Source organism: Cryptomeria japonica, chromosome 10 (genome assembly GCF_030272615.1).
Source record: "Cryptomeria japonica chromosome 10, Sugi_1.0, whole genome shotgun sequence".
NCBI lineage: Eukaryota > Viridiplantae > Streptophyta > Pinopsida > Cupressales > Cupressaceae > Cryptomeria > Cryptomeria japonica.
In genome coordinates, this window is record NC_081414.1 from 673,386,693 (window position 1) to 673,512,411 (window position 125,719).

Genomic DNA, 125,719 nt, shown 5'->3' on the forward strand with positions numbered 1-125,719 from the left:
AGGAGAATTGTTATTTGATAGAAGGATACATGATAGTTTGAATTACAAAACATGAACTTGAACTGCTATAAATAAAGCATCTATCATTTGTAGATGATGGAGTTCCCTTTTACGCACATTCACAACATCTGGTTGACTTGATACAAATCACAAATGATCTATCCTTTTCTATATATCCTCGACAATGCCTCAAAATACCAATTAGGTCAGCTCCAAAAAAGACCTTTAGATGAAATGTGTAATATTACATAGTTCGGCCCAAAACAAAAGCAAATAGGTCTTAGTGGACAATCAAAATAGCTAATTTGGCCCCAAAACTATTTCATAATGTTGGCACACGCTACACCACCTTGGCACAAGGTCCAATTATTCACTGCAAACTCTTCAACCATTCCAAGTCAGCATTACCAACACATAATCCTACAAACAAATAGATTTAACTCATACAAATACCAAAGAACGCCATGGAGACCAAAATAGAGACGTAGAAGTTCCTACCAAACATCAATGAACACTTCTTTTGCAAACAAAAATAGTCTTGAGTTTCCACCAACAACAAATCACATGTGCTGGCAGAGAAAAAAGTATCTAGTTCACTATGGCATCTTGTTACCTTGAAATTTGTACTTGCAAACCAACATATCAACTATGAAAGCAAGCCAAAGTGTGAAAGAATGCTTCCAAATGCTAAATATAATAACAGAGATGATGCAAAAAAATTACAAACTCTTAAACTATTGTAGATTAGATAAACACATATAAAATGAGATTTAAATAATAAAACCACAACACCAGATATGGGTAAAACCATAATGTTGTGTCACACTTTTATAAAGAAAGTGGCCAACACAACTAAAATTGTTTAACTTCGACCGCATAAAATTGACATTTCTAAGTTGAATTTCAAAATGATGTAAACTAATCAAATATAGAAAGATTAATGGAATTTATGTCTATTATTTTTTAATTTAAAAAAAAAAAAAATTGACATTTGTTTTATATATTCAAAGACATATTTTTTATTGTTGAAAATCAGGGGTTCTAGTTGGTGTCACCAAACAAAATGAAAATGAACTTATTTTTTTCTGATTTTTTTCTGATTTTAATTTTCCAAATAGAGGACATATATATGCAGTGTTGAAAAAAAAAATTGATGTATATTTTTCTCATAATAATATTTTAAAGTCCAACATAGCTGAATTTGGTAGTTTTCATTCAACGTCACCTTTTTTCTACTAAATCTATGATTATCAAAAAAAATAATTATACCCTTTTGGAGAGGATTCTCTCATCTAGTGAAACATATATTTTTTAAATTTTTTAATATCATTTAATATATTTTTTAATTTCTAATTAGCTTCTTTTTTAACTTAAAAAACCTACTCGCAATGTTTAATTAATAAAAAATATTAAAATTAATCAAAATACTAAAAAAATTATGTCTCGATTTGTGACTTCGAGTTCTACAAAAGGATATTTTTTATTTTTGTAAAAAAAAGTCTGCTTCAAGAAAAATTGAACAGAAGTGAAAAGTTTCAGAAATACAGACAAAATAGGTGATTTAGCTGCCACATAGGCGAGTTCGACCAAACTCAATTCAGAGTTCGGCCAAACTATTTTGATTTTTTTTGAAAAAATTCTAAGGTCAAGCGCTCACAAATCGGGATTATGTAGTCAATAGTTCGGTCGAACTCTTAGCACCATTTAGGCGCCACGCCAGCGACACGGGGCACCACATGGCTAGTTGGTAGTCCGGCCGAACTACCCCCAATTAGCCCCAAGTGCAACACAACTTCGTACTTTTGCCCATATACGTGGGAAAACCCTTGGCTTTTCGATCCATTTTATCCCATTCATCATGTGGTGTATTTTGAGGTTTCATTTAAGAAACCTCTACCCGTAGAGCTCTATCCATAAGTATGTCCTCCATTTTGAATTTCCATAACTCAAAATTGATGCCATTAAATTTGTCAATCTTTACTCTGTTGGATGTGCTTGCCAAATCAAATCTGCAACAAAGTTATGAAATCTTACTCTGCAAAAGTCCCACTAAAACTAAATCAAAACAAAAAAAACCCATCAACCTAACAACAATAACAAAGCTATCCAAGTTGTTGTTTATAACACCACATACCTTTTTGGTGTTGGATTTGGTTTTGGAAACCATGGGCACTTTCCAATTGTGTTGAGCTCTACAAATATGTGGCTTCTTTGTGTATTTTGTATGATAGGTTGGATATCTTCTAAGAGGCTTTTATGTGTTGGATATTCACTAGAATTCTTTGTGAAGAGGGGGAAAATGAGCAAATGTAAGATGTGATGGTTAGTATTCAAATAAAACATTCAAACATATAATAAACCATTTATACATTGTTATCTTGCCTTCTCCTTCAGATTAGACCTTTGGTGAAGTGAAGAATGTGCCCCTTCCTCACTTGAGTGGATTGCTCTCCTTTGCTCAATAAGAGGGATTGGATTTGATAGGATTTGATAGGATTTTGAATGGATTTGGATTGGAAGATTGAAGGAAGAAGAGAGAGGATAAATGGATAGCATGAGAATGCTATGGAGGAAGTGGATCCTTTTGTGAGGAGATGAGACTCCAATTTATAGATTGGAGGAGGCCAATGAAGGGCCAAGATTTATCTGGTTATGGAGGGATGAGATTGATTTAAGATGGAAGGCATGGATAAAGGGTGCCTTGGGAAATAAACATGAATATAAAATTCCTTGAGAAGAGGGGGGAAAGGAAATTTGAATTTCAAAACGAGGAATTAAAAATTCCAAAATAGAGGATGCATGGAGGGATTCAAATAAATTTGAATTTCTTTGAGAGGCTCAATGTTGATGTGACATGATGGAGGGATTCAAAGAAATTTGAATTTCTTTGAGAGGCTCAATGTTGATGTGACATGAGTGGGGAATATAAAATTGTGAAATAATAATAAGTGTGATTAAGAGAGATTCTAGAAGAATTAATTAGGCTAAGTGGGAATTAGGAAAAGTGATTTGTAGGAATCACATGATTAGGTTAATTAATTAACCAAAAGGGATTTAGAAGAATTAATGATTGAGATGACTTTGGAGGAATAAGGAAATAATTAATTTATTTGATAAATTAATTATTGGACTATAGTGATAGGATTAACTAAATTAGATTTAATTAATGTTAAGAGGAATAAGGATAACACAATTAAATTAATTAATTATGTTGACAGACTTAAATTGATTAAATATTGGTTTAATTAATTTTAGGTGTCCACACTTTGATGTTGTATATACTCCTAAAGAGCATTGGCTCTAGGCATTGTATTGTAATTGTTGGTGTTGTTGATAACACAATTGAATTTGTCTTTTGTAGTGTAGGTTTTTTCCCCGAAAGGGTTTTGCCACGTATATCTGGTGTTGTGGTTTTATTTTTTAAATATGTTTTTTGTGTTTATATATTCTGCAATCGGTTAAGAGTTTTTAAGAAATTTATGCATCATCTCTCCATTTAGCATTTCGAAGCATTATTCCATACATTGGCTTCCTTTCAAACTGAAACTCAAACATGTCAATTCTAGAAAGTCGACAAATATACCCTCAAAATTGCATGACTTGAGCTATCTCTATGATGAAATGCATAGCATTTCAACAGACTATTAATTGTATAACACTATCACAACTTTATCTAGTACTAAGAAACTTGTATCTTTTACTTCAGAGGGAGACATCATCTAACACTCTAGGATTATCATGTTTATAACTATGTCAACCTATTTCCAAAACAGCAAGAATAAATCTTGTTGTACAAAGTAATGCAGGCCAAAAAACTAGAGATTGTCGTAGAGAAATCATTGAAGATTCCTTAGCCCATAATCTTGAACCTTCCAATACATGAAAAGCATCAAATTGACATAGCATCATTGTAGGAAGATTAAACACATCATCAAACAACTATTTCCTCATCTGAATCATACTTGAGTACAAAAGAACTAACAATCAATTATATATTCATCATCATTCGTATGTAGATCAGCATTCTTAGTTATTTTGTCATCCAACCATGAACTAATGACCTTATTATACATCAAACATGGCTCAGCATCATCTCTACACACTTCATTAGATATCAAAGACAACATATATCAACAAGCACAATGTGTTGGCATCAATGACACAAAATGTGTTGACATCAATGACAACCATAACCAACATCTCTCTCTCTCTCTCTCTCTCTCTCTCTCTCTCTCTCTCTCTCTCTCTCTCTCTCTCTCTCTCTCTCCCTAGACCGATATACCTATATCTATTTGCCTCTATATTGCTATCTTTCCATATCTCTTTTTACATCTATCCCTCTCTCTTCTTTATGTCTCCCTCTCCTACCCATATCACTCTCCTTCACCATCTCCTTCTCTATCTCTACCAAGTAGGTATCTCTATATCCTTACTCATCTCTCTCTCATTCATCCTCCCTCTATCTCTCTCTCCCTCTCTCTCCCTCTCTCTTTGTCCCTCCCTATTGCAAACATAACATGATCCTTTTGGTAATGGATCCTAATTAACAAGTCTCAATTCAGAGGTTTTGGTTCAATCATGTTTGGATCCCAATAAGTGGACACAATTTATTTGAGACCTTTGTTGCACAAACAATATCATTTTCTAAATGGTGTACCAATTGACCTCATTTACCACACAAATGTATGCAAAAAAGGAACCATTTTTTTCCTAATTGACCTTCCACACTTCTTCGAAGTATCCATTATAGACCAAGGTGTGATTACTAATTTATTCCATTGTATAATCTACATCTTGTCTTTTTTGCAATGCGTCTATAATTGTCTCATATTCTTTCGTATAAAGTTTCCATAACTCTTCATTAGTAGGTCTTTCTCGATATCTAACTATTTTTATATTTGTTGTCACAACTAAATATGAGTAGTGTCTAAACTTCTTATGTGTTTCATAATCTTTGAATGTAGGCAATGATGGTATGATGAAAGGACAAGGATCTGATCAACTACTGAGAGGGGGGTGAACCAGTAGATAGAAAAACTAACATAAACTTTCACCAATCTCATAATCAACTTCTCAAAGCAAACTCTAAACTCACAAGTTAAACCATTGAACTAAAAATACAATATCACTGTCAAGTTAAACCGGTTGACTGTTATAACAGATTAACAGTAAAACAACTTGAAACTCACAAACATCCAAATACTTTACTGACATAAGTAAAACCTCATTTCATATTGTTGTCGGTTAACATAACTTATCAAAGTCGATTTAGCAGCTAAGCAATTCAGCCATAGTGAACATAACCACAAAAACATTCACCACTTGACACAATATTTTTGACATGGAAACCCAAATGGGAAAAACCACAGTGGGGATGAATACCCACAAGTATTATGAACTCTTCTTGTAATGCCCCACCAGGAAACCCCTAAGGGTTTAAGTTTAAAACACTCAAATAGAGTGTAAATTTTTTTTTTTATATAATAATTAAGAGCGTTAATGAAACGGTTACAATATTAAGATAAATTGTAGTTAACTCAATTCATTATTAGACACGACATTAAAATACAATGGAGATTATCTGTCAACTTAGATATCACAGCGGAAGGCTCAGCCAATCCTAAGGAGTTTCCGAACGCGATTACACAACCTTACACCTAACTCAACTTGCGTCATTAGATCCATTAAACTGGATAACTTAATTACGAGGTAATACATAGACCTTGATTAAATATGTGTTCAATGGTTTAACACCTTATATCTTTAGGAAGCGTTCAATTACTTTGATGGTTAGGAGGCCATTGAGAAGTTATTTATTCATTGCACTTTAACTCATAATTACATTAGTAGGTCTCCAAATGGGTTCACGCATTATAAGTATGACAAAGTTCATTCGCTAGAGTCTTAAGGTAACCATCCTCACTTGACATCATCCTTTAATGCCATAAATGTGCTTAATGAGATTCATTCGTTTAGGGATTAAACTTCGATTAGTAAAACAAGGATGCCATCATTTGGTTTTAAAATATTTGCCCACATTTGTTATCTTTATTTTTTTTAATTAAAAGTATGGTTAATGAGAGAAATTCATTCCTTAAGGATTAACTACAATTATTAGAGTGAGGTCTCTTCATTTGTTTTCATGCATAGCCACCCGGTGAGTTGAAGATTCTTATGAACGGTATAATGTGAGTAGCCATGAGAATTCATTTGATGTTTTAGAATAATACTACTAGATGGCTAAAATCAGTACGTTGAAAAATGTATTTGAGCCACAAGAGTTCATCCTTTAACTTTAGGATATAGTTAGCAATATAACATTTAACATTTCAAGATTAAAGTATAAATTCCAAGGGATGCTCTTCCATTAGGATTGAATTACAATTATCTCGTTGCAAATCACTTTTTTTTTATCGTTAAATGAATATAATGTGAGAGAGATTCTTTTATTAGATTTAATGTATCAACAACTAATTGAATCCCTTCTTCTTCAGTTCATCTTTAACAATCATAAAGAAATCCATTTGTTGGGGTTAAAATTAGGGTGGACTAGTTGAGTTCACCAATTATCAAGTTAAATTTCGGTAAGGTTGATTTGTTAAGTTTAAACGTAATTGACCAATCCACGATACCCAATATATTGAAACATAATTATCATGACGTTTCCCATTCTAATTCAATCTTAGCAACATGAGGGATTCCTTTTATAAAGATTAACATATGGGTTTTCTAGTTGGGTTCACCCGGTTATAGAAATGATCTGGTGAGGATTATTGATTCACAATTACAACATAAATTACTAAGTATATTCGTTCAATATACAACGTGAATATTTGATTGAGTCCACACGATTAACAAATTAATCCGGTGAGGATTATTGTTAAGATTAAACGTGAAATAACTTAACAAATTTAACCAATGTAATGAAACATAACTGTCATGGCGAGATTCGTTTACTAAGGTAAAAGGATAGATATTTCTATGATGTTCTTCCTTTAAATTTCAATCCAAGAATTGTGACATAATTTTTTTTTTAACTTTGTTTCCCCCTTTTACATTCATTCCAATTAACATACCTTTTAACAATTAATCCAATGAAGTAGTTCTATCTAGACTTCTTCCACTACTACAATTCAAATTAACATTACCGATTTACTTTTTCCACACTTTAATTTCAATATTTAAATACCATGCCATATTCATAATTCACAACGTTTTATGAACTTAAATAACTGCGTTTATCCACATGAAAAATGTTATACATTTAAATTTGAAATCATTTAATTTACACCATACATTTTGCAAGAGTACAACCATTCAAGATAATTTAAAACATAAAACAAAGTACGCAATAAACATCGCATGACACAGAATATGATCTCGGAGTTCACCCCGGATGGGCTACATCTCCGGGTCTGCTCAACTGCAAGACCCTTTTGGTATTTAATATAGTTAAGGTTACATATTTACATGTCCTTACAATCTTGCCTTTTAGGCGATCACAACCAACTACAAATGACAATTTCAATCAGTAAACACAACTCTACTGGTTTTCCAACTAAGTTCACATAAATGTAAGCATTTCTCATTCGGGTATTTTACTAATTCCTTAGATACACATCACTAACATGTTGGTCGGGATCTATACACTGGCACCCAAATCAAGGGAAAAATACTTTAAAAGGGACCTTTGAAACGAAAAGAAGACACCCCCCAATGTTCTATGATTCTTTGCGTAAATAAAAATGAGTATACAGGAACCCCAATCATTACTAGCCAAATTAGAAATAAACCCCACGTTTAACCATAGCTTAAGATTAGTAATTATCAATGCCAGATATATAAATCCGATTGTGGCAAAAGGAAAGCGTGTATCTCTATATGAGTTTTCGAGCCCCCAATATTCTAAATTCCATATATTAATCATTACTCAGCTTAAATAATATTAACTAAATAAGGAGAAAAGTCTAAATTTAGATAATAAAAGGAACTCCATATAAAACCAATATAATTTCTCCTTTTTTTTTTTTTTTTATTAATTTACTAAACCTATCCGAAATTTATTATTTTATTCCGGAATTTATTATTTTATTGTTTCTCTCTTTTAAAACAATTGAAAATAAATAAATAAAAAACTAATTAATAACAAAAGTTTTTGTTTTAAAAAAAATGCATATTAATCTGGGGTTACCCACGTGGAATACCACGTGGGCCCCCTTGGTAGCCATGCTACCATTGGTAGCGCTGCTACCAAATGGTAGCAGGCGCTACCCTTGGTAGCGCTGCTACCATTTGGTAGCAGTTCTACCAGTGGTAGCGCTGCTACCAACTGGTAGCAGCAGCTACCGTGGTAGCTTTGCCTCCTCCCAGCAATGGGGGGGGGGGCGCATAAAACAGCAATTTTTTTATATATATTTTTTTTCATTTTTGTTTTATTTTAATTCGTTTTTTATCAGAAACCCTCTGGTAAAATCAATAAAAAAAACCCAGACCCAGTTTTTAGTCTGCCAGCATGCAGTCAGAATTTGCCAAATGAATACACAGATATATTTTTTTTTAAAACAAAAGAACAATATAAATAAGTAATACAACAAAATGTAGGATTATCTCACCAAAAACATAGTCTGAAAACACAAATTTGAAGTATTTTCCAGCAACCCCAACTTTATTTTGAAAACAAACACAGTCACAGCCAGTTCATTTTTTTTTGTAACAAAATTTTGAAATAAACCAAAATGATTGACAAAAAAGAATGTAAAAACCCCATACCCATTTTTTTTAACAGCCATAAAAGAATTCCCAGATTTATACCAAAATCTTCATTATGGGAGGAAGTTTTCTAACAAGTTTAAAATCACAAAACCATCAAGAAAAAGGATTGGTTTCAAGAACAACCAAATTTTGAGAGTAAACTAAAAACTAACCCCAAATCATTCATGGGTAAGACCATTTTTTTTTTGTATTCAACAATAAATAAAGTAGTGGATTCGAATCCCACCTCATAATGCAAATCCGGGCATGAATCTTGATGGAGAGCTTCCCCAATCTGCTGCTCCATTGCAAATTCCCCATTTTTCTTCCAAAAAAACTCCCAAGCCAAGAACCCCCAAAATGTCTCCAAAACTAGGTTTAAAAGAAAAAGCCCTAATTTTGCCCTAATTTTTAATTTCGAAATTAGGCATTTATTTTTGAAATAAAATGAATGAAAATGAAATGGAAGTCATTCATTTACCTTATTTAATACATCTCATTTGTTTTCCTTATTAAAATTATAATGCTTCTATTTCTTTTTAAATTTTTTAGTTTCTCAATATCGATTTAGTTCTACAATTATATTTTGGAACCATTGACCGGATAAGGCGTTTTGATTAACTTAATTTTCTAAAAATCAAACTTTTATATTATATCGACTTTACAAGTAAAGAGAAAATAATTTCATTTAAATAATAATAATTTACCCCTTTTTCTTCCAAAATGCGAAAATGAGTAATTTAATTCTATCTCTCTTATGACTTTAAAATTTTTCCTTTCTAAAATGCATAACTCAATAAATTCGTTATTTTAAAATTAGCTATTAAATTAACTCGCTATAACATAATAAAGCGACATTTTTAAATAATTGACTAATCTAATGCAAGAGTCTTGTTTCTTCTAATTTCTCGACTATAAATGCATAAATGTTACAAATGCGTAAATGAGCACGCTAACCCAAGTTAAATACCTTAAGCTTACTACATTAATAATTTAAAGCGGTCTCTTAAATTAACGTTTAATCATATAAAGGAAGCTACCCAATTTAAATTTCTAAATTCCTAATGTGCTCGTCTACTCATACATTTTGAATTTAATACTTAGGATAACAAACCTCACTTACCTCGCGCAAGGCACGCAAATGGAGGAAGTCCTCCAAGTCTCTCGACACGCATCCCAATGAAATGCAAGCCCCACGAATCCACACACGATGCCCACCTAACCATGGCTAAGGCAAGACGAGAGTTATATGACCACTAAATCCGAATTCAAAAGATGAAAGAGCATACTCAACCTTGCAAATTCCAAAGGAGATGAACCTTGCCCTAAGCGGTGTTGTACCTGCAATCTCCTGCACCCATGAATTCATACGAGCATGCATATACAAATACATATTCAATGAGGATGTTAGCTCAAGATTTATCACACGGGTTAGGAACCATTGCATTTACACGAGAATCGATGCAAAAACACAATAATAAGTATGCTCAGTTTATTTATATTATCTAAACTACACATTGCATATCGGTTAATCTACCATTTGAGAATGCCACATAGGAAGTAAATCAAGGTTAAACGGGTTTTAAAAGTTCGACTAGGGTAGGGGCATTACACTTCTGAAGTTCACCTTGTTAGGATCCAAGCATGTTAAATCTTTACAAAATGTCATGTTAAGAATAGATCTTGTTAGAGACCACCCTGTTAAGGGATTGACTATAATGCCCTATTAGAAGTAATACCCTATGAGGAGTAACCACAGTAGAGGATTTGAAATCCAAGCTAATGGACCACCTAGTTAAAGGATTTGAATAACACTAATCTTGTTAGAGCTTACCTGGTTAGGGGATTTTTACAGTTGTAATTGTTAGAAAACAACAGGGGTTTGTTGATCTGTTTAAATAGCACTACACTTGCTTGTTCAGATCCTTTTCATGCTCCTATCTGCCTTTACAGAAACTATAGATACATCATCCAGTTCGACAACCACACTCTCACTCTCAACTACAAATTTGCCAACACTTCAATAAAACAATTCATCGACCTTATAAACAAATCAATAGGTCGGTAACACAACACAAACCTAATTCTCTCATAGAGATTACAAACAAGTCGGTTCAAGTATGATCGTTTGATTACATAACAATCTTTGCACATCATTCAAGATAGCCTCGACCGCTCCTTGATCACTGCTTCATCGAACTCTGTAACTCAACACGTGGTTTGCATTACATGCAATGAACTTGCTCATTCCCAAGATAAAAACCGTTATCTCAACGCGCCAAAACCCATTTGAAACTCTTCTCATACAACATGCATACGTGTCATAATCATTATCGTTCATCATCAGATCATAAACCAATACAAACTCACTTCATCGGTTAGGGTTTATCATATCAATAGGTAGGGTTTACTGGTTGATCTCACTTCTTCTTAGCAATACCAGTTTCCTCCACAAACTCACCTACCGGTTGCAGTTCTCTTCACTAGCTCTTCCTACCGGTTATAAAACAACATTATAACAACATCATTAATGGTTACAATTGACATCAATGACAACATAACATTTCATTAATGCAATCTTCATGGAAAAAATCTCCCCCTTTGGCATTGATGGCAATACAAATATCTATACCATTTATTGCTATGATTGTGAATAGGAATCTTAGTTTACATTTTACCATGTACCCTCCTTGTCTTCAGTTGGTAACTAGCTATAGATCTTCTCTCTGTCAATCATACAATTCTTCTCTCCATAATCACATAGTTCTTCTCCCCCTTTGAAAATAATACCAAAGTGAAAGTAAAACATGCAATGTCAAACTTCATTGTTCAGCATCAGCAAACTACAACTTGATGCTCCCCTGTGGAATAACTCCACTCTACACCAATCCTGTTGTAAAATTTTGCAAGTAGCTCCGGGCTTGATGTACTCTACATCATGCTCAATTTACCTCATGAAGGGGTACAACCCCTAGCTGACTTCTAAGATACTCAAAAGTAGTCTTAGGCAAAGGTTTAGTAAAGATATCTACAAGTTGCTCCTTGGTAGAAACATGCTCCAATATCACATCTTTACTCTGCACTTTTTCCCTCAAAAAATAATACTTCAATTCAATATGCTTGGTTAGTGCGTGCAAAACAGGGTTCTTGGAAATATTTATGGCACTGATATTGTCACATAAGATCTTTACAGGTTCTATAAACTTCATCTTGAAACCTTCCAAAATGAGCCTCATCCAATTATCCTGGGTAGAGTTCATATAAGCTACAACATACTCAATTTCAGCAGTAGACTATGATATACAACTCTGCTTCTTGCTACTCCATGAAACAAGTATTCCTCCAAGAAAGAATGCTCCAACAGTTGTTCTTTTCCTATCATCAGCATTACATGCCCAATGTGCATCTCTATACACCTTCAAATCAAAGTTACCTACATATGGATACCATAATCCATAGTCAATAGTGCCTTTCAAATATCTGAATATCCTCTTGGTTGCTATCAAATGTGTTTCCTTTGGATTCTTCTGAAATCTAGCAACTAGACCAACTGCATGAGCTATATCCAGTCTGTTATGAACAACATAGTGCAATTTCCCAATCATTGACCTGTACTACTTTTCATCAACAGATGTGGCTTCATCTTCCTTAGACAATTTACAACCTATAACCATTGGTGTCCCAACTGGTTTACAGTCACTCATACCAAATGTCTTTAATACCTCTTTCACATACTTAGACTGTGTGATGAAAATACCACTCTTCATTTGTTGAATTTGCAAGCCTGTGAATTTTTTTATCTCTCCTACTAGAGACATTTCAAACTCACTTTTCATTTCATTTGCAAAGTCATTGCTCATGTCATTATTACCTCTAAATATGATATCATCTACAAACACTTCACTAACTAGTATCTTATCTCCTTCAAATTTGATATATATGTTGTTGTCTTCACTTGTTCTCTGAAAACCTATCTTCATCAAGTGTGAATGAATCCTCTCATACCATGCTCTTGGTGCTTGCTTTAACCCATATAGTGCCTTGTGCAATTTGCATACTATGTCTTTTTCATCAGTCAAAGCATAACCATCTGGTTGCTCAATGTATACTTCTTCTTCCAGTATTCCATTCAAAAATGTTGAGTTCACATCCATCTGATATACTTTGAATCCCTTATATGCTACAAATACAAGTAAAGTCCTGACACCTTCCAGTCTAGCAACTAGTGCAAAAGTCTTACCATAACCTTCTCCTTCTTCATGTGCATAGCCTTTGCAAACCAATCTAGCTTTGTTTCGGGCTAATATACCATCTTCATTCAGTTTGTTCCTAAATACCCACTTAGTACCTATCACATTTTTATTCACCGGTCTCGGTACTAGGGTCCATGTGTTGTTGTTCTCAATTTGATCAAGCTCCTCCTCCATAGCTTTAATCCAATGATCATCTCCAAATGCTTCCTTAGAATTTCTAGGCTCAATAGTGGAGATCGTGCAAGAATTCTCTCTAATTCTTCTTCTAGTTAACACTCCAGCATCCTTGTCTCCAATAATATGGTCAAGATTGTGATTGAGTCTCACATACCTCAAAATAACATTATCATTATATTCAGGTTCTTCTTCTTCATTATCGTCATCTTCTTCTGAATCTACCTGTCCCGGTTGAACTGGTACAACAACATTCTCTTTACCAGTTTTAGGTTTCACCAGTTCTAGTTCCAAAAATAGAATGCAAGGATCTTCATCCTTTTTCTCCACACTGGTTTCCCTTGAGACTTCAGGATACTCATCCACTCAAAATTCAACACTCTCAATGATTCTCTATGTCCAGTTTTTATAACATTTGTAGGCCTTACTCTTAGTAGAGTAACCAAGAAATATACCTTCATCACTTTTAGCCTCAAACTTACTAACATAGTCACCTCTCTTAATAAAACATTTACTGTGAAATATCTTGAAATAACTAACATTAGGTGATCTACCATACCAGTATTTATAAGGAGTCTTATCCTTACCTCTCTTTACCAATATTTGGTTCATAGTGTAGACAGTTGTGCTGACTGCTTCTCTCCAGAAAGTTTCTGTTACACCTTGTTGTATCAACATCGTTCAGGTAGCTTCAACAACTGGCCGATTGTTCCTCTCTGCAATACCATTTTGTTGTGGTGTCCTCGGTGCAGAAAGTTGTCATTTGATACCATTTTCTTCACAATATCTAGTGAATTCCTCATAAGTAAATTCACCACCTTGATCAGTCCTCAGACACTTTATCTTCTTACCACTCTCCTTTTCAGCTAAGGCCCTAAATGCCTTGAACTTACTAAATGCTTTTGTTTTATCCTTCAAGAATGTGACCCACATCATTCTTGAGAAATCATCATTGAAGATCATAAAATATTTGTCACCTTGAATACTTTTAGTCCTTATTGGTCCATAGAGCTTTGTATGAACCAAATCTAACAAATGTTCCGCTGAAAAAGATTTTCTCTTAAAAGTTGAGGATGTCATCTTTCCCAACTGATATTCCTTACATAGAGCATTAACCGGTTTGTCCAACTAAGGAAAACCTCTCACTGTCTTGGACTTACTCACTTTAACAATGTTATCAAAATTTATATGACAAAATCTCCTATGCCAAAGCCAACTATCATCTACTTTAGCAATTGAACAATTGTTGACTTTAGGATTTAGGTGAAACAGATTACCTTTAGTCTGCTTGCTGGTTACAATCAGTTCACCTTTGCTCCCATAGATTTTGCACATACCATTCTTAAACTCCAATGGATATCCTATGTCATTGAGTTGAGCAACACTCAAAAGATTGTGCTTTAGTCCTTCAACCCAGTAGACATCATCTGCACTGCTCTTTTCATTAAGAGAAATAGTTCCCTTACCTTTTACCATGCAGGATGAGTCATTACCAGATCTCACAACTCTGCCATCAAATTCCTTCAAGGAAAGAAATTTTCTCCGATCACCGGTCATGTGATGTGAGCAACCACTATCAATGATCCAATCAACATAATTATCCATGCGAGAAACTAATGCCTTCTGATTAGATGTCTCCTCTTTAATGGCTACAAATACAATGACTTCATTAGCATCACCCTCAGATTCCTCATCAGTGATACCACCATCAACTGCAATAAGACAATCTATTTTGCCTTTTCCTTTGTACTTCTTAAACTTCTCACGCGTGTGCTCATTATCACCATTAGGACAGTTAGATGCAATGTGTCCAATCTTGTTGCATGCAAAACATTTCAAAGGTAATTTACCTTTGTACTTACCAGTACCTCTGGGAAACCTCTTGGCCAATAATGCTTCAAGCTCAACCAAACTCTGGGCAACCGCTTGGCCAATAATGCTTCAAGCTCAACCAAACTATCTTCATCATCAATTTCTCTATTCGATCTAGATTCATAACTATGACTGACATCTCTACTTTTCCTCATAGATGGGTTAGAAAATGAAGCTCTAAATGCAGATTCACATTTCTGAACACTACCATTATAACCATTTAATTCAAAAGTAGTAAGCTTACCAATGATGGAGTCAAGGGTTACCTTAGTTTTGTCAATTGACTTTAGCTCCTGAATGGTTGCGACTCGGATAGCGTTGACCAGTAGAAGGGTTCTCAACACCTTGCTAGCCACTGTGGCATCTTCCACTTTACCACCACCACTCTTGATCTCACCAACTATCTCTTTTATCCTTTGACCATACTGTTGTATATTCTCACCTTTAGCCATCTGCATGTCATCAAATTTTCCTCTTAGACTCCCTTCTTTGGCAATCTTCACATGTTCATCGCCACTATAAATCTCTTCAAGTTTCTTCCATACCTCATATGCAGTCTCTAGACCATGGACATCAACATATTCTAGATCAGACAAAGAACTGATAATGGCCTCCAGTGCTTGATTGTTTTCTTGTTGCTCTTTCTTTTGATAATCAATCATTATCCCACTAGGTGCAACATATTGAGTACCAACATGTTCCCAGCATTGACTTCCTAGACTCTTGATATAAATTTCCATTCTATCACTCCATATTTTGTAGTTCTCTCTATTAAACTTTGGATCTTCCTTCTTCATCATGTTCTACAAGATCTTTACCTCAAGTTGTTAGGCTTAGACCTTAGAGGACCTGAGAAGCTCTGATACCAATTGATGGTATGATGAAAGAATAAGGATCCGGTCAACTACTGAGAGGGGGTGAATCAATAGATAGAAAAACTGATATAAAATTTCATCAATCTTAGAATCAACTTCTCAAAGCAAACTCTAAACTCACAAGTTAAACCACTGAACTACAAATGCAATATCACTGTCAAATTAAACCTGTTGACTGTTATAATAGATTAACAGTAAAACAACTTGAAACTCACAAACATCCAAATACTTTACTGACATAAGTAAAACCTCATCTCAGATTGTTGCCGGTTAACATAACTTATCAATGTGGATTTAGTAGTTAAGCAATTCAGCCATAGTAAACATAACCACAAAAACATTCACCACTTGACACAATATTTTTGACATGGAAACCCAAATGGGGAAAACCATGGTGGGGATGAATATCCACAAGTATTTTGAACTCTTCTGAAGTTCGCCATGTTAGGAGCCAAGCCTGTTAAAGCTTTACAAAAAGTCATGTTAAGAACAGATCCTCTTAGGGACCACCCGGTTAAGTTGTTGGCAAATGCACACTCCAATGAGATATTGTAGGTGATTGAAGGTTTTTTCATTGATGGCAACCTTGCAATCATATGATACCAGCAAGACAATTTATCGGCACTAGCAAAAATAGACTCTACACTGGCACACAGGACACCGACGGTAAAAGGAAGTATACCGGCACCCAGGCCGACAGGAATTTTGTTTATAATATATTTTGAAATTAATTGTAAAATCATTGTAAGCCGACTTGGCAAGTTGTAAAATGACTCATATATGTATGAGATCATTATAGAACATTTTGTAAGGAAGTAGATAGGCGAAATAAGGCAGACCTAATATGTGAATTATAGGTTAAGGGTTTATGTATGAAGCAGAGCTAAAAGCGGTACTGGATCTGGCATAGTAGATGCTATTTTGAAGCAATACAAGACATTGGATTTGCATAATCCATTTTGTAAGTCAATGAGACTTCCCATTTTGTAATTGAGCAGTGAGCTCTAGGCACTTGGCCTTCCTGCATGTGTAGGCCCCTATTGTAGCAGTAATATTCTCTTATTGGTCAGTAAGCGAATATTGTGGGTCACATATCCCACCGATGTTTTCCCCACGCTGGGTTTCCTCGTTAAACTATTGTGTTATGGTGTGCTTTTCATGTGGTTGTTGTTATCTCCGTTTACTGCATCCCCCCCCCCCCCCCCCCCCCCCTCTCAGTATCTTTGGGAATCCTAACAATTGGTATCAAAGCCTGGTCCTCTATTTTCAGAAGCCTAATAGCTTGAGGAATATCTTGACACCGGTAGAGATGGAAAACTTGATGAAGCAATTAGAAGCAGCTCTCTCAGACTATGATACAAAAAAGTTGGAAAATATCAAACTTGAAGATGATCTAAAGGTTGCACATGATATTATTCAAGCACTTCAAGAAATCAAGAAAATCTTACCATTGCAAGAAACAAGAGAAGAGAACTTTCTAAAAAGATGCAAAATGAGAATGATGAAAAGGAAACTCTTAGTGATCTAATGAATAAACTGAAACGAGAAAACATGACAACAAAGAATGAGATGCAGGATATGACTATGAGATTTTGTAAAGAAATTGAAGATAGAAAGAAGAATGAAGAAGATTTGACTAGAAGACTAAATGATACTGCAAATGAAAACACAAGACTTAGTTATGAAAATGATATGTTGAAGACAGATCTAATGCGCACACAAAATGAATCAAATGAATTTATGAGACAGAAAGAAATCTTGGAAAGAGAACTGGCTACTGCAAATCAGCATAAGGAGAAATTCAAGAAAAGCTCAGAAGAACTTGGTGACATGCTGAAGAATCAGAAAGCAAATGGTGACACTAATGGCCTTGGCTTTGAAGCTAGTGAAAGCTCTAGTACTACAAACACACATGATCATAGCAAATCGGTAAGACAACCTACTGCTTATAAATTTAATGGCAAATGCTTTAACTGTAACAAGTATGGTCATAGAGAAAATCAATGTAGATCTAGAAATTATCAGAACACCAATACACCCACTGGTCAATGCTCCAAATGCAACAAAGTTGGTCATAATTCATAAAATTACAGAATGAATGTAAGATGTTATGTTTGTGGAATATTTGGACACTTATCTAATCAATGCAGAACACACATCGGCATAGGATATGGGAAATCTATTCAGAAAAACAATGTGACTTGTTATCCTTGCAATAAAATTGGACATATTGCAAAATTCTGTAGAAGTAAGGCATCACCGGCAAGTAATAATGGTGCTAGTTTGAAAGGTAAAGAAAAGGTTGAAGAGGTAAAGCAAGAATTCTCAAAACAATGGATCAGAAAGTCAGATCTAAATGTTGATAGGAATACTCCTCCACCAGCAGAATAAAGTAACACTCCACTGACAGGAGACTCTTCATCTAACTGAAGAAAATTCCTTTGAGGGTTTAGCAGCCAAATGTGAAACATGCTATTATTCCCTCGGTTGATGGTGAGAAGTTGAAATTACTTCTATACCGGCAGATAAGTTAAGTCATTACTTAACCGGCATGCATTAAATGTGGTGGTTGGCAAAATTAACATTATAAAACAAGTGTTTTGGCTCCATTTTCATTTCACCGAGCATTCAAATCTTCGAGAGCACGAAAATTCCCAAGAAAAGGCATTCCAAGCAAAGAAGTGAAGTAATTCATCAAGCAATCATTCCTTAAGGCAGATAAAGGTATTTATAACCATGGCTTCTTCATTAGCTCCTGAATTCATTGCAAACCCTATTGTAGTTGAAGTTATTAAACTCCCTAGACCCGTATTTCAGTTAGTTCCTGAAATTGCCAAGAAAGATGATAACATTGGTGCATTTTCTAAAATTCCTAAGGGAGTAGTTTTTGCTGAAGACCCTAGAATGTATATACATTGTCATATAGAGGAATTAGGTGATGAGGAAATTAAGAATATGTATAAATCTGTAATTTGTGATGAATCCAAAAATATCAAACCTGAATACAAGATAGTTGAAACCCTAGGTTTCACTAAAATTCTCAGTATCCCAGATTTTCCCAAGGATGTTATAAGGATAGTACTAAGCAGGGTACATGGTGAATTCTTCTGGTTGGACTCAGTTCACAAAATCACAAAAGAAGCAGTAAAGGTTGTGACAGGGTTACACTCCACCAGTAACAAACCTAATAAGACAAAGAAGGTCTCAAATGACCTAGTGATAAACCTAACCGGTGCAACATCTGATAAGAGATCTTTAAGGGTAAATGATGTAATGGATATCAATGTCAAATTCATCAGTATGATCTTAGGCTACAAAACTACACATACAAATAGGTTAAACTCAGTCTCTAGACTATGCATTAAAAGTGCCTATGATATGATTAATGATAATGCAAGAATAGATGTGTGTGAATGGCTTAAAGATGAACTGATTGACAATTTGGGAAAGATAAAGAAAGACAAAAAGGGAACATTCAGATTTGGAAACCTACTTGTTTGTCTAATGCTGCACATAACCAAACAAGTACCTGGTATTGGTATTAGAAATTTTGGTTTTGATATATCGGTATTGTTAGATTTGCTGAACAACATGGGAGAGGAGAGAAAAGAACATAAATGAGTATTTTCAGGCATTGAAGGCCCGAATGAAGACCAAAGTTAGATTGTCACAAGCAATTATGGACAAGTATAAGGATGAAATCTGTTTTGTAATAAAGAAGGATGAAATTTGGAAGGAGGTAGTTATCCCAAGAACCATCTGGGTTACTGAAATGGGGTATGAAATTGATGACCACATAATAGAAACATATGCAAAAGCCCTCCTAGAAGCACCTAAGGAACCTAAAGAAGAGGTATTTGGCAGTGTTGAGACTATTGAAAAACAAATTCAATCCAAGAAAAATGTTAAAAAGGTTGAGGCAACAGTTAGAAAAGGATCCAGGCAAGAAAAAGCTATTAAGGAAGATGTACTTAAACAAACTAGTATTACTGAAGATGAGTTAGAAGCACTTCAACCAGAAACTCACCTTTCACCAGTTGAAACTTCTTCAGAAAGTGACATACCAACTACATTCAAAAGAGTTGTGAGAAAAAGGAAATCTTCACCGGTATCTTCACCTTCCCCTAGAAGAACAAGACAGAAACAACAAGTAGTAAGGCCCCCAGCTAAGAAATTAACTCCGAAGAAGAAAAAGGTGACTCCTAAGAAGAAGTCTATAGCTCCTATTGACAAATTACTAGATGAAATTACTGAAGATGGTAAATTGAAAAATATCAGCAAAATTTATAACACATTATGAGATGATGACAAGGAGAAAGTAGAAAATGGTGTAATCCTACACTTAGATATCTACAAGAAATTTTTGATGCAAGTTGTTGATGAAATACCGATAGATCTCTACAACAGACTTGAAGCTAGGAGAGTGGGTATTATTGAGCTTGATAAGAAAATAAAAATTGAAAAATTACTTGATGTACATCCTGTCAACTCACCTGATGAGATAGATAAATTGATCTCAGATGCTAACCGATCAGTATTTTCAACTGCTCACCGGCATGTAGCACTAATGGCAGGGAGAGTGAATGAGGTAACAGAAGAAAGAGCTAATGTATGGGACATATTCCTTGTAGAGAAGGAAAAGAAGGAAGAGTATCGAAGCCCTAAACCCATCAAGGTATATCAAAAGGATAAGGGAAAAGGAAAGGTTGGTGGACCACCCAGCATAAAAATAACAGACAATTTATCCCCACAATCTCTAGATACTCCACCAGTAGTTACTACTGACAATCAACCGGCTAGTGAGAGTATGGACATACCACATGAGGACACAAATCCTGATTCTGAGATGTTATATACAATGAACATTAACACTCAGAAAGTCAATATTGTGGTAGATAAGGAATCAACAGGGAAAAAAGATGTGGCAACTGGGCCACTGGCAACAGGTAGCACAGGAGAAAAACCGGCAGTGGACAACACTAAGAAACAAGCAGAGCAACAGGCTCCCTCACAGGAACAGGTTCATGCAGAGACAGTGCCACCGGCAACAGCTGAGCAACCCAAACCTTTGCTTAGAGAAATGCAAACACAAACTGACCTACCAGAGGTCACTACAAGCAAAGAAATTACTCACACCGGCGGAATACAGATTGTTGGTTCTTCCATTGCAGAAATTAGACCAACAAATGTGACAAAATTTCTTTTGGATTCTATCAAGAAAATAACAGAGTGTAGCTCACAAGCATACAAAGCTATCGATGATACAATTCCAATTTTGAAAATGATAGCACCCAAATGTAATGTGGATAATAAAGATTCTTTGAATCAACTTGACACGTTGTCTAAGTATATTACTAACAACATTGTGACAGTTGAACAAATAAATAAGGAAGCATTCCAAGAGAAACTAGAGAAGGAAAAACACAAATTCTTTGAAGAGGAAATAAAGAATTGCATGAGACAATTTGACACTCTTTTATCGGAACTATGTAATACACTAAAAGAGTTTAAAACTTTGTACAGAGATACATGCAAAACAAACTTCTTGACAGTAGATATAGACAAGAAGATCAACAAGGTACACGAAGAAATAAATAAATTAGCTGACAACTTCATTAATTCATCTGAACCATTATCAATTTTTGAGCAGAAAACAACAGGTTTTGAGGAGGAAGTTCTAAAATTGGAAAGAGAGAAGGAAAGTATAAAAGGAAAGGCAAAAGATCTAAAATGGAAACTTAGTCCAAGATTGGACTACCTCGCCTCCTTAAGAAAAGAGATATTTGAGGCTCTAGTTCAAGGATAGAAAACATCGGAACAGCAAATGCAACACCTCACCGGTACAATTCAGAGGACAGAGGCCGCATTAAAGGACAATGAATGGTTCACTCAGAGCTTGAATCTGGTATTGGCAGACCTTTTTCAAATTGTAACTAATTAGTTACAAGGATGAAGCTAGAAACCACACTCAATTGACACTTTGACAACCTTTGTCATTAATGTCAAAGGGGGAGTAGTGGTAATGAGAAAAATAATCAGCCAATGGCTCATTAGCTCAGGGGGAGCACATATTTTTTTGGTACACAATTTTTGGTAAAACAATTCTGGCAGATTCTTTTTGGATGACACTTTTTGGATTTTTCTCATGAGTGTTGCCATCAATGCCAAAGGGGGAGATTGTTGGTAAATGCACACTCCAATGAGATATTGTAGGTGATTGAAGGTTTTGTCATTTATGGAAACCTTGCAATCATATGATATCGGCAAGACAATTTATCGGCACCGGCAACAATAGACTCTACACTGGCACACAGGACACCGGCAGTAAAAGGAAGTATACCGGCACCCAGGCCGACAGGAATTTTGTTTATAATATATTTTGTAATTAATTGTAAAATCATTGTAAGTCGACTTGGCAAGTTGTAAAATGACTCATATATGTATGAGATCATTATAGAACATTTTGTAAGGAAGTAGATAGGCGAAATAAGGCAGACCTAATATGCGAATTATAGGTTAAGGGTTTATGTATGAAGCAGAGCTAAAATAGGTACTGGATCTGGCATAGTAGATGCTATTTTGAAGCAGTACGAGACATTGGATTTTCATAATCCATTTTGTAAGTCAGTGAGACTTCCCATTTTGTAATTGAGCAGTGAGCTCTAGGCACTTGGCCTTCCTGCATGTGCAAGCCCCTATTGTAGAAGTAATATTCTCTTATTGGCCAGTAAGAGAATATTGTGAGTCACAAATCCCACCGAGGTTTTTCCCACACTGGGTTTCCTCATTAAACTACTATGTTATGGTGTGCTTTTCATGTGGTTGTTGTTATCTTTGTTTACTGCATTACTTTTTGTTTACCGGTATACAGTATTGATATGCTTTACATGTTTTAAGTGAAGAAAATTATATAACCGGTTAGATACCAATTCACACCCCCCCCCCACCCCCTCTCAGTATCTTTGGGAATCCTAACAATTAAGGGATTGACTATAATGCCCTATTAGAAGCAATACCCTGTCAGGAGTAACCTCAGTAGAGGATTTGAAATCCAAGCTAATGGACCACCTAGTTAAAGGATTTGAATAACACTAAGCATGTTAGAGCTTACCCAGTTAGGGGATTTTTATTGTTGTAATTGTTAGAAAACAACAGAGGTTTGTTGATCTGTTTGAATAGCACTACCCTTGCTTTCTCATATCCTCTTCATGCTCCTGTATGCCTTTACACAAACTGCATATACATCATCCGGTTTGGCAACCACACTCTCACTCTCAACTACAAATTTGCCAACACTTCAACAAAACAACTCATCGACCTTATAAACAAATCAATAGGTCGGTAACACGACACAAACCTAATTCTCTCATAGAGATTACAAACAAGTTGGTTCAAGTATGACTGTTGGATTACATAACAATCTATGCACATCATTCAAGATAGCCTCGACCGCTCCTTGATCACCGCTTCATCGAATTTTGCAACTCATCACGTGGTTTGCATTACATGCAATGAACTTGCCCGTTCCCAAGATAAAAACCATTATCACAATGCGCCAAAAACCATTTGAAACTCTTCTCATACAACATGCATACGTGTCATAATCATACCGCTCATCATCAAATCATAAACCAATACAACAAACTTCATCGGTTAGGGTTTATCATATCAACAGGTAGGGTTTACCGGTTGATCTCACTTCTTCTTAGCAATATCGGTTTCCTCCACAAACTCACCTACCGATTGCAGTTCCCTTCCCTAGCTCTTCCTATCGATTATAAAACAACATTATAACAACATCATTACCGGTTACAATTGACATCAATGACAAAATAACATTTCATTAATGCAATCTTCATGCAAATGCCAACAGGAAAACCATTCTTCCTTGTTAGATATATCCATAGCCAAGTACCAACAAGCACCACATAACCTGTTGGATACTCGGCCATCATCATCTACATAAGGATGACTTAACTTATGTTTTGTCTCAACACATTGAGTCAACCAATACTTTGTTTCCTCTTCATTTTTCTCAAATGCAACAACAACATACACATGTCCTACAAAACAAATTAATTCAATGTGTGGCTTATAATTCCACATACATACATTCAATTAAATATATTACAAAATAATCTAATAAAGAAAAATATATTTAATTAAATTGCCTTCTTGTACAAGGACTAAAACACAATCATAGTCATCGGATATAAACACTCGATTATTGTCTTCAATTGTTGCTCCATGTTGATCATGTGTCTGTGTAGGTGTCAACAATCTTTATTTCTTCAACCCATTCTATATTTTCACATGCTTTTCAATCACCCGCAATACAAAATTGACAAAAACATGCAAGTTCCCTTGTTCAGATAGTCTATGTGCTTGCATTTAAACTCTTAAATAAATGTCATTTTGTTGATCCACTAATTGTCTCACAATCATGTCGACTAAAAATGATCTCTTCTTCAACTAACCAAAAGAATCATCGAATTGTAGAGTTCTCACTTGATCCTATAGATAATTTTGTATTGCACTGATCCATAATCACACATACATCTTTAAAATTTACCACATCCCCAAATTTTAGTTTCTCTCTAGCAAGAGTTGTTTTAACGCATGCATTGGCTCCATCGTGTTCTCCTTTACCATGTCCAACTTCAAAAAAATCTCCACATTTGTTGGATATTGTTTTCCTTGTGAGCCTACTTAGCCAATAAAAACATTCGAGCATTTTTATTGGCTTGTACAATTATCTGACCATATGAGATATTTTGTCATCTAGATTATTTTCTTTTAATTTTTTATAAAATATATTGAAATAGCATTAGACAAACGAGTGTGACTGATTATCACTCAAATAGAAATGATACTCCCTCAAAAAAAATTATCATCTTTTGTATTATCATCTACATATTTGCATACAATATGAATAAATATGGCCTCGTGCATTGAAATATAATATTAAGATTGAATATCCTCTTGTGGAGCAAGAGTATAGCTTTCTACAAAGTCAACCACTAATAGTATAGTTACAACTTGAAAGTGTTTTTACATGTGTGAAATTGTCCATCAAGTCCCCAAGCACGTTGAGACTATTTCACATGTTTAGGTACAATCTTACTCTTAAATTACGTGATGAAAGCACCCACACTAATTCTTTTTTGTGATTACATCACAACACTTTCCAGTTTTTTCATCTGTTAAACAATATTCAATATTCTTGAATCATTTTACATCCACTAATTATTGTTGAAAATAATGTGAAATACTTCCATGCATACATTTTCTTAACAATGAAAGATTGTCACATATATTGCATTGTCCATAAATACAAGCACTTAAATAAAATAATTTTCCATTATATTTCTCACAAAACAAATCGGTTATAACTTAATTGTTTTATTTGGTATATTAATATCACATTCCTACATAATTATGTTACTATGCACAGCATATATATTGAAAAGCATCATAATAATAACAAAATTACACGTTTTACAACACGAAATTTGTTGTTTATTAGTTTTAACATACCAAAATTTGTATTTGTCAAATTATTTTTCTTATGATAATATTTCCAAGTAACACTAAATCATCTAAACATTTCTTGAAAAATTGGTTTGATTTGTGTATAATAGATCATTTGGATGAGGATCACGAATTTTTGACCCCTCTCTTAGTTTCAAAACATCTCTAGCATTAGATGATTCTCTTGTATTATCATGTCAATATTTTTCAATCAAAAATTTGATTTCATTATTTAATTTCATGTCAGACCTTGGGAGTCTACCACTAAAACTCCAACATCGATTGACTGGATCATTTTAAATACTCTCCTCTCTTTGTCGCTCTTACCAAATTTTTAGGGTTTATATTTAGAATTTCACTAATGTTGCTTAAAACTCTTTTATTCTATGTTATTTTATTAACTAAAGTAGTTGTTATAGAATGTTGTGTCACATTCTTATCTTTAGATAGACTCTTTTCTCCAATAGAATCAATAGCACTTGCAACAGTATATTTATAGCATGTTTAAGTGATTCATCTCCTTTTTTTTGTTTCACAAAAATGCAAAAAAAATTCATTACTTTTATCATTTTTCACATTCTCATCCATTGCATAATGAGTTGACATTGAAATGCTATCTTTTTCAATTAGAAAAAATTATATAATCTATTTGTATAGGTTCTTATTTATCTCCAAGAAATCTTACCAAGAATATTATCTAAGACGTTTCTTTCAATTTTTAAATAAAATATTTTTCATTTTCACTAAAATAAGGGATTTCATTCTCACTTTTTGTTTCTATAGTTTATTTACGAATAGAATTGATCTCAGTATTGGAATATCCATCTTTAAAATAAACAATTTTTGTATCAACAAAATGTGGGTTCGAAACCATTGTTGGCAATTGACACTCATCTGGTGGTTTCTAGTGGCTGATTATTGGTTTAGGGATGTCATTGATGGCAACTCTCCATAGAGATTTGATCTGGTGGTCATAATTATTCTTATCTGGAAGAGTGTGTTAACTTGTAGTTTGTTAACCGGTATTTCAAGAAGAATAGAGCATTTTTGGGTCTGGAAGCTTTCTGGTGATTGCGATGCACTAAATCGTGTTCTTGTTGATGGGGCCAACATAGACACATCATTTTGTTGGTCTGCACTTATCTTTTTGGATCTGGTCTAGCCGACATATGACTACACACGTTACACCTTCAAGCTAACATGGTAAATAACTCATTTTGTGGTTGTCGGTATATAAGTGGTATGGGAGATCTTTTTGATATATGGTGTGATTTTATGCGAGCGAGAGGTGATCGAGAATCCATTTTGGCGCAGTTTCACATGCACATTCTTGATCTGGTAGCAGACTGAGACAGAGTACAGGGCAAAACAGAGAAGGTGATCCAGTCAGTGTATTTAGCACTCAACTGAAACTCATCCAGGCATTGTAGATGTTATTTTAGAGTTCATACATTGTAATTCATCACTGTAACAACTTTGTAAGTCAGTGAGACTTCCCTAAGGGTTGTAGCCTTCCAGGTTATTGTAATTGAGCAGTGAGCTCTAGACAGTGTGCCTGAATGCCTGTGCATTCCCATTTTATATATTGTTTTGCTACTGGCTATAGTGGAATAATATTGTGTCAGGTTCAAATCCCACCATGGTTTTTCCCATTTAGATTTCTACGTAAAAATATCGGTGTTATGATCTTGTGGTTGTTTGTTTCATGTTTCTGCATTTCAGTTTTAAGTGTTTGCATCTGGTGGTTGAAAGTTAAACTTGAAAATTTGTTAACCGGTAGATCATTGATTCACCCCCCTCTCAGTGATCCCTGATTCCAACAATTGGTATCAGAGCCTAGTACCTCTGAGGAAGGTCCAAGAGATTGATTCGATGGATTCCAGTTTTCATAGACAACTCAGTGTAGCACTTGAGGATCTTGATGCAGCTAGAAATGAGCTATGTACCTTGAAGAAAAACCTGAATGCTACTGATGATTTCATCAATGACTTGAAGGATCAAGCGAATAGCTCTAGAGATAAGAGGAAGGAACTGATGGACAAGTTGAAGGAAAAAGAAGATCAAATCATGGAATACTAGGATAAAGTTGATGAAGTTACCAAGCTTGACAGAGAGAATGTTGCTTTGAAGAATGAGATGTAATCCATTGTGATGAGGATGACTAAAGAGATTGGGGATCGGAAGAAGAATGAAGAGAATCTGGCACAATCATTTAAGGAAAGAGCGGATGAATGCATCAAGCTTACCTATGAGAATGATTAGTTGAAGCTTCAGCTGACACAATCAAGGAATAATGGTCAAGAACTTGAAAGACGGATTGCTACCTTAAGGGATGAACCCGATACTGCTAATGAGTACAAAGACAAATTCAAAGCTAGCTCTGCAAGGCTTGATGAGATGCTAGAAAGTCAGAGACATGGAAAGGACATGCGATGACTTGGATTTGAAAAAGGTGAATCCTCTGGATCTGGACAAGCCAATGTTAAACTTGATCAGAAGAAGAGCAAGAATCCTTTGGTAAGACAGCCTAATGCTCATAAATTCAATGGTATATGTTTTATTTGCAATAAATTTGGTCATATGGCAAATCAATGTAGAAGTAGGATGAATAATGGAATGAACAACATGAATAATGTTCTTACCTTTACCGGTCAGTGTTTCATATGCAATAATTTTGGTCACAAGTTAAATATGTGTAGAGCAGTAATGAATAAATTTCAAAACAAAAGATGCTATGCTTGTGGGATGTTTGGACATGTCTCTAATCAGTGCAAGACAAGACCAAATCATATGAACTTCAGACCTATGCAGAATAATATTGTTTGTTGTGCATGCAACAAAACAAGTTACATTGCAAAATATTGCAAAAGCAAGAACAGTGTTCCGATAGACAAGAGAAAATCAGATGAGAAGGGAAAAGAGAAGGTAGAAGAGATCAAAGACAAACATGAGAAGATGTGGGTTAGAAAAGATGAATCTAAAGCTGATAATGGGTCTACACCTGAATCCGGTGCAGGATCTTCATCCAGTAACTAGGGCTTTATGCCTTAGGGGGAGCCTTTCATGCAGATTCTAAGAACCCCCTCTTCGGTGGTCTGCAATCGATTCTGGAAGGTTGCAAAAGGATTGAATCATGTATACATATTATATCTAGAAGTTTCAATAATGGTTTGATGCTCTGGTATGTGACTTCATGAAACTCATGGTAACCGGTTGTTGGATTTATTATAGTGGAAAATTAAGTTTTCAAAGGATAAAAGTGCATTTCGAAGTTTCATTTGTCACAATGTGATCAAGCGAATAGAAAAGAGGAGAGCAAATCAATTTGGCAATTTATACAGCAATTACAATGACTCCAAAGTGAATTTCAAGGTCCGGTTGTGAAGCAAGGTATTTATATGTTCAGGCTTTCTATTTTTCACAAACCCTAGCATTCGAAATGGCTTTAGTTTTTGGTATTGCTACCCCATTGGTGGTTGAGATTAAGGACAGGGCCCGCCCTGTTTTAAAGAAACGCCCTTTTAAGTCTATTGAGGACAATCCAGAAGGTGCATTTTCATTGGTGCCCTACAGCGTGCTTCATAACAAAGATATTCGGGCTTACATTCACTGTGATCTTGAGGACCTTGGAAATGCATACATGTTGGATCTTTACAACAAGCATTTGGCTGATGGTTTGGGAAATCTCAAACCCGAATACAAGGTGCTTCAAGATAAGGGTTTCTTGCAATTCATTCACTTTCCGTTGTTCGATGAAGCAAAGTGGATTTGGTACATTCTTAGTTGAGTTCATGATGAATTCATATGGCTTGATAAGCTGCACAATCACCAGCAAGCGATTCGATCTGTGACAGGCTTAGCTGAAACCAGTGAGGTGCCCAGTCTGAAGAAAGTGTCGAATGACACGGTGATAGCTACCACAGGTTCCAAATTTGATAGCAGATCAATGACCAAAAATGACATTCTGGAGAATGATGTGAAATTTGCATCGATGGTAGTCGATTACAAAGTTTATCAGTCAAGCAGGTACAACTTTGTCTTTGGTACTGCTATTTACTCTGCATATCAGATGTTGAAGGAAGACAAAAGGTATGATATGTGCATAGCCCTCCTGAATGAATTATTGAGCAATTTGAAGAACATCAAGTAGGATAAAAAGCACACCTTAAAATATGGTACACTTCTTATTTGTTTGGCTTTATACTTCCTGAACAAGATACCTGGTATAAAAGGAAAGGTCCAATGGGCCTATGACAAACTAGTGGCCATACAGATCAAAGAAGGATTATGGGGAGTTGTTGATGCAACAATGAGAATATTTGCTCTCTGGGGATACTTCAAGTCATTTCAAACAGCAATGAAAAGCAGGAAAGGATCCCTAAAGAGATTGTTGAAAAATATAAGAAAACCCTATGCTTCATAGTTGACAAGGATCAGTGTGTGATGGAAGCAGTTGAGCCCCAGATAGTATGGATCGTTCCCATGGGGTATGAAGTGTTGGCATTGTGGTGTCATTGATGTCAACCGGTATGGGATGATTTCCGGTATGAGAGATATATATATGCAACATTGTTAAGGAGGAGTACATGTTGAGATATCCTTGATATCACCTTGTGTTGCAGATCATCGGTAAGGCAAGGAAGAGAATGTCATTCAAAGGAATGATCAATGGAGTCACCGGTACACAAGTTAGTGCCTAACTTGTGTGGATGGAATGATAAGGTTACCGGTACTAGTATAGTGTATAACCAGTAAGGAGAGTATGTCAACTGTTAAGTGAAGTGTTGACAATGGGCAAGATGCTTGGATGTTGTTTGTGATGAAGAAGTAGAATGTTACCTAAATCACATCAACACCGGAGGAGAAGAATGAACAGGTCACCAATATGTTGTGAGGTTGCAGAATAGTAGGACTCCCACCAGATGCAGATGCAGTCACCATGTGAAGAGATGATTGACAGTGAATGTGCCAACACCAGATCACATGTGCTTGTTTGAAGGTTTGTTGCACAAACAGGGAAGCCACATGAGTGCACTGCAGGATGTAGATGACAAGGACTCGCTCCCACCAGTAAGTGGAGCTTATCTCCTATTATGCATAGTGTGCATCATAGTCGTGAGAGATAAGGAAGAAGGGGCAAAGACAAGTGTTTTGAAGGCTCACACCGGGTCTACTGGTGAATCAAAGGAATGCCTCAAGTGCATGAAATAAGGGATATGTACTGGACTGATTGAGAAGGCATGTTGAGATGTCGATACAGATGAAGAGGGATGAGTTTGTCACTTTGACAAACCGGTTAAGATATGGTCTGAGCTAATCAGGGAGAAGGCAAGGCTGAGCAGATGCAGATAGAGGAAAATGGCCTGATTGAAGATAGAGTCTATTGACAGTTGATGACATGGTGTCATCATGAAGGTTTACCGGTATGAATGTTCACCGGTAATATGGACAAGGTGCAAATGAAGAAGACTCCCCATCTGATGAAGATGTGCATAAGATAGGTTGGCAAGAGTGCTAACCGATTGATTAGTTCACCGGAAGAGAAGCAGAGTGCAAGGTTGATGACAGACTGGTTTGAGGGTTTAACCAGCAGGGTTAGTATACCGGTAGATGAACCCGGTAATGGAGTTGGTCAGTGATTCAATCCATACTGACATAGAAAACCTAGCAGAGGTGGATGTCGACGTGGATTCCATGAAGAGATGAAGTGGCAAGCATGTAGAGGTTGGTGGAGTGTCGTGTAGAGATAGGCGTTTCTATAGGTATGCATTTAATATGGATCCCATGATTTGGGGATCATATCAGAAGAGTGCGGCTCGAGGAAGACTGAGCGACAGAGACAAATCAGAGAGTTGTTGGCGCCTGGGTCGAAGCAAAGGAATTAGATTGTGAGAAGACCTCGAGAAGGAAACAGCAAAAACATTAATGACGTTTTGACAGAGGCGGGTCAAGAGAAAAGGTCGTGGTTGCTAAGATTAGAAGATGTGTATTGGAAGGCGCGTTAATGGAGGAGATGTACAGTTGGCTGTCTGGGAGCTCAGATCAGACAAGATTTGATTGGATTTGGTTTTCCTTGAAGATGATGAGGAAACCCTAACCGCCTGAGATTTGAATTGTCTTTTGGTGGGAAAATTAGGCTATAAATATGCAAGCCAAAGATATTGATAGTGTTGTTGAATAGAAGAAGATAGTGTTGCTGCAAAGAGATTACGTGTTTCTTTTGCATGTGAGAGAAAATATGTCAAGTACTCAACGAGTATCAGAGAAGAGACTGGGTGTGAGGGAGAACCAGGTTGAAGTGTTCAACCGGTAGTATCCATACCGGCAGAGTATAGTATCGGTAAAGAGCAGAGCAGTGAGGAGGACATCCAGTAGAGCAAAACAGAGGAGAGGTGAACCAGTAGAGTTTATCAGCAATGCAGCAATAGATGAGAGAAGCAGAAGAGTGAACTAGTGTAGCAGAAAAGGTGTCTCACCGGAAGAAAGAAGTTGTGAGTAGAGGTTGCAAAACTCTTTTGTAACCAGGATATTACTTTTGTATTTGAATGATCATTGTGATCACTGAGTTGTAGCTTGGTGCAGGGGTTGTAGCTCCTTTGGGTTGTAGCTCATAAACTAGTAGGGGTTGTAGCTCCTTTGGGTTGGTTCCCATAAATTTGTAAGGGGTTGGTGCTCCTTGGGTTGGTGCCCTAAATCAGGGGTCAGTGCTCCTTGGGTTGGTGCCCTAAACATTGTAACAAATTCATTGTGAGGCTAGATTGGAGCAGTAGACTCCAGCAGCATTACTTACCGAGGTTTTTCACATCTTGGGTTTTCCTCGTACATACTGGTGTTATGTGATATCCCTTTGTGAGAATGCATTTGTGATTAGTCTCCTCACTAACCGGTAAGTCTACATTGTGTTAGATCCTATAACTGGTATACTCACATAAGTCAGTTAAAGGGAATAAGTTTGAGAACCACTTATTCACCCCCCTCTCAGTGGTGCATTGTGTCTAACATGAAGTTGAATCCTTTACACTTGAGGCATATGCCCAACACCTTTTGAGTCAACCTGTGAACCCTAAGGAAGGGAAATTTGAAACATTCAAGGAGAAAGACCTTGAATTGCATAGACAATTCATTGCACTGGCCAGAAAAAGAAAAGTTACTAAGATGGCAGAGGAAGTTGCAACTCAGATGGGTTTCACCCAAGAGGAGGTGAAGAAGGCAAGGGAGAGACATGCGCAGAAAGCGCTCAAAGAGGAAACCAATAAACCCAAGGTTGATCTGGTTCCCTCCATGGTCAAACCAAAAGAAACCAAGTCTACTCCTGCTCTGGTGGCACAATCTGCAAGACCTAGCCCATCCGGGAAGGGTGTATCGAAGCAGAAAGAGAATCCTAAAAGAACCTATGTTGCAGTATCTTTGGTGGCTTCAGAAACTGAGTCTGAGGAGGAAGCTAGAAAGACCAAAAAAAGGAGAGTTTGTGAGAGTGGTGAGGAAGCCACAGTCCGGTGGAGCCCAACAGAGCAAGAAGGCAAAATTTGATCCTGCTCATACCAGAAGATCCAAAAGAGGTACACAAGTCAAAAGTCAACTTGACAAAAACCTTGAGTCTAGTATCATACAAGGTAAGTACACAACTATTCCTCCACTGTCAGCAAATCAGCTAATTGATGAAATAATTGTAGATGGAAACTTGAAGAATATTGGAGCTTGTTATGAGAATTTAGATGAAGTTGATCAAAGAAAGATTGAAGAAGCAGTTGTACTATATTTACATAGTTTTAGTAAAACATTAATTGAATTAGAGAAGACCATTCCAAGATATTTGTACAGCCTTATAGATGCAAGAAGAATGACTGCAAGTAAGATTGACAGGGAGATGAAGGAGAGAGAGCTAGTAAATGCCTGTACTTGTATTACTCATGATGAAGTCAAGAGGCTGATTGAGGAGGCAAACAAGAAGGAATTCCGAAGAAAGAACAAGATTAATAGATTGATGATTGGAAATGTGGAAGAGTTGAGGAAAGAAACAGAGGAGATATGGAGAAAGATAATTCAGAATGACCCTCTGTACAAGGATGCATTCAAACCATCTTAGTCGGAAGAGAAGCAAGGTGTTTTTGGAAGTCAGAAGAATGAAACTAGACTGGGGATCATCTGAAAGACTAAGGTAACACTACAATTGATGCTAAGACAGGTGATGCTCCTCTGGTGGTGGATAGCTTTGCAACCCCTGAGATTCAATAGGTTGATACTGCACCAAGTGGCAACACCGATGCAAAAGATTAAGGGGATGAGTCGGAAAATAAGGATGATGAGAGCGCAGAGGCCAAGGTTGATGAGATTGATAAAGGTAAAGGAGTAGCTGACCTGAAAATTGTCACTCCTCTGGTTACAGGGACCCCACCTTAGATCGCTATTAATCTTGATGGTTTTGTTAATATCAGAAAGATGTCTCCTGCAAAGAAGCTCATGCTCACAACTGTTGTGCAAGCCCAGGCCAGTCAAGATCTAGTGAAGTTAGAATCAAAGGATTAAAAGCTAATTTTGATGTCAGTAAATGCTTTGCAGAAGGTGGCTCCAAATGTACAGTTAGATTCAAATAATAGCCCCTCCGCTAAATTGTTACAATTGATTAACAGTGTAAATACTGTTGGCAATTTGAAGGAATTGATTATGTGTTGCATTGATGTTTTGTCATTGATGGCAACGCCAGCAGCTTTGGTTGTTTACTGGTTTCCGGTCGGTTCTGGTAAAGCGGTTGGTTTGTGATGTTGATCCGGTATGCTTTGGTTTGTGGATTTGGTTTGGATCTGGCATTCATGTTATTCTGATGTGTATCACGATCAGTTGGTTCAGGATTTGATGACTCAAGAGCTATCATTTGTTCTAGTAAGCCTTTTGGTCAGAGGTAAGGGTTTTACCGGCAGAGCTTTGTTGAAGATCTTTTGATGCACGTGATAAGTGGTGTTTATGTGGCTTCTAGATGGCTTTCGGGATGATGTTGGTTATCTTGTTTGTGTTCCTATTGATCGGTGGTGTTGGATTTGGTTTATGGTGACCTATTTTGGGTCCGATGTTATCTAGGTTTTGGATCAGTTTATGTAGCGTGTTGGAGGATGTTCCTGATGCGTTACTGATGGGATTTAATGATTGGTTTACATTGTTTTTGGCCTAAGACGACTTGGTTGATCATTGGATTGTGGGTTTATGTTATGAATTTAGTGTATTATCTTTTAGGTGGTTGACCTAATTGTTTAGGTCTCGGGTTGGTATAAATATGATGTAAGATCTCTTTGTAGATCATGTGTATGTATGGGCTTATGGGTTATGGATATAGGATTATCTGTGTGTGAATAATGTTGTAATCATATGTAAATGTTTTGGTTGATTATAGGTGATCGAATTGGGTTTGTAAGAGAGGTTTAAGGCCTCTGGTATTGAGCTTAACCGGAATTGTACTCAGGCATAGGAGATGCTATACTTGCAGTTCAATCTTCATTCTGAATTGTAGTCCGATGTTTTCCGTAGTCAATGAGGCTCCTTTTGTGAGGAGCAGTGTGCACTAGGTGGTTGGTCTTCCTGCATGTGCAAGCCTCTTCATATTGTAATCGCATACTTACTGCAGAAGTATTATCTAACTGTGGGTAGGTTTCCCACCGTGGTTTTTCCCTTTACTAGGTTTTCCACGTACAAATCTTGGTGTCATGTGTTGTGGATGGATGGTAACTGTTCTGTGATTTATGTTTATGTTTAATTTCTATATCTACTATTCTGATATTTTGTTTATACATTCAAGTATTGAGGTTATGTGTTCCGATAATAAGGATTTGAATGCTTAAAGTTTTGTAATCCGGTGACAACTAATTCACCCCCCCCCTCTCAGTTGTCCCCTAGTTATCTGAGTTGTTTAACAAATACAAGTTTTGATTCTTTGGAAAAGATAGCTACTCAAAAAAATTTGGATAAATTTAAGGATGTTAGGATATAGACTTTTCAGAAGATGATTGAGGATGATAGAGTAAAACTGAATAAGAGATTGCAGATTATTTCTAACACATTGTCAGAAGTCGGTAAATTGTACAAATCTTGCCTAATTTTGCCTAAATTCACTGTAGATATTGACAAGCAGATAGGTCTTTGCCAGGGCAAGCTTGTTGGCATTTCACAGTCCTTTGATCCAAATGTAACTTTAACTAGAAGTATTGAAGGGCGGATTATAGCTCTAAATGATCAAATCTCAAGCCTCCAAGCGGACAAGGACAGAATTGTGAGAAAATTAGGTGAACTCTGGAACCTGATTGTCCCCTAGTTGGATACTATGTTGAGTAACAAGGTAGATTGCATGAAAGAGATGCCTCGGCTTGTGTCATCCGATCTAAGGGAGTTACAGATTCACGCTACTGTATTTAGTGCATTCATCACAGTTTTTGATAACTTGAAGAGTGGGTGGGATACTCAACTGGGATTTTCAAAGACTATTGATGTTGACCTCTTCAGATACTTATAATTTTTTGGTGAATATCTCTGCAAATAGGTTTTGTGCCACACCCCATCTTTAGCATTGTTGTCAAAGGGGAAGAGGAATGGTGAAAAACGTACAGTATTGAAGACTGGAATTCTTTGTCTAAGGGAAAGCCTTAGAAATTCTTTTGATTCTTTTGAACCAATGTACAATGTTCAACACAACCATTTTTTCACGAGTGTTGTCATCAATGCCAAAGGGGGAGATTGTTGTCAATTGACACTCATCTAGTGGCTTCTGGTGGATGATTATTGGTTTAGGGTTGTCACTGATGGCAACTCTCTATAGAGATTCGATCCGGAGGTCGTAATTCTTCTTATCTGGAAGCGTGTGTTAACCGATAGCTTGTTAACTGGTATTTCATGAAGAATAGAGTATTTTTGGGTCCGGAAGCTTTCCAATGATTACAGTGCATTGAATCGCGTTCTTGTTGATTGGACCGACATAGACACGTCATTTTGTTGATCCGCACTTATCTTTTTGGATCCGGTCTATCCAACATGTGACTACACATTACACCTTCGGGTCGACATGGTAAATAACCTATTTTGTGGTTGTCGGTATATAAGTTTGGTGTGGGTGATCTTTCTGATATATGGTGCGATTGTATGCGAGTGAGAGGTGATCGAGAATCTATTTTAGCACAGTTTCACGTGCACATTCTTGGTCCGGTAGCTGACTAAGATAGAGTACAGGGCAGAACAGAGAAGGTGATCCAGTCAGTGTATTCAGCACTCAACTGAAACTCATCCACGCATTGTAGATGCTATTTCAAAGTTCATACATTGTAATTTATCATTGTAACAACTTTGTAAGTCACTGAGACTTCCTTGAGGATTGTAACCTTCCGGGTTATTGTAATTGAGCAGTGAGCTCTAGGCAGTGTGCCTGAATGCCTGTTCATACCTATTTTGTAATATTGTTTTGCTAGTGGCCATAGTGGAATAATATTGTGGGTTCAAATCCCACCGTGGTTTTTCCCATTTGGGTTTCCACGTAAAAATACTGGTGTTATGATCTTCTGGTTGTTTTTTTCATGTTTCTGCATTTCAATTTCAAGTGTTTGCAACTACATGGTGAAGGCAAATTTGGGTCCCGGCAACAAGGCCTGATGAGGTACCCAAGTACAAAAGATCTTTGTAAAGTAGATAAATAGAGAAAACCTCATGGGAAAAAACTCTACTCCAAAAAGAGATGAAATACAAGTGAAGGACTGAAGAAGCCTCTAAACAAGAATGTTCCAAAAGATAGGAACAAAAGAAGAGCAGAAAATTCACACCCGCATCTTTGGATTTCAAATGTTTTGTCTTTGTTTGCCATCTGATCATTGTTCGAGTAGTGTCTTTGAGGGCACTCATGCATATTACAGTCTTCTCTACCTGATCATCTTCTATTTTTAGTGCACGTTGATGTCAGCAAAATATTCCCAAAATATTCCATCTGCTGAAAAAAAATAGGTCGCCCGAAAACAGCACCGAAAAATAAAACTTGGTCGTCGAAAACATTTGGCGTTGCCAGAAAAAAAAAGTCACTGACAGTTGGACGACAAGCGGTGGTCGGCGGCGGCAGAGGCCAGCAACATGGTGGGGGCAGTCAGGAGGTGGTTGTTGTCCGGAGGGTGGCAGGCGGCGGCCGAGAGCAACAAACGGCAGTCGGGAGGGTCGGAGCAGCAGGTGACAGCCAGGAGGGCGGCAGGCGACGGCGGTAGCAACAGGCGGTGGCAGTAGCAGCGAAAGGTTGGAGGTTGGTGGAGGCCAGCAGCGGCAACAGTAGAAGGCCATAGGCGAAGGACCGACGAGCGGGGCCTACGCTTGATGCATGGCGGGGGCAGTTGAGAAGCAGTTGCTATCCAGAAGGCGGCAAGGGCAAAGACGGCGGTGGTTGGGAGGGCGGCAACGGTCGTGGACGACGGGGGTGAAAGGCAGCACGACGCATGAGGCACGGGGCACGGGTGGGGCCGGGTCCATGGCATGTTGTAAGTCGTACGGACCTGCAAAGGTCGTCGGCCCCCTTACCTATGTGCTTCTCTTTTTTTTTTTTTTAAAGTTTCACAATTTTGAGTTGCATTCGGCCTCGGTATTGTTGTAAAACTGCCTTCAAAAAATTTAATAAAAAATTATGAATTTCTCAAAATTTGTGCCAAAATTGAGCAAAAAACCAAAAAAATCTCCAGAGGCTATAGTTGTCCAAAATGGACAAATTTTATATGAAAATGGGGGTTTTTTAAAGTGTTGTGAGCTCAATGGTGAGGTCTATTTGAGCCCAAAAACAAAAAAGCTCCGCAAATGCAAATTAAAAAACTTTGAAAAGGCTTGAAACCCTCCTCATTAAAATCTTCTAAAAAATCAAGAACAAGTAGCAGAAGATGTAGACTATGATACCATGAAGAAGTTGAGAAATACAACTTCAGTGATCCCAACAACACCTACAAACAAAATAATTGTCACAAGAGAAGAATGGAGGCAAAAAGCAATAATGGCTCTAAAGAAGAAGATTATCATTGAAAGAGGAAATGAAATATAAAGTACAATACAATCCTTGTAAAAGGAGCATATGCAACTCTAAAGGTGTGCAACTCTAAAAAAACCCTAAAGGGATAAAGTGTAATTAATAATTAGACCATATTATTAAATGTCTAAGTTTAGCTTAAGCGTAGAGGATAATAGACTAATAATTAAATAAATAATTATTAACTAATACATGATAACTCTAACATTTGATTTTATTAATATATTTTTATTTTATTTCTTATGAATGTAGGTTTTTCACTGAACATGAACTTCTTTGTTCAATGCATTAGGAAAAATAGTAAACTAATTCAAAAAAATTATGATGTCTTCTTTCTAACAAAATAAAATAAAATTGAATTTTGACACATATAGAACAACTTATGTGTTCAAATGTACACCGATATCTAAATTATAATTAGTCGGACTTCAAAACTTAATAAAATGAAAATATTCAACATATCACTATCAAACCAACTGCATGCCCTGGGTATTGATGTTACAAACCAAAATTCAAGAGAATTAAGTTTTTATCATTTATAGAAAAAAAGTTATGTGTTTCAAGATGCGCATCACTCTTCAAAAATGTTGTTTGTTGTAAAAAAACTAATTTTTGAGGGAGATAGAAAAATCAATAAAATTTTATTAAAAAAAATTGAAAAAAGATATATTTAGAATCTACAAACAAAATGTTACAAATCACTAGTTTACATCATCTTCAAATTCTTAACGGTTTAAAAGTTATAGGTGTCGGAAAGTGAACTTTTTTTCAAAATGTTCATCTAAGTGTCAAAGTTGGTCAAAAAGTGGGAACCAGTATTGTGAGTTCACCCCATATTTTTCTTATCATTGAGAGGTAGAATTGAAGACACGGCTGTATTTTTCGTATACTCACATGTTTCATATTATTGAATGATGGATTTGAAATGCATACCTGGATTTGTTTCTATAATTATATTATCTTCCACATTCACCTCTTGCACATTTGCATCATCTACATCCAATTTAGGTCTACATGGTGGTTGTACACAAGGGGTTTTCAAAATAGCAATTAGGGCTCATAAAATTTAATTAAAAATTATTTAGAAAAAACTTACAAAAAATATCCTCATTAATCTTCAATGTCTTACACATCTTTTCCCAAGAGGATTCACAAAGTACTTTTATTTAGGTCAAAATATGTTGGTCATACGCGTGCATGGTATGGTTCTAAAAAATGACTTTTTAACAGTGGTTTTTAGAAATTACTATTAAAAATCAATTTGTATCATCTAGGTATTAAAAATAAATTACATATTTTGACACCAAACTCCAAGTACTATATATTACTAATCTTTTTTAAGGTTTAATTTATAAGTGCTCCAAATTTTTAGATTAATTGTGACAAATTCTAAAAAATCAAGAAAAACGCTTCCACATTTTGGCCAAAAAGTGGACTGAACTTCTTGCACCAACCTTGTTGATTGTTCGTGTAACCACTAAGGTCATTTAGCTTTGGTTTATTATAAGCTTGATATCTAGTTCTAATTACCATATGTCATAATTCATGACAACCAAAGTGTCATATAGATTTCAAGGAACCAAATCCACATTAGCAAATTAAGCACATACAAGTTCACGTGTACTACATTTGAGAGCTTATCCATCAATATGTCATTCATCTTCAATATTACCTATATTCTTAGAATATTGTCAATATTTTCAACAAAGCCTTCAAAAAAAAATTCTTTATTTACAAGCTTTGCTAGAGGTGTGAGAGGCTACCTCTTCAAAAGGTTTTTTAGTTCCCATTTCTCTCTCAACTTCTGGGGGATTTTTTTCTGCATTTAAAACTTTGTCCCTCTTTTTCTTGGGGGGGTATATATTTATGCATGGATATCTCATTACACTTCATTTGTCAATACCCATCTTTTCACCCACCTAAGTGGTACTTAAGGGTGTTCATAAATATTTTCTAGTTTCTTTTGTTAGATACTATGTAGTCTCTTACATATTCAAATTTAATTGATTAGGTGTTCTAAGTGGGTCAAAATAAGACTAGAAGACATCTTTCCTTAGTAGAACTCCTACCTTTTTTTTGGTAATTGGAGTTACTTTTATCATTGATTGGATTTCCATGTGTGTGTGTCTCTCTCTATATATAATTGTTCTAATAAATTATATAAAATAAAATTTATCAATTAGAGTTAAATAATCATTAGTAGCATCCTTCCACCACATAGCAAAGCACTTGCAATGTGAGAAAGGAAAATCCGCAACCAAGTGACCAACAAATAAGAACCAATGGCATCAAAAGGGGAGGCCCTCATAATTAAGAGGTTGAGTCCAACGCCTATCCCTAACCATCAAAAACCACATTCCATGAAGGGGCTTAGAGATGTTGAAAACCACCAGAATGTGTGAAAATGTGGAGTGCCCCATGAAAGAAATAGAATCATCAATGGCCTCATAACAAGGCAACTTCAAAATTATAGAGGGGGGTTCAAAAGTATAACCCACACCACGGGCACATTGAGTGGCTCAATAAGAGGATTGAAAAAGGTTGACCGACACCAAATCTCTATCCTCAAAGGAGGTAAAGGAAGAAATGAAAAAAATTAGCACATTGGAAGAGTTCAATCTTACTCACCATAAAAGACCTCCATGAACCTAGCACCTATTTGTGTAGATCGCAAAGAGAGGACCACATAATAGAGAATTTGCACACTAAACTCCTACACTTCTAGAAGTCTTCATTTTCCAACACATCTTGACTACAAACCACCACCATGGATTATTTGACACAAAGAAGAGGACTAGATTTCTTCCTCAAAGTGCAAGCAACACCCAAACCAACAGCCTAAGCAAAGCTACGTCTATCAACAGCAAAGGTAGACTCAGAAGGTGCAACAATAGCAATAGCAAACTACGCTACTAATAGTAATAAAGGAACTCATGGTTGCACAGACACAGGAAGACCAACGACAGATGTAACTATGCCCAACAACGTAGTAATAGTTGCAGCAATAGGAAGCACACTCATGCCAAACGGAACCCTAGTAGCAAAGGAGACAGTCAAATAGCACACCAATGATAGACACAGAGGAACCAAGGAACCCTATAATTGCAAGAGAAGAACCTATGGCTACACCAAACACAAGGAGCACACAGGCAGCAAACAACACACCAATAGGAAGCCCAGCCACCACAAAAGAAACCCCAATAGAAGAACCAATGGCATAACCAACAAAAAACAAAGAGGAACCAAAGAACCCTATAATGATAATAAAAGAACGTATGGTTGCACCAGAGACGAGAAGCACACCTACAGAAAATGATTCATTGATGGGAAGTCCATCCAACATGGATGAAACCCTAGTAGAAGAACCAATGCCAAACGATGCACTGACAAAAAAACGCAAAGGAACCATGAGCCACTACAATAGACAACGCATAAACAGGAGTGAGAGAGCCCATTTCAAACTTGACTTAGGCAACAAGGATGTTAAACATATTATGTTTTTGATTAAAAAACTAGTGTTAACTAGGGCACTGACCCTTAACAAAAAGCAACATCAAGAGAGATGATGTTGGAAGAGAACCATAGCCCAAAGGCGGAAAGGAACAAACACAGGAACCTAACCAACCAGGGAACAAACCCCACTCAAGGGGGGGACGAGCCACCCCAACCCCCACGAGGGGGGGTATGGGGCAGGGGAGAAGATTTCCCCTTACGCCTGCGAGAAACCACATACCAGGCAATGCTAAGATCCACCTGAAGGGCCCCTCTAGGGTCAACAACACCGGTGACAGTAGAAGGCTGGAAGAGGGTCGTAGGGGGTTACAGAATAGCAACAGCAGCAGGTTGTGACAAAACAACAATAGCAAAAGCAGATCCAGCAGCAGGGGAGGGTTGCAGGATAGGAGAAGCGGAAGTGGGGGCCTCTAGAGACGAGGCCACAAAAACATCAGTAGGAGCAACAGGAGTCATGGGGGGCACGGCATCATCCTCATGGGAGGAGCCAACAGACATTCGTAGCAATAATTGTTAAGTGGTCACCAGTAGCATTCTTCCACCAAGTAGAAACCCCTTTGTGTTGTGGAGAAGAGCAACCTGAAGCAAGATGGCCAGTAGAGAAGCATCTTCTGCAGTGAAAGGGGAGGTCTTCAAAATCCAGCAGTTGTGACCAAGGCATATCCCCCACCATAAGAACCACATCACCCGAGAGAGGAGCAATGATGTCAATATCAACAAGAATGCGGGCAAAGGTAGTGTGTTCCATTGAGGATGTAGCATCATTGACCTTCAGGAAACGACCAATAGAGTTACCGATCGCCTCATAGCAAGAGTGCTCCTAGAAATGAAGAGGGAGATTGATGAGCCGAACCCAAACTGGACACACATTAAGTGGTTCAGTGAGAGGGTTGAAAGAGGTTGTCCAGGGCTTGATGGAGACGGAATGCACTCTCCAAGCCCATAGCTTGCTCAAAATAAAATCCCTATCAGCGAAAGAAGTGAAGGAAGCAACGAAAAATCCTTTAGCAAAGGGAAAAATCTCGATATTGAGAGCAACCTCCGGTAGGGAAGGCTAGAGCCCAGAGAATCTGCACACCAAAGCACAGCACTGGTAAAACCCAATGTTGTCCACAACATCCTATCCGCCAACCACCATAGGGGAGGATTTCGCACAAGGGAGAGGATGGACCCCCTTAGAGGGTTGGGCGGAAGATCTGGCCACATGAGAAAAGCTATGCTTACCAGCAGGTTTGGGCAAAGGACCAACAGTAGGTGCCAAGGTCGTTTCCCTAGAAGCCAGAGAGCCGACAACAGCAGGATCCACAAACGGGGAACTGGGGGGATGGATGCAGCACCAAGCGCATCAACAACCGCCAAAGGGGTCGCCGACCAGACAGCAGTAGCATGGATTGTAGGAGTCGAGGACCCCACACAAGGAAGGGGGGGAAAGCAGAGCCCCAGACATCTGCAGCAGAACCAGGGGCATTCAAAAAGAGGGAGGCAGGAGAGCCGTTGGAGGGAGGCGGGAGAGCCATAGGAATTTGTTTAGACCTAGCATTAATAATATTATGTTTTATACTACTATGCTTTGAATTAATTAAAAAAAAAAGTAAAAAGAAAAAAAGAATCAAAATCGAAACATTTAAAAAGTGTAAACCTTTCCATGCTTATTACAATTCATATTCATGCAAGTTTTTACATAAACTTATGTTACAATTTTTGCATCAATATTTTAAATCATTCTTTGATTTATCTTGAAGATATCAAAAGTAAATGTATATGAAGAATGTAGATCCTAATGTTCTTATAAACTAAGTATGCAAAGGAGAAGAGTCTAAGGGGGTATCAAGAGCAAGAAGGAAAAACTCTCTAAAAAACAAAAGACAAGAATTAAATTTTACTTCAAGAAAAACAATATAGGAAAATAAGACAAAAAAAAATACGAAACAAGCAATGTGGACACTTAATTCTCACCACCTCCTAACATTGCATCATAATACCATGTCAACACTTCCTCATTATCATGTTAATTTCCCTTTTCATTTACTACCATTAGTTGATTAACTCACATTATTCACTTAGTTAGACTAATTATCATCCATTTACTCAAAAAAATTATTCACTTATTTTTCACAAATAATTAAAAATATAATTCTCCACTCGTATTGCATCATAATTCATCAATGATTCTCTTCTTATTTTAACTCATGCACAACTAATTACTCAAAATAAATAAACAAAAATAACTAATTGCATTCACCTACTTTGAATCTCACTAAGGGGCCATCATAACTCATTTTGCATATTTTAGCTTATCAAAGTCGTCCTCTCTCAATTAATCTCTGCCATTGATGCAAGATCAAATACTCACCATTCATATCCTTGAGCAAAAATCTATAAATTCAACCCAATCCTTCATCAAAAAAATCCACAATCTTCAAAGCTTGATAGCTACATATCACAAAAACTTTACACGAGTTCTTGAGAAGCAATATGCATTACATATTAAGCAATCATCTTTAATGAAGGGGATCTATATTGATAAGATTGTCTTGCATTTGTTTCATTTGAAGTCTATTTAGCTCAATCTAAAGTTAAGCTTGATTTAGAATAGAGGGTTTTAGTATTGCTTTAATCGTTTTTTGTGTTGTTCAAGATTTTATATATACATTCTAGCACACCCAGTAGTACCTTGTCCCTTGTGTAATCCTAGTTTTGAAACATTTTGCTAGTTTGCTTTGTAAGTTTTTGCCTTCTTTATAAAGAGATGAACAAAAAAAAATTGCAAAATACATCTTAGGGAAAATTTGCCCTCACAAATGAATCCAGAAGACCTTCAAGCATAAGGGTCAACAATAAATGCCCCATATTTTCGTGTTAATCAACAACAAAGGTTTTCAAGAGATACCATTATTTTCAATCATAGAAATTTGTATGGCATCTATACCAACACGTAATTTTTTAATTATATATTTATTATTTTTATCCTGTTTTATTTATAAATAAAAGATGTTTATTAAATATTTAAATTAATTAAATAATTGAAAAATAATTTTAATATATAAGATCTATCTTCTTAAAAAATAATATATATATAGTAATAAAATATATATTTTAAAGGCCTTACGACCTAGTAGAGGATCTATTAACCACTTGTCATCCCCTAGTCTCAAGATCACCAAAAGTTGTTGAGAATAGCACTTGCCCAAAACTATCAACAATTGCTCATCCCATCCTACTGCCCCTTGTGCCACCCCTATACCACCTACTTCCCTCTAATGTGCCCAAGCGATGCCACATTCAATGTCACTCTCCCACCACTTAAGCGGCAACACTATAGCATCACAACCTATCACCCTTATGTCACCTCCTTAGCAACACTCTACTTCTTAGGTCCTAGATGCACTTTTTCAAACCTTTCATGATGCTATTTTTTCAAATGAACATAACTTTTACAAACGAAGATAGAATTTTACATTTTTATAGGTATTGGAAAGTCGATTCCAAACATTTCACAACAATACAAGTGATGTTTCTTGATTTTGCCTCAAATACTAAATCTTTGTATAGGATATCCAAATTTGACAACAAAAGAAATTGAAATATCCAAATTTAACATCCATTTTGTTATTTAATAATTTTCCCCAATTGTGTAGGGATTTTTGGTTTATATTGGTAACTCGTTTAACAACCTCTTTTGCATATCCAAGACCTTGAATGATCAAACTACTACATATGTGTGAAGGTTCGCATATAAAATATCAAACTTCCAAACTTGTTTTCACTCACATTTTTAATTTCTATAGAGGATTAATTTGTTATGTGTCATGTTTCTCGTGTCTTTATGAACAAAGGTTGTGTCTGCTCTCCTCTCATGTCACAAGGCAAACTTGAAGATGAAAAGCACATTTTTCTCCACTTGTGTTTCTCAAAATGAGTCATGTTCTAATACCTTAGGGCAATCTTTATTTTCTTTTTTAGGTGTGCTTGACTTGGTTTTCATCACCAAGTGTTGACTCAAGCCCACGTGTTTTGGCAAGGTATATAAATTGAGTGGAGAATCAAAATACTCCTCCTTATGGGTTGCATTTGTCATTTAGCTAAGCAAGAAAAGACCTTTATAACTTGCCAACTAACAAGAGACTGGGTTACCCTCTTGAACTAAGTCACTAGACATACACCTCAATTTCATAGATTTGAGTTTTTTGTACCTTTAGGTATATCAAGGATTTTCTAGTTGAGCCTTGTGTGAAACAATAATAGCAAACTTCAATTGTGTGTATTTGTGATGCAGCAAGAAGTAGTTAGCCCTAGAAAATTACTCACAAGGTACCTAAGTTGTGAATGACGTAGTAGCTCATGTATGCTCTCCTCTTGTGCCTTAGAGCAATCTTGAAAAACTAAAGTGGTTAGCACCTTTCCATGGGTCACAAGTGTGAGCACTCCCACTTGACTACTAAGGGTGGTGTTGTGTCTACTTTGTCTTCTATCCCCTTGTGCAAAGCTTGTGCAAAGCCAAATGAAATGTAGCCTAATCAAAGAAAAAGTCATAGACCCTTTTTGTTGTGCCATTAGATCACAAACTCACAAGACCAAGAAAACCAATCCTATCTATCAACCAACCACCTCCCCATCCTATGATGAGACACTTAATCCCCTTGAATACATAGACAAGAAAATCAATCACATCAAACATATTGACAAGTTGATGTTGATTGTAGTGGGCATGTAGACAAGCAAGTTAGAACTGGTCACATTGGCTACATAGTTAATGACAACAATCATGAATGATGAGAACACAAATGTCCTATCACCATGGTCCAACTAGATCTTTATCAAAATGGGTCTTCTTACAAAATAACGATTCCTCCCTATCTAATGATGGGCTTGCATCATGTTTCAACAATTATCTTATTGCAAACAAAATCTGTCAAATCGTAAACTACAAAGGCAACAAATTAGGCCTCCATGGGCAAGGAATCTTCAAGCCCATACATGTTAATGCAAATCAAGGATTTCAAGACATTGGCTACAAGTTTGTTGATGAACAAACTAAGGATTTAGTGGCAATTTTTGCAAATTCTAAGCAAACTTCTTCCAACATCTAAATTGATTCCTCTACTCTCCTACGAAGAGCTTGTTACCACCACCCTTTTACCACCAACACCGTCTTTATTACCAAAATTGATCTTTTGTCACCTAGGTTCACCAATCATGACCAACAAAATCACTCCATTTGACTTATTCCAAAATGATGAAGTAATCATTGAAGTCATGGAATTCCAAGATAATATTTCTCCATGGGGCCATAGCATGGCCATTAGAACTGATTTTGATGCGCTAGCATATGAAGCAAAGAGCCCACAAGAATACTTAGATAACGATGTTGAAAAGCATTGACATGCAATATCAAATCAAAATCTCTCCAAAAGGCAATGTGGATCCACCAATGAAAAAGGAAGTAAAAACGTAATGTGGATCTGAAAGCAAAGAAAAGTAATGAACCAAGGTGAAATGTCTAAATCTGCATCTCTAAAATCCAATTTCATCTCTAAATCCAAAAAACTCACATATCAATCCATATACGAGTATATATTTACGTTCCTTCTATTAGTGAGTGCTCGATAAATAGTAAAAACTATGTTTCTTCATCCCGAACAGCGGCTAGATCTCCTATTAGTTCGCCCTATATAGAAAGGAGGGGCTCATTGCACCAAGTGAATCCGAACCACATCGAAATCCCAGTGAACCCATGTTGGGATCCCAATCGGGCCATATCACAGAGTTTCTCGATGCACACATAGTAGAGCTTCAAGAAACAAGATCCATCACGATCTAGCTAGAGCCAGATCAATTTTACCCCCACATTTCGATCCAAAAAAATGGAATAATCCAATATCAAGTCTTGAAATATTAAATTCAACTCCAAACATTCTAATCTTAAGTGGGTCCCTAAATTCCAAATTTGAAGTCATAAAATTTATATCCCATCCAAAATCTAATCCCAAATCTTATCCTAAATCAAAAAATTAAAAAAATTGTGTGGATCCCTAAATCTCAAAACCCAAGTGCCTCCAAAAGTCCCAAATCCCATATATCAAAAATCCATAATCCAGCATCAAAATCCCAAAATCATGTAGTCAAGCATTCAAAGCTTAAAATACATCATCCATTCCAAAGCAAATCCAATTGCAAAATGTGACATGATGTGTGAAATTGTCGGTCACAATTCCCCTTAGTCCCATGATATTTACTCATTGCCTTCACAACCTCATCCTTTCATCCACCCCTTTTACACAACCAAACCCATCACCTAATGTATCTCCACAATCAGACCCATTTAATCCAAGCTTTTGCAAAACACCATACATCTCTCATCCAATGCACTTCCCATTCTATTTTTCTTTGCTAGCATCCTCTAACACAAGGGCTACAATGATCTAATGGTTAAGGCATTTACATTTGGTATAAATCAACTTAGCAACCAACAAAGTCCACAACATCTATAAAAGACCCAACAAACATTACGCATCTTAAAAAATTTATGTCTAATGCAAAGACTAAAAAAGGCTGAAATTTTCAACAAAAAAACACAAGTAATAAGAAAAACTTCACCCAATGGTGGAACCATTCCTATGGTCCCTTGATCAATTGCCATGATGAAAATGTGTTCATGGGCATCTGGTAAATAAACTATCCATGTGTTAGATACACTTGGAGGGAAACTATCACATCCACCTACATGACCCATCCTTCATAGTCCCTAGCAAATCATTTCCATCTGCATACCCATTTAATCGTACGCATCTGTGCCACCTCCTTGCTTTTGATCTTGATAGGGACAAAGGCATGATTCTGAGACGTGTTTTTGACACTTCTTGACACATCTCATTTTTTTCAACAAATACTCTCTCCACAAAAAGAAGTATTACAATACAACGTTATGAGTGGCATCTCTAGAGTGAGGCCATGTTATTCCTACGGTACAATCCTTTGATATTACATTTTAAATCCCTTCATCAATCCATCCTCTATTCATTATTTTCCAATCCTTCAAACCATCTATCCTTAACTTTGCATTCATTCCATCCAGTATATACAATTCCTCCATCACTCCATTCATTTTGTCTCTAGACTAGGTTTTGCCTTGACATGGGTTCCACATGAAAGGCTATCCCAAAGCAATTATTCCAAATGCAAGCAATCTCAAGCTATGACACAATCTAGAGATCGAACCAAGAAGCCTTGCACTCGTTTGAAATGTCCCTAGGCTTTGTTATTTGTCTCGCTACAAGCTTTATTTAATTTCAAATAAATCATTACCCTGTTATTGAGATATATAATTCCCAACCCTTACATTGTTCTCAAGATACATCATTAATCAATGACACTATCATCATCCTCAATCAATCTCTAGTTTTTATCTTAACCAATGGTAAAATCTTATGTCATTTGGCTTATTATATGTTTGTTGCTTGTGTGCCTTTTTGTTGTGCTTTGCATTTGTGTTGGTCCTTGAACATTTAAAGATAGCAACATCATGATCTTTTTATATCACTATGTCATATGTCATATGTTATATGCGTGCTTTCGACTCTTACTGGATCAATCCTACAACACATGACAACATCATGGTTTTCCATATCATGATGCATCTTGTCATATGCTATCACAAACACTAGGTTGCTCAAGATTATTAGAATCCAGTGGAAAATTCATAACACGTGCCTTAACAATAAAAGCCACTCATCCTCCATCATATATAGTCCATCTAGCCCTTTATTGCATCTATCTCTTCATCTATGCAATGATCTTCTTGTTTGCAGCCTTGAGATGTTAAGAACTTGGCATTGTTTTCTAACAATGCATCAAGGAATGCATAGGTCATGTTTCATGTTGTGGCTTTTAGTGGTGTATGCTATGATTGGACCACCCACATGTTTCCATATGAGGTTCCTCAACATATTGGTTATTGATGTTATTTTCATTGGGATATGCGTATGGCATTGTGTCAACTTCATTGTGAGAACTTGATGTGTTTTCATGGTTGTGGTATTTTCCTTAAATGCCTAGTTTATTATTATGCTTCAATTCAATTGTATGCATATTATATGTATGTTTTGATTAAATGTTATCATGATTTATGTCAATTGGATGCATAGGTTTGCATTTATATGACATGTAGCCCATTGGGTAATTATGCTATGATTCAGCTATTTATATATTGAGCAGGTATAGCTTGACATGTGTATTAAGTGATTACAGGTATAGGGTTATTTCTTTGCTTGACTACATAGGCTAAATTTATTCCCCAATGGTGGTTATTTTGGAAATTTGAAATTAGGCTCCCATTTTTTTGTTATTCCCTAATCACACTCCAATCAAGTATGGTTTGTGTCATATTTGATCCCAAATCCGAGTGTCAAGCCATTTGGAATCTCTGTGTTGTGAGTTACTTGTAAATTTTTCATTTAAATTAATTGTTTAATTCTCTTGTTTTTCGTAAATGATTTTTTCGCAATGAAGTAATTGCATATGTTATCTATTTAGAATATTGGTGTCTTGGAAAGAAGGGGAAATTTAAAATAAAGTTTGTTTGTTTGTTTGCATGAATTTAAAATAAAGTTATTTATTTAAATTTTGAAAAACTCCTTCCGTTGGGAATGTGTATATACTTGATTCAATCGTTTAATTAAAAAGACTGAAAAGGAATTAGTGTTGTGTTTATTTTTTCAAATAGAAATTTTGAAAAATTAGAGATAAAGAAAATAAAGAAAAATAGAAAATAGAAAACTGGAAAAAGAGTGTATACTTTGTGTATGATGTGTGTAGCCTTGTCACATAGTGCTTGGTGTGAGAGGTTGTGACCCATGTGACTATCTCTTAGCATGGTGAGAGTGGACCTAAGAGTACCACGAGGTGGGGTGGCATGGAAACCACTATTGGGGACCCAAGATCCACCTTTTCATTGTCTATCTTGCTCAAGGCAATGTGTGGGAGCGTTGAGGTCACAATATTCCTACATGCCTTCTACACATGTCATTTGTGTTGTGTGCCTTGGAGATAAAATCTTTGTTTTGGGCACAAGTCATTTTCAACATTTCTATGTTCAAACTATCATGTAGAGTCCTAGATAGTTATGAGGTGTGTGGCATGTCTTGGGGATCAAACCCTAGCTTAGGTTCACTAACTAGTGAGGATGCCAACATCTAGCAAAAACTATAATGCCCGGTAGGGACTAGTGCCTCGAAGGGATTCCAACGCCTAAGCAAGACTCCAACACTATATTGGGACTGCAATGCCATACTAGGAAACCCGCACCCTAGGTGCTAGTGTTGTATCCTCTCTAAGTGGTAGTGTCGTCGAGAACTTTGCTTTTTCTTTGATCATCATTTGAAGGCAATTCCAATCATTTCTTAAGGAAACCATGCATACAAAACGTGTCCACCTTGATTCCTGGAGACTACTCATGTTGTTATTTCATTGATGAGTGCCATTCATTAGGTTTTATGACATGTCCTTGCCTTGGGAAGCATGTTGTTGCCTTGTGAAGGTTGGCCCTTATGTTTTGATGTCGTGTTAGTGTTATTAAGCATGTCTTGGTGTGTATTAGAGGTTGATGGTTCTTTCGTTCTACCCTTGTGTCACGTTGCGAGGGAATATGATCATGGGTTAGTAGATAATCGTTGTTTAAGTGTTGTCTCCCCTCTCATCAATTCATCCATCCCACTATTGGTAAGCCTTGCTTATGCAATAGTGAGGTCATTCTTGTTGTCTTTACCCCTGTGTTTGTGTATCACATGACACTTGTGTGCACTTTGTAATGTAGGTGTTGCATGTCACATTTTCGATGGTGGTGTAGTGTTTCAAAAAAAAAAAGTAATTATGTCCTAGGTGTGTCAGCTTTGGGCATTACAATCTACAAACAACCAAAAAATAAAATAATCATTTCATCTATCACATTCACTCATACATCATTATCATTGATCATTCATCTTTTGCATGCCTCTCCCTTCCATTCATCACTAATATTTTTATCCCTAACTTCAATGCTTTAACTAACTCTATATCACTAATCACTTCACCAATTGTTAACACTAAAACACATCCATTTCGAGAGTATACTCATGTTCTTCAATCTCATCTACCCTCTCAAAGAACATCCCTAAACTAAATTCAAAATCAAAACCGACAATCTATTCAAGCGTTAAAGTATCAAATCAAAACTATCCACTTCAATCATCAATCATCAATCATCAATCATCAATCATCAATCATCAAAGATAAACAATGAAAGTAAATTAACAAAAGTGACTAGACAAGAGACCAACCCAAAGGAGAAGGTTGAAAAGTGTTGGGAGCAAAGGAGAAGGCAATATAATAAAATAAAAATGTAAACTAAGCAAACTAAAGGTAAATAAAATAATTAGAAGGAAATGAAAGAGGAGGAAAAGGAAAAACATGACAAATGATCAATTAATAGATTTCACAATGTTTTATTCAAATATATTTTCATAATTTCATACAAATGCATGCATACAAACTCAAAACACCATTAGAATGTTTGACAAACAATAAAGTCGATCTAGCTTGAAACACTACAAAATTTTGCATATCCCATTGCCTCTATAAATGAAGAATTTTTTTTCAAAACCATATTGTGACATTTTGTCCATGAAACTCAACCCTAGATGAACCAAGGAAAAGGTCAGGAAGAAAAGGGCATAGTTTACATAATACAAGGATTTATTACCCTAGTACGTTTCATGGAGACTCAACTCTCCTCTTTTTCCATGACATATGCTGAGATTCTAGGTTCGAAGAGAAAAAGAAGCTAAGAATTCCAGTTTGATTATGGATTATTGATTATTGAGATTTGACTACAGCGGGATAAACAATTTTAGAAGTTAATTTCAATGTTATTTAACATTGTATGGGTGTTCTACTGTTTTGAATGTGTACATAAGTTTAGTTTCCATAAGAAATTTTTAACTTTAAATTACCCAGAGTACAAGGATGCAAACTGAACTGAAATATTTTTAGCAAAAGAATATAATTGTTCTATAATTCAAACCTTCCCCTAAGATGTGAATCCTCCCTCACTCTGACTAAAAATGTAGAACTACTGTGTTTGTACCATCATAAGCACAAACTCAAAAAAAAAATGATAATTAAAAATAAATAGAGTAAACGTTAAATTTCACTTGAGTATGTCATTTATGCTTGAATATCCATGTATAGACGATATCCATTCTAAAATTTTGGTCCATGCTTGAATATCCATGTATAGACGATATCCATTCTAAAATTTTGGTCCATAAACTTTTTCAAAAATCATACTTTAGAGCTGAACTAAGCTTTCCCCATGTAATGCTTAAGGGCAACAGAATTTTTGAAAAAATAAAATCACCATACACCCTCCCCTTTTTCTACTGGATAAAGATAGCCAGCCGCCTTCAAAATAAAAATGAAGCTGAATACCCGAATTGCTGAACTGAGGATGGAACAAAAAAATCTACTGTATTCTGCAGCCTCCTGACTCCTGTCCATGATGCACAGTGCCATAGGCTGAAAGTTCTACGAAGTCCATGTCTCTTCCTGCCAGTTGATATTTCCATCATTAAGTATTAAAGGAAAAGCAAATCTAGGAATATTCAAACAAAAGTGAAATAAAAAATTTCCTCTAATATTCAATTTCATTATCAGATGAAATAATTCAAAAAGCCAAATACCATCTAGAATCATTTTAAAAAATTCCTCTAATAATCAATTTCACTATCTAATGAAATAATTCAAAACGCCAAACACCATCTAGAATCATTTAAAAAATTCCTTAATTCATTATCCGATAAAATAATTCAGAAAGCCAAGTACCATCTATAGTCATTTAAACATAATTATAAGCCAGATAATGACGGAAGACAAACAACTACGAAAGATTGGCAAGTTAAACCCATTTCTCTCTCACCTTTTTTGGACTGTTTATGTTAAATATCGAACTCACTCAAATGCAAATCTAATTATGAGGTGTCGATATTGAACTTCCAGCTACCAAATAATCACTAGGCAAAAATTTTGGAAAAAATATAAGAAAATATTAAAAAGAAAGAAAATCAAACTAAAACAAACAACCGATTACTTGAAAGTAACAAACTCAATGCAAATCTTGATTCATGAATTGCATAGTTATTGTAGTAGAATTATTCAGTAATGTGATGCCTAGATATACCAAACTCATGCAGTGTTTTCCTTCCATAGGACCATCCCATTTCCCAATTAAGCTCTCTGCAACTAGAATCAACACCCATGTTCTTGTTCCTCACACATAAAACACCATTATGCACTTTATTTTTATCTTCCGTACTGAAATGAGAATACTACTACAAAGGATTGTGCCCAAGATTGGACCAATGTTTTAAGAAAAATAAATACTGTTTTGAACTACTGCAGCCTAGTTAAAAAACACAGAACTGTCTAGCAAATTATCAAAAACTAACTACTGAAATCGTGCAGGATTCACTGTGCAAAAAACTATTGCTTTCAATAATCCATAACTTCTTAGGATTTTTTCTTCACATTGTCAAGTATTACTCTACCTTGCTGCAAATTTTCTGCCTTGATCATTTGCCAGACTAGGCAACCATGTAGGATGGTCAATGCTTTTGTTAGAAGCAATTTTTTTCAAACAGAAATGCTACTAGGTGGTACTGTCCATAACTGTTGTTTGACTTTTAAATCTGAATCGAAAATGAAACTTGACCCATTGTTTCATCTATTCTTCAACTCACCTGAAGTCTAATACACACTCCTCATCTATGTATTTCTTCTATGCCAAGAAGTTATATTTCTTCTCTTCCTCATTATTTGTGCACCATTCCTTCTAATAAGACATCTCAAAATACTTTACTGAGTTTCTGAGTTTCCAATTCTTAGACGTTGGATTCTTTCTCCCCTTTCTTTTGTGAATGCCATTTACGCCTCAAAAATGGGGTGCAATTTCAAATGCTTTTCATCGAAATTGTCATCCACTTTTAAATGGTTCCAATGTTTCTTCTTTTAAATCCAACTGCTGCAATTTTCTAACATTTGCTCGAGGATGCAACTACTCGAGTCCTTTTATATTTTCATCTTTTAGCTGCTAAATCTTGCCCATTTCAATGTAATGAGCCTTATTGCTTGTCTCTTCAATACCATTTACATCAAAGATTTAAATATGCCCTTTCAATGTGACCGTTAAAATTCCAATGCACTTCACAACCACTATCAATTCACCACAAGAAATATTCAACAAAACATCTTTTTCACAAAATGCAAATGTAGTCTTGAACACTTTACCCTTCATCTTGCCATGGGCATTTCATCAGCCAATCTCTTTGTAACCCATAAATATACAAGTGTGATCTAATGAACTCCTTGAATCAGCCCCATTTGCTCATGTTCAGCTTATTGCTTAAATTCAAGTTGTCTGCATAGCCCTCACACCATATCAAAGCATAGCTAGTCATCCTCAAGCAGGCTAAAGTAAGTTTCTCCTTCTCTCGCTCTCTATGCCGAAATAGGCCTCAAGTTGCTTGAGTCAGGTAATGAGCTTTTCAGAATCAGATTGACCCTCGCAAGCTTGTATTTCTATCTTGGCTTTCAACTTGACTGAGAGATTTGATGTTGCCCGACCGTCTCTTCTTCAAAGCTCTCATCGTCATCCTCCACTTCCTCTTGGCATTTCACATGTACATCTTGCCATTTTTACGAGGGCTACTGCAAAGTCTTGATGGAATTGGTGAGATCTGCAACTCTGTACTCAATCTCAAGAATCTGACTTTGTCAGGATCCAAAAAACATGTTTCCAGCAATGCAAGTGAAGATTGAACTCGAGCGTTCCACTTCTTACTCCCTCATTCAGGCTCTCCTGGAAAAGCAACTCCACCATCCCATTCTTTCTTGAAAAGCATAAACCCACAATACAAAATTACAAGCCAAAGGAACTACCTACTCTGATACCAATATGATCTTAGATTTCCCAAATATTTGAATGGAGAATTCATCAGCACAGTTCTCAAGTGAAATTTTTTATTCACTCCTTATTTCTTGTCTGCAAAATTCTGATTGCCTTCTACGCTTTGTTGTCATAGGAAGTTTATTCAACCTTTGCTCATCATCTATAATATCTCCCCTTTGTTGTTTTGCATGATTTAGGTTGTTGACTGATCTTTTGCCTTTTTGAAGGTGCTGTCTTGCATGGACAGCCAACAACTTTGACTCCTTAAGTCTCTCCATCCACCCACTATATAAACTTGGAGTCTTCATTACATTGTCCATGCTATGATGAATAAAATCAGACCTTTTGTAGAGTGGACCTGAATCAGAAGCATCATGTTTGTCTCTTGAATCATGAGAGCCATCATTAGGGGGTTCAACATCACTTACATCTTCATGTTGGAATCCATAATCCACGTCATATCCCAAATCATTTCCCGGATTCCATACCTTGCTATCACCAACCAGCTTGTGCAAATCTGATGGGGCTTCATTCTTAAATATCATAAGAGGCTCATCCAATGTAGTCACTTCAGTTCTTCCCATCCAATCATTAAATAAACTTTGGGTCCCCTTTTTATCTTCCAAGCTGTGATAGATAAAATCGGACTTTTTGTAGATTGGATCTATTTTAAGAACATAATGTCCAGCCCTTGAACCTTGAAAATCCTCAATTACTCAATAACCCTAACATCTCTGTGTTTTAATATTGTCATCTCATGATTGCCAGGAGATATGTGACTGCTGTTGTAACTCAGAAAATCATAGTTTGTCCTAATTCTTGGTGTAGAGTTATCAACACTCTCAAATATCCTTTCTTCCATGTGAGGATGACCATTGGTGAGTGCTGTCTCATGAGACATTTCCATCTGAAATTCAAGCATATTACCCATCATAATTGTTGTCACAGGGTTGCAGGTGTAATCTTCATTAGTTTCTGATAGTTTTTCCACCAAATGCCAATCCAACGCATCTTCCTTAATGACATCTCTTTCAGATTTTAAAGCCTTATCATTAGATCTTGATCCATAAGGAATATTTTCTGTTATGTCCTTTTCCTCATGGCTGCAAACTCCATTTCCACTTTCATCTCTAGAGCGTTCTTCCATCCCTTGGACTATTTGTGTGACTTCTAACAATCTAACATTATTTCCTTCTTCCAAAGGAGTGGCTGCTGTAGATGATTGAATGTTTATCTTGAATGACGAAGCATATACCAAACTTACTTGTAAACAAAGATCATCAATTTCTTTGTCTTTTTCTTCAACCATATTGGTAGCTTGATCTCTATCTTGAGTAGGTGTAGATAACCAGCCTTTATGATTTCCATTGCCTCTTTGATAGGTTGCAATTGTTCATGAGAGATCCTACCTAGGAAGCTGTGATGTCCCCTTCTAGTTGACATCTGTCAGCTGAGTAGATTAACCTATCACTGACCCTCGTAGGCTGATGAGGTTGGTTAGAGGGTCTCCTGGAGATTGATTCTTCATCTTCAGAGTGAGCATTACAGGACTGGCTTTCATTTGAGGTCTCCAGGGCTCTATTTGAGACACTTTCTATTTTTAGCAGTCCTAATATTTTTAGCCAGTGGGTTGGGCAATGGCAGAGTATGGCTTGGCAGTCTCCAAATCTAACGGTGGGCAATTCTGATGGATACTTAAAGAGATATTAATATTTAATTACTTTAATTAAATATTAAATGGCAAATTTTAATGTTTTAATATTTTTAAGTCACTTTAAGTTATAACTTAAGTGAGGGTCTATTTCTCATCGGATGGGGCCACTTTTATATTAAACTGAAAAAGAGATTTATTTTTTAAGCTTCAATAGTCAAAAATAAATATTAAAAGTTAAAACATCATTTAATGTCAAATCATACTTTTCTTGGGAATAGCACCAAACCCTAAAGGGAAGAGATAAAAGAAGTTTTTAGGTCTTCTTTTCATTATGTGAAGTTTTGATATTGAGTTTGCTTTGAGGAGACTTTGGCTTGAGGGTTTCAGTAGGGGTTTCTTCCTGCAGATGATCTGAAAGTATCAGTACAGGGAAACAGTGGATTTATGTGCAACAGCATTAGAGGCTGTGAAATATCAGTTGATTTTGCTTTTAGTTGGTTTTATCCAGAAAACCAAGATTGGGCAGATTAGAAAGGGTTTTATTCATTTTATGCAAAGGATTGATTGCAGCCACAGAGTCAGAACGGAGGCAGAAATGAGTGTGTTTACAGCTGGGGTTTTTGTGCATGTACGGCCTGCAAATCTGTCGTACCTTTCTTCCTTGAAAAGGTACGATTTTGTTGAAGGAGTCGTCCAAAAATTCTGAAATAAATCCTAAAGGAGACGCCTAGCTGGTAGCCTCAGTTTGAGCTGCTAAACTCACCATTCCGAGTAGTTTAGACTGATAAATAATTTTGCTGTCATTATTTACTGCTGTACGGCAGCAAGGACAAATAAGGGGTTTCATAAATTTGAGGTATTTGACAATAAATCTGCCTGGTCTGGTCTGATTTCTTTATTGAAGGTGTTTATGCAAATTGGATGTAATAAGGGTTTGATAATCCTAATTTTATGAAGTTCAATTAATTTCCAGCTCTTTCCAATGTTGCTTTTTGCATACCATTTGTTCAAAACTAGCTTTGTTGTTAGAAATTGCAAAATACGAAACATAAAACGCAACCGATACAACTAAACCTCCATTGTCTGAGTTGAGAACCCTTGGTAGGTTCTTACAGAAGCCTTTTTGTCTTTCATTCATTTGGATCTTACCAATGAGGTCTTCAATGGCTTTGTCAGTGTTATCCATCCTTGTAAGTGCTTGTATAACTATGTCAATTGTTACACATTGAGTTTCAATACCTTGCAAAGCCATAGATTTGTGACCATATTCATTCAAGTGGTTTGAGTTGTCACCTAAGAAGAATTTTGATCCTTCTTTGTTTGATGGAATATTATCTTTATCAATGCTAAGTGACTTGCAAGAAGACATCTTATAATCCTTAAAAGGTAAGATAGCATTATGTGTTGATTTATAGATCAGAATGAAATTTTAGAGATATAGAGCTGTATCTCTGATATTACTGCTCTAATTCATAATTATATCTGAATATATATATCTCCTATCACAGATACACAATAGATACACAGTAATATATGAAGCAAATGAGCACAGTAATAATTTCACAATAGATAAACGTATATATATGTTGCAGTATATACGTATATTGCACTCAGTATATATATATCGTAGATTCACACACTGATTATCTGTAACTTCAATGGCTGTATCTCTGATGTCTTCTTGCTAAGTGACTTGCAAGAAGACATCTTATAATCCTTAAAAGGTAAGATAGCATTATGTGTTGATTTATAGATCAGAATGAAATTTTAGAGATATAGAGCTGTATCTCTGATATTACTGCTCTAATTCATAATTATATCTGAATATATATATATCTCCTATCACAGCTACACAATAGATACACAGTAATATATGAAGCAAATGAGCACAGTAATAATTTCACAATAGATAAACGTATATATATGTTGCAGTATATACGTATATTGCACTCAGTATATATATATCGTAGATTCACACACTGATTATCTGTAACTTCAATGGCTGTATTTCTTTTCCACCGATATTAGTATGTCGATCTGCAATCTTATCTCCTTCACTTTTCTAAGGAAATCATATCATCCATAAATATGATGTCCACGAACTTCCTTAAGGGCTGTGTCCCTTTAACAACGAAATGGTGGCTTGTAAAACCTGTATCGATTCATTAATGAATCGGAATACTAACTAATCAATGCAATTACCATTAGTTAATCATAACCGATATTATCCTATCATCATCGGTCACTAACAATCAACTAATAAAGAAAAGAAATCGATTAGCAATTAAATCGATAATAGATGTAGACCGATAATGATTGTAATTGATGACAAGTAGATAACAGTTATAATGGTTACGTATAATCCGAAGACTAAGTCTAAACTTAATAATGAGAACAGTTATTCAAATGTCTAAGGCCGATAAGCCAATTAGACATTTGAATTGTATAGGCTTGATCAGAGAATTATGACCGAAGCTATACATATTCAACACTCCCTCTTAGCTAGGGAGGAATCCTACTTAGTCTTGAATAAGTTACATCACCTCTTGTGATGATATACCACAATAGCTACATCTATTTGTGGAAGAGAAAGACATCACCTCACAGTGATATCAAGCATTATGGCATATCCACGGATATCACTTCTCATGATATCCACCATAGATATCTCCTTATGTAATATCCACCATTATGGCATATCCATAGATATTACCTCTCAAGATATCAACCATTATGGCATATCCATAGATATCACCTCGGGTGACATCGACCATTATGGTTTATCCATAGATATCACCTCACGTGATATCAACCATTATGGCATATCCTTAGATATCACTTCATGTGACATTCACCATTATGGTTTATCCATAGATATCACCTCACGTGATATCAATCATTATGGCATATCCATAGATATCACTTCACGTGATATCCACCATATTGATATATACAACCATTATTGTGAAATCGTCACCTTACAATAATGGTGAGATGTACAAGTGTTCATCACTGTGAGATCGTCACCTCACAATGACATTCACCATGGCTCATCCAAAGGATAAACACACAAGTACAAGAAAATCATCACGAACTCTCTCACGTGATGTTTGTCATGGAGTCACACACATGACATTCACCATGAACCATATCAGAGGGTGAGAAAAGGGCTTACACCTCAAGTCTCTCTAAAAAAGAAATACATTAATCAAGAGTTTACACTTTAAACATCTTTTCTCAAATATAAGAATACATTAATATGAAATATAACCAAATCAATGATGTTGAGACTCAATCTTAGCTAGGGCTTCATTCTCCACCATACCAAGCTTACCTCGAAAGTAAACAAACTTTATTCTGAAAGGAGACTTAGTGAGAATATCTGTTGTCTGCTCATCAGTACTAATGTATCTTAACTGAATAACATATATTTCTGCCTTGTCTCTAACATAGTGATACTTGATTTCCACATGCTTTGACCTTTCATGAAATACAAGGTTAGAGTTTGCATCACTCTTGGTGTATTTCAAGCTCACCAAGTATTCATCTCTCCAAGAATATCATGACTTAGGGGTTAGCATAAATGCCATCTAGCCTACATACATGGGGCTCCATCCCATGAATCATAGTCATTTGACTGATCACTAGAGAAACCATCTTGACATGGTCCACTCCCTCCGACCCAATATAACCAAGATTCTCGGATATCAAAAGAAGCACATCCTATCATTACCAACACAAGTGCCTCTATGGCTTTCACAAGTGAACTGTTGCACCTCTACAAGTAGATATTTGTTTTATAAGAAAATGGAAATGCAAAATCTCAGAATCTCCACTAAAGTCCTCTGCATATTCCTCCTGAATTTCAATCTCTTCATCACAAATAGAACTTCAAAAACTCTATAGCCTGAAAAGCAACAGACTGTGATTCTAAAGATGTCCTAAATGCAAGGGGCAAATTTCTCATAGTAAATTGAAGAAATTTAAAACAGAGGATATCCAAATGCAGCTTGTCGTAAGCGAACATCTACTGACAAAGTTGTTTCACAAATAACACGCATAATGTAATTGCATGAATTAACTACATATTAAATTCATGAACACTATTCAATCAAAAGAAAACTTATCTCTTTCAAATCAGAATATGAATCCATCTAAATCCTTTTGTGGAAAAGTCTCACCAAAATCCGCAATGGAAGCTTGAGGCATAGTCCTGGTTGGACATTTCATTGCATAGTGACCATATTTGTCACATCTAAAGCATTGGATTTCTGAAATGTCCTTCCTTCTTTTGTGTGTAGGAGCATCATTTGATTCCTTATCTTTATTTCTTTTGGAGTCTCCTTTCTTACCCTTCTTTGAGGAGTGCGCGGCAAGAACATGAATATCTTCATTTGTGGAGCTTTGACCAATACCTCTTGTAGCCAATCTTGACTCTTCTTGAATGTAGTCAATCTTCAATCAATCAAACTTAGGCAGTTTTGATCTTGCACTTATCCCTTGAATAAATAACTCCCATGATGAAGGAAGACCATTAAGAGCCAACATGGTTAATTCTTTGCTATATATGGTGTCCAATGGTAGAGAATTGTTCTCTCAATTTGGTAATCCTCATGAAGAAAGACATGATGGATTCTCCTTTCGTCATCTTGAGGTGGTGAAGTTGTTGCTTCAGTGCGAGAGCTCGACTCGTGTTGTTGATCTCATACACCTCTTCTAATGTTTTGAAACATGATTGGCACAATGTGATCTTTCACGGAGTCAACCAACATTTTCATTGCTTTGTTGTTCTTTCTCTTCCATTGAAACTTCTCATCCTCTTCCTTTGGTTCCGGTACCGCACATCCTTCACGAATTCATCTAATTTGTTTTCCCCCAAAGCAAGCATATGATTCTAAACTTCCAAGATACGAAGTTTTATGCTCCTTCAAGTCTGTCCTCAACTCTAATTCCATTCACCATCTTGACGTTGATAGAAAGAGATGAACTTGAAGACAATAATAGAAGATAATCTTGCTTATATGAATCTGATCTGATCTTTGCTCAATCCTGCTCTAGTACCATGTTGATTTATAGATCAGAATGAAATTTTAGAGATATAGAGCTATATCTCTGATATTACTGCTCTAATTCAAAATTATATCTGAATATATATATCTCCTATCACAGATACACAGTAATATATGAAGCAAATGAGCACAGTAATATTTTCACAGTAGATAAACGTATATATATGTTGCAGTATATACGTATATTGCACTCAGTTTATATATATATATATATATATCATAGATTCACACACTGATTATTTGTAACTTCAATGGCTGTATTTCTTTTCCACCGATATTAGTATGTCGATCTGCAATCTTATCTCCTTCACTGTTCTAAGATAATCTTGCATATATAAATCTGATCTGATCTTTGCTCTAGTACCATGTTGATTTATAGATCAGAATGAAATTTTAGAGATATAGAGCTATATCTCTGATATTACTGCTCTAATTCAAAATTATATCTGAATATATATATCTCCTATCACAGATACACAGTAATATATGAAGCAAATGAGCACAGTAATATTTTCACAATAGATAAACGTATATATATGTTGCAGTATATACGTATATTGCACTCAGTATATATATATATATATCGTAGATTCACAAACTGATTATTTGTAACTTCAATGGCTGTATTTCTTTTCCACCGATATTAGTATGTCAATCTACAATCTTATCTCCTTCACTGTTCTAAGGAAATCATATTATCCATAAATATGATGTCCACGAACTTCCTTAAGGGTTGTGTCCCTTTAACACGAAATGGTGGCTTGTAAAACCCGTATCGATTCATTGATGAATCGGAATACTAACTAATCAATGCAATTACCATCAGTTAATCATAACCAACATTATCCTATCATCATCGGTCACTAACAATCAACTAATAAAGAAAAGAAATCGATTAGCAATTAAATCGATAATAGATGTAGACCGATAATGATTGTAATTGATGACAAGTAGATAACAGTTATAATGGTTATGTATAATCTGAAGACCAAGTCTAAACTTAATAATGAGAACAGTTATTCAAATGTCTAAGGCCGATAGGCCAATTAGACATTTGAAATGTCTAGGCTTGATCAGAGAATTCCGACCGAAGCTATACATATTCAACATTATGAATACAATCCATTTCTTTGTCATACTTATCAATGTTGATCTCCACCTTTCCCACATAAAAACTTGAGTAATCTTCACTTGTAGCAGCATCTTCTTCATGGCTGTCTCATGATTCACTTACCTTCAATTGCTCTAAGTGAGTATCCTTAGCTGATTGGAAAGCGTCATCATGAATGCTATCAACATGTTCATCTAATGAGAAGTTAGATCAGCATCCTTAGCTGATTGGAAAGCGTCATCATGAATGCTATCAACATGTTCATCATTTATACCAGAGTTATCAGCCTCATAGGATAGCTCTAAGTGAGTATTAAAGGCTGATGTTTTGTCAATCTCCTTGCATGCATACTCATGATGGGAGGGTTTCTCATCACCAACTATTTCTGATTTGAACCCCCTTTCTTCCTCTGGCTCTTCATCAAGCAAGTAAGGTTTCAGCTTCCCTTCACATTGTTTGAAAACGCTGTATACCAGGTTATAAGCAGCTGTAGAAGTAAATTGTCTTCGTTTCAGAACAGCCAATAACAAAGATACTATAGGCTGGAAAATAACATCACTTTCATTGATAATTGAAGCCATAATGATTCTCATGTAATCATAAATAGATTTATCATGTTCCTCAATAATAGTAATGAGGAAATTATCAAACATTTGAAGAATAAGATCCTCACAATCATAATCAATCATGATAATGCCTAATCTTACCTTCGCCATCAATTTTAAAACCTTAGCCCTCTTACCAAAAGGACATTTGATGTTATCAAGATCCTGAAAGCTATCCACCATTAAATGCAATACCTCCTTCATTGTATTGTCGTCATAAGGGACTTGAGGTGCCAAAATCCTTGTGATCTCACTCAAACAAGAAGTAACTATTACTCTTATATCATCATCTTAGTGCTTCAACCACTTACGTTGACCTAAAAAAGTCACTGTTGGAACAAGAGCCAACTGCAATGAATTTGAAGGTGATTGCTCCACTAAGCACAAACATCCCTCTAATTCATTTAGGATGTTGAGGACAACATCTCTTGGTTGTTGTTGTGTACTGAGCTTGCTTCCTGTTTCATATAGTACTTTCATCAACCACTGTCTATCCTTTGATGTCGTACTTCAATCGAGCTTTCAAATAACCAAACTCAAATTTGGAATATGTCTTAACACAGGATGGCAGGAAACCGCTCTGATACCACTGTAATGTCCCACCCCTAGTGGAACACTGAAATTTGAAACTGAGTAACCTGCTTGTGAGTTTTAATTTATTAAACTATGTTCTCCTGTTATTTGGTGGTCTTTTGGAGCTAGACAGAAGTTGCAGAAGATGTGTTTTCTATGATTTGTTTTGAAGTTTTTAAAAGAGAGTGATAAATACTTTCTTTTACAACAATGAAGCAAACTGAAAACTAAATTGAAAATTACATTCAACCTTGTCTTTGTATCAGATTTCTATTGAAGATGAGTACATTAAGCACTTTGATATGAGTGCTATTGCAAAGCCAATGAAGTCTTAAAAACACTAACTACATACCCGGTAGCTTGATGTAGATAAAGTAAACTTGAAAGGTAGCACACAACCAAGGTGCACACTCAGAAAATGCGGTGCTTACTCAGAAAAAGACTCACAGAGGTCAGAAATATAATCCTTTCCTCTTCAAATTGCTAAAATATGATGGTTTATTGAAGGCAATAATGATGGAATATATAAACTGTACTTTCCCCTTGAGATGGGGTTTGTTGTGAGCTCCAAATCCTTGGATGGGACGGCTTGCTGATGGACTGATTTTTATGTCTTTAAATAACCTTTAGACTGCTACAACCTTCCAAAACTTGTCTTTTGTATTGGGATGATTGTGTGACAATAAGGAACTGGTGAGAAAGAAGTTTGCATTAGTATTGACCTTGCACAAAGAGAAGAGTGGGTTGGCTAGGCACACAAGCACCTCACTCAGCCAATCCACAAATAACTTCAAACTGCTGTTCCAAATACCACTAAAGATTGATGTATGGTATTCAACATTTAGACAAAGTGTTGCTGGTGACAAACACAACAACTATGGTGTTGAAAGCTCCCTCTACCTGAAAAGGTATGGCCACACACGCAAATAGCTGGCTTCAGATTTGCTACAACTTATCAAACTTTGATGCCCAAAGGAAACTTCTAAAAAATGAAGCTTCTCCTCACACCCTTAGCTAGTCTCTCACAGTTGTAGATGTGCAAACAATGGAGATTTTCGTCTCCAAAGTTTTCAAAACCCTAAGGTTGCCAAGCTCCTCAAAGGAGACATGAAAGAGAAATGATATCCAAAAACATAAAATAGAAATGAGTCTCCAATGACCTTTAAATAACCTTTCCTCAAGTTGCCCTAATTAGGGTTGAAACCCTAACACCTCAATCAAATTTAATGAATTAAATAATAGTTACTTTATCCTCATAGCAATTCTCCCACTTAGAGCATACACTTTATGTTATATGCTTTCTCCACTTATACTAACCTTTTATCTCTCTTCCCCATTAACGCTCACTAGGAATAGGTACATAGGAAAGGTGAAACTTAATAATATAAATATGTTTTAAGTGACCCAAGGAGAGATTACAAAGTAATATGCATCAACTTTCATATCTCTTTTAATTTGTTTTTTTTCTCTCGCCCAATGGACACCTGGCAAGGAAGCAAATCACTCTCTCTCTAGACTCATGTATGCCTTTGAAGGAGATAATCTAGGGTTTAATGCAGTTTTAGACTGGCAACTTGGAGATAACAATACTGCCGACAGATTTCACCCATGTTTACTCTAAAGTGCCATCTGAAATCGGAGAAAATCACCAATCCAGTGTCCTTTGCCCATCCTTATCAATCTATGAGTACTTCGTTAATAGACTAATCCTGGTCTGTTGATTCTAGCTAAGAAGGGGAAATTACACTTTTGTAGTCCACAAAGCAGCAAAAGCCTCATCCCCTTGGGTGTCCCATGTCTTTTCTATCAAGTATCTAAGGGTGACACAATGATCAATAGTGGAGTGTTTGGGTCTATATCCTACATGCCTCTTTGCCTTTTTTCCCTTCTATATTTTGCCCAACAACTAATTCTCCGTTCAACTAAAAGTTTTCCAAAAAGAAGATTAACCATAATAGTGTTATAATTTGACATATGATTGATATCACCGTTTTTATAAAGAGGGATAGCAACACTAGTTGTCCAATCCTTTGGGAAACCCTCTTGAATGACATTATTCAAGATGTATTTCATGTAAGGTGTAAGGACCTCTATACTCAATTTTAAATATGTTGCTTGTAGCCTATTTATATCTTGCACTTTCCCTCCTGAAAGTCTTTTTATGCCCTGATTGATATCTTCAGTTGAGAACAGTTTTAATGTCCCCATCCTAGTCATGGACTTGGGTTTGAGGAGTTAGCCTATTTTTGGACCCTTGTAGGCTAACAGGGTATGGATAAAGGGGTCAGTGATGCAGTATCTTGAGGAGTGGTCTGTCTATTTGTTCTAGTTCAATGTTGAAATCAGTTTTGGTCTTCATTTCATCAGTTTTTAACACTTTATGAGGATTTCCTATTTTTTAGGGGGAAATTGCTAAAAATAGACATGGTCTTATTTTCATTGGCATGGCGAACTGTGGCCCTAGCTTCTAACAGATTCAGTTTCCGAGCAATAATTTTTAAGTGGTTCCATAGGCAATTAATATTTTAATGAAATATTAATATAAAATCATAAAGTGTATCTCTTAAATTTATTATCTCCTAAGCTAGGCATTGCTTTTAAGGTTAAGTTAGAAACCCTAGAAGCAAGTTATAATTTTTAAATCCCTAATTGCCAAAAATCGCACCTTTTGGGTATTTAGGCAGCCAAGATGGAAATTAAACCCCATTCATTGATATTGAGCATTTGACATTTTCTTCTAAGCACTTGGCTATGGCGACTAGGGTTTGGACCTATTTTGGAGAGCGTGCATTCTTCAGAATTCAGTAGCTTTGAGATTGTGAAAGATCAATCGAATTGTTGCAGCTTGGTTGGCTTCATTCAGAAGTCAAATTGAATTGAATTGGGGCAGATTTGGCTTCTTACAAGGCAAATTTGTTGTAGGTTTCTCTATTTACTGTTTTGTTGTTAATTCTTCTGTGGTTTGGAGGCTTCTTTTCCCAAACACACAGCATGCTCATTTGTTGGCACCATCTTCCACTGTTTGGGTGTCTTAGTATTAAATAAGAGCAGATCTGAATTGTTTCAAAATAAAAATCAGAACTTTGTAAGTTGTTGATTTATTCTTTCTTTTCAATAAATTGGCTAAGGACCTACGGGTATGCTTCGAAATTCTCCAATTCATTGTTTCAGTTGATTAAATTCATGTATTATTTCAATGTGTTGCAAATTAAAGAATCCCTCTTCTGCAACTTCTGTCTATTTCTGAAAGACCATCTTAATAATTAAAAATTACAAAGAAGATCTACAAATTACAGCAGTTGAAGAGTTGAACCAGCAAGGGTTCATCACAACAGCTCACTTGTTGCATTGATTATTGGCGGACAAGTTTATCTTGAGCATGCTTATATAGCAACTTTGTATGTACAAATGTAATGAGCTATCCTTACTGTTCTTTTTAAATTAAAAATACTGTATTTATTTTTTTTGTGTGGTCTTTCAGACTAGATAGAAAGTGCAGAAGGGTTTGTTGTTTTTTGTTTTCTTTTTTGTTTTTTATTTTTTGGGTGATTCAACTAGGTACAATAATAAATAACAGAAAATAATGAATTCTGAAAATAAACTAACATCATGCAATTTTGAAGCTGAAAATCCCAAATCTAAATGCAATTTCAATGATCTAAAATCTGAATTTGACTGAATTCTTCTACCTTTTTGTCTTATTTCTCATCAAATTTATCAATTTCTAGACCAAATCCTTCACTTTCAGTCTGCTTTTTTCACAGAAATTTAGCTTTTTGACAAGCTGAAAGTGAAATTTTCAAGAATAAGGGTCTGAAAATTGGAATTAAAATCAGCAAGTTGTCTCGAAAATAATATTGATTTTTTTTTATGTATTATGCAAGTTAATGACCAACAAATGCGCATCTTCCAGAAAAACACCACTAAAGTTTGCCAATAAAGGAGTTCAACAGGAATCCAAGATCAAATCCAAATAGAAGAATGTCACAGACATTGACCTAAGACATGTGGATTTAGAAGAATTCAAAAAGAGAATGTATGGGCTTGATGGATACCTACCGACACCCATTGCTTGTCGGATGATGAGAAATGGCATTGTCCAAGTTGGGTTTCCTCCAACTAAAGAATGTGTTGAGCTAATAGTTGAATGTGCTAAACACTACAACACACAATCAAGAGAGATCATTGCACCTGATGGACGAGTTTTAGCTAATCTTTCAGAGTTAGCCATTAAAGAGACCATAGTTTTAAAACTCGTGGACTCGCCACGAACTCGCCACGGACTCGCGAGTCCATGGGAGCCACGAGTCGACTCGCCAAGGACTCGCGAGGCGAGTCCTGGCGAGTCCATCTGAAAGACTCGCGAGTCTTTTGCAAGGACTCGCACGAGTCTTTTGCATGGACTCGCGAGTCTTTCAGATGGACTCGCGCGACCCAGAAAAAATGTCATGCAAGCTTTAAAATTGAGTTTAACATGTGAAAAAATTTGGTCTCTCCGTTACTTATACTTTAAGTTATATTCCATATATACTGTCGGGATGTTTGAGAGTGGTTTCGGACCTCCAGGAGTTATAATGCAAAATCTAGTTTTTGGAGGATTTTTCAATTTTTCAGACTTGGTCAGATTTCAGGATCAGGAAGACATTCCAGACTTAGCCAGATTTCAGGGCATTTGAAGATCAGGATGACATTCCAGACTTTAAGTTATATTCCATATATACTGTCAGGATGTTTGAGAGTGGTTTCGGACCTCCAGGAGTTATAATGCAAAATCTAGTTTTTGGAGGATTCTTCAATTTTCCAGACTTTTGATACTATAGTTAATTATCCTTTGAATATTGGATCATGCATTATTTTGTTTTAAATTAGACGGTAATTTCAAATGCATGAGATTGAAATTGAAATGATAATGAAATGTTATGAGACCCCAAGGGAAAGTACCAAAGAATCTGTTGCGCCCATACTTCAAAGAAGAATATGGTGATATCATCCTACTGCTGAATAGAGTAATGGGCAGCCCTCAAGGTGCGCCATTCAAGACATGGACGTATTACTTCATAGATGTAATTACCTCGAGAGTCAGATGTTCAATTGGTCCTACATAATCAGCAACAATCTTCATGAACAGTTGATAAATTTGGAGAAGACAAAATCATTCTACATGAGCTCCTACATTATCTACTCATTGACTAGAAATTTTAGATATTCCGGACTGATCTGCAAAGGCATAGTTGGCAATGGAGAAAATGAATTTAAGTCTTATGACTGTTATCCTCAATTGCAGCTTAAGGCGAAGAGCCATTTTAAGCGAGCCAATGACACATTCCTAATTTACATCACAAGGACATTACAAGGAGGAACTCACCAGAGACTATCTCCTAAAGCCAAAAGTTTAATCAGCTAGTATGGATCCAGGTTTATCCAATTTCTGAAATTTACATACATAAGAGTTCAAGGTTTTGATGGCTGTCCTTACCGACTTCCAATCTATCCAACCAACCGAATGGTCTTGCTTGAAGTTCTTAGACAACTAGAAACATTTCAAAGCTTCAAAAGAATAAAGCAAAAGGCAGCAATATCCTTTCCATTCTTTATTGAAAATATGGAGGAGTCTTGTCCGACAACACAGGCAGCTGAAAGTGTCAGGCTAGAAATGCAATGGTATCCCTTTACATTCTACCGATCCAGAGCTAATTTTGATCCTCTCGGCAATATTGGATCAATGAATAGAGAAAGATTCAGACATAGAGCAGACATATAAGATTTTTGGGCAAATGCTGCATATGAGTTTCACATCAGGAAAAGACTATTTTCCAAACTGAAGAGCACACGGTTATACTGAGAGGGGGGAGGGTGAATTAGTATAACAACAAATTTCACCAACTTAAACTTTTTCAACTTCCATTACATGTATATAACTTATCTTATAAACATATTCATTGATGATCAACATTCACATGTAATATAACAAAATAGACCACAAGATATATACGTGGAAACCCTTACGGGAGAAAACCACATCAAAATAATGTTTTTATATAATTCTTCTATTACAATATTTGTAGGCACCAACCTACTAGAGGCACCAACCCCTAACTCTGTTTGTGAGCACCAACCCACTGGAAGCACCAACTCCCAAATCTGATTTCATGAGCACCAACCCACTAGAAGCACCAACTCCCACTTCTGAATTTGTGAGCACCAACCCACTCGAAGCACCTACTCCCCAATCCAGAATTAGTGAGCACCAACCCACTTCATATAAATCTGAATTTCCATCTTGACAATGTTGCTATCTCAACTGATAATGGACAGTTTAATCTTTTGCATATATTCCTTCCTCACAAGCATATATTCTTCTTCATAAAACTGTTATATTATCGTCCACAAATCTGTTATGATCTTTTCATAATTCTGCTTCAAAATCTACATTAAAATCTTTCTTAAGAATCACTTTTGTCTGATTTATTTCTGTTATTATGCAGATATACCAATACACAGTATATCCTCTATCTTCTTTAATAAATCTGCTTCAAAGATTACTTTACAGTTTACTGTATAGTGTTCTTCAATCAGTCTTCTTTCTTCACGTGATCTTCTTATGTTTGCTGTCCCTTGACCCTCTTTCAAATCTGCACATTCATGTCCATATATCTGCTGGTATATATGATATGTCTTTAACACACAACACACCTACAAATCTGGAATGATTTTCTTTGATAAAATCTGCAGTGAACTCTCTTCTATGCCTTCAATTTCAGATCTGTGTATGTCTGATTGATATTTTCTTTTTCTACACACTTTAAATTTATTTCACGTATCTCCACTCCATAATATTTTATCTTATTCTTCACACTGCACACATCTGAGAACTACTTTATTTTCTGAGTTGTAATCTCAGAATTATTCTCTCACACTCTCAGCTTCAACATAATTCACACAGCACACCCTTGTGTCTAATTATATTTCCAAAATTACACACTCTATTCTGTCAACAACTTATATATTTCCAGCATCATACACCTTGCCAACGCTACCACACATCACACAACATATATGTAGACACATATTTCTTCAGATTCCACACAACAAGATCAGCTTCCATTTATATCTTTTATTTTAATGGTCATCCCTTCTCATTGAATAGTCACAATTATTTACATAACCTTTCACTGAATTCTTTTGTGAAGACATACTTCTTAACTAAGAATAGTTTAATATAATCCTTGTAATAAACCAAAGATCGCACCCTTCCACTAATCGCAACCTTCAAGAATACCAATATTATCAAAACTCTTCACCGTATCTTCCTTTGAACCTAGTCAATGTTCAAATAAATATTATAAAATCATTACCTTTGTTTCAACGTTATTTTAGTCATTGATAAATTTATCTTTGTTTGACCACTGATTTACTTTCCATCAGTTGCTTTTTAAATTCGATTTCTTAATAGAATATATCTGCCATCAATTATTTATGATTTCTCACATAATCGCTGTCTTCAAAATTGACTATCAACATGTATTAACACCGAATGCATGGACTCCATATTAACTGATTACGAAGACTGTCTCAGATTTATATATTTATCAAAATTGTATGCCACGTAAATTCTATACTCCACTTCAACTTAATTTCCCAAATGGTATCGGGCCTCACCAATATTGTTTTATTCTTCTCTTGGTTTTTTTTAGGAAACAAACTCAGCTTTTAAAATGTCTTTTGTCTTTTGTGCTTTGTTCTTTTATTCCAACAGCTGTCCCCCTATCTTTGTCTTCTAGTGCCATTTTTTCATAAAGTAATATGAATTAATGACTTCAACTTCTGATCTGTCTTTTGATATTTTTACTGGTACCATATATTGCTATGTTTTGAACCTTTGCTATGTTCTGTATATAGTAAATACTGAATATACTTCAGTATATATATAATGCTGGAACAATCAATACGGGTATTGTATATACTACAGTCTTATGTATGCTGTCATCTTTTTATATATTACTGGGTACATATACACACACACACACACTATATATGTATACTGTAGCCATTTGTTGAGACAATATACATATCAGTTTGTTGCTTAGTAGTTCATTGTCTTTGTAAACACGTCGCTGCATTGATCAATGTATACCCTGATCTTGTATATGGAGTTCATCTTCAATACTGATCACTAACCTGATCATGGAGATGCCTTCAATTCTGATCATTAATGGTTTCATGTCTTCTTCATATAAATCACAGCTATCCAATTCCTTAATCATCACCTTTGACAGGACTATTTGTCTTCTTACATCTATGACATCAAAGACATCTAATTCCTTTGACATCAATGACAACATTTCCATCAATTACCAGTAAGCTTGATTAGAACGACTGAGCCTTTTCTTGTGCCTGATTAGCTGGAAGATAATGCAGAATATACTCAACCTGGCTTTGATGAGCATGCCCCTCTTCCTCCTATCAAATGGTCAAAACCAGAGCATGCAGACTTGACCACCTTGATGCGGCCAGTTGTGAAATATTCCAGGTGTTGGGTTGATCAACAAAATCATAGATTAAGACAGAGAAATATAACCTTGACTTATCGCTTGATGGGTGAAGCGGAAGGGTATTCTTCAAATGAAGAAGCAACTCAAAGTGCTAGACCAATTAAAGGTGCTAAAAAGAAGGGGAAGGCAGTTGTGAATGAAGGACTTGCTCAGAAGAAGCAAAGGATAGAACCATCTCGTTCTGCCACATCTAAGAATGAAAACTATATATTAACTGTTGATGAATCATTGGCTAAGATAAAGATTCCTTCTCTAGTTCATGAAGAAAATGTAGAATTAATCCATCAAGAAGATGAGCAGCCTCCATCTCCTACCGGCACAAAAGTAGTGGAGTCGAACAATGAAATAGATTTTGAAGAAGGTGAACTTCAAGAAGGAATGATTTCTACCCTTTGGGGTATCGCATGTGAAGAAGGCAATCAGGAAGTGGAAGGCATTGAGCAGCCCACTGTTCCTGATTGGCTGAAAGAGAGATTGAAAGAAAAGACACAAGAAATAGAAATTCAAGAAGAAGATGATATAGCAGATTTGTTGGCCAGATTAGAACAGGTTGCTACAAAGAAGCCAACCAGAAGGTTTTCCACTATCCAGAGAGATGAAGCTAGCTGCAAGACAATGGAGATTGTTGTTTTTATGATCAGATTAAGAGCAATTAGGAAAAGGCAACACAATGAACAATGAACACAACAAGATACCCTGGGAAAACCCTCCTACTCGAGGGAGAAAAACCCAGCAACAATTATCTCTGTATATATATTAAATAAGAACAACACGAAACTTTTACAATGGCCAATGATAAGGGCCTATACAGATCGCTTCACTCCTTGAAGCACAATAAGACAATGATAGGTAGTGTTTACCTTCTATACAAGATAGACCTGCCCTTAATTGGTTTGCCTCCTTCATCAAGACGATCTGCCCTTAATTGGTATGATAATATGCTCTTATGATGGTTCGATCTGTTCTTCTAATATATTCGGTCTGCTCTTATATATTGATCTACTCAATGATATTGATCTGCTCTTCTATTATTTGTACTGCTCTTGAATTCGATTAATTGATAGAATGAATGAGATCGCACTTCATATATATATGTGAGAGGTACCCTTTCACAAAGGGTTGCCCCTCTATGAAAGAACGTGACTTATTCAATGAGGTCATGGACTTAGCTTAGTCGGCCTTACAAACACACAATTACATTTTTCTATTTAATATATATGAATCGGCTCATTTAAATGTATAAGGCCGATAGGCCACTTAAACATTTATATTATCTATGTTGGCTTGAAGGAGTCCAACCATAGCTACAATAACATTAACACAGATTGTTGTACCAAAAGTGGATTAGGCAAAACAAGATATTGCTTCTCCTAAATATAAAATCACTACACAACTACTAAGAAGCAGGAAGCTGAAGATTTGGATAATTCAGTTGCTTCCATGAAGGCAAGACTAGACAGAGAAGTAGGAAAAAAGAAGGAATATAAGAAAGAAGTTGAGCGCCTAAGGGATTATATTCAGCATTTGACTAAGCCACTTGATCAAGCAAATCCAGAAGCTCCTCCACTTTTGAATTCACAGGAAACAGTTAGAAGTTCTGAGGAAGAAGCAGTAACAGCCAGAGAGACCAAGGCATGGATGGAAAGTGTAGGTAAAGAGGCAGACACCTTTGCGGAAAGGTTACCATTGACAGACCTCCTCTCTACTCTCCAGGATCGCAAGCATGGCAGAAGCATGGGCTGATCTTCAGCACATGAAAGAAAGAATCATTCCCTGCCTTAGAGTGTTGAAAGGAATGTCAAAGCAAGAATTAATTGATGGAAGTATAATTGAAGCAGGAGCGGCATATGATTTCAGTGGTTGCCACTGGAAATTGGTTGCACGCAGTGAAGTCTTGGAGGAAGTGAAGGCAAATGCTAACAGAGCAGAGGAGCAGATAAAAGAAATTCAAGACAAGGTTTACCCTGTTGTTGCGGAGATACTTGAAAAAGAAACTATCCAAGAGAAGGATATGAAGTCAGAGAATCTAAAGACCAAGACACAGAAAATCTTCTCCACTGAACCAATCCTAAAGCAGAATTTATATAAGGCATCAAACCTCCTATCCATCAAAGATGCTTTCCAAAAATGGGAATTAGATTGGGAAATCACTTTTGTTGTATGTGCAGATGATTTGGAAGGATTAGAATTCAGAGTCAGTGTGCTGCCACATGTCATGATGGAAGAGGTTGATTAGATTGTGTCCAAGTTCATTGAACATTCTACCTCTCAACAGGAGAAGGGGGTGCAATCCTAAAAGATAGCACCTTGTGCCACTTGTCTTACATGCACTAGATATTAATTTTATTTTGGGAAACACTAATTAGGGTTAGGTTGTCTTAATCTCGACCGTTGATCTTAGATTGATCTCGGCCATTCATTCGTTTTTCAGAAACTCTATGTAAACTCATTCTCTCATTTCATTTCAGTGTGGAGAGATTTATGAAATTGTTGTGTAGAGCTACTTGGATAATAAAAAGTTCATTATCAGTACTGTTTTGAAGTCTTATTAATATCAAGTGGTAGCATGGTTGCATATTTTCTTCAACACTTAGGATAGATTTGCTTTGAGTAATTTGCTTTGAAGTTGTTAGACGAATGAAGGATTGATAGTTTAGATTGGTGAAATTTTGCTCATACTTTTGTTGGATGGATGATTTTCATTCAATGTGTAAAGTTAGCTTGAGCTTTTGATGTGGATGCTTAACTTCTACTTTGAGTGATATTGTTCAATTGTTGGTATTATTCATAAGTGTGAAAATCTTGAACACAACCTTAGAAGATTGCACATGCTTTGCGATGTTGTCCAAGAGTGGCGAAACAAAGTGTTGTTTATTGGTTTCACCCAGTCTACACCATCTCTTGAGTTCTTAGCATTAGTTAGAATTCCTAAACCCTTATCCATTTTTATCGCAATTGCTTTGGGTCAATTCTAACACATTCCTATTTTTTAGGAATTCTATTTTTTTGCTTTTTTGCTTTTTTTATTTTTAGCACTTTGGGACCAATCCAGGAAGCAACTTTTTTGGCTTGCTTTTTGATTTTTTGCTTTTTTCTGCTATTTTGAAAGCAGACCTAGGGTTTGTTCTTCAAGCCATGACGTCAATGTTGTTGTGACCTTTTTCACACATCACCCCATTGAGAATGGGGACCCTCTCCTTTCCTACTTTCTAAGGTTTTTGCTAAGTTTGGTCAAGTTTTGAACGGTTTGAGTCTTAAGGATTGAAAGTCAATTTTTGCAAACCAAGTGATAACAGAGTCTAGACGTTGTCAAAGTGCCTAGAAACGCCAAAGGACAAAGAACGCAATTGATTTAAGCGAATTCGGACAACTTTCTATTTTTGGAAAGTTTGCTTTTTGGCATTTTTAGCTCGATCCCCGGGATGGCTATTTTTAGAAAGTTTTCCCTATTTTTTAGGGATGTCTGTTTTTTGCTTTTTCAGAGTGGGGTCCTAAGGTTTGCACCAGCACCACTAACCTACATCGATCGCGATCGAAAGTTTTCAAGTTAGGACCCAAAAAGCTAAGTTCCTACTTTTTAGGGATCATGGCACTTCGGATGGGTTCCCTGAGTATGGATTTCAAATATCATGTTAATCTGGCTAAAATTGAAGAAGTTATTAAATTTTGAGTATTTCTCTAAGTCTGGCTAATCATGTTTGGTGGTGAATGTTATGTCAGGGACTCAAAAAGTCCGCCCTCATGGAAGGGAAGCATGCTCATGACCTTCTTAAAGTCTGCCCTACTCTTCATTGCATTGGAGCATGTTCCAAAAAAATCCGCCCTCCAAAGTGCACATGTTTGAAGAAGTCCGCCCAATTTGCAAGGTGCAAGTGCAATGGTACCTCAAGCTTCAAAAAGTCCGTCCAAGCAATTCCACCCATGAAGAAGGTCCGAGGAGGTAAGAAGTCCGCCCAAGGTGATGAGTGAGGGTGCCTAACTCCAAAGTCCGCCTTGACGGAGTTGAAGGAAGTTTCTAAGTGTTTGGAGGAAGCAAAAAGTCCGCCCTCCTAAGATCATGGATCAAGTAAAGTTCGCCTTGCAATGAAAGACTAAGGTTTTTTTTTAAGTTTCTCAAAGTCCGCCCTAGGGGTGAGTCCAAAGCAAAGCATAATCAACCCCTCCAAAGTCCACCCTAAGGTGGGATAAGAAGTAAGCAAATGGTGCATAAGGCTAACAAAGTCCACCTTGAGACAGGTTTGAAGGCCAAGTGCATAAGCCAAGTAAAGTCCGCCCTTCAACTTATGGGAGCAACACTCAAAAGTCCGCCCTCATGGTGTATGCTAAAGGTATCAAGTCTTAAGAAGTCCGCCTTGAGGCAAAGTATAATCAACCCCTCCAAAGTCCGCCTTAGATAGAAAAGTTTTGAGGTGCACAAGATGATAAAAGTTCGCCCTATTATGCATTAAATGAGAAAAGTCCGCCCTAGGTGGAAGACATATGAAGTGCACACATCAAGTAAAGTCCGCCTTAGGAAGAAAGAGATTCCTAAATGCTACAAAGTCTGCCTTATACTCCAAGTATGAAAAAGTCCACCCAAGGTGATTAATGACGAGACAAACTCAACAAAGTCTGCCCTGCTCATAATAGAGATCAAGACAAGTCGACGATTGCTGACCAAGTTTTAAAAAATAGAATATTTTGAGTGATGTCAGCAAGATCTTGGAGAATTCGAACTTTGAATTGAAAATAGAAAGCTTCTTGTGAGATGAATCTTGCAGATTGAGTCGATTTTGAGACTAGAATTCAAAATAGAAACTTGCATTTGGAAGAATTCGAACTCAAAGATGATGACTATGTGTAAAGTTTGTCCAATTTACAATTCAACATGCAAGATGAATTCTAATTTTATTCTTTATATATCTATGTATTTAATCTCAATTATAATTCTGACTATCTTCTTTGTTATGGCAGGTAAGAGGAGTATTTATTGATTTCGATATCCTCTTTCTCAAATGCCATATGATATATATATATGAGAGGGGAGGATCAAGCAGTGCCTTGAACGGTCATGTCTTATGGACATGACCGATCAAGACACTACTTGATCGCACCCTTTGGTATATAATATCAACTGGTGTTAAACATATTTGTCAGCCCGATATTAATTGGTGATCACATAACACATAACATATTTGCCAACCCGATATTAATCGGTGATCACATTACATATGACATATTTGCCAACACGATATTAATCGAGACTTACGTAACATATTAACATGTTAACCGATATGCCAATCGGTATTAATGATGGCGTTTGGTATTGCAAAGTAACCAAAGTGAATCGGTGTCTATGTTAACCGACACTGATCACTTAACTAAGGAATATATTCATTAATCATTAATCGGTGCATTACTATGCCACCCGATAGTAATATAATAATCACTTGTTCAGAACAAATCCGACATAGATCGGGATAGATGATTAATTAGATAACTATCGTTGATTACCAACATGCCATGGTTATCGATGAGGAATAATCATCAAATAGAATAGCTTGAAGTTTTTCTTAATGGTTTAATCGATAGGATAAATGATTGAATGAGAGACTTCATTTATCTTACCGTAGCTACCATGCATTAACACTATGCAACTATAAATGAAAATAGAAACTTTCTTCGAAAGCGGATAAGAATGCATTAACACTATGCAACTATAAATGAAAATAGAAACTTTCTTCGAAAGCGGATAAGACTGAAATGAGAATGGAAACAGATTTTGGAAGGTAATCGCGTAATTCTAATTACAAATTCCAACTCTAAATACAAATAGGCCATTCTCATTTTCATTTCAACACACAAGAGAGTTCGAACTTCTAAGTATTAAGAGCAGGTTGAAGAAGTTATCTTGTAGGTTTGAAGACATTTTTGCAGGTTGGGCGTAATTCTGATAAAGTTCTGAGTGTTGGCACGTATTTCCAACCTTCTCCTTCAGCATCACACGCAGATTTCGAAGGAATCAAATTGATAGGGAGCAAATTTATCTAGTTTTCTGAGTTTTTCAATCTGATTCTGAGTTCTTTCTATCTATTTCTGTTAGAACATAATGTTATTAGGGATCACATCCTTATAACATTCATATATAATGTTCTAATATAAGGTTATAAAATCTTATATATTATATGCTTTATAAGCATATCCCATTTGAAATAATTATAATCTAATAATTATTAGATTATTAATTATTTATGAGTGGGGGTTATTGAAAAGGTGTGACTAGTGAAGCCACACTTCCTCCTATATTTAGGGAGATTCTCTCTTATTTGAGAGGTGTGTGAATTTGGAGCTTTATGGTGAGTTGTATCACTATGCACAAGAGGTATTATTGGCCATGTGGCAGTATTGGAGGAGTATCCCCAGGTTCAAGTCTATTTTATGATAGACTATATTTGTAAGTGTTTTAATAAAATTATGCTTTATGGGGTTTTTTACCCGAAAGGGTTTTCCCCATGTATATCTTGTGTAATGTCTATATTTATACATGTATGATTCTTATTTCATTTATTTTATATCTTGTTTATAATGATTAGTATCCTAATATCCTAATCTCTAACAGTTTCTCTCATTCTTCTCAATTGGTTGGAGGTGAAATTTCATTTTTGTTGGCAAATTCTAACATCTTCCATCTTTCGAAACAAGTTTGAGTAAAGTTTTCTAATCAAAATCTGGGTTTTAGAGGTGAAATCAGAGTTCAAAATCTTCTAAGTGCGAAATTTTCACAAATTTTTCAGAATATTTGAGTGTGGAAAACCCAAGTTTGTGACTAAGTGTGAGAATAAAGTGAAAACTACAAATTACTTAGTCACAAAGCTCCAAAATTTTAATCAAAATCCTGATTCTAACTTAAGTTTCAATTGTTTGTTTGCAGATTTTGGAGACTTTACAGTCAAAATGAAATTCCAAGTTGACAAAGACGCACCTCCTAAATCAAGGATGAACTCAAAATGGAAGAATGTCAGTGATACCAACCTCGGACATATCAATCTGAGGGAGTTCAACAAGAGGATGTTCAGCTTGGACAACCTTGTGCCTACTGTGACCGCACGTAAGATGATGAGGAGTGGCATCGTGCATGCTGCCAACTTTCTCCCCACTATGCAATGCACGGAGTTGGTAGTTGAGTGTGCTAGGCACTATAACCCTGATAGTAGAGATGTTATAGCACCAGACGGAAGAGTGTTGGCCAATTTCAGTGATGTAGCCATAAGGGAAGCCTTTAGAATTCCAGAATATCATAATGTTGTATATGTGACCAAGGATGAGGCCAATCAAATGTATCAAGACCGCATGGAGGAGTACAAGGCCACCATCAATCATTCATGGTTGGACAAACCAAGAAAGGGTGCCTCTAAGCTATCAAAGAAGAACTTGGTGACGGCATATTTTAAAGAAGATATTGGAGAGATGATTGTCCTTTTGAACCAAATAATGGGTAATCCCCAAAGCACTCCATTTGAGCCTTGGATGTATTACTTCATAAATGAGATAATGAATGGAGTCAAGATGATTGACTCGGCTCAAATAATAAGCAACAACTTGGACAGCCGGCTGAGAAATTTGGAGGGAGATAAAATCTTCTACATGAGTTCATATTTGTTCTATTCCCTTGCTAGATCTTATAGATACAAAGGCCTCACCTACAGAGGAGAGGTGGGAAACAAGGAGAATCAGATTCCTGTTTACGATTGTTACCCCCAGCTGCATATGGAAGAAAAATTACATTTCAAGAAGGTGAATGATGTATTTTTTATGCATATCATGTGAACAGTGTAAGGTGGATTACATCAGAGACTCTCTCAAGAGTCTAAGGACTTGTTGATGTGTTTTTTATGCACATAACAATACAAAATAAATTACCAAGATAATTTACCCTCTCTTGAACAAAATCACCTCAAATGCTAAGAATGAGATCAACTAAAATGATTCCAAGGTTTCTACATGTCGGGTCTTGACGAGTGGGTAAGTTCAGTGGTTGATGTGAATTGTTGTGTTTCACTTGAGGACTTACGCAAATGTTTGGATTATCATGAATGATGAGGAATAGGTGTGCTGACAACTTAAGATTTATCAATATGGCTCTGGATTTACTTCTTACTTAAAAAGGGGGAAAAAGAATAGGGTTCAGGAAATCTATTCTAAACCTAGGAATGTAGGAAATGATGAATGGATCTAATGGAATCAAACCAGGCAAGGTCTCACAATCAGGTATTGACACAAGCCTAGTGTAATCGTCTAAGGTATACTTAAAAATTTTCAGGCTATCACCATCAAACGTAGACACCATCCAAGTTGATGCTTGTCAACGGATGCGTAATAGTTGAAGTTATGCTTACTCAAATTCCAGTGGACCACACAAAGCGCACTTACCGGCGGCAAGAGGCTAGTGGTATGGATTAAGGATTCCACACAAATGAATTCTAAAATACATGAAAATAAATTCTAATCTAAATTCTAATCTAACTTGGAGGAATTGAAAACGATGAATGCAAATACAACACTTGAAGAGCAAAATCACCAACAATTGAACAATGATTAGGAGTCAAATAGCTGCAGCATATACCTACAATTCTACAAAAACTCTCCCTTACAAATGAGAGACAAGGAGGCATATATAGAGTCTCTTACAAAATGGATGGCCCAGATTGATCTAAGATCAATGGTCGAGATCATACCAATAAAACCCTAGAATTGCCCTAATTAGGGTTACATCAAAAATGGCGCCACCAACATATGGCCCAATGAAAAGATACCTACTCATCATATAGGGAATCTTCTAGAAGATTCCTCCCTGCATCTCTCTCTCCTAGCATATTCCAAGAATCTAGCCAATACTGAATCTAACTCCTCCATGGAAATGTTGGGCAAGGTATCCTGTTGTAAATCAATCACGTCCAATGAATCCGAGAAAGCATTCAAAGTGTTCTCCCATTCTGGCATGAGCTTCTGCGAACTATGAACATGAATCAACAAAGAGACCAAGTCATCTATCTGACTCTTCTTCAAAGAGTCCAACTGGCAAAAATACATAAATTTCATCTTGTCTCTTAATTCGGCTAAGTGTAAACCACTAGCATCACTAACATCAACACCCAATAATTCCTCAATCGAGGCAAGGATCTTCATCTGAATGTCCTGAATTAATCCTTCCATCTCCATGCAACTCGACTGGGCGTTCTCATAAGTTGATTTTTTCACGACTGGGGAACAATACCAGCCATGGAAATCGTATTTGTCTCCATTGTGCACAATGTTCTTACTGACCAAGGTGGAATTAGGAATCTTCTTCAATGCTTGGAGGCGTGGAATAGTCTTGTCTTGAATAGGCCGGAATTCTTCCCAAACTCCCTCCAAATACTGGATTTTGAATATAAGCCCTATTGTCCTATCATATGCATGAACAAACTAAGTAAGGAAATCATCTGCCTGCTTTCTTGTGCTCTCAATCCACTTTTCCACCTCTGAGTGTGTACCTCTCGCTACCTTGCAATGTGAATGTATTCTATGGTCAACTACAATAGGGGAAATAAGGGTGGGATCTCCACGCCTTGTCCCTGCAATATACTCTCTCAGTCTAATATTTTCTTCTCTGTACCTTTCATTCTCCGCAACTGCTCTGTCTAACCTTGCATTGATTGCCTGGAGGTTCTCACCAATCTCCTGGAATTCCTACTTTCTAGATGTACGACCAAGGGCGACTGAAGTGATCTGGAAATCCATAGGAGTAGCAATGTCTGTTGTCACGCCTACAATAGGAACAACAATCTACGCAATCCGCATTCCTGTCTCATCTCTAGCTATGTGCAACAAAATCTCTGCTCTCTTGGGCTCCTTCCCCTTAGCACACCTAGCTAGGTAGTCATCAATATCATCAATAGGTTGCACCTCTATCATTTGTTTACTTTTCTCCATACTTCTCATCAGCCATTCAGGAATAGCGGCCATCTCCATACCATCATCGAGACATATTTCTCGATCAAATCCTTTCAATGTTGAGATAACATCCTCATTGTCATTAGGATTATCCCTGGTCCAATCATATACCTCATTTCCCAAAGTAACTTCCAAAAGGATAGTAGGGGATTCCGGCTGATCATTATTCTCATTAGGAGGTGCAAATGTTGTTGTGGCATGGAACTCCTGAATATTCTTTGGTAGTATCACTGTGTTGGAACACTGTTGAGTCTCCTTATTCTGTTATGTTACTTCAATCACTTCGATTGATGAGACACTGGGAGGGGGTGAAGGAATGATAAGTGGAATGATAGTCTTTTGTTTCTTCTTCACATCCTCAATCTTCTTCCCTCTGGCCTGACTTCTCTTGGTATGTTCTTCCTTCTCTTGGGAGCTTGACTCTCTTCGTCTGCATGAATCCTGACATCATTGACAGTCCTCTGATCATCCTCGGAAGTAGACTCTTCCGGCTTCATCTTTTCATAAGTGAAGGGAACACCCATGTCGACTAACTTATTCATCTGTATATCCACCCATAGGCAGGAGAAATTCAAGACCTCTCTCATCAATATATTCAGGTCAATCTCTTCTGACTTTGACCAATTAGGCAATAGGATTGCCTTCTTCATTTCACTCTCATATTGTGGATGTGTATGATCTCTATCATCTAATACTTGATCAGGAAAGGGGAAAAGTCCACACTTCCTCATGAAATCCATTGACATTTTGGACCACATTCTTCTCTTCACTGCTTGTTCGTCCATCAGGTTAGCCTAATAATCTTCTATGTCAATCTTATGAGTGAACTTCTCTCCTTTGATCCTTTCGACCTTCTTGTCTAGATCGAATCTTTCTCTCTTATATGTAGCAAATCGATAGAATGTAAGCTCCTCACTCACAGTGCTGGCAGCTATAGCGGACTGGTAAACCTCTGACGTCTTCCCAACTGAAATAGGGAACGTCATTCCTGTCCTATGCTTCTCTCTCTGGATAACATCGAACTCTAGAAGCTGTCTCACCACTTCATATAATATCATTCTGTCGGTTGGATACCTAGGAAGTCTGTAGGGTTCAGATTGAAACCCATGAATCCTGAGGTATGTGAAAGTGGGAAACTGTATATACCACGATCCATACTTTTCTATTAACTCTGTTGCCTACTTGGACAATCTTCTGTGGATTCCGCCTTGAAGCATCTGTGTGATGTACATAGTGAATGCATCATTCACTCTCTTGCATTCATAACTCTTGAACTGTCCTTGCCCATTCCCAACTTCACCTTTGCATATTAATCCTCTGTATGAAACAAACCGTGCAAGCAGGTACACCAGGTAAGAAGTCATGGCGAATGACTTGGACCGCTCTACATTCCTCAGCTCAAAATCCAGATTGTCACTTACAATCTTGGACCAATTCACTAGTGTTCCTCTAAGACAATCCTAGATGAAGTAGAACATCCATCCATCAAATATTGCTCCTTGCGGCATCCCCATCACTCTATTGAGTAGGAATATCAAATCACTATATTCCTCCTTAAAATCTATGCACATGAGTGTCTTGGGAGCCTTGGAATGATGAGACCTAGGCTCAATCATCCACTCTTTGTTAATTAAATTCTTGCATACACCCATCTTCTTCGTGTATCTTTCTGCATAATCCTCCTTGGTCACATCCTTCATGTCTGTTCCGCGTGGAATTCTAAATACCTCAGCAATGGCATCCTCAGCAAGGTAGGCGATGACAACGCCCTTAGGAGTCTTAATCATTCTTGTGAGTGGATCGTAACATCGTGCACACTCCAAGATAAGCTCACTGCACTGTATGGACTGTGGAAATCCAACGGCATGGAAAATGCCACTCTTCATAACGTTCACATATGCTGGGGAAGGAACCTGATCTCTGACTCCGAATATCCGACACTGCATCTAGTCGAAGTCCAGGAAATGCATGTTTGTATAAGCGATCTCCTTCCATCTAGATGAAATCTTAAACTCTGGATAAAATCCAGTCTTCAGTAGTTCTTTCCTTTCCTTATATCCCAACTTTGACATCGCATTTGTACGAAGCTCGAAGTTAGACTTAGGAAAATAATATTCGTAATAAAATTCCTGGCTTTCTAAAGATTTAGCTAATTTAGAGCATAGAGTCGAGAAAATAATCCATACACTTGATAAATTTTAGCAATTAAGTTCAAAGTGTGACAACACTAAGGCATGGAAGCCTTCCATAAAATTCAATGAATACCTCCTTATGCTTAGAAAATATGCAAGCTAAAAATGCAAAGGAGTATACCGGATAAATGATGACTAAGGAAAGGTGTGAAAAGTTGTGTTTTCACACAATGAATGTCTGAAGACACCTTCCACAGTCAACAATGGAGGTCAACAATTCTGAAGACAACCTGAAAATCAGACTTTTAAAACAAGTTGTAATCTTCAAAATGTGCATAATCTTGATAAAAATCAGTTCTAATTATCAAAACAATCATTTTCATGAATTAATTAAGTATGGCTGGTAAAAAAATTATTTCTGAGGACAAGTCTGAAAATTGAATACTTCAAACTTACCAGCACCTTGCGAAGTGGCTTAAATCCCTGTGAAAATGATGAAAATGGCTAAGGAAACAGCCCCAAGCAAAATCGCCAAAAAATGGTTAGGTGGCTGGAAAATGAAAATTTCTGAAGACAACCGCCTAACAATGGAGTTTTCAGACCTACAACAGCAATAAAATGGTCTAAAAAATGCACAAAAAACTCCATAAAACACATCCAAATGCAAAATGCCTAAGTTGGAATTGGCTGGGCAATAAAAACTTAAGTCTGAAAATTAATGGCAGCCATTAATGGAGGTCAAAATCTGAAGCAAACCTCAGATCTGAAGCGAATCAGCAGGCTAGAAATGATGGCAATCACCAAGAATGCACGAAAATCATCAAAATGTGGCACCAAATCACCTCCCAAGCAAAATCGAATTTTTCCAACTATGGCGCGATACTAAAATCTGAAAATTGTTGTCAATGGCACCCTTGATCTGCAGTAATGAAGGTCTGAACAGCAAGGAAAATGATGGAGGAAAAATCGCTTAAGTCTCCAAACATGAAATTGCCAATTTTCACCAAAAAATGCTAAAGTTTGAAAAAATCGCCAAACTTAGCAAAATCAAAATTCTGAAACTGGTCTTTAATGGCAGCCAAGAGGAATAAATCAGCAAGCTGGAAAAAATGGAGGAAAATAAATCCTCAATCCCACACTTCACAAAAACGCCTTGCTAAAAATTCGCCCAACTTGGAGAAAAATAGCTTTCATGGAGACACCTGGCAAAAATAATAATAAAATATTGCTAAGTCTCCTCTCATATACTTGCTTTCACCTCTCACTTTCACCACACAAGCAATGTGGGATAAAACACTTGTATAAATACTTGCTTGGTGAAAACCTAACTTGCTTCTAGAAGGTTCAAATATTAAATGATTATTGCAAGTTATTAAATTTTGCTTTTAAATTTTAAATAATCATTAATAATTATTTAAAAGCAATTAAAAATGGGGCTTATTTATTAAAATATTGCAAATTAAATCCAAAATAAGCCTCAAGGGGAAAATCGACTTGTGTTGGGATTGAAAAATCTCTTCAAAAATCATTAAAATGTCAAAATTTACCCTATAAGGGAAAATCGACCTTAGCTTGGATAAAAATCCATGCATAGATTCATTAAAATTGCACACAAAAACCTCCCAGGGGAAAATCGATATGAGCTTGGACAAAAATCTAGACAAAAATACACTCTACTTGCAAGAAATCACCCCCAGGGGAAATTCGATGGCAGTCTAGATTGAAAAATCCACACTCCAAACTCACTTAACTTGAGAAAAACCTCCCTAATGGAATTTCGACCTCAATCTAGATGAAAATCCGGACTCAAAACTCTTCAAAATATTCCCAGTGGAAAATTGATCCGTGTCTAGATGAAAATCCGAACAAAAATCCTTACAAATGCTTTCGGGGGAAAATCGACCTCTGTCTTGAAGGAAATCCGGACAAGAATCCTCACTTAGTTGTCACAAATATCCTGGTGGAAAATCGATGGCAGTCTGGATAAATCCTGACACTTAGCCAAATTTTAGCACTTCCAGGGGAAATTCGACCCAGGTATGGATAAACAGTGGGGGAAAATAGTAGCCAATATGGATTTCAAGGGAAACTCATGTGTAGTGTGGATTTTGAGTGGGGGAATGGGTTGGGTAGTCTGGAATGTGAGGGGAAAAGCACCTCTAGCATGGAATTTGACCCTTTAACCCTTGGAATATGAATTTTCTTTAGGATTTTATCATTTTAACCACTCAAAATCACTTAGAAACTTTAAATTTAAACTGGACTTAGGCTAATTTTCCAAAAATATGAGCGAAACGCTAGGAAAATATTGGAATAAAGTGCGAAATCAATTTAAATAATACCTTAGAAGCGAGAAAACAACTCCAAAAGGTCTGGGAATACCTTGGCACTTTAAAATCACTAATGCGCGTGTTTAAAAACACGTTAACGCTCAATAGGTCTACACTTAGACAAAACTTAGGATCATTAAAATATCAACTTTTGCAACATGATCCTATAACTTCAAAAACCCTAGACGGCACTAGGCATGATCAAAACTCCGAGACTCGGGCACGAGAAACGCAAATTTGCCCACTAAGCAGCCAAAACCCTAACCTAACAATGCAAAAAGCCGGCAAAGAGGGGGTCCCTGTTAGCAATGGGGCGATGTGTGAAAAGGTCACAATAGGACCTCATAAGCAGATTCGGGTAGTGGTATATCCAATACCCAAAATTCACCTATATCAAAATTCAGGGATTTTCTAGATCTCCCTACAAGCTCCCAATTTATCCCACCAACCGAGTTGTGCTACTAGAAGTTGTGAGGCAACTAGAGAGCTTCATGACGGTTCAGAGAGAAAAGCAGAAGAAGGCAGGAACATCTTCTCTCACTATTTGAAATGGATTGGAGACATGTCCATCATCACAAGCTGTTGCCACTGCTAAAAAAGAGCTGGCATGGTATCCCTTCTACCAAATACAAGGCAATAAAGAATTTTGATCCATTCCGTAAGATGAAAAAGGTAGAAGGGATTGTATTTGAACACAGAATTGATTTGGAGGATTATTGGGCTAATGCAGCTGAAAGTTTCGAAATCAGAAGAAGATTTTGGTCTAGAATTCCCCTAAGCATGGCAGCACAACGGAAGTATTCAGGGTCGCTGATCAAGTAGAAAACAGTCCTGAACTTGAACAGCCGGGTTTTGAGAAGATAAAAAATGAGCCACTTGCCTTGATTGATTGAGCAGACGGGGAAAGATCAGATTTGGCAGACCTTATGAAGACAGTGGTTGAATACTCCAAGTGGTGGACATTTGAGAGGACAAAGCAGCTAAAGTCCAAAGGTGTTGCCTTGACTTATGATTTGATAGGAATGGAGGACTCTATGTCTTCAACTATTATATTTCTTCAAGCAATGCTCGGAATCCAAAAAGTGTTGGGTCCCGGAAGAGAAAAGAACCTGCTGGAAATTATGGAAAGGCCAAGGGAAAGAAAGTTATTGGGGAAAGACGTGAATCAAATGAAGGTCATTCGACCATGAGTGCCGCATCTGTTGTGCCTGACCAAAATACAATTGAAGAACAAGAGATGGACACAGATATAAAGGATAATGAAGTAAAAGTACCTTCACCTTTGGTTGAAGAGATAATGAGAGAAGTTGTCCAAAATCCAGCCAGGGAACCAATTTTTACTAGAGCTACAGAGGTTGAAGAATCTAACCTCAAGAGGTTTTTCTTGATGGTATAGTTACTGGACCTAGAGAAATAGATGGTGGATTTGATAACGATACTATAGAGCAATCAACCATTCCAGATTGGCGGAGGGAAAGAATGAAGGCTAAGGCTCCTAAGGAAGCTCTTTCAGAGGAGAACACAACAACATTCTTGGCTATGGTGAGTAAACTGGTTGAAGTAAAATAGCCCAAGCTAGCCAAGAGATTCTCTTTAATTCAAAGAGATAGCACAGGATTCAGATCAGTGCAGGTAGTTGTACCCAAAGAAGCCAAAACTCGGGATAAAATCACTCCTGGGGATTATAAATGAATTTGGGTAAGCCTACTCAAACCCAAGAGGTCCAAGATTTTGATGCTTCTTGCAACGCTCTCAAAGCAAGACTAGCCATGGAAAAGGAAAAAAGAAGGAAGGTTGAGGAAGACAATCAGCAATGGAGAAAATATGTTCTCCATCTAACTAAGCCACTTAATCATGATATACCAGTTACCCCTCCGCAGCCTCTTTCGCAAAAGTCGATGAAAGATTATTAGGACATGAAGGGCACATTCAGGCAAGTTAAGGAATGGACCTCAGATGTTTCGGCACTTGCTGACATACTTGTGGAAAATTTGGTAGCAGCCAAAACCTCTTAGGTGGACTTTGAACATGCTTTGACATTGCTTTCACCTTGCTTCGTGGACTTAACCCCTTGTTTGGACATTCTTTCTAGCTGCTAGGCGGAGTTGGGAACATTTTGCCAAGGCGGACTTTGCTTCATCCTTGCCATATCTTTCTTGCTGGGCGGGGTTTGCAGGTGTTTGGACAGTCCCCTTTATGTGCCTAGGCAGACTTTGCCATTGTTTCGCCATGCTTTCTAAGTGTTGGGCGGAGTTTGTAGAGGTTTGGAAATCTTTCTCATTGCTTAAGTCGAACTTGACAAGTGTTTGACCATTGCTTTTCATGCCTTACTTTCTCCTCGAGCGGACTTCAAGTTTGATTGGCCATAGGGCGGACTTCATGGATGTTTGGACATCCTTCCTTTGAGCTGGGCAGACTTTGCTTCATCTTGGACTATCCTTAGTTGTTGGTCGAAGTTTGCAGCCCATTGCATATCCTTCCCAAGGCGGACTTGAAGTTTGATTTGACATGTCTTGCTTGAGCGCTACCTTCCAAACTCTCTTCCATTGCCGTATTCAAGTTTTGATCTGCCATGTTGAAGTTTTGATCTTCTAGAACAAAACCCTAGCGTGAAGCTTTTTCCTTGCTTTTTACCCTTAGAGACATAATATTTTGATTTTGAAGACATGGGCACTTGTTGGTGTAGGTTTTATCATCTACCAAACATTAGAATAAGATACCCAAAGGTATTCTATCCTCTCCTGAAAAATCAATGCTGATTCCGAGGTCTATATGTGCGAACAAGCGACTTTAGTGGGATAGCTACTTGAGTAGTGTATGCTGAAAATCTCAAGGGGGACTTACGCTTACGAATGTCTTTCAAGCTTCTGGACTTAGATGGATTTATCAATTTCAGGCTCTCTCGTTTTTTGGATTTTCCGGGATTTAGACTTTCAAAAAAGGGAAAACGGGATAGGGTTAAGAAAGCTGATCTAAACCTACGAATTCTGGAGACGGTATTAACTGGTTGTTCTCGGGAAACCGCACTTTGCTTCGCCACACTAAGGACAACTACAAAAAGCGGGTGCAATATTCAATGGGTTGTGCTTATGATCGAAGTTTTGGCATACACAGGGGATAGGCTTAGATTAACTTTGCACAGTGAAATGGAAATCATCCATTCACCAAAAGTATGAGCGGAGATACACCGTTAACTAATACTTATCAAATCCTTCATTCAACTCTAACAACTTTGAAAGCAAATCTAAATTAACTTCTAACTAATGTGTTGAGGAAATTGAAACCATGCTAATCACTCAAATAACAAAGATTACAAAGCCTTAAGAGAAAGCACGCATGCAATGTATTATTTGAAAAATGACCTTCACGCAACAATATATCAAAAACCTCACACTCTCCAAATGAGAGGAAGTAGCCTTATATAGTTTTCCAAAAAGCAATGAACGACCGAGATCAAACAGTGATCAAGGGCCCAGGTTGAAAGTTACAAACCCTAATTAGGGTTTCTCAAAACTCTATCAGTTAGAACAGACAAAAGAGTGACATGTGGCATAGTTGCTATTATCACTGAGGTGAGTATTTGGTTTCCCCTTTTGTAGATTCAATGTATCTGGACACAACGAGCCGAACCTCTTCCATAGCGACACTTGGCAAGTTACTGATCTGGAAGTCGACGACGTCCACATCGTCAGTACACGTGGCAAGGATGCATTACCACTCAACTACTTGGGCAAGAAAGTTTTCGTCAATGAAGAGAAAACTCACAATTCTTGAGAGATTCCCCTTATCAATCATCCCCGAAACCTCGAAAAAGCTTGACTGAAATCTGGCTCTCAGGTTCTTTGCCTGCAAGTGTTTTTCTTATTACGATAATAGATAGTTTCTATTTCATGTTAATGGTTATCTATTGTAATCTACTATAAATACTTAGTTAGTTGTTAGTTTTTTGTTAGCCATAATAGAATGTTTCTATTCTTCACGATCGTTTCCTAAGGAAACATCGTCTCTCATCTTGTATATAATGATCTCTTGATCTCTATTAATATAAAGCAAATATTTTACCAATTACTTCGTAATATGGTATATGAGTGGTAGTGATCTTGGGCGGATTTATTTTTTTTCCTGTAATTCACATTTTCGTGTGAGGACCAGTAATACACGTTTGCGTGTGAGAACTTGTAATTCGCGTTTTTGTGTACATGCTATTGCAAGGTTTTCTTTTCTCTGCGTTCGTGCCCGCGTTCGACGTGAAGGATCTCTGTTTTGTAACTCCCGCATGACCTCTGCTTCGGTGTTTTGTCTGTCTACGACCTTTGTGCATCCGCGGCATCATTCTATTTCAGGCTCGCGCAACATTCTTTTTCCGACCACAATGTCTATTTTGTCTCGCGCGACAAAGTTTTTTGACCTTTCTCTGCACGTAAAGACTCTTTCCTCTGCCGCGACGACTTTCTTCAGCCTGTGTCGCCTTGTTTGCAGAGTGCGGAGCCTTTTTGCTAGGGTTTTGGCATTTTTTTTCGCATCTCTACATTTTAAAAAAAAACTGCGTTTTTGCAACTCGGCTAGGGCTTTTAACCCTTCAGATTTAGCCGAAATTTTTTTTTACTTGCAGATTCGTGGTGGGTTTTTCGAGAACTCACCTGGGTTGTCGTTTGATTTTTATGGGTGCCTCGATTTTCGAGCCAGTGGATCCAAATTCTGACAGCATATTCTTTTTGGGTTTTTCAAGTTCTCTTCTAGGTACCTCTTCACTTTTTCTAGGTCCTCTGACATTTTGCCTCGAAGTACGTGCCTTCTCAATTTTTCACTGAAATTCGTGCCATGGCATCTCTGACGAATATTCTGCTCGAAGGAAATCAGAAGTTCAATGGTTGGAATTATAGCACGTGGAAGCAGCAGATGCTCACCATCTTTGAATATCACGGTAGCGATCAAGTGGTTCTAGGTACTACTTCATGTCCGACAACAGCTAGTCCTAATCAGGTTACTTATGACCAGCATAATCGAGAGGCAATGATGCTTCTCAAATTATCTGTAGCTGATGATCAGCTCCCTCAGATTCCATCCGGGTAAACAACTACCGAGATATGGGTGCATCTCAAAACCCTACATGAGACTTCTGATAAAAGCAAGGCCTTCTTTCTCAAGAACACTATGTTTTTTATTATCATGGATGAGCGGAAATCGCTCCAAGATCACCTGAATAGGATTCAGGAAATCCGTGATCAGTTGCTTGCCATTGGACGCAAGATGGAGGAAGAGGACATTGTGGTAATCACCCTCAAAAGTTTACCCAAGTCCTACGCACATTTTATCAAAACTCTCAACATCACTTCTACTGGTGTTGATCTGAAGTTCACAGATCTCTGCACACTTCTGCTTCAGCAAGATCGGTGGACACAACAATTCGGTAGCAGTTCCAACTCCACCTCCACCCAACAAGCCTTTGTTGCTAAATCTTTTCACAAGGATAAGGGCAAGTCTCATTCTCAGCAGAAACCCTCTGCTCCTGTCTCAGAAGGCTCCAAGAAAAAGAACATTCAATGCAACTACTGCCACAAGTATGGTCACATGAAGGTTGAATGTCGAAAGTGCTTAGCTACCCAATCTAAGCAATCTAGTTCGCAGCCCAAAGGGAACAGTGCAAAGCACACTGAGCAGACAGAATCTGCCTTTTACACCTTCATGGCTAAAAGATCCGCAAATCATGTCAAATCGTCTGCCTGGTACATTGATTCAGGTACCTCTCGTCATTTCACCAACCGTCGAGACCGATTCACTGACTACCAGCCTTATTCAGATTCTATTATTTTTGGTGGTGGGGAAGAATACATGGTTGTCGACAAAGGCAACATTTAGATTCAATCTACTGGGAGGAATCTCATTTTCCTCGATGTCTTCCACGTTCCAGGGATGGAACTAAATCTACTCTCAGTCACTCTCCACGGTTGGATGTCACCTTCAGTTCACATCAGTGCACCATCAATGATAGGGAGACTCAGTCAGTTGTTGCAGTTGGTCTTGAGGATCATGGTCTTTTCAAACTTGCAGATTCTGGTGTTTCTTAGGACCTAGCTATGGCTGCTCCGCAGTCTTCTGTCAGTATTCTTTGGCATCAACGGTATGGGCACTTAAATGTGCATTATCTCTCTAAAGCTTGCTCAAGAAGAGCTTATCCTCGGATTGCCAGAGATTCAGACTCTGCAACTTGGAGTTTGTGATGCATGCCAGGCTGGGAAGCAACATCGCACACCCTTCAAAAGTGGTGATTCATGGCGGGCTTCTCAGGTACTTCAGCTTGTTCATGTTGATATCTGCGGCCCTATGGCTACTCCATCTGTTCTTGGGTCTAGGTATTTTTTGTTGTTTGTTGATGATTTCAGTAGAAAAATGTTCTCAGGTACTTCAGCTTGTTCATGTTGATATCTGCGGTCCAGGTATTTTCTGTTGTTTGTTGATGATTTTAGTAGAAAAATGTGGGTCTATTTTCTTGCAAAGAAATCAGAAGCATTTACTGTATTTCCGAAGATTAAACCTCTAGTTGAAAAAGAGTCTGAGAAATCTATTATTGCTCTTAGATCAAATAATGGGGGGGAATTTTGTTCTAATGAATTCTCTAGCTTATGTGATATTCATGGCATCAAGCGCCAGTTAACCACACCCCACACACCACAACAGAACAGTGTAGTTGAACGTCGGAACAGAACAATCACTGAGATGGCTAGATCCATGCTCGACCACAGACATGTTCCGAAGCAGTTTTGGGCAGAAGCAGTTAACACTATAGTCTACCTTTTGAACCGGTCACCCACTATGGCAGTCAAAGGCAAGACTCTGAACGAGGCCTGGTCAGGTCGCAAGCCCAAAATCAGTCATCTGAAGGTTTTCGGCTCTCTTGCTTATGTTTGGATCCCTGATGCTTCACGCACCAAGTTGGATGCCAAGAGCCAGAAGCTTATGCTTACTGGATACAGTAGTCTTCACAAAGCCTACCACTTGATCAACATTGAGTCATCTTGTCTCCTGCATAGTCGTGATGTAGTCTTTGATGAGCAACGAGGACCATTCATGCCCGTCTCTCCTATTCCTAATTCAATAGACCAGCCTATGAAGGCTCATGATTTGGGAGTTAGACTTCCATTAGGTCCACCTGATGGGAGGGCTCCGGCAGCTCCAGTAGCTCCAAAAAATCCTGTACAGACACCTTCGGCTTCTCCTGTAGGATCACCCAAATTTGCAGATGCTTCACCTGATTTTGATCCGGATTCACCTGATGAGGAACCTGATCGTTGAACATCTCCTGATGCTAATGTTGGTCCTTCTCCTCTCCGGCCTAAATGGTGGGCCAAGACACTTGCTGATCTTCGAGATGATGAACTCACCAATGGGAGAACTACTCGAAAAAAGAGCAAACCTACAAGGACAGTTAATTTTGCTCTCATGGCCAACATTCACAGTGTGTTTGAACCTCAGACATACTCTGAGGCCAAAGGTATTCCAAAGTGGTAACAAGCTATGCAATCTGAACACCAGAGCCTATTGAAGAATCACACCTGGGACCTTTCTGATCTTCCACCAGGGAAGAAACCCATTGGCTACAAATGGGTCTACAAAATCAAATACAAGTCTGATGGTACTTTGGATAAGTACAAAGCTCGTTTAGTTGCAAAGGGCTTTTCTCAGCGTCAAGGCATTGATTATGAGGAGACCTTTGCTCCTACAACAAAGATGAGCACTATCAGATTAGTCCTAGCCATGGAAGAACAGATTGGCTGGAAGGTCCATCAGATGGATGTCAAGAGTGCTTTCCTGAATGGTGACCTACAAGAAGAGGTCTGCATGAGGCAGCCTCCAGGTTTCAAGGTTGCAAGTAAAGAACACCAGGTTCTCAGATTGGTGAAAGCTCTCTATGGTTTGAAGCACGCCCCTAGGGCATGGTACATGAAAATTGATAAGTACCTCAATGATCAAGGCTTCAAGAGGAGTTCTTCAGACTCAAACTTGTACATCAAGACTACTGACAGTGATATCATCCTTCTGGTCATTTATGTGGATGATTTGATCATCACCGGCAGTTTTGATTCAGGGAATCAAACAGAGTTTATGCCAATCTTTTGACATGACTGACCTTGGGCTCATGCATTATTGCCTCGGTGTTGAGGTTTGGCAGCAGCCTTCAGGTATATTCATTTCTCAGTCTAAATATGTCAGGGCTTTGTTAGACAAGTTTTGTATGCAGGATTGCAAGACTCCATCTACACCTATGGAGAAAGGTCTGAAGTTATCAGCCAAGTCTGATTCTCCTCCCGTTGATGATACTACATACAGGCAACTAGTAGGCAGTCTCATCTACCTCTCTACTATTAGACCTGATATCAACTTCGCAATCAGCTACATTTCACGCTTTATGACAGCTCCCAAGGCTGATCATTGGATGGCCGCAAAGCGTGTGCTTCGTTGTGTGAAGGGCACTACTGATTATGGAATTCTTTACTCTCGGAGTTCTAATCCTAGAATCAGTGGATTCACAGATTCAGATTGGGCAGGCTCTGTTGACGATAAAAAGTCAACTTCTAGATATGTGTTTAGTTTGGGATTTGGTATCTGTTGACGTGGATGAAATCGCATTGCTGCAAACTCCATACGGCCAACGCAGAATAGAATAGCCGACTGATTATCCTACTCTCTCTTGAGATAAGGAAGTCTCTAATGCTGTTTTCTAAGTTTGATCAAAGGAGACTACCTCAAGGTTTCTTTTGTCAGGTCTTGACTGCGGGATCTCTCAGTGGCTTGATGTGTTTATGCTGGAAACACAAGGGGACTTACGTTTGATTGGCAATTCCATGTATAAATTCCCGGGGACCTTTTACGGTTTTCTTTTAGGTGACGTTGGTTAATTTGAAGCTGATTTAGCAGGACTGCAGATTTCTAAAAAAAAGGGATAAAATTGGGAGGAAAGAAAGGAAGGATAGGGAGGGAGAGAACTGTAAATTCTAACTAGGACAGCAGATTCAATCAAGCAGACAGACACCTCCAGGAAACTAAATTAAGCATCATCAGTCATTCAGACACAATGTTTGCATAAACTTAGTGCAATCTTCAAAGGAGAAACCAGATTTTCATATTACCAAATACGATATTAGAACTTCTACATTCATGATATGTATATATTTGATAATCGAACTGAATCATAAAATAGCCCAGATTAACCATGCGGAAAGGAAAAAAGCAATCAGCTATCCTCTAATGGTATGGACTGTGGAGGTTCTATCAGATGCTTGGTAAAAACTGCTATGCAAAATGAATAGACATAATTAAAAGCTTTCAAAATTAAATGAAGAAGGAGACCATGCACTCACAAGGAAACTTGAAAGTAATTTTAATCCATTGTATTAATTCCTGCAAATTCCTTCAGAGCTTTCGCAACAATCCAAGAACTTCCCCTTTTAAATGAGGGAAAACCAATCCCTTTAAATAGGTTTCCAAAAATGGATGAATGGTCAAGATCTAATCTAGACAAGTGGCCTAGATTCATCCTTACAAAAAGAGGGACCCACACCCATAAATGGGGGGTAAATATCAACAACCACCCCAAGGGAGCAATAACTACCCAAAAAAGGATAATTACAACAATTGGAATAATCCAAAAAAAGGTGTACAAAAAACTTTACAATATGTTGACCAGAAGTCAACTGTCACCCTTTTGGGACAAAAGTGCACTTTTTAAGACTTGGAGGGAAAAAGGCATTTTTGAGAAACTACTTTCTCTATTTTGGTTTCACATTCTTTCTGTAGAAACTGGTCTTCGCCATGCAGGTATTCTCGCCATAAATCACGACCTGCTGCTCGTTCCTTGCGAACATATTCCTGAAACTTGATGCATAATTGGAAGAGGAGACTAAAAGGTGGCATGGGAGGGTGGCGAATTTTGTACTGCATGCCTTCGAGATACTGGTCCACGTGCCTTAAACCGTCCTTCCAGCTGGAGCGATTACGCTCGAAGCACAATATGTCTGAATGGAACTGACCAGCAAAACTCAAGTCTTCAATGGAATAAGAAACCTTATCTGCTCCCAACCTTTCCTCCCAATCCGGCTGGATTACACTGTCAGATAGGTCATTTATTCACCCCGAAACCATTGATCGGAAGATGGTCTTGCCTAGTTCTTGCATGTTCCCCAGAATTGCCTCACATGCGTCATTTTCTTTGTCAATAATTTTTTGGGCGTCGTTCTTCATGGTGACGGTCCAGTACCATTCCTTGAGAATACTGATGCCATGGGGATCTAGGATGTCAGGCAGTGTGGGAATCTATGTATGTGTCCAGAAAAGAGCTCTTATGAGGGGAAGGGTAGAGGCCGCTACTTCATGCATGTGAAGGGATTCTCTCTTTACCTCCAACAGCCTGACTAGAGTGAGCTCTCGATGGAGAGCCATTTCCTTTACTTCTCTGAGGATCTGTTCTCCCTTTTTCTTGATGTCCTGCACCCATTCCTTGACGGCCTTTGCGGTATCCCGAATTCCTTCAAATTCAGTTGTGGTCCTTTGCGCCAATGCTATTGGGGGAATATGGGATTCAGAGGGGTTGTGTAATGGCTGTAGGAGCTTATCGATGTATCCCTCGGCTTGTTCAGCACGGGCCCGATACATATCCTTTTTGGCAGTGATTTCCTCGAGCTGTCTAAGTATGTTTTGCACCGAGTCCTTAAATTCCTCCTTTTCCTGCTCTTTTGTAGCTCGTCCGATGGGGACAGTCGTAATGCTATAATCTGCCAGTGTTATTTGATCTGCTGGCTTGTCCACGGGCAGGGTGGCAATATGAAGAGTGCGGTTCCTTTGCTCATCCCTGGTTATCTTAGAGTATGTTCTTGGTTTCTTCTTCCCTTTAGCTTTTGCTTGATCCATTCGTGAGAAGATGTCCTCCAGATCGATGGGTGCCTTGGTGGCGGCCCTGCGCTGAGCTCTGGCGATCAGCCACTCTTGAGGCACCGTCTGGGTTGAGGATAGGGTTAAGTTAGCACCTTGTTCTCCCATGCTCTCAACTGGCTGATCACAAATTAGCAGTTGTCCCGCCATCGAAGGGGTGAAAGAAGGAGGAAGCTCCTTGTTTGCATCTGAGTTCTCCCCTATTTCACTGAACAATTGTCTGACATCCTCCTGCGACGGTTGCTCCTTGGTTCTCTCGAGCTCATGAATCTCGTCTATTCTTTGTTCCCCTTCGACAGTCGAGTCGTCCTTGGCTGCATGGAGGAGTAGCAGTTCGTGACGGCTCTGCTGGGTAGGTTCATGCACTTCGATCCCCTGGGTGGATGGGATTTCTCCTTCCTTTCTTTGGTCACCCGGCTTGGTCAAATTGGGGCCCTTTTGCTCGGTGTCCGGCATATCTGGAGCAGGAGGATCATTGGCTTTGAATGCATCTATGTCACTCTGGGAAGGCGGAGCAGGTATGCAATTCAATTCTATGGCGTCGTCGGACGAACTGGGGTCCTTTGAAGATGAAGTGGTCTCTGGCCTCCTTATGGGAATCTTCTCCCTTCTTGTTCTTTTGGACGTCCGAGTCCCTCTGCAAGCCTTAGCTTTCTTTCTTTTCTCTGGTTTCTCAGCTGATGTCCTTTCGTCTTCGGAAGACTGAGAGTCGAAACTGCCCATCAGATGGTAAGTAAACTGGACCCCCTCATGGACTAGCCTCTCGATCTGGTGATGTAACCATTGATCTGTGTATCTTGCCGGGGCTGCCATAACTGCTTCGAAATCCGTGATTGGGTCTTGAGACCAATCAACGCCTGGCAAGAGGTGCCTTACTGCCTCGAATTCTCGGACTTGGAGGCAGTTCCCCGAGTCTGTGAGCTGATCCGGGACCTGACGGTACTCAAAGAGTCGCATTTGCTGCACACTCAATCTAGAATATTCCCGTCGCCTGACTTCGTAGTCATCGGAGCAATTTTTCCAATAATCTTCAATTGACTCCTTTGCTCTGTAGCGCCTACCGTAAGCTCTCTTCGCCAAATTGTCATGATCAAAACATTTCCTTGGGAAATGTTCCTGTAGGCCATAAGAGGCTAGCTCTGCAAGGGACTCCTCTGCTAGGGTGGGGGTTCTCAATTGGACATCATGGCTGCCTATGATCATTGGAAATGCGAATCCAGCCTGCTTGCTCTCTCGTAGTAATATGCCGGCAGGGCGTGATTGTCTTGCCACCTCCATGAGGACTACTTTATTGGTTGGGTACCGCAGAAGTCGAAGGGGAGCACCATCGAAGCCAGCTATTCGGATGTAGGAGAACCTTGGGAACTGAATGAACCAGGCCCCATACCTCTGCACTAAAATGGTAGCTTGCTCCGAGAGCCTTATGTGTAAACCTCCCTGCATTAGCCTGACTAGGCGCATTGTGAAGGCGTCGTTGACGCGTTCGTACTGACCAACCGCGTAAGCTGGGCTGTTCTTTTCCCTTTGAGCTATATCCTGATAGTGCAGCTGCGGGTAGCAATCATAAACCTTTACCTGACCAGGCCCATTCCCGATCTCACCTTTCATTATTAACCCTGGCAGTGGCTGGTTCTTTGCGAACATATAGACCAAATAGGAGGTCATGGTGAAGTACTTCTTTGTCTCGAGTTCAATCAGCTGAGCGTGGATGTTATCACTTATGATCTGGGCCCAGTCAAACTTAGACTTTCCGGCAAAGACCTGCTCTGTAAAATAGAACATCCACTCTTCAAAGTAGCTGGACTTAGGAAGTCCCATGACTCCGCTGAGTAAGGTGACCATGTCCCCATGTTCATTATGAAAGTCACTCCTGGGGGTCTTTTTCACAATCCTGGTGTTCGGAGGCCTTTTCTCTTTGAACCATTCTTCATTAATCAATGCCCTGCATCGGGCCGGGTTCATATCATATGCCCCTTGCGCCTCGTCCATTGTTGTAGCTATGGGATTATTTGGAAAGGGGATATCAAATGCATCACCGATAGCCTCAGGGGAGAAGTCGGCGATAGTCATATCTTCCAGAAGCACTAATCTGGACTTTGGTTCGTAATGCCCAGCAGCCTCCACTACTAATTCATAGTTCTGGATTGCTGGAGGAAAACCTGCTGCTTGGGCGATGCCACTTTCCACCATTTGCCTAGGCCTGCCATATGCGTTGGGCGAGAAGACCCGATCCCTGAAGTCCTGAATATCAATGTGGCCAAGGTCGGTGTCACCAATGTTGTCCCAGACGCTCTGGACCTTCGACTCTCTTAATCCTCCCCTCTGATATTGATACTTCATTCTTTCAACTTTCCGCGGGATGTCTGATTTGGATGCTCGTGAGGTTTCGGCTGCAGCGGGTGTTTTTGATGATTCTGCCGCCGATTTAGGCATTTATCCTGCACAGCCAGACACGGATTACAAGGTGATACAAGAATGATAATGCGGGTTAGATAATAACAGAAGTGTTTCAACAGACCGGGATTAGTTTAAATATCATTTTGGCTAACAACTTGATTAACTTTAACAGCATCATATTCCTGAAGATTTATGACTATGCATTATCACTGTCGGATTTTTGGATTAATTTTCAACAGAGGCAAAACATGAGAAGTTTGAATTTGAAAAGAGATGCAGTTTCTGGCTAAACCTCGGGAATGAATCCTAAATTTCGGATGTTCGGATAACGTTTTATAAAAAGGAGATGCAGACTCCAAGCATTTCAAATTTTGCGCATTTGCCTATTTGATTTACACATTTTAAATGACCATACGCGTTAAAGCGTACTTACCTGATGGGAGCGAATGACGAGAGATTGCCGGACCTCGTCGCGCGGAGCGAACGGACGATCCCGCAAAATCTGAATCCCAACGGTTATCCTTTCTATTTAAATTTTCGTGGCTTGGCGGATGAAAGAGGATTAATCAATTTCACACGGTTCTATCCCTAGCAATCTGAATTTTAAATGGTTGACGGGAGGGTAAAGCGGCGTCTTACCTCCTTGTTTTTCGGATTTGAGAGCTCTTTCAAATTTTGAATTGCATTCTTTCTAACTTTGGATTTTGACAAATTTGGAGGCTTCGGATTTAACCTGGCTTCGCGATACGACCTTCGGCTCCGTGGTTTAAAACTGTGCTTTCGTTGAAGTTTTGGGTTTTGCGTTAAAACCTACAGGCTTCGGATTTAACCTCGGACCTCAAGCTGGAAACAAGCTCCGCGGTATAACTTCACTCTCCGTTAAAGGGTCCGAAACTTGGACTTTCGGACTTTCGCCTCCACGTTTATCTTTGCTCTTCGCGTTAAAAGGGTCCGAAACTCGGACTTTCGGACCTTCGCATCCGCGTTTTTTCCTTGCCTTCGCGTTTTTCCTTGCCTTCGCGTTTTTTCCTTTGCTCTCGCGTTTTTCCTTTGCTCTCGCGTTAAAAGTTCGGAGCTTAAGTTGGAAGTAGTGAGCGCATTAGGTTTCAGACTTTGCCTTCGTAAAAGTTCGGACCTAAAGTCCGAAAAGGGGATGATCTCTTTCATGTTTTTAAACTTGAACTTCGCAAAAGTTCGGACCTAAAGTCCGAAAAGGAGATGATCTCTTTTATGTTTTTAAACTTGAACTTCGCGAAAGTTCGGACCTAAAGTCCGAAAAGGAGATGATCTCTTTTATGTTTTTAAACTTGAACTTCGCAAAAGTTCGGACCTAAAGTCCGAAAAGGAGATGATCTCTTTTATGTTTTTAAACTTGAACTTCGCGAAAGTTCGGACCTGGGGTCCGAAAAGTGACTCCCTTATGTTTTTAAACTTTGCCTTCGCGAAAGTTCGGACCTAAAGTCCGAAAAGGATTCCCTTATGTTTTTAACTTCGCTTTTTTTTTTTTTTTTTTTTTTAAAACTTCGCTCTGGGGTCCAAAAGATGCCTTGCGATATATCTTTTATCTTCGTTTTTTTTTTAAAGTTCGGAGCTCAACGCGTTAAAAAGACACCGCAACCTCGGACCTAAGCGCCTTTTCGGGCTTTCGGACCCTATGCATCCTTTTCAGAACATTCCGCCTTCATTTTAAAAATTTCGGACCTGAGGTCCGAAAATCGTTCTCCTATATTGGTGATCTCGGGGGGGGGGGAAAATCTGCTCTTTGGAGAAAATCTGGAAACTTACACAGAATGTCGGACCTCCCAGCAACTTCGCCAGACTCCACAAATTTGGACTTGGGAGGCATCAAAATACCCAGGCGCTGGGCCGAGCAATTTGATCCTTTAGGAGGCGAAAATCATCTTTTGCCCGTTCCTCGCAAGGGTCGGGTAGCAAACTTTATGCAATTGGCCTTATAGCTCTGGGTTGGCGGGGTCTGTTGGTTCTTACCATCTTATGCCTATCCAAGGCAATCTTTTAAAATTTTGGAACAAAGCTTTCGGCATTCACGCCCGAAAGCCAGATCAGGCAAGAGGACTCATTGGTTCATTACTCCAACGTCAATCAGCTTACGGACTGGTCACGAACTCGCTCGAAGAGACACGAGAAACTCCGCTTGGATCCTCGGGACAACGATCAAAAAACTCAAAACAGGAAAGGGGGACCCTGTCGGCGACAGGGAGCGTGTGCAACGCACAACAGTATCGTCACATGGACCAATAAGAAGCAGCAGGTCGTTTCCCTCTCCTCTACAGAGGCCGAATATAGAGGGGCAGTTAAGGCAGGTTGTGAAGTTGTCTGGCTTCGTTGGATGCTTGGGGATATGCAAATGTCACCAGCAGGCCCGACCACTTTGTTTGTTGATAACGATGGTGTTATCAAGTTAGCCCGGAATCCAATCTTCCATGAACGAACCAAGCATGTAGATGTTCATTGTCATTGCATACGGCAGCTGGTTGAAGACAGGATCATAGACTTGCAGTATGTTCCTACAGCAAATCAGACTACAGACATTCTCACCAAGCCACTTGGTCCAGATAAGTTTGTCAAATTCAGAGGACAGCTTGGTGTAGTGGATAGGTTAACCATTAAGGGAGGGTATTACGATAATAGATAGTTTCTATTTCCTGTTAATGGTTATCTATTGTAATCTAGTGTAAATACTTAGTTAGCTATTAGTTTTTTGTTAGCCAAAATAGAATGTTTCTATTCTTCACAATCGTTTCCTAAGGAAACATCGTCTCTCTTCTTGTATATAATGATCTCTTGATCTTTGTTAATATTAAGCAAATATTTTACCAATTACTTCGTAATATCACCTACTTTCATTTCAAGCATTGCTCTCTTCCCTTTACCTCTGCAATTTGTTAGGATAGGCCTAGGAGCTAGTTTTGAAGTGTTGAGTTGGTTCATCACCTGCACCTGGATTGATAAGGAAGTCGGCCTTCTCCGGAGATTCAACCCCCTTGCGCAAGGTTCCACACTTCGGGGTTGTTTCCATGTTTCACAAGATTGTTGAGTTGATAGCTCAACAAGGGTGCAAGCTTTTGTGATAACAATACCATGAGAGAATTTGGGCAAAATAATAGAAGCATACAAATGTTACATAGAATAATACGTGCTACCTCTTGTCATTCAATAAACAATTCACATGCCAATATATAGGAATTGTATCTCCTATATTATAGGAGAACTCCCGTAACAAATCCCTTACATCAAGGGATAACAAATAACCAAACTATAACAAACACACGTAAATATACAAGCTCCTAAACAAACTAACAAATTCTTTTCTATGTAGCCTATAATTCTAACAAACATGTGAATACTAACAATAGTTCTCCCAACAATTGAACCAAATGTTGATATTGACCTTGATACTTCTGACGAAGAACATGACTATTAAAATCAATTATAATTTGAATTTTCATTGTGTAATGACATTTTGAAACTTTTTTCATTTTTGCAAATTATGAATGACGTACCAAAATATTCTATTTATTGGCAATTATGCATTTACGAGTATCACTCTTCTTATAGTTATACACTGATACAGTTTATATTTTATAATTTTGATGTTTAAACATATATATAGTATACACATACATATATACATATACATATATGTGTGTGTGTATACATACATATACATATATATGTGTGTATATATATATGTACACACACACACACACACACATATATATATGTATATGTGTGTGTGCGCGCTGAAAAATAAATTGAATGAATGATTCAATAATCGGATAATCTATTCAACAATATACAAGCGTATATAAAGAGATTACAAGGACAATGTTCTAAATTAAGAACAAGTCGTTTAAAGTGAACTACTAAAACGCTAAACGCTAAATAAAGCTTAAAAGCTAATTAACTAAAAAGAAAAAGCTAAATGCTAAAAAAAGCTTAAAAGCTAATTAACTAAAAAGCTAAATGACCATTAAACATGGAACTAAATATAGGTGACTAAAATATAATTAAATATTCTAATACCCTCCCTTAATGGTCATTCTATCTATTAACTACCCTACGGAAGACACTGCAGGTCTTTTGATCACAAATGAAAAGAACACTCTGCTGTGGTGGAGACCTTCCCTGGATCTGAAAAGTGTTAATGACCAAGAATACCAAAATCCATCCAACCTAACGTTGGGTAACCAAACTGAAACTTGAAACCATGATTTTGAGGAAAATCGGCAAACCCTTTTGCAAAAGAGTATCAACTCCAAAACTGACTACAAGATATCACGGTTGCAGATGTTCGCCCTGGCAGGTGCGACCCAAACTAACTGCAACAAAGCACGATTTTGAGGAAAAAACCGTCAAACCTTGAAATAGGAACCCTCGAAAAGAGAATTTACGATTTTGAGGAGAAAATCGAAAAACCAAGAAATCTGAGGTTACAAATCATCGTTTTTGTGGAAAAAAACGATAAAACCCAGATAATTAAAATCTTACACGAATATCACGGATTACAGATGAGATAATTTTAAAGGGAAAATTATAAACCCTACGAACAATTTTTGAGGAAAAAATCGTGAAAACCCTCCCATGATTTTTTTGTGGAAAAAATCAAAAAACCGACAGACAATTTTTCAGGAAAAAATCATGAAAACCCTGGGACCTGTAAGATGAGGTATGGCCTAAATCAATCTGATAAAGGTAACAATATTCAGATATCGTGAACATGCACTGTTTCCAGGTGTTGTGGCAGTTGTTGAACTTTTGACTATGTTCCAACATGATGTTGGTCAAAGATGCCATCACAAAAAATGGAGGTTGAACGAAGTCAACCTAGTGAAAGCATGAGACAAAAGAATCTGATTCAAAAATCAAAATAGAAGTAGTTGCACAAAAAATCTAAAACCCTGGAGAAGAATTTTGGCACGAATTCCAAGGTGAAATTTCGAGGTTTGGAAGAAACCCAAAAATTACAAAAATTTTGCAAACTTAAAACCTGAAATTTTTATTGAAAATAATCAGAAAAAATTAAAAAATACCCATGATTTTTTTTTTGTAAAAAAAAAAGAAAAATATTGACGATTTTTTTTGGAAAAAAAATCGCAAAAACAATAGGGGCAAAAACCCTAGGTCGGATGTACAACATAAACGGCGTCCAAAAAACACCAAAATTCCCGACGTCCATAGAATTAGCAGAAATCGCTGACTGTTTTTAAATTCCAAGGCAAATTTGCTGGCACAAAATTCGAGGCACGGAAAACGAGGCACCCAGAAAAATATGAGATTAACCCAAAAAAGCTCTCGAAAAAACCCACCAAGAATCTAAAATCAGAATATAGATCCGACGACTCAAAAATCGAGGCATGGAAAACGATGCACCCAGAAAAATCTGACGATGACCCAGTTGAGGTCTCAAAAAACCCACCAAGAATCTACAACCAAAATAAAATTTCGACTTGAACTAAAGGGTCAAAACCCTAGTCGAAATTTGCAGAAACCTTAGGAAAATTTTCAATCTACAAAAAAAAAAACTCCAGGTTGCAGGCCCGAAAATCTCCAAAACTCTAAAAAAAACATGAACTATTGCCCAACACAGAAATTCACCCACGAACCAGAAACCCTTGAAACCCACAAAAAGCCTTCAAAAAAGCAAAATCATTTTTTTTATAAAAAAAAAATAAAAAAAATCTAGCAAATATTCCAGAAAGAAGGCCATGAATTTTTATTAAAAAATTCGCCAAACTTTAAAGAATCCCATCAAACCGCTCTGATACCATGAAAAATAAATTGAATGAATGATTCAATAATCGGATAATCTATTCAACAATATACAAGCGTATACAAAGAGATTATAAGGACGATGTTCTAAATTAAGAACAAGTCGTTTAAAGCATAGAAACAGGGCTCGCCCAGTCCGAGTACGAGTCAGGCCCGGCGAGTCCCAGGGGCTCGGACTCGGACTCGTCCGAGTCTGGCAAGTAAACTCGCCAGACTCGACGAGTCCCGAGCCCCAGACTCGGCCGGCATCAAGCCAAACAAAAAACACAAAAAAAAATTATTTTGCAATGTTTTTTAAGTCCGTTTTTTTTTTATAATTATCTTCTATCCCTAAAAGTGACTTTCATTTCATTCACTTCCAAAAAAAGGAGTAAAGTGAGTTGGGAAGAAAAACAAGGGTGCGTAGAATAAAAACCAGCAAGGAGGAAGCTCAAGTTTTCTTCAATTTGTCACATTGGAGCTGCATTGTGTTTCGATTTGGTGCATCAAGAGTTGGATAGGAAGACTTTGCAACTCGTTTCAAGCTTGTTGTAAGAGGTACGATTGTTTTTTTTAAGATTAGTTTGTTTCTTGTATGCAAAAATTGCATTTTCTATTCATTTTTTTTGAAAGTTTTACATTTTCTTTCAAAATCTTTTGTATGTTTGTATGTTTGTATGTAGCATGTAGTATGTAGTTGTAGTGTTGTACTATGTAGGGTTTGTAAATTTCTTTTTTTTAAAAGTAGGGTTTGACAAACCCTACTTTAGTTTTTTTGAATGTATGTAATATGTATTAATTTTATTGTGTATTCGTAATGTTTTATTGCAGCAAACTTCACTTTATTATTTGCCTCAACTTCAAGTTTCACAAAACTATCCTAAAATGTCTACTTCAGCTTCTAGACCCCCCATTAGAAAGGACCTTGCTTGGAAATATCATGAGGATTTTCCAAGGCAAGGAAAGGGGCAAACAAAATGTATGCTTTGCAAAACAATATTCCATGGAGGTATATATAGGCTGAAATACCATAATTGCTGGTGTGCGTGGACATGATGCCGAACCATGCCTAAAAGCAGTCCCTGAGGCCGTACGTGAATGTTATGTAATGGTTGAGGAGATTGAAAGGAAAAAGAAACAAAAGGAGGATCAAGCGGCCATTGGGAGAGAGGTAGTTTTAGGAAGAGGGACACAGTTAGGTTGTGTTAGAGGCCCTTCTTCCTTACCTCCATATCGTCCCACTCAATTTGCTACTGCTAGTGCTTCTGTTTCTGCTTCTGCTTCTATAAGTAGCAGTGCCACCGCCACTTTTCATGCTCCTAGCACTAGTAGTTGTAGTGGGAGTGCTACCATTGGACCTAGGATTCGTAAATCTAGGTTGGATTCCTTCTTTGTGCCTCGCACTACTCCAGGGTCCCAACCATCGCTTAAGGGCATGGGTTGGAACAAGGAGGTCCATGATGCTGCTAAAAACGCAGTTGGCAGGTTTTGGAGCTACAACTGTATTCCATTCTTTGTAGCCAGGTGAATGTTTTACTAACTTTTATGTTTGATAACTTTGATTGTTTTAATTTTTATACTTAACTTATCTCATTGAATTTTTATACTTAAATTATCTCATTGAGTTTCTTTGCGACGGGTCTCCTTATTGGCAACAAATGGTTGATGCCATTACCATATGTGGGGCGGGGTTCAAAGTCCCTAGGAGAGTGATTTGAGGGGACCCATTTTGTCTCAAATGGTGGATGATGTGAAGAAGGATTTAGATGAACGATGCCAGATATGGAGCACTAAAGGTTGCACCATCATGACTGATAGTTGGATGGATAGGAGAACTAGAACTCTCCTTAATTTTCTTGTTTCTTCCGCAAGTGATTGATTAATTTTAGTTTCATATAGTCTTTAATTTTTTATTTTTTATCTAATGATTTATTGAATGATCATTGACCTAGCTTTATTTTTTTATTTCAGGGGGCACCGTTTTCATCAAGTCCATTGATGCCTCCGCCCATTGCAAGAATGCCACCTACCTATGTGAGCAGATAGAGGAGGTGATTGAAGATGTGGGTGAGGAGAACGTGGTACAGGTGGTGACCGACAATGCAGCAAATTATGTTGCTGCGGGTAAACTTTTGATTACAAACTAATTTTGTTTGCAAATTAATTACTATCTTGTAGTTCGTACCTCCATTAGTTACAATTTACAATGCAACAAATTATGTTGCTGCAGGTAGACTATTGATGGAGAGGCACCCATCTATAGTTTGGACTCCATGTGCTGCTCATTGCATTGACCTCATGTTGAAGGATATTGGAAAAATCCCATGGGTCAAGAGATGTGTAGAAAGGGCAAGAAATGTCTGCAAATTTGTGTATAATCATTCATGGGTGTTGGCTCTTATGAGACAATACACAGAGCAGAAGGAGTTAGCTCATCCAGGAATCACAAAATTTGCCACAAACTTCCTCACATTGCAGTCCATGCTTAGGTCTAAGTCTACCTTGAGACGTATGATTGTTGGTGAGGAGTGGTCTTCCTCATCCTATGCTACCACCCCTGCAGGGAAAGATATGGCAGACTGCATTTTTTATGAGCAAGGCTTTTGGGTCCCTTGTGATAAGATAGTGAAGGTAATTTTTTTATAAATTTTACAATTTAACTTCATGTTTTATAACTTATTATATGTATTCTCTTATTTGCTCATTTTTCTTAATTACACAATATTTTCAATTTTGCAGTTTGTTAAGCCCTTGGTGGTTTTGTTGCGAGTTGCGGATGGAGATAAGCCCGCAATGGGCTATATATATGAGGGCATGGATAGGACGAAGGAGGCCATCAGATTCGTCTACGGAGGAGATGAGAGCAAGTATGGTCCCATTTGGGAGATCATTGATAGGAGATGGCATCATCAACTTCATAGGCCCATCCATGCGGCAGCCTATTATTTGAATCCGGCATTCCGTTTTATCCCTTCTTTCAACGCTGATGTGGAGGTCCTTAATGGGCTATATGCAATCATGGAGAAGATGGGACATGTTGGTACTTCTCAGATAGACCTTTTTCGAGAGCTACAGTTGTTCTCAGATGCACAAGGGGAGACCACCTCTCGTCCTGTCGCCAAAGACGGTAGGACAACTATGATGCCAGGAATTGTAAGGCTTAATTTTAGTTTTACTCAATACTATATTGTAACTTGTTAAATGAGTTCATGAGTGAGACTGAAATTATTTATTTGTCTCATTTCAAACTCAAATCATTGGTGGAACTTTTTTGGCCCAGAGACACCAAATATTCAGAAGTTGGCCATTCGCATCTTGAGCCAACCATGCAGCGCATCAGGTTGTGAGCGCAATTGGAGTATGTTTGAGCACATACACTCCAAGACGCGCAATAGATTATCTGTGGAAAAGATGAATGATCTCGTCTTTGTTCACTACAACCTCCGCCTGAGAATGAGAAAGAATGCAATAGTTGACATGTCTCCTATCATTCTAGATGAGGTTGATCTTGAAGCAAAGTGGGCCAATGAGAATCAAACAACTCCTAGGACTCCTACAGCTGTATTTAGTGATGATGACATTGATTGGATCGACCAGGTAGATATAGAGGCTGAGGCTGTAGCCATGGCAGAGGAGGAGCAGAGAGCACGAGCAGAGACAGGAAATACTGAGACTCAGAGTGACATAGTTGTTCCTGATGTTGGTGAGCATGACACAGTTGTTCCTGATGTTGGTGAGCATGGCATGGTGTCACGGGGAGCGACTATGGCTGCCGAATCATCCAGGACCTACTTTAAATGCCTTCGCAAGGGGCCAGGGCAAGAGGGTGCACGGCCCTCTGAGCCATAGGCTTGTACACTTGTAGTTGTATTTACTATTTACTATTTACCTTTGGTATTTGTATGAAACATTTGATGATGATCATATGATGACATGGATTTTTTATTTCATGAGTTTTGTAATATTGTATACATTTGACAATATTTATATATCTATGTTTGTTATTTTCTTCAGCTACAATTTGCGTTTATGCTTATGTGATTGATGTATACTTGTGTATGTAATCAAATGAGTCGAGTTTAATGATGTTTTTGTGTCTTTAAGATGTATTCAATAAAGGGTGTCTGAAACAAGTTTTAAATCTTTAAAAATCTCTAAATTTCTTGAGTTTTTCACTTTCCCGAGTCCAGTCGAGTCTCGAGTCCGAGTCCCGTTTCTTTGGTTTAAAGTGAACTACTAAAAAGCTAAACGCTAAATAAAGCTCAAAAGCTAATTAACTAAAAAGAAAAAGCTAAATGCTAAATAAAGCTTAAAAGCTAATTAACTAAAAAGCTAAATGACCATTAAACAAGGAACTAAATATAGGTGACTAAAATACAATTAAATATTCTAATACGTGCGTGTGTGTGTATAGACATACCCGTACCCAAGGAAAAACAATTGTCGTATCCACAAATCCGTACCCATAACCATATCCGTTCCCGTACCCGAATCAGTAACTTAGGTTTCCTGATGTGGACTCAAGGAGATATAGCATCACTCTAAGGATTACATGAGCTTTCCTTAGAATTTATCTTCATGATTACAGGACCTGTTGGAAGGCCTCAACACAATCATTGTGTTTTTGTTTCTTTTTATATAAATATATATTTCTGTTTTTTCTTGCTCTTTTTCAAAAATTAATAGTAGACAACATTTTCTCACATCCAGCTGAATACCTTTAAAACTCACTGTATATCGTGAAGACAGATATTTCTCCCTTTCCTATAAAAGGATGATCATAAACAAGTTTGAAGAAAGGCAAGCTACATAGAAGTTCAAATTTCAAAGAAATGAAAAGAAAAACCCAAAATACCTGAAATGCGACAGTAAGCACTCTTTTGAATCAATTCTGTAGTTGACATATCAGTCCGGTTACTTTTGACCCGATTAGCTCTAGCCTGCATTTCAATTGTTCATAGTTCTCATCCATCAATAAGATTCGAACTCACCAAAGTTTGCAAAACAAAGTCAAGTATTTTCATTTTCCATATTTAATCTCAAATTAATACAAGGGCATTTCATCTCCACCTCTTCTAAGAAAATAATATAATCAATGTGCAATTATATTGTAATTCCATATGTAAAGGGATTACAGACCAGACAATATATGGGTTTTGTTTTATTTATATAATAATGTAATTAGAACTTTTTTAGAATAATTTTGTTTTATTTGAACCCTCTCTTCTCGCATGTATGGTTGGCCCAGTCAATAGACTAACTGGATGCATTAGTTTGGGTAATCAATTCATTGATCATATCTATTGTGGACATGGGATAAATTATACTATCACCACCTAATTCCATTGAATCAATTACCATGGTTCAAAAAGATTTTTGAAAGATTTGGGGGATAGCCAATTGATGCCTTCTACTTATATATACAGCAAATGTACAAAATTGTGATCACAGCTGACAATTTATAATTCAGTGTTAACTGTCAAAGAATAAATGTTAAAGATAACTCAAAATGGTTTATATCATAGTACCATTACTCAAAATCCAGATCAAGTCAGCAAACCAAATGTATAAAAGGAATTTAATTACTCAAGCATTAATCAAAAAAAACAGCAGGGCCTTGTGGACCCCCACAAAGCGTTAGGGTTTTAATTATTCTTTTTCTTTTTCCTTTTTTCTTTTTTCATTTTACATATTCTGATGGAAGGGGACATCCTGAAGTCCCTAGGACATCACTAGCACATCAGAGACCTTTGGCTGTCCCCAAAACCTTGCACCACAGAAGGGGCATCCCACAAAATGTCCCTCAAATTTGGAGACACATCTTGCGGACAGTCCACAATTTTCTTGTAGGATAAAACAGGGATGGGACATTCAGTCCTCATCCCCCATTCCCAAAATGTCCCCATACGGAACTCTATTGGGAAAAACACAAGGATGCATCCCTAGGATGCACTGGTATTTCTCAAAACAATGTCTGAAAAGCATACAAAGAACACACTTGTTATCAAAACATGGGCTTGATTCTTTGAGATGATGGCCAGTGCGCCAAATAAAAAAGATTGTCCAAAGTCAAACTACATTCTTTCAGAAAAGAAATTTACCCATACTTCAATATAAGCTTTTCCTTTGTTTACATGCATGTTTTCTATGGAGCTGACAGCCTAGATCCCCCAAAGTGGCCTCTTGAAGTTTTTTTTGAAGGTGATAAAATCTCAGTTCCTAATTTAGTTTTATTGTGGATTAAATAAGATAAATCCTGCACAGTCCAAATTTGAATAATCAAACTTTTATTAACTAATTCAATGCTGAAGCATCCTAGGGGTTGAGCGATCTTGTGACACCCAAAAGAGTGTCATTCATCGTGATTTTTTTGTGTGGCTTTAGTTTTCTGTGTTCAAGGTTCTGAAGGATATACCAAGTCACCATGAAGTCCATTGATTGTGATAGTAGTGTGCCATGGGGCACACAAACTGAAGTAGACTCTTGCCTTCAATAAGACAAAGGAAAACCTAATAGAACCACAAAGAGTAGTGCGTCACCAGGTTACATGTGTTGTGAAAGCTTAGGGAAGCCATATAGGATCTAGTCCAAGCACCAAAGGCTGGAAAAGTTGAGAAGCCATCCTATCACCGCCATCCTATCACTAACAAGTGGAAAACAACAGATTCTATTTGTTGCTTATGTCAAGCTCTCTAGAATGGTCAAAATTGTTCATATGGCATTCAAAGCCATGAAAGAACAACAGGGACTCTGCATAATGACAAATTGAAAGCTGAAGCATCAATTTTCTTTTAACTTTAGTTTCAGACGTGGCATGGCAAAGACCTTTCAATTCCAACATATGTGGGGAAGGTCAACCATCACTATGTTACTCATAAAAGTAAAAATTTCCTTCTATGGAGACTGTTGAAGTTAAACTGAAGTGGAAAAGTTTGTACAAAATTCAAGCTAAAGGACTGTAGACTTAAGCTAAGCCAAGAGTGAAAATAGAGTCGATCATAGACATAGCTGAATTTATTAAAGGGTGAGATTGTATACTAGAGTCTTTGCAAGTTCGCTAAATATTCATTGGGTTAACAAGCATAGGTTGTTTAGGCTCCATAGGATTTTGGAGTATCCCATTAGTCGTACAAATCTTCTATAAATATTATCAAATGTGCATTTTCCTGATTCTTCAGTATTCCTTGTTCTTGTACTCTCATTGTATAACTCTAGGAAACTATTAGCTGATTGTTCATTTGAACCACTAGCAGTTTGCATTATTGATATCAGAGCCAAGTTGTTAAGTCCTATGAATGAGAGTTGTGTAAGCTCCATAACGTGCATATTTGTGTGTCACAATGGAAGTGCAATTGAAGAGCTATGGCCCATAGAGGAATAAGAGTAGGAAACAACTGAGATGGTAGAGCATCACATGAGGTAGCTCTTGTTGATATGTTGAGAGCCCTCCAAGCAAGGCTTGATGTGATGGAGACTGGACAAAGAAGAGAAGTGGGTCATGGCAGAAAATATCAGTAGTAAATTAATAATGGGAGAGAATGTCGTGCAAGAAGGTGGTGTTGATGCTAACTTTTAAGAAAGAAAGTGCAGAACACAAATTCATTAAAGCCTTGGTGAGGATAGGAAACAAGCCAAGGTTTGGTCTTCAAAACTACTCAACCAGCTTGAATCCAAAGGAGTTGATAAACTAACTGAGCTGGAGAAATACTTTGAATTTGAGCAAATAAATAACTCAAAGAAAGTCAAATAGATGAGCACTATGTTGAAAGGCCATGTGAACTTGTGGTGTTCCTACGTGCAAAGAGACTATCTTATAAGGAGCAAGAAAAAGTTCTCAAGTTGGGATTACATGGATGCTCAAAGGAAATTTCAAGTCTTCAAACTCAACTTGTTCAAGAACTCCAAAATTTGCACGAGGAGACATCCATGAAGAGTTCATGGAAAAGTTCTTCTGACTCAGCATTCAGGCAGGTCATGTAGAAGGTGATGAGGTTTCCAAATCATAGTAGCATTATATTTACACAGTATTTTCTTCAAATGCATTCCATCAAGGAAGCCTATCAACTCATGCTCAAAGCATACAAAAAAAGAGTAGATTGAAAGAGCAGTAGATCTACTAGAGGCAAAAAAGGATCAAGTTTTGGGTGTTGTTCACCTTGTGGCATAAGGGAATATGGCACCTTGGAGGGGTAAAGTGCAATGTGCCCTTTCCAATCAATTTGGAACAAAAGGCCAATTCTTATCTTTAATGAGCTAAGTGAAGGCCTAACTATGATTCATCGTCATTCCCTAGGTGCTTGTCCAAGTGTTAGAAGCTGCAAAGAACTCAAAACTTCTAAGTTTGGGATTTTTTAAAATCAGATCTCTAAGTGTTTGTAGTTTGGCGGGCTTTCAATGTTTTAAAGTTCCTTGTTCTAGCATGCCTTTCCACCTAACTCCAACCTTTTTCCTCGGTCTTCATTGGACCTTCAAACTTCTCCATCCAAACATACCTGTCCTCCAACCTTCACTTTCCCTTATGCTTATTGAGTTGTTGAACTTCATCTCACCCACATGCCTCTCTTCCAAAACCTGCTCTTTCCTTTCCCCTTATCAAAGTTCTAAACTTTTCCCTACCAGCATGCCTTCCTGAGACTACTTGACTCTTGACTTGTGGCATGCTTCAAGTGGTATACCGTATTCCTGACCCATGAACTCTGACATTCCTGCCTTTTTGCACTATCATTCCTACCTACCCCCTGCATGACTAACAGAGCCATTAATGATTAGTTTGATGCTACAACTACCGCAAAAAGAATTTTTCCCACCCAAATACAATGATCAACTCTCAATAGCACAGATTCACATGTGATTTCAAGCAAGGGATGAAGGAGGCAAATTTAAATCTTATGCAGGAAAAATAAAAGCCATTTTGCTTGCATACCTTGACTAATCACCTACTTCTTGGGCATCATTAATGTGGAGGTTGCATCTGTAGCCACCCATGATCTTGACATAAATCTTTGGCATTGTTTTGGAAAGATCACATATCTGATGTGGATCTCTTCCCTAAGCCGTTTAAGCGCGCTATAGAATATATCTTGCAAGATTTTCATTATGGAGATTATGCACAATTATTCTACACAAAAACCCTAGGGATTACTGCTCAGAGCTGCACATTCTGAGATGTCAAATGTAAGAATGAAAACCCTTGGATTTGGAGGATCCGAAGGACAGAAACCCTTCGATTTTGTGACTTGGAGGAAAAAATTCCTTTGACCAATCGAACAATCTCACCCAAAGGTTAGCAAAGAGCTCCATGGTTATGGATCTTATCTGCAACGCATCTATATAACTAGCAAACCCTCATAGGCTTTGTAGTGTCGTTTTCAGTGTTGTTTGCTGAGGTTGCAGCCATTGGACTCAATACTGTTGGAGCCATTGTTTCATGTTATCATCTGCCATGTATTTAAATATAATGTTTAAATTTTATTTCTAGCCTAATAATTTTGTAAAAGATTCCTCATTATTTAGTCAAATCGGGGTTATTAATATTGTTATAAACTAGTGAGAGAATCGGGATTTTGATAGCTCCTACTAATATATATAAATGTTAAAAACAAGTAGCTGAGGTTAATATTTAGGGTTTGGGTAAGGAAAAATTCAGGTTTCTGTTAAATCAGATTAAAAATTATTAAACCCAAAATTTATTGGCTTAAAATAGACATTAGGGTTATTGCAATGGTTTTAGTGTAAATTGTGGAAGGGAAATTAGGGCTCTTTGTTAGAACTGGTTAAAGTACCTAAATCGAGTTTAAATCAAATCTGCTGAAGTAGTCTAAAATTTTAAATTATATTTTCCCTAACAAAAAGTTTGTTTACATAATATTTTGGCCACGTTACCATATGAAAGGATCATCAACCCTTCTCCAACAATTCTAAAGCTTTTGGAGACCAAAACCTGTGAATAGAGAGGTGCAATCCAAAAAAATGTTCAATTAATGGAGGACCAGCAATATCAAGCTACAAGTGTGCAAGTTCACTTGCAGCAAAGCCACAAATGATTTAATCTGCTACAATTTCACCTGCAAAAGTGTTGCAGGTTTAAATGTCATTAACAGCAATGTTGCAGGCTTCCCATTTTTAGCCTTAAACACTTTGGTGACCATTCTTCTGCTAATCTCAACCTCAAATGAGGAAAGAAGAAGTGTTATTTATTTGATGAACACATCATGTGAAGTTGGAACATTGGAGGTTACTGTTGGACTCATAAATTGCAGGTCCGTTGCAGACCCGAAAACAAACATCAAATGGTATCAAAAATTGAAAGTGTTTACATATTTGGATTCCTCTTGAAAAAAGATCTAATTTTTAAAAAAAGTCATTCTGTTATAGGTCTGTATGCAAAAGTTAAGGCAACCAGAAGATGGAGGTTTGTGCTAGTGATGAAAATACTACCAGTGACATTTTTAAACTGTTTGGGAGCATTTTTACAGTTGTTACAGGTATGGCAAGGGCATAATTTTACTTCCATGGGTTGTAATTGAACTTTGACCCATAGGCAATGATTAGTTCTGTTTGGAGCGTTCTTGGACCAATTTTTTTTTCCACCTAATCTAACTGGAATGCAGCAGAACGTCCCAGCAGTAGCTAAGATATTTTAAAAGGGCATCATTTGTAAAAAAACGTCTAGGAAAGTGTCTTCTGGCCTTATTTTCTCATGTTCCACATTCCCATAGAAATGTAAGGCAATAATTATCTTGTTTTTTTACGGTAAAACAGATAAGAGAGACAAAGGAAAGGGCACTCTGGTTTTAGGTGATTTAGTTGCCGTTTTTCAATGTGGCATAGTTGCTAAAGTGGAACAGATGCATTAGGACTGGAGTGTATTGCAGGTACTGTTGTAGCTCTAAGAACACATGTGGGAGCTTGTTACAGCAATATTAACATGTGTAAGCATCTGTTATTAATTTCCAATAGTGAAGCAGAGAATATTTGCTCTCTAGGTTGGAGTTTTCTCCAGGTAAAATCTGTGTTTGCTGATTTGGGAGTGTTCACAATATTTATTCCGCAAATATGCATGTTCATATCTCTGTTTATGCGATTTGCACTTAACATAGTTGCTGAGACAGCCAATGTTGAATGGATTTAGTGCGAGTAATTGTTTTGTTGAGGTCTCAGTATTAAGTAAATACGTTTATTAAAAGCAGAGTTGGGCGTAGCCACCCTGTTCATAGATCAACACAAACCCTGGAGTTTTTCAGTGCTAATTAAAATTGAAATGTTGAAAATGCATGAGACTGATTCATTGTGAACAAAGATAATATCCGTTATAAAATTCAATACCCTGTGTCTAAGAAGCTATGGTGTAAGGGGAAAATGAGTCGTTCATATGAGCGTAACCCAATATATTCAAAATTCATGAGAGTGGTGCATTGTGACCAAAGGTAATATCCGTTATAAAATTCAACACCCTGTCCAAGAAGCCATGGTGTAAGTAAAAAATGGTTCGTCCATATAAGCATAACCCAATATATTCGAATTCAAATACAGCTCCATGAAAGGGTTCAGATGCAATAATATCGCATCATTATGGAAACGCTATCTTAGAACATCAAAATTCATCTTAAAATATCAGACACTGAAAATTTATAGATACAGAATTGAAAAGAGTGAAATAGAAATTCAAATCCTTACCTGCAGAACTTGACAATTTTCTACGGTGCTTTTTCCACCCTGCACCAATGAATATAATGTTTATTCAAATTGAAACATATTCCTCGGTTTTTCAGCTGGCGATGATGCTTATATCACCCAAAAAGAAAAAACGAGAGAATGCTGCATAACAGAAGGTAGGGGAAATGAAAAGAAATGCATTCCTTAGAATAGGGAACAATGTGATCATAGTCATGGCATAGACAGCCAGAGCAGCCAACGAGCTTACGAAAAACGATATTGCCGAGTGGATCACGGCGCCATCTGTCAGGGTCCCTGCCCTTCACCTTATCTGCCTTTTCCCAGCACGCTTGTTTTACATGGTATGGAAAAGCCCTCGGATTGTACTCGGATTCTTCTTCACCCTCTTCATTAAATGTTTCAATTACTGTGCGCTGGCTTCTAACAACGGCAGCAGCGCTGCTTTTTCTCGAGGATTTGCGTGGTGATCGAGGTTGCCGGGATTCAAAACCCTGATCGGATTCCTGTGAGGAGGAAGGAGCGGCTACAGTTGTGCGCCTCGTTGTGCCCATATCCGTTTTCAGCGGCGCTGGGCTCCGGATGGACGCCAATTCGAATTCGTAAATTGCCTTTTAAGTGGTCGTATGGAGAAGGAGAAATGCAATGAAAAGAAAATATTTAGTGACGTCCACGTGACCATGGAGTCTAGGGACTCGAACAACAAATTCTACCTAGCCTATATTTTCAAGTGATCATTTCTAATTATTTTAGTTGATGATCATGGTTCTTTTCTTATGGATTTTGATCCGATAATTTGTTAATTTTATAATTTGTTTCTCTTCGAATGAGATAGTTAGAGATCTGATTTTTAAAATAAGTATAATTGATCTGATTGTATTCATAGGTTGAACACTCCATGATGTACCTAATGTCATTTTGTTTCCATCGACCTTTGTTTTCATTCAATTGTGATGACCGCATTAAAATTGTTGATATGAGAGAGTAAAGGTCTAAGATGAGAAGCTTCTCAACCTCTTCCTCTACAATAAATTCAAAATATTTACTATTCTCTTATTGCTTTGTCTCTATCCCATTGAAACTTAGCTCCTCAATGGCTTTCTTGCCAAACTATCAAACGATTTAGTTGCTCTTGCTTTATGTTTACACATCATTCCACTTGTTTTGCTATCATTTATAAATAGTATTTGGAGAGTGAATATGTTAGTACTATATATAAGTTTTCTAAAGTTCATGGATATAATTAGTAATGTTTCTCAATTTACTCAAATTGAGTAAATATGTTTATAATTTAATTAAGAATCAGTTAATTTTTTTGTGTGAAAAAAGGGTAGAAAGAAAAAATCAAAATTAAGAATGCGAGGAAAGGGTATATGTGAGAGCATGTGAGTCAAATATGTAGGTTCTTTTGTAGCAAATTATTTACAAGATTTATTCAAAGAAGATAAGGTTAGAAGAACAAAAAAAATTATCCATCGAAATTAAAAACAGAATATTAGAAATATAGAAAACAAAAATGGCTAGGTCAATTATCCCTTAAGATGTCTTTGATCTCGTGGACATTAAAAACCTTCTAGTTTATTGTTCAAACTAAAAAATAAATACTTATTTTATTGGAGGATAAACATCCTATAATTTCAAATTAGTAGAAAGTGTCTCCTTCAACTAGGAGTTAAAGTTTGATCGATATTCGTTCTGGTTAGCTTACCATAACATCAAGTGCACAAATTATGATTTATTTTGGTTAAGATCTAAGGACTATCTATTTCATCAAATTTGTTTCAAACATGTTCCCAACTTCATCTTTTTAGAACATTAAACTTTTTGCTCACTCAAAAATGTAAGTATTTGTTAACAACTATAAATCTCTCTTTAAAAAAGGAAATTTCTCAAAATAAAGAATAAATGGGCATTTTCATTTCCATTGAAAGGTACCCTTCTAGTTAACTTTGCTTCCTTAGAAATTGTTTAATAGATGCTTACTCATTGATCAATGTTTCATGTGGGCCTCTTTATAGCCTCCATCTAAATGGATGTAGACCACAAAATTTGAACCATGCACAAGGCATCAAAGATAGCATGACTAGATTAGCTTTGTCAATTACTTCCACCAAGCCTAAATGAAACTTTTCCCATATCTAAAATCTATCAAGGGCTTTAGTCAAGGTTTTATCGTTTGTGATAATTAGAAAATCATGAGCAAACTTTAAACATATCTCTAACTTGACCCTTTGATGGATATATGTCCTCGAGAAAACCATGACCTCTAATTTTTGCAATCGCCTCTTTCACATCTTTCTCTCAAAAGAGGAAGATTTTGTGAAGCCTAGCAAGAGAAATCTCACATGTAAAAGTCATTTGTCTCACTTTGGAACCCAACAACATCAATTCCATTCATCCAAATATATTTGGCAGTGCTATGTGTTGAGTGTATGATGAAAAGAGGAAAATGGGTTTGCTAATAAGTGTTAGTTGTCAAAGAGAGGTGAATATAATCATGGACAAAAGTGTCCTACCAAATTCATATATAATCTATCAACGTGTAGTAAATTTTGGATTTGATTGTGTGATATTTATTTTTAATATACAGTGTTATATCATGGATTGTGGAAGATTCATGTTGTTAATATACATTGTCATCAAATTTGAGTGAGATGTGCCTCATATTCATTATTCCACACACGTTCCAAGTGTGTGCAATGAAATGTATTTTTAAATAGAGTAGAAATAACAATAAAATTGACTAAAAAATACAAAACAATACAATGCTCAAGATTAGGTTAAAAGGATATCAAACCATAACAAAATCCATATAAACCAAGTATGATTATATCCTCGTCTTGTATATTTGTTCAATATGATTGGATTTGATGTGTGCTCATGAAATTTTGAAAGCATAATGATGCTCAAAGGATTTGAACCCAAGATTATAGATAGATGAATGAAAAATGTCTAAGTGTTTGATAGTATGAATGAAGGGAGAAAGCAATGGAGGGCTAGGATACGAGAATGAATATTGGTCATGGAGGATGAATAGGTTCTCTCAAGACATGAGATATTGCCCAAGTGGCAACATGGGAGAGCTTGAGAGGGAGATAGTATCCTTGGAGTGTGTGAAAGATCTTGCTACAAATGCATTCCTTGTCCTCACACTTCAAAGGTAGGGGAATGGGATTTCTCCCAAGTAGAGAAAGCATTTAACTTTGAGGGGACGAAGTGGATGCCCATTCGTGGCAAGGAGTTGACCCCTCCCTAATCCATGGATTAGGGAATGTGCAAATGATAGCACAATAATTAGGTGAGGGTTATGTTGTCCTCGTTTTTGGATTCAAAACTCACATTTGTTAGTGTCAAATCATCAGGGGTTGTCTTTGCCATCATTGTCCAAGTTTTGGTGAGTCTTGGCCTTCATTTTCCTAGTTTTGTGTGCAATTTTGGGTTTCAAAGAAGTCACTGCAAGTTGGAGATTTTACTCTAAGGCATACTTCTTAAGGCAATTTTTTTTCTTTTTTCTATGTTTCAAACTGCATCACGTTTTGAGTTCATTTGCTATGTCTTTCCTTCAAAATCGGGTTTTTTTCCTCTTGACTACAAGTGGGAAATTTTCCTTCTTTTGCAAGTTAAGAGTTTTCCCTTCCCTTGTCAATCCTGTTTGCACACATAATCTATCAAACCAACAAATCAAGGCATGGGCATTGTTTAATAACAATATCATCTTGAATAAGGTGTTATGGGTTCTTCATTAGTGAACAAAAGGAGAAGAGATACGACAACAATCCGTTGATGCAAATTATAGAATGCTTTCAAGATAGAGATGGTCATAACATGAAAAGAGGAAGGCAACCCTTTCCCTCTTGAAGAAATGGCACTACCCCAAGTATGTGAAAGGTTGGAGTTGTTTGTTAAAGACACAAAGACCATCAAGGGTGCAAGTCTTGTTCGAGTTCAAAATGTCATTTACCTCAATCACAAAGTGTCTTGTTGCAGGATGAAGATTTTCAAAACAAAGGATGATGTAATTAGAGTCGTGTCTTCGGACACATAGAATAGTTTCAGTTGTGTATTTATAATTTGACAAGTTACATGTAAAAATAAGTTTTGTAATTGCAAGTGTTGCTTTCACTTGCATTTTTATAAAATGTAATTACATGTAAAGCAACTACAAGTTGAGTTAGATTAGGACTGTAGTTGGAATAAGTCATGGTGGTTGAGAGAATTTCTCAAGATAGTTAGGATCCTCCCACCTTTTTCTCAAGACTCCTCTTCTATAAATACTTGAGGGGGTGTATTGTAATTGATATCTTTTGGCAATGCAACAAGACTATGCTAGTTTGTATGTACACTCTAAGACTTTGAGCTTACATGTAAATCAGATTGCAATCAATTAAAGGAGGCAAATTGCTTTCAAGCTTTGTGTTGATTCAAGGTGTTATGTGATGACATTTTTTAGAGATTGATTGTGAGTATTGAGGTGTTATACAAGAAGGATTCAAGCTCAATCTTCAGACTTTGAGTTGCTTATTGCGTTTGGAGTTTTACATTTGTTTTAAGATTTGATACTACAAACTTTGAGCTGCTTGTCACATTTGAAACTATTATAGGACACTCAAGAAAAGGGGTAACTTGTTGACTTTGTGTTGCTTTTTTTTCTATGTTTGTGCATAAGAGGTGCATCATGTAGTTAGACTTCGAGCTACTACATATTGTGCTTGGTTATCAAAAATCATCTAAAAAGGTTGATAGGATAGTAGAAGTGTTGAAGACTTTGTGCTTTCATTTTTGTTTTCCCATCCCGGGGAAGTGATGGAGGTCTTTGTGCTTTCATGAAAACTTTGCTTCCCTTTATGTTCCAAAAATCCTACAAAAAAGTCTCATTTCTATATTTGTTGTTACTTATTTTCAATTGCTATTATTTTTTTGTGAAGGGAAAAGAGTATAGTTTTTCTTGAAAGAAGAAGAAAAATTGTTGTCTCACCCATATCAGATTGGTTTAGTTTGTAGATAGGGGGAGCCTTCCCTAAATTAGGAGAGTATCATACTCGCACACTGTGGCTGGAACCACAATTTTGCACATCCCCGTGTGTTCAAAATTTTCAACCAACAGTTTTTTGGTGACTTTGTTGGGGATACAATACGCATCCAAAGGCCTCCTGCTTTTGGTTGAAGTATATCGGTATCCTATTCGTTGTAAATTCTCAAACTTTCACCAAGGACATGTAAGATGGCTGCTCAAGGTCCTTGGGTGAATGCTTTTGAACCATTGAATTTGACTCCGCCTTTACATTCTCTTCCCGATGGTTCGAGGAAGAACTTTCCCAATTTCTTTGGAGATGGACGACAACATCCAGATGAGCACATTGTTGCCTTCTATATTGCATGTGGTGTGCTTGGTGTGGAACATGAGGATGTTTTAGTGAGATTGTTTATTGAGACACTCCAAGGTGTTGTTGGAGACGGGTTCTACCACCTCGCACCACAGATCATTACAATTAAGGCTACACTCATAACAAAGTTTGAAGAAAGGTTCAAGATTGTAGAGGACATGCATGCATTGTTAGCCCAGCTGACTCAAATGAAAAAGGAGTCACATGAACCCATACGAGAGTTTGTGACTAAATTCAACAAGTTATCTAACAAAATTCCAACTGTTGCTCAACCCACCGCTAAAAATTTGAAGTGCTTCTTCATTAATGCTCAAGTGCCTGAGGTAAGTTTTATGTTGAGAAGGGTTGTTCCAAGAGACCTTGCAGCAGTGCAAGCCTTATCAATTGATATTGAAGATGATCTTATCCTTGTTGGAAAGAAAAAGATAAAGACAATGGGTCCAAAGAAATCTCTTTGGGATCATGGTCTACCAAGAGAACAGATCTCATGGTGCATATGTTGGCTAATGAGTTGGTTGCCCTCAAAAGGCAAATAGCTCAAGGTGTATTCTCTTCCCCTTGCGATGAAGACATTCCAAGGAGGCCAAATCTAAATATTTCTCCTAGTTATGTAGCTATAAATAAAGACAAGCTTCTTTCATCACCAGAATGACTTACTCTTGAGGCACCACCAACAAATGCAGCAGTGGAAAATTATGAATCAGAATAAAGTGATTTTGTTGGTCTCTTCAAAGGGGATGAAGCAGACATAGCTAGCAACTCTCAAATCTAGTTTATGAAATTCCAAAAAGTTGTTGAACAAAAAGAAAAGATAATATTGAATGCCATGAGGAATACACAACAAGAGGTTGAAGGCCACCTTTGCAAGGTGTTGCTGAAGGAGGACAATCACATCATGGGATGTGAAAAGATGGTTTATGAAGATAAAAATGAGATTTTTGTAGTTTGGTTTGATGAATTGCCCTCTTTTGTGGAAAAAGATGAAGAAAACCCATTGAAAGCAACATCAACAATAGTTTTAGAACATAAAGATAGTTCTATTTTGGAGTTTGGAGAGTTTGATGAGAGTTGTCATGAAGCAAAGTTCAACTCTCCTATTTAAAAGAGCAAATAAGATATTGAAGAGGATACGTTTTGGGATGAGATGGAACTTTTTTGTTCATGCTTTAATGCAAAACCAATGTCCCATGAGTTAGAAGATCATGAGCATTTTGAGAAAGATGAAAATCAAGAGTCTATTTTCCAAGGTGGAGGTTTTGATATTTGTTCAAGTCCTCAAGAAGGTTCTATAGAAGAGTTTTGTTCAATTCTCGTTGACGATTCTCCCCAATCTAAAGTTTGTGAACAACATGCTGAGGTAAGCAATGCAGTCATGTTTTCAATTGACTCGCATGAAGAAACTCATTATTTTTAGCATGAGGTTGTGATTGAAGATGCATCTAATAAAGGCGTAATCAGTAAGAAGAGGTCAGAGTTTGTCCTTTCAAGAGGATGTCCTATAAGACATATAGCTTGGTTGAAAGCTGACAAGATGTCAAAAGTCACACTTGCTCCTAAGCATGAAGATACAATGGAGAGAGGAATAAAGGATACATCTATGG

At 37.2% G+C, this 125,719-nt stretch overlaps 1 protein-coding gene and 2 long non-coding RNA genes across 3 annotated transcripts in view; all 3 read right to left on the reverse strand.

Annotated features, from left to right (window-relative positions):
• Positions 1-9,083, reverse strand: part of LOC131077204 (uncharacterized) — a 9,225-nt gene extending 142 nt beyond the window's left edge. The window contains exons 1-2 of the long non-coding RNA XR_009113558.2: positions 8,999-9,083; positions 1-373 (exon numbers count right to left, since the gene is read on the reverse strand). The exon at positions 1-373 is cut by the window's left edge and continues 142 nt beyond it. This is a non-coding gene — a long non-coding RNA (uncharacterized LOC131077204). The remainder of the gene's footprint in view (positions 374-8,998) is intronic.
• Positions 1,510-2,561, reverse strand: LOC131077198 (uncharacterized). Its single transcript, XR_009113557.2, has 3 exons — positions 2,370-2,561; positions 2,135-2,280; positions 1,510-2,035 (listed from the first exon to the last, which is right to left on the reverse strand). It is a non-coding gene; the product is annotated as an uncharacterized LOC131077198 (long non-coding RNA).
• Positions 9,084-53,125: 44,042 nt separating the features above from the next.
• On the reverse strand, positions 53,126-119,358 carry LOC131077129 (uncharacterized). Its single transcript, XM_059213407.1, has 4 exons — positions 118,919-119,358; positions 118,738-118,775; positions 111,917-112,001; positions 53,126-53,570 (listed from the first exon to the last, which is right to left on the reverse strand). The coding sequence occupies exons 1-4, from the start codon at positions 119,286-119,288 to the stop codon at positions 53,488-53,490; spliced, it is 576 nt and encodes a 191-aa protein (XP_059069390.1). The 5' UTR covers positions 119,289-119,358; the 3' UTR covers positions 53,126-53,487.
• Between the last annotated feature and the right edge of the window lie 6,361 nt (positions 119,359-125,719).

What these genes read in the sequence shown, in the direction of transcription:
- LOC131077129 (XM_059213407.1), bottom strand. Translation starts at nt 119,288, where the DNA reads ATGGGCACAACGAGGCGCACAACTGTAGCCGCTCCTTCCTCCTCACAG. An exon ending in AAAATTGTCAAGTTCTGCAG is followed by an intron (nt 112,002 to 118,737) that starts GTAAGGATTTGA and finishes ATTGAAATGCAG; the next exon opens with GCTAGAGCTAATCGGGTCAA. An exon ending in TGCTTACTGTCGCATTTCAG is followed by an intron (nt 53,571 to 111,916) that starts GTATTTTGGGTT and finishes ATCAACTGGCAG; the next exon opens with GAAGAGACATGGACTTCGTA.